The sequence below is a fragment of the Terrapene carolina genome, unplaced genomic scaffold, assembly GCF_002925995.2.
Source record: "Terrapene carolina triunguis isolate 2854851 unplaced genomic scaffold, T_m_triunguis-2.0 Scaffold96, whole genome shotgun sequence".
In the NCBI taxonomy this organism is placed as follows: domain Eukaryota; kingdom Metazoa; phylum Chordata; order Testudines; family Emydidae; genus Terrapene; species Terrapene triunguis.
The window spans coordinates 22,700,304-22,838,833 of record NW_020664447.1 but is presented as its reverse complement, the minus strand read 5'-3'; the positions used below and the strand labels follow the sequence as shown (position 1 = coordinate 22,838,833).

The 138,530-nt window shown below is 44.4% G+C and overlaps 1 protein-coding gene across 1 annotated transcript; it reads right to left on the bottom strand.

Annotated features, from left to right (window-relative positions):
• Nucleotides 1-17,860: 17,860 nt before the first annotated feature.
• Nucleotides 17,861-116,712, bottom strand: TRIM44 (tripartite motif containing 44). The gene is made up of 6 exons (XM_026651479.2): nt 115,914-116,712; nt 108,136-108,213; nt 78,428-78,667; nt 73,599-73,618; nt 27,681-27,804; nt 17,861-18,900 (listed from the first exon to the last, which is right to left on the bottom strand). Exons 1-5 carry the CDS (start codon nt 116,280-116,282, stop codon nt 27,717-27,719), a joined length of 795 nt encoding a protein of 264 aa, XP_026507264.1. The 5' UTR covers nt 116,283-116,712; the 3' UTR covers nt 17,861-18,900; nt 27,681-27,716.
• Nucleotides 116,713-138,530: the final 21,818 nt, after the last annotated feature.

Genomic DNA, 138,530 nt, shown 5'->3' with positions numbered 1-138,530 from the left:
AAAAAAAAAAAAAGCCGCGATCGGCGGCGGCAGTTCAGCAGCAGGTCCTTCACTCCTAGAGGGAGTGAGGGACCTGCCGCCCCCGAATTGCCGCAGGTGCCGCCCCTCTCCCTTGGCCGCCCCAAGCACCTGCTTGTTAAGCTGGTGCCTGGAGCTGGCCCTGCCTGCAGCTCCCACTAAAGCCAGGAGAATTTACAGGCACACATCCACATTAGCTGGGCTGCTGTGCAAATGGGGAGGAAGCAGTAGAAATACACTTTTGCTTGATAACATTTCTTCCCTCTCCTATTTACTGTGCAGCAGTTTCATGTCCACCCTCCTCCCTCCGCACACTATACTATCTCCTTCTCCTTCAAGACCTTGCAGTTCCCGAACAGGGAGGGATGGGCATTGCTCACTCTGGATCCTGCAGGGGTCGCTGGCGGCTCATCTTGATCTCCTGTCCCTTGGAGGCGGAGTGTAGTGACTGTGCAGCAATAGCAAGTACAAAAATATTCCTTCCCAGTTCCCACTACTTTAGGTGGAGGAGGCAGAATAAAATTCACCAGGGACACGCCCTGCCTCCTACCGGGTTATCACTCTCTACTTCACCTTCATCCAGCAACCCCAACAGGGACATATTTATGAGCCACCCCCACTCTGAGTCAACAGGTGCCACAATGGCTTCTTGACTTGGGCCTATGCTTAGCAATACCATGCCCCTCCTATTCGGAGCTCTGAAACTGTGAGACCCACTGCGTGATATTGTTGATAACACTGAGACAAACATTCCCCTCAGATGCACTGGTGCAGGTCCATTGGCCTTAACAGAGCTGTGCTGGGATTACCCAGGGGACAATTTGGCCCAATATTGTCAACCAATTAAAAATGTTATTAGAAAAATACAGGAACAAAACCTTGGACTCTTAAAAGAGATGATGCCATTTGTAGCATTGCCAATGCTTGCAATTTTATTGCGAGTCTCCTGATATGTACTGTTTTTCCATAAAGCTCCAGCTGCTGGAAGCATGTGATGAAGTGAGAATATCAGCTTTCATTTACAAAACTAGTTTCTAACCCTAACAGTTGCGGGGAAGCTTGAAATCGTGACTCAAGCATGCCTTAAAGACTCAGGAAGATTCATACTCTGGGGCTCATGGCCTAGCACATGGCCACTGTGGGGTCTGGGTTCCCAACACTGCAGGTGAAGTGTTAAAAACACAAAAGATAGAAATAAGCAGAAAAAGACCCTTTCCAATGAAACTTAATAGAAAATAGTCTTGGCAACTCCGGCTCACGTACTCTTATGCCTGAACCCCATTTCTTTTGCAAACCCTTAGTGGTAAGTTCTTCATTTGAACTCCTGTCTCAAGTATCACATTGTCAGAGTTAAAACTGTAATAGCTATTTTGAAAAGGGTCTAGTAATATTGGATGCCTCCATTTTTGAGGGTTCATCTTCGAACACCTGAAAAAGGACTTGCTTTTCAAAAAGTGCTCAATGCCCGCAACTCTCATTGACTTAAACTGGAGCTCTGGATGTTCAGTAGTTCTGGAAATCAGGCCCAAAGGGTCTCCAGTTGGGCACCCAGAGACCCAGATGAATAGCCACTTTTGAAAATTTTGGCCTAAGCTCCTTGGAGCAGGAACTTAAGGCCTGGTTCCTCTCACATTCACACCAGTGCAAATTATGTGTAGCTACATTGCTGTTACTGATGTTACTTACACTGGTGTTAAAATTGTTGAGGGAGGAGAGTCTTCTTAGGTGTTTCCAAAGACATCATGTCTACCTATAGCTAGGATGCTCCCAAGCTGAAAAATCTGATCTGAATCTTAACCATCCCACAATTCAGAGGTGTTTGGATTCAGCCCATTATAAAGATGGGGGAGGGAACCCAACTGTGCAAATCTGGATCCAGGTTCTGATTCTGAATCCACCCACCTTCTTGGGTTGTTCGGATCCCAGGTTTTGATTCTGGCACATATCAGGTAACTGCACGGTGCTCTGTATGCCTCAGTCTCAGTCACATCCAGTGATCTGAAATCTTTATTTAGTAACAAAACTTCTCTATGAGACCTAAACGATTTGCTGGTGTTGGTGACTTGCCACAAATATTTAGTCCTGATCTGAAGAAGCAGTCCCCAGGAAATACACAGATGCTGGAAAGCTGCTGGCCTGAAGTGGCTCTCTGAATGAAGATATCTTCTGGGTAATGTGAAGGCTTGACTTGTAGTGTACTTGATATACTTCAATGCTGACAAGTGTATAAAAAAAGTCTTGATTTACTTTTTCTCCAGAAGAATGAGATATACTGTTGGCATCCCCGTTATGAAAAGGGATGCAATTTTACAATGAGAACGGCTCTGATTAACAGGCAACTACTGGCCACAAAAGAGTTGAACATTTTTCTTGTAAGCTGTTTTGTCTGATAAATGCAGTAGTCAGACACCTGCTGGATTAGTTTAGCATCACAGCCAGAGCTGAAATTAGCATATTTAATTCTCTGGAAATTCTTTTCTCTGCACACAGCAATCAGCCTCTACAGTTCAGGAGCTTTGGTTTGGTCTCTACAGCCATCCAACACCATCTTCCTAGAATGGCCACAGTAACACTGTAGTTCTGGTCAGGCATAAGCCTCAATATTTGTCATCTCTTATCCCTGCTCACTTCCCATCCCCTTTTTAAAGGAGGAGAGAAATTAATGAGGGCATGAAAAAAAACTCATGCATTTCATTACCTCATTTTAGTGGGCTGGGCCCCTCATTAGATGCTGTGGATCACAGCCAGATGGACTGTGACCCTCATTATGTTTCCAAGTTACTCTGCAGCTTAATGAATGCTGGTTGGTGGCTTGCTGGTCACTTAACCCCTCCCTGCCATTTGGATTCACACTTCATTAGCTGCAGAATGTTTATTCCTCAGGGGTTCCTTCTTCTTCCTTGTATGACCCCAGCCTTCTACTCTTTTTTCTTTTTAATTCTGCTGCTCTGGTGGCCCTGGGAAAATTGAAATGATAGTGACCTGGAATGGTGGCAAGGGCAGTAAATCACTATTGGGGATGGGATGCCCCGGGCTTTGATGACTAAAGACTTCAACTCTGGAAGGAAAACGAGCCAGACTGTATCAGAGACAGCATTAACCGGCAGACAGGCACCCTCCTCCTGCCTCCACGGCTGCAGTGTCCTTCCCTCATGCCACAGCACTTCCAAAGCTTTGGAGTGGGCTGAAGAATCCCTGTGATTGTTGCCAGAAGAGCAGAGCCTTACCTAGAGATCCAAACAATGTTGGCTTGCTTGCTGTCCTGTACAACCCAGCCTCAAAATTCATTGATTTGTTCCCTTGCTTTCAGCTCACTAGAAAGCCTGCTCTAAGTGCAGGGATTGGGAATGGCTTCACAGCTGAGTTCTTCAATACTCATCCAGCCAAAGAATGGTCAAGTCCAAAGCACTCTCGCACACCAGCAGGCAATCACTCCCTGTACCCCAAGCACAATCTGCTGGAGTCCAGCTCTTCTTGGCCCTTGTGGCAAGAGTTTTGTGGGTTCAGGGTGTCAGTTACATATCGTGCCTTCTCCATGGAGCACTTTTTCTCAGTCATACAAATGAGACGGATGTATATGGGCTTGTGGAGAGGATGCATATGAAGGGAAGGATGGTCTTGTGAGGATGGCACTGGCTTGGGCCTCAGGAGGTCACTCCTCCATTCTGCCAGCATCTTCCCATATAGCCTTGGGCCAGTCACTTAATTGCTCCATGCCTCAGTTTCTGCACTTGTTACTGGAGACAACAGTTCTTCCTTTGTCTCTCTTGCCTATTTAGAATGTATGTACTTTGGAACAGGGGCTATCTGTTATGCGTATGTACAGCACCTATCACAATAGGGCCTTGATCTCAGTTGGGGCCTCTTAGCACTGTGTAATATAAATAATAAATGCATTGTGTCCCATTCACACTATAATCAAACATTACCACCAGACCAACAACATACCCAGTCACCTCGACAAGTGCAACCAGAACAGATCCTGTCACTTTGAGGGATACCTTTAGAACACTGACATGCCTGTGTGCTTTATGGTTAAAATGGAGGCATGCCTTCCATCTGGTGGCTGGCAGGGGCACTCCGCTCCACGGCAGCAATTATGCAGAAGGAGGCCCTGTCACCGACTCATCTGATCCTAGCAGCACCACCCACATCTCACTTCAATGGCAAGTCACTTTAGAACTGTTTTAAATTAAGGTTGCCTCAACGAGATGGCAACAAAAGCGGGGAGGCGGGCCCTGCTTTGCCACTCTAACAAATAGAACCACATCTCATTGTTCAGCATGTGTTCGACTCACTGAGCATGGAACTTCCATCCTCCTCCCTCGCTGCGTCAGGAGTTCAATGTGGGGCCACGACAGAGCACAGATGGTGCCAGCTGCCGAGACAAACAGCAGCTACTGTGAAGTGCACTTGCATATGTTGAATGCTAATGTTGGTTCTTATAGTGAGGAAAAAAGGAAACAGGTAGCTTTGTGTCCCAAGATACTGTTGCTGTCAGGAGCAGCAGATTGGCTTTGTGAACTGTTCTGGGCCTGTGCGAGTTCTAGTTTAAAGGTCAGTCACCCAAAACGGTAGCTGGCTTGTCAAACACATAGGACTGATATTGCGATAAATGAATAGACGAAGTTCCTTTAACTATGTGATTAACCTAAACATGAAGAATTTTTAGTGAATCCAGCACCCTATGCTGAAACTGTAACGGCTGTAAGAATTCTGAATTCTAATGTATTTTCCACCATTGTTAGTCTGATTTTTGCATTTCACTGAAGTTGGAGAGTGAAACTAGACTGGCCAGTGTCATATTCTAGTTATCCTGGGGATAAATACCATGGGCTAGTAGCACCAGGGGGACTTAGGCGTTGCAGTGCTTCACTTTTAGGTGTCCTGCTGCCTAGTGGAATTCACAACCCTGAGTTAGGCTCCCAGGCTCCCTGTACAATGATGGGGAGAGTTAGGCACCTAAGAAGGAAGTCACAGAAGCTTGCATGCTGAGTAGGACACCGCCTAAACCAACCCGTAGGAAATGCCAAGAAGAACTTAGGCGCCTCCATCTTGGGTGAAGGGAGGCATCTATCTTCATCTGGGATTCACAGCCATGAACCCTCTCCTGGAGTTAGATGCCCAACCCAGATCAGTGCTCTCTCAAGAAAAGCCAAGGAGGCCATGGCAGTGGCCTGATGTGGAGCTGGGACTTGAACTCTGGTGTCCCACATCTCAGGGGAGTGCCTTAACCCACCTCTCTCCTGTCAGAGCAGGATTGTTCCCCAGTGCAGCCTAGATTTACATAACTTCAGTCGGGGGACATTGGCCATTTCCCTTGCAAGAGTGTACTGCAGCTTAATAGGTTTCATTGCTACCAAGTTTCCTTTGATATTCACTCTCTGTTTTCCTTTGTTCACTTTCATCCTGTTTTTCTTACTCATAACTCCTGTGACACAAGGATGGAGAACCACTTCAAGGGGGAAAAAAGCTGCATGCCAAACCCTGGTTGGGGATATCCCTCAATAGGGAGGAATTCATTATTTATTTTCTTTTTCGTTGGATTTACTCCCGAGGGACTTGCTTTCTCTTTTTCTCAAATACACTGTGGGTGGGTTTTCTGTAATAAGCCTGGGGAAAAAAAAAAAAAAGAGCCCTTATTTATTTCCTTCCCTCTGGAAATATCTCAGCTGCTATTACCTAACAATGCGGTTTTGTAGCAGGGAAAGAATATTCTACGTGGAAGAGCCTGGGCATCTATGCATGGTATTCACCCCCCGTTCTCCATCCCCCAGAAGTCTTACAAATCAAGAGGAAGCAAAGACAAAAAGTGGCTCCTCTGTGATGTCTTCATGAACTTTTATACACATGTCTATTTTTGCCTGCAGTTCCAATGTCTTACAGTGTATAAGATCTAAAAACCATGCCCTGATTACAAGAGCCATATGACACTGTTGTTCATTTTAAAGCTTCTTTTTGCTCAGCTGAGTGATTAGATTGAGCAACTGTGGTCAGAGCTGGGCCTAAACTACCAAGTTTGGACTTGAACTTCTCCAGAGTTTGAGGGTGTTAAGATCTAAGGTTTTCCAGTCTGGAAAAAATGGACCAGCACTGAAGTTTACATCAAGAGCCAAAGAGTGTGCAGAATGGGAGAGCTAGGTTCAGGCCCTCCTTTAGTTCAATCTTAAAAGGTAAAGAGTCTTACTACTCATATTTGCTTCTTTCACACTCCTTGAGGCCTGGACATTACAGCAGGGAGAGACAACTTTAAGTGATAAGCTTTCACCACGCAGTTCAATGTGGTGATTATTAAATAGCAGGGTGCAGTAGCATAGCTAGTGGGGTGCAGGGGAAGCAGCCGCTTCCCCTCAGCACATTTTTCAAAAGCGGCTGCCGGAGCTCTGGGTCCCTGCGTGGTGGTGGGAGGGGAGAAGCTGCTGTGGCGGCAGTCCCGCGCAGGCTGAGGTGGGCAGAATCGCGTGGCAGGGGGCTGGAGGCAGGACATCTGCCCCTTCTGTCAGCCAGCCCGCCGCCCCGGGTGGGGCGGGGACACCTGCTACAAGCCAGGGTGCGCAGCCACCCCCGTCCCCGCCACCCCGCTCCCGGAACGCGGCCGGATCCATGAGGCTCTCCTCCCACCTCCGCCATGAGGAGCCCTCCGGCCCCCACGAAGGCTGCACCTGCTGCTCCACCGGGGGGAGCCGGCAGCCCCAGCGAGCCCTCGCTGCCAGCCCGCTCTGCCTGAGCCCCTGCTGGGGAGGAGGGACGGCGAGCCCGGCACTTGCTCCCAACCCAGGAGGAGATGAGCTGGAAGCTCCCTGCCCGAGCCACGGGGACAGATTCCGTTCCCCGTGGGGAGCCGGCTCCTAGGTCGCGCCGGACTCGGCGCTGTGGGGGAGGAGGAGGCGCCCAACCCCCTCCCCCCGGACCAAGCCCCTCCGAGGGGGGACGCACAGCATGGCTGCAGCATGACCGGAGGAGCCAAGGGTGGGGGACACGGCGCTGCCGGAGGAGCCAGTGGGGGGGGGTGCGGAGTGGCCGGAGGAGGAGCTGGGGGGGCGTGGCCAGAGGAGGAGCCAAGGGGGGACGCCTTTTTTATGTTTGCTCCCCCTGCACTTAGAACCTGGCTATGCCCCTGGCAGGGTGGGATCCAGCCTCATAAATCACTGTAACCTAATCTTGAGTCTAGCAGGCCAAATTTCTGCTTCTTTCAAATTGTTTTTGTTGCCATTTTATCCTGTCGCTGATGCTTGCCATTCAGATGAGGTCAAATGAAGTATTTTCTGGTCTGAGTGCCCCCAGTGCCCATGGAATTGATGGAAATTGAAGTGCTGAGCACCTTGCAAGAGGCATCAAGCACCTAGCAGGATCAGACCCTTGCTCAATTCAGGTCGTGCAGGCATTATGCCTGGGTGGGATACCAAATCTCCTTGGGCACTAAGGAATCCTGACCTCCAGCCCCTGGAGCTGTAATAAACTGTGCTGTAAACCTCCAGGACTGCCTCCCTATAAACAAGCTCACTGTCTTTACAGCTCCATTGCCGTTTATGAAGATAGCAAGTCACGGCTGTGCAACCTGCTGGGGGGAAAAAATCACTTGGTCTCAACTTTCCAAAAGCAGAACGAACTATTAAATATTGACTTAACCTGTCTTTTTGGATCAGTGGAAATAAATATTAAACACTCTCTTAGGCTTGCAGGAAAAGTGAGATACAGTGAATGAATTCCACTAGGAGAAGCACAGACTGCAAATCCTGGATTTCACTTTGAATTACAGATGTGACATAGGCTGCCACTTCATTTTAAAAAGCACCAGGAATTTATAGACTTCCTTTGGACACAATCTGAATGTGCCTTGGAAGCCAGATATTAGAGAGGAAGCCAGGGTAGTGAGTCACTTTCCATCCCTCCTTTTTTCTACTGTTTATGCCATTACTGGGCCCTATTACGATTTAATCCTGCCTGCTGTGAGAGAGGTTATGTTGAATAAAAAGATTGTGAACAGAAATAAATTGTATTCACTGACAGAAACTCCTACTTTAAAACTCATAAGGTGCCACAGTGAAAAGGAGCAGTTAAAAAAAATAATAATAATAAAAAAAAAGGGAGCATGGAATGGAGAGCAAATCAAATAGCTTATCTGCTAGATAAGTGGGGATCCAGTTAATCATCATAGGGAGTATGATGAAGGGATACAGCTCCCTTACCTAGTTATTCATCAAGGTGGAAGAAGATGAGAGAGAGAGAAGGGTTTACTTTCAGGGGCATTTAAACACTGACTTGTGGGCTGAGTCCTCACACACTCATCACAGGTGTGGGCATTAATTCAATCCATGTTCTGTAAGTTTGTGAAAGTGGAGCTCTTGGGGCAGGAATGGGCCAGGTCTCACTATTCCCCTTGCCTTCCTTTCCTATGGGACAGTTAGAGCTGCTGAGGGAAAGAGTTGTTTGTGGGAAAGGTTGTCAGGGGTTGGGTTGTAGTTCTCTGTAACCGTGTGTCTGGGAACAGCAGTGCTAATACACTTACCTGCTATGATTGGGGGGGTCTCAAAGGCGAGGGCTTCTCTCTCTTGCTTCAGTAGCTTTGAAACTCTTCTATTTCCTTTTTGAGTGTAAGGGAAACACTTCCTGGGACCATGCTGAGGTTGTCCTCTTATGTAAGGGAGCATCCAGCAGGAGCTTGGAGTTTATTTTTTGGAAATGACTCCTAAACTGAAAGAGCCTTTGGAAGCAGAGAAGCTGATGTTTCAAGGGGCAGAGGGATCTGGAATATGCTGTCACTGTTTCTTTAAAGAAGCTTTGCTTGATGGGACAGCTGGCGTAGCTGTTTAAAGCCTGAATTAGCAGCTCAAACTCAGTTGTGGGGGGTGGGGTCACACAGCAATGTCAGAATTACACTAAAGTGCTTGTGAGATGTTCTGTTTTTCCTTTTCTGAGAATAAAACTCTTGCTTTCAGTTATCAGGGTTATTGGGCCCTATACTGCACTTAATCTGGCCCTATCACAGGGAATGGAAAGGAACCATAAAATGATTGCAGCAGAAGCTCTTGATAGCTTTGACCGTGTTGTCTTCAAGAGCTGATGCACCAACTTGTTGAAGGCCTTGCAAGGCAGATGTTGCACAGTGATGAATTTGTGGCTTTCTAGGATGCCTTCCTCTCTGGCTGCCTAAGGGGCAGAAGCTCATTCTCTTCTCTCTTAGCTGCAAACAGAAATGGAGGAGTGAACAACCCTCTTATTTTCTCAGTTGTCTCCTGCAGCCTCTTGTTGGCCCTCTTATTGGTGCTTTGTTTGAATTGCTTACAGCTGGCAAAGCAAGAAGAGCTCTGATTAGGTATGAGGAAAGCCACGTGCAGGGTACCAAAGAGGTGCAAGGGATGTTAGAGCCTCAGTAGCTGGTTTCTGTAACCTTTGGCACCGGTTGACGTGGGCGATGTATGAGATGAGGAACTCAGGAAGTTTTAGAGAAGGGTTCTATGTTTCAGAATAGTATTTGTAGTTACCCTACGTAGGATAAAATTATAAGGTTAGTTAATTCTCATGCTTCAAGGCATAAGCTGAGCACAAGCTGGAGTCAGGAAGAATGTCCCTTTGTAGCATAGCATTGTGCCATTGGATCCTTTAGAAGGATTTTATGCATTCTCTGAAGAAGCCTCAAGGACTGGCCTCTATTGGAGACAGGATGTCAGATTAGGTGACGTATTGGCCTATTCAGGCTAGAAGTTTCTATAGTGAAATAAGCTTTGGAAGGGGGAATAAATGTTGCTAAGACTTCCTTTCCTTCCACAAAGCCCCAGTTTTAGGCACCAGTGAGATCCATAAAACCCCTGCTCCACTGCCTCCCAACTCTGTAGATGTCTCGACTAACTTGGGGCCTAATTTTTTTTGTAACAGTTCCCTACATGGCTAAGGTTCTGCCTCTGAGCATTAGCATTGCTGTCCAAAGCAGGGGTCCAGTTGCCTATCTTGTACCTACACCCCAGCATCATTGTCAAACCAGGTGAAGACAAGTATTGCCCCACCTATCTGACTTGTGGGGCCCAATATGGTAGGTGTGAGCACGCTTGCCTCCACACAAAATGGCTGGGGGAGGGGGAAAATGTGGTCTCCTTTATAATCATTACCCCAGTGTTTAGGTACTGACCCAGGATATGGAAGATGCTTGTCAGTTCCCCGCTTGGCCTGAGGAGGAGGAGGGCTTTGAACATGGGTAGCCTATCTCTCAGGGGAGTGCCTGAACCACTGGATGATAGCATCAGTCTCACTCTTTCTGTGGCTACATGCATATTTATTTATACAAAGTGGCATGGCTTCAATAGGAGAAACTGAGAGAGCCCCACCCTCCAAATATTTCATAGCCTAGTGGGCAGGGCACTTACCTGAAAGGTGGAGTGCTTAGTTCAAATCCCTTCTCATCAGGCAGAGGCAGGGAATTGAGCTGGGGGTCTCCCACATCCTGGGTGAGTACCTTAACCACTGGGCTAAAGGTTCTGAGGCTTGCCTATGCAGCTGTTGTGTGTGGAATTAGGTGTGCACTGCTGATGTTATAACATGAAATGGCTTATGCACCTGACTCCAGAATAGAGATTGCAGAGATAAGTGCCTCCCTCCCTGAGAGAGGTGGGGGCTTAGGGCACATCCTTCTGGTTAGTATTTGCTCTTAGCTAGCTTAGGTGGCTTCCTGCCTACCACGCTGGCTTTTGTGGATCTCATTCTCAGGCACCTGTTTCTCCCCATCCATTGTGTAGGGAGTCTAGGCACCTAACCCAGGGTTTGTGGAGTCTCCTGGTTATTGCAGCAGCTAAGCCCTGATTTGGACTGGGTTCTCAAACTTCATTGCACAATGACAACAAAAATTACTACACAATCCCGCAGGGGGGACCAAAGCCTGAGCCCGCCCAAGCCCCGCTGCCCTGGAAGGGGGGGGGGGGGGGGGCCAAAGCCAAAGGGCTTCAGTCCCAAGTTTGGGGCCTGTAACCTGAGTCCCACCGTCCAGGGCTGAAGCCCTCAGGCTATGGCTTTGGCCCCAGGCAGTGAGACTCAGGCTTTGGCTTCAGCCCCAGGTCCCAGCAAGTCTAATGCCAGCTCTGGTGACCCCATTAAAATGGGGTTTCAACCCACTTTGGGGTCTCAACCCACAGTTTGAGAACTGCTGTGTTAAAGTAATGGCAGAATGGTGGCCTGCGTGGTAACAGGGATACACGGCTTGGTTCTCTGCTGTGCAGATTCTGTGATTATTTACACCTCTGTAAAGTGCATATGAAATGCTACTACATCCTGGTACACCTGCTCAGGTGTAAGACTGCACAAGGTGCAAGGCAGTTGAGAATCAGGTCCATAGAGCCCCCTCCTTTTCAGGGCAATGCTTTAACTCCAGCTTAGATCAGTGGTGATGAAGGTATTTGCCATCTGACAGCATTCAGTCTCCTATATAATCCACTGCCTAGTTTTTTATACCACTCATCACCATGGCATGTGCAGCATGGACCCATATCCACTTCCTAGGAGACCGGTGTCCACTGGCAATAGTTGGTGCCCTTGTTACAGCAGAAGACTGCACAGGTCACGGGGACTAAATTACCCTCAATCCCCCTAGCTATAGTCCCGGCAGGTCAGTTGAGGGAGGACTGCATGGGGGATTTGCATTGCTGTTCCTCCTGCAGTCCTATGGCTATACAGGTGTCTTTGGTCAATTTGGCATCTTTCTCACCCAGTCAACTCACCTGCATCTCCCGCATTGCAAAAATATTTCACAACACTTCAGTCCCCTGCAAATATCACTATAGGACCTGCTGCAAGAGTGCAGACAGGGAGCATCCAGAAATCACAGCACAGGGGGGGAAGGAACCAAACAGCTGTCTTCGGGGGATGTGGAGGAACTATCTCTCTGATTTTGGCACAAAGGACATGGAGAGGGAGTATTTTATAATATCAATCCAATTGTAATGCCTTCCTGACTATTGCTAGTAAATTGGATACTGAATGAGCACCACTGCATTCAAGCGATTTCTCCAGTCCAGTTCTAAGACTGAGGGCTGGAGAGATGTCAAGTGATCAGTGCCCCCTTAGATTGGTATAATTAAGTCTGTCTCTCAGAAACTGGCTGCTGTAATGGTTTCTAAGCCCACAGGAAACTCTGAATTTCTTTGCATCATTTTGTTTTGCCTAAAGATTTCATTATCTAGGCCTTTGTGAGAGAAGAGGGTGAATATTGTCAGCTGCATTTCCCACCACTCATCCAATCTTCAGATTCAGATGTCTTAAAGAGTTTTGATGTGGCCCTAGGGAAAGTGTCTGTTGCTAGTGTTGTCTTAAACCAAATCAGCAGATGGGAACATGAATAAAGAGGCTTGAGTGTTGCAGGACTAAAAATGTCCTGAGCTTTACGGGAAATTCTAGACTACTGGGCCAAATTCTAACTTAATTTACACTAGTGCAAATTCTATCGACTTCAGTGGGGTTTCTCTGGCTTTACATCGGCATGAATGAGATCAGAAACGAGCTCTTACTATGCTGTATAAATGAGTTTATAAATCTGATCTATAACTTGCTCATTACTTTCCATCCCAGTAAAACAGATTTTTAAGAAGTTCAGCCTGCAAAGCATCAGGCTGAGACCGTTACACTCTCTGCAGATGGAAATGGAACTACTATAGACGCCTACGACGATACTTAGACTGCAATAAACAAGGCAAGCGAGGCTAGCTGCCACAGGGGCAGTAGCATTTTTGTCATATTGAAAGCTTGCTAATGACTCAATCGACTTCAAGTAGCATTTCATCCCTTTTTCTTTTTCCAGTAACTAAGACTGACCACTTGATTGCTTCACTGTCACCATTTAGCTCTGCTGCCTTCCAAAAGTCTCAACCTAGTCTCTTCAGGCTGCAGACTCACTTTTTCTCTTTAGTTGGGCTGGTCTAGGCAATAAACATCCATCTGCAACTTTAAACCATTAAGAAATAATGCTCCTGGAGAACAGAACTTGGATTTAAGACACAGAGCCCAGAAAGTGCAAAAAAAGCAATATTTCCAGTTTATTAAGAATTATGTATATTACAAAGCTCATCCTAAGCTAAAACAGAGTCTGCATGGTTTCCCTTGTGATAGTGCTGATGTCGATAATACCTCATGGGATTTGATTTGTCCTTTACATTAAAGTAATGTTTGCATTCTCCTGAAAACAAAAATCAAACCAGTGTGACACTGTCTGGTTTTCCAGTTTGGAAATACAGATCCTTCCCCCTTTTAACAAGCTTTGTAACTGAAATATAATACTACAAATGTTGTTGTTTTTAAAGAGTGTTGTTTTAAATATTTCAAGTAAACAAGGACTAACAGGCCAACCAAGACACAGAAGGGACGTAGAGCCAGATTTCCAAAGGTATTTAAGACTCAAATCCTGAAAGGTATTTAGGTTCTTAATGCCTACTGAAACCAACAGGAGTTAGGTGCCTAAAAATGCAGATAGGTGCCTTTTGACCCTCTGTGTGGATGTAATTATCTTTTTTTCCCCCCCAATGAGCACTGTATATGTGAGTTGCGTAGCGGCCAGATTTTTAAAGGCATTTAGGTACATAAAGGTGCACTTAGGTGCCTAGTGGGAATTTCAAAAGCACCTAGGTGCTTAACTCCCATTGAGGCACCTATCTGCCCTCACCAAGGGTCAAAGTCCTGAAGTCCTCACCCAGACATTTGCTTCAGGCAAATTCCCTTTAATAATGTTTGCCTGAAAAAGGACTGAGAAAAGTGAGGAAGGACTTCACAATTTGGGCCCAGTCCTGCAAATGGATCAAATAGATTGAATCCCTGCTTGTGCATGTAAATCGACTGGCATCAACAGGGGTCAGCATGGGAACCGAGGTCCACCTGTACAGAACGGATTGTAGGACAAGGACCATAGTTATGACTGTTTGCAGATTATTTTCTCAATAACTAAAGAGAGAACATTTTAGTTATACTTTGTTGGCAAATATACATATGTTCCAGTCCAATTAACCTGGGACTATATTAAAATAAGAGCCATTGGGCATAGATTAGGATTTTAAAACAATCATGTTATGAAAAAATTAGCTTCACTCTGTGGAGCCTGAGGCATGTATGATTTTTGTCTAAAGAGACTGAAGAAAGGAAAAGACTTAGATAGCAAAAAGCAAACCAAACATTTACATAGTTATCCATCTTGAAAGCACTTGAACAGAACTTAGTTAATTCTCACCACACTCTTGTATCATTAACCCCATTTTTCAAATGGGGAAACTGAGGCACTGAGTGGTTACATGCCATGCCTAAGGCCAGAGTTGGAATTAGAACTCAAATTCCTGACTTCCAAGTGCATACTCAAAGCATGCCTCCTCCTCAAAAGTAAATGAGTGGAAACTGATTTGACTGATCAAAGATCTGGAAAGAGAAAAAAAAATAGCCATGCCATTTTTCATTGAGAAACTGCAAATTGTATTAATTTTCAATAAGCCCCGAGGCAGTCATATGTAATAGCTTTCCCCTGTGGCTTGTGTGATGAACATTTGGCAACTGAACAAGAGTAGTTATTAATCAGTGGTAGTTTCTACATAAAGCACTTAAACACATGATTAGCTTCAATGGGACTTAAGCGTGTACTTGAGGTTAAGCATAGGCTTAAGAGCTTTGCAGAATCAGGGCCTAAATAAAGATGGATTGTGGGATATGGATTGTAGTAGAGAAGGCTCTACCCAGGGAATCCTCTCCTCTTTTAGCTAATCATCAGAGTGGCACAGCAAGACCTGAAGAGAGATCCTACTGGTTGTGATTTCGGGTGGTTCAGAAGCATGTTTTCTTCTCACTCCATGCCTGCAGTGCCACATTGCATCAGAATTTCTGGGGCTCCCAGTGCAAAAGGCCCTCAACGAATGAGCTAATCTCTCAACTACAAGTAATTTGTGACACTTGCAATTAGGCCCGGATTGAGTGCCCCACTTCTCATGTTCACCCAGAGGTAAGTAATGATGACACCACATTGAGCACTCTTTAGTTATGACAGGGCTTGATTTGTGGCTTTTATGGAGATTAATTGGCATTCCAATCATCCTCCTTCGTAGGAGCCAAAGCTAAATGAGGAAGACAGATTTGTCCAAAAGCTGTGCAATATTTGCAGCATGGGAGTTGAAACCTCTATTATAATGCAATGGTTCTGTTGCCGGAACTGCAGCAAAGGGAATTTTATATAAGCAGCCTTATTGACAGGAGTGTCTTTTAGCTTTATGCATTTTAGCATAAATGGCACAAATAGGAGCCAGGCTTTCCTTGGTTGGAGAAAAATACCTGCAACTATATTTAAGGCTGCAATGGTACATGCCTAATGTCTGTGTAAAAATATACAGCACTATCTGGATGGCCAAAGATGCTTCATACTAACATCAGCTGAGTTTCCAGTATGTCCATGAGTTTAATATTTTTAATCCTTTGGCCTAGATGCTGTGTGTTTTTTCTAAACACTGCATCAGACATTAACTACTACACATTCAGGGCAGGATACAGCAAGGTTCCTATTAATGCAAACAGCAGGGAAGAGAATCACACAAGAATGATCTTGTTGGGTAGTGGTTAGAAAACTAGACTGAGTCAGGAGCTTTGGGTTTTATTCCCCCCTCTGTCACTGAGGGACCTTGGCCAAGTCACTTAGCTGTTTAATGCTTCAGTTTCCTGACCTGTCGAATAAGGATAACAATCATTTATCTCACAGGGAGGTTGTGAGATAAATGAGGTTGTGAGATTAATTTATGTCCATAAAGTACTTTGATTTGTCCATCTTTGCAACCCAGTGGCAGAGGCATTTGTTTAAAACACAGGGAGTTTGGGGAGCAAAGCAGTGGGAATTAAATGTCTTTTCTGCTATTCCCTCCCAATGTAGTTGTATTGATGCCCTGATACCTACAGGATTTCTCTTCTGCTGCTATTACCCACTTGGGTGCACCATCATTTTAATGAGCCATGCTAAAAAGGAACTTTTTCTTCTGTTTGGATAGCAACCAGTCACCTTTATTCAGCTCCTGATTCATTACAGAAGCTGTTACCTGCTCCCCTGATAAAGGCTTACTTGGTATTTCTGTGAGCACTGCAGCACATGTCAAATCAAAACATAATTCAATCCAATCTGAATAATACATCTGCACTTCCACAGTATGGCTTAAGAACAAAATGGGAACAATGTAATTCTTATGCTGAAGGACTAATATGGCACTGTGTAGCTTATGGAAAGCTGCTGGAGCAATCATGGGAAATATCACAGGATTTAAATTGATCAAATGCATAAAACAGAAATCATGGGCCATTCTGTACAAGCCATTGCTCTGTATTTAATGCTCTCCCCTCTTCAAGTTTTTACCAGGTGTCCTAGACAGCATGCCACTGCAAAAGAGATCGGAAACCTTTCCAAAAATATATTGCAGTGCCTCTTTCTGTCTGGATTATTGAGTTTTGTATAACAGGTTTCTGGAAGATGGTCTTCATTTTTATGCAATTTTTTTTTTTTTTTTTAATTTTAGGAAGTAAAAATTTGTTTCACTCAGAGATTCAAATATCTTTTCCGCTTGAATTCTATCTAAATGGTGTAGCCTGCAAAACCCTGTGCTGCTGAAAAGGAAAAAAAACCTCCCCCTGGGAGCTGTTTAAAAAAATAATAATCATAATAAAAACAATCCTGTGAAATTCTGAGATTTGTGACAATCCTGTTTACTGGATGGATTCTTTTGTTTAGAGATTCAGGGCCACATTTGCTTCCCTTATGCACATGCCTGGTTCCACTGATGTTGCTATTTGTATACCTAGGAGTAACCCATCTGTTTCCCAAACCTTGATATTCAATTACAAGCTATTCTAGAAACTGACACATTATACTGCACCTTAGGAAGTCATTAATTCCATCTATACCATTGAACTCATGGAGCCCAATTGACCACTACTGTAAGCAGGATTACTCCACTGGCTTCAATGGAATTGGATTGGTTTACATCAGTAGTGAATTTGGCCCAGTTCTTCAATAATAATTAATGATCAAATGGGAAAAAGAAAGCAGAGGTTTTATTGGTTTGTTTATATTTAAGTCAAAACTAAACAAACTGAGTGGCATAAACTAAATGTATGATAGTGCAAGAGGTACCTGGAGAATATATGGGCACATGTTTGAGAAGGCCAAGGTAACATGTGCATGCATATTATGACATCCCTGACAGTAAATTCATTAGATCACTTGTACCCCAGCAGTATGGCTGTAGTATATACAAAGATCTGAAGCATGGCCAGGAAATAAGATTTCCCCCAAATCTTCTCTAGAGTAGCAAGGTAATCAATCAATCAATTTAACACTGGCCAGGAGACATTTGGAGTGAGGAATGGGAGAACAGTGGAGGAGGAGGAGGAGGTCAAGGGACCGCTCACTGCTTAAAAGTACCTCGATGAATCAGAGGCCTGAATAAGGCATGGTTAGTAGGCATTCTTATCTTTCACAGGAGTGAGCTCACAGCTCCTCAGAAGGGTCTAGTCACTATTCTCATGAGCCTCCCCATACTGGATGAGAGTTTCATTGTTCCCAAGGGATGCAGCTCCCTTATAACATTTAGCCCAATGGTTAGATGGGATGTGGGAGAGCCAGGTTCGATTTCCTCCTTGGCCTGAGGGAGAGAAAAGATTTGAACAGGGACAAGCACTTCTTGGGAGAGTGCTCTAACTACTGAGCTATGGGATATTCTAATGGGGAGGGCAGGGGCTCCTGTAATCTCTCCTGTTGAAGCTGTTCCACTTTGGATAAGTTAAAAGTTCACTGGAGCAGGGGGACTGGACTGGACTCTGGGTCTCCCACCTCCCTGTTGGATACCCGTATCCACCAGGGGACTGTCATTTTTTTCTCTCTGGCCTAATGAATAAGTATTTAGGCACCTGGGTCCCTTTGTAGACCTGGGCCAATGACCTGTAGTACGGCGGCGGCAGAATGGACCTCTAAGCTGCATAGACCCCCATCTAACTTCTTACCCTACGTTTCCTGAAGCCCTTTCATTAAGCAGGACTGGAATTCACTGACATTACAGACAGGTGGAGCAAAGAGGCTAGTAGGGGTGGCAGGGAATGACAATATATCAAGTGCTCAGGGGCTGTGACTTGCTACAAGTGGGAAACCTGAAGGTGAGCGCTTTATGGGAGTTCCCTGTGGCAGCCCTCTGTCCTGGAAAATGAGAGTCAATGCCATGCTACAGATAGAGAGATGAAGAGACTTGCAGGAAGCCCTACGGGAAGCCAGTGTCAGAGCTGGCATCCGTGACTCTCTAGCTTGTGCTCAGACAGCCTCACTCACGAGGCATAAACGTCATTCGTGATACACATTCTCCCCACTACAAGGCTGAGAAACCTTAGGACTGTGCCCAGTTATTATACAGTGTTTCATGCAGCATTTTTCAGAACACACTAAATTAAACAGTTAACATACCACTCCAATCCTTCTTCTTGAAAGACCATTTCAACCTCATATCATTTATAAATCTTGGCTGCACTGAATTATTAAACTGAAGTCCTCAATAACCCCCATCAGTAAAAACACCACTGTGGCTTTTAGACTCTCATTTCTACCTTCTACAGTACTGCATTCTTCATTTTAATTACTGGCTCCACATTTTCAAAGCCCAGTGTCATATCTTTGCAGGATATTTGTCCTCCTAAGAAAAGGCGGATTGGCAAATATGTCGCTAGGCGTGACAGTAAGTGTGTTCCCAAAGGACAGGTGAGGGGAAGGATCACATTTTTATCTAGGAGATCCATAGACACAGCAAAGTAAAGGGAGGAAACAGTTGCTGCTGCTTGTGCTGCAGTTGTGTGACTTAAGACACTCTTCCTGCATTCTCATCATCACATGGAGTCTGTGTGGAGAGGATCCTTCTGTGAAGTAAAAGAATATTTCCTGTTAGTAAGGGAACAACAGGGAAATGGCAGGTGATCTACAAGTGGAAAATGTATGGTTCATGATGATGAATAGGTCTGCCCAGCTGGAATGTAAGAGCCTACATGAATTAAACACAATCAAACCCTGAACATTTTCTCTTTCTGTCATTTAGACCAGTGGTTCTCAACCTTTCCAGCTGACTGTACCCCTTTCAGGTGTCTGATTTGTCTTGCATATCCCAAGTTTCACCTCACTTAAAAACTACTTGCTTACAAAATCAGGGTATGTCTACACTACGAAATTAGGTCGAATTTATAGAAGCCGGTTTTATAGATATCGGTTTTATACAGTCGATTGTGTGTGTGTCCCCACATAAAATGCTCTAAGTGCATGAAGTCGGCGGACCGCGTCCACAGTACCGAGGCTAGCGTCGACTTCAGGAGCGTTGCACTGTGGGTAGCTATCCCACAGTTCCCGCAGTCTCCGCCGCCCATTGGAATTCTGGGTTGAGATCCCAATGCCTGATCATGCTAAACAGTGTCGCGGTGGGTTCTGGGTACATGTCGTGAGGCCCCTCCCCCTCCTTCAGAGCAATGGCAGACAATCGATTCGCGCCTTTTTACCTCGGTTACCTGTGCAGACGACATACCACGGCAAGCATGGAGCCTGCCCAGCTCAGCTCACCGTCACCATATGTCATCTGCGTGCCGGCAGACGTGGTACTGCATTGCTACACAGCAGCAGCTAATTGCCTTTTGGCAGTAGATGGTGTATTACAACTGGTATCCGTCATTGTCGTATTCCAGTTCAATCAGAGGCACCTGGGCAGACATGCTTTGTCTCCTGGAGACTCAGTCCTGCCGGCAGTCCTATTGAACCATCTTGACTATGATGGCTAGCAGTCGTAGTACAGTATCTTCTGCCAAGCACCCAGAAGATGCCGAAGGCTATCAGTCATGCTGCACTGTCTGCTGCCAGCTTAAGATGTAAAAAATAGATGTATTCATTTGCTTCCCCCTCTCTCCGTGAAATCAACGGCCTGCTAAACCCAGGGTTTTGAGTTCAATCTTTGGGGGGGCCATTCTGTGTGACAGTTGTTTGTGTTTCTCCCTGATGCACAGCCACCTTTGTTGATTTTAATACCCTGTACCTGTACGCCATGTCGTCAGTCGCCCCTCCCTCCCTCTGTCAGTTTCGCGCCTTTTTTCAGACCAGACGCCATAGCACTGGGATCATGGAGCCCGCTCAGATCACCGCGGGAATTATGAGCACTATGAACACCACACGCATTGTCCTGGAGTATATGCAGAGCCAGGACATGCCAAAGCAAAACCAGGACCAGCCGATGAGGCGATTGCAGCGTGGCGACGAGAGTGATGAGGAAATTGACATGGACATAGCCCTCGCACAAGGTACGGGCCCCAGCAATGTGTAAATCATGGTGTTACTGGGGCAAGTTCATGCCGTGGAACGCCGATTCTGGGCCCGGGAAACAAGCACAGACTGGTGGGACCGCATTGTGTTGCAGGTGTGGGACGATTCCCAGTGGCTGCGAAACTTTCGCATGCGTAAGGGCACTTTCATGGAACTTTGTGACTTGCTTTCCCCTGCCCTGAAGCGCCAGGATGAGAGCAGCCCTCACAGTGGAGGAGCGAGTGGCGATAGCCCTGTGGAAGCTTGCAACGCCAGACAGCTACCGGTCAGTCGGGAATCAATTTGGAGTGGGCAAATCTACTGTGGGGGCTGCTGTGATCCAAGTTGCCAGGGCAATCAAAGACCTGTTGATATCAAGGGCAGTGACTCTGGGAAACGTGCAGGTCATAGTGGATGGCTTTGCTGCAATGGGATTCCCAAACTGTGGTGGGGCGATAGACGGAACCCATATCCCTATCTTGGCACCGGAGCACCAAGCCACCGAGTACATAAACCGCAAGGGGTACTTTTCAATGCTGCTGCAAGCCCTGGTGGATCACAAGGGACGTTTCACCAACATCAATGTGGGATGGCCGGGAAAGGTATATGATGCTCGCGTCTTCAGGCACTCTGGTCTGTTTCGAAAGCTGGAGGAAGGGACTTTCTTCCCGGACCAGAAAATAACCGTTGGGGATGTTGAAATGCCTATCGTGATCCTTGGGGACCCAGCCTACCCCTTAATGCCATGGCTCATGAAGCCGTACACAGGCAGCCTGGACAGTAGTCAGGACCTGTTCAACTATAGGCTGAGCAAGTGCCGAATGGTGGTGGAATGTGCATTTGGACGTTTAAAAGCACGCTGGCGCAGCTTACTGACTCGCTCAGACCTCAGCGAAACCAATATCCCCATTGTTATTGCTGCTTGCTGTGCGCCCCACAATATCTGTGAGAGTAAGGGGGAGACATTTATGGCGGGGTGGGAGGTTGAGGCAAATCGCCTGGCCGCTGATTACGCACAGCCAGACACCAGGGCGGTTAGAAGAGTACAGCAGGGCGCGGTGCGCATCAGAGAAGCTTTGAAAACCAGTTTTGTGACTGGCCAGGCTACGGTGTGAAACTTCTGTTTGTTTCTCCTTGATGAACCCTCTGCCCCCCCCAACCAGTTCACTCTACTTCCCTGTAAACCAACCACCCCACCCTCCTCTCCCCCCTTCGAGCACCGCTTGCAGAGGCAATAAAGTCATTGTTACTTCACATTCATGCATTCTTTATTAATTCATCACATAACTAGGGGGATAATTGCCAAGGTAGCCCGGGAGGGGTGGCGGAGGGGGGAAGGAAAAGGACACACTGCAGTTTAAAGCTTTAACACTTATTGAAGGCCAGCCTTCCGATGCTCGGGCAATCATCTGGGGTGGAGTGACTGGGTGGCCGGAGGCCCCCCCACCGTGTTCTTGGGCATCTGGGTGAGGAGGCAATGGGACTTGGGGAGGAGGGCTGTTGGTTACACACAGGGCCGTAGCAACAAAGAACGTGGCCCCCACCGAACATATGTCCAGGCGGGGCCCCTTACAATGCAGAAACTGGAATGCGGTATTTATTTTGCCACTTTTAGGGGTCCCCTTCCTTGCGGGGCCCCCTCCAGTCAGAGGGTACGGAGGGCGCTCACTACGCCTCTGGTTACACAGGGGCTGTAGCGGCGGTCTCTGCTCCTGCTGCCTTTCCTGCAGCTCAACCATACGGTGGAGCATATCAGTTTGATGCTCCAGCAGCCGGAGCATCGACTCTTGCCTTCTGTCTGTAAGCTGACGCCACCTATCATCTTCAGCCCGCCACTTGCTCTGTTCATCCCGCGATTCAGCCCGCCACCTATCCTCTCGTTCATATTGTGCTTTTCTGTAGTCTGACATTGACTGCCTCCACGCATTCTGCTGTGCTCTTTCAGCGTGGGAGGACATCTGGAGCTCCGTGAACATATCATCCCAAGTCCGCCGTTTTCTCCTTCTAATCTTCGCTAGCCTCTGCGAAGGAGAAACATTTGCAGCTGGTGGAGGAGAAGGGAGAGGTGGTTAAAAAAAGACACATTTTAGAGAACAATGGGTACACTCTTTCACGTTAAATTTTGCTGTTCACATTACACAGCACGTGTGCTTTCGTTACAAGGTCGCATTTTTCCTCTTATATTGAGGGCCTGCCGGTTTGGTGTGAGAGCTCACTCACGCAGTGCCAGGCAACAGAATTCGGCTTGCAGGCAGCCATGGTAAGCCACAGTCTTTTGGCTTTTTTAACCTTCATAACATTTGAGAATGGTTTCAAACAGCAGCGCCCTCATGTCCCATACCAAGGACCCATTGGGTTGGCCATTTAAAATGGGTTTGCAATGTAAAAGGAGGGGCTGGGGTTTCCGGGTTAACATGCAGCACAAACCCAACTACCCCCCCCCCCCACCCCCAATTCTCTGGGATGATCACTTCACCCCTCCCCCCCCACCGCGTGGCTAACAGCGGGGAACATTTCTGTTTAGCCGAGCAGGAACGGGCACCTCTGAATGTCCCCTTAATAAAATCACCCCATTTCAACCAGGTGACCGTGAATGATATCACTCTCCTGAGGATAACAAAGAGATAAGGAATGGATGTTGTCTGCATGCCAGCAAACAGCGGGACCATACGCTGCCATGCTTTGTTATGCAATGATTCCAGACTACGTGCTACTGGCCTGGCGTGGTAAAGTGTCTTACCATGGCGGACGGGATAAGGCAGCCCTCCCCAGAAACCTTTTGCAAAGGCTTTGGGAGTATATGAAGGAGAGCTTTCTGGAGATGTCCCTGGAGGATTTCCGCTCCATCCCCATACACGTTAACAGACTTTTCCAGTAGCTGTACTGGCCGCGATTGCCAGGGCAAATTAATCATTAATCACGCTTGCTTTTAAACCATGTGTAATATTTACAAAGGTACACTCACCAGAGGTCCCTTGTGTGCCCTCAGGGTCTGGGAGCACGCCTTGGGTGAGTTCAGGGGTTACTGGTTCCAGGTCCAGGGTGATAAACATATCCTGGCTGTTGGGGAAACCGATTTCTCCGCTTCCTTGCTGTGAGCTATCATCTTCCACGTACCCCGAACCCGCTTCCTTGTTGCGTGTTTCTCCATTGACGGAGTCAAAGCACACGGTTGGGGTAGTGGTGGCTGCACCCCCTAGAATGGCATGCAGCTCTGCGTAGAAGCAGCATGTTTGCGGCTCTGCCCCAGACCTTCCGTTTGCCTCTCTGGCTTTGTGGTAGGCTTGCCTTAGCGCCTTAATTTTCACACGGCACTGCTGTGCGTCCCTGTTATGGCCTCTGTCCTTCATGGCCTTTGAGACTTTTTCTAATATTTTGCCATTTCGTTTACTGCTACAGAGTTCAGCTAGCACTGATTCATCTCCCCATATGGCAAGCAGATCCCGTACCTCCCGTTCTGTCCATGCTGGAGCTCTTTTGCGATCCTGGGACTCCATCATGTTTACCTGTGCTGATGAGCTCTGCGTGGTCACCTGTGCTCTCCACACTGGGCAAACAGGAAATGAAATTCAAAAGTTCGCGGGGCTTTTCCTGTCTACCTGGTCAGTGCATCTGAGTTGAGAGTGCTGTCCAGAGCGGTCACAATGAAGCACTGTGGGATAGCTCCCGGAGGTCAATAACGTTGAATTCCGTCCACACTACCCCAAATCCGACCCGCAAAGGCCGATTTTAGCGCTAATCCCCTCGTCGGAGGTGGAGTAATGAAACCGGTTTAAAGAGCCCTTTAAGTCGAAAGAAAGGGCTTCGTCATGTGGACGTGTCCAGGCTTAATTCGATTTAACGCTGCTAAAGTCGACCTAAACTCATAGTGTAGACCAGGCCTCAGACATAAAAATACAAAAGTGTCAGCATAATATTACTGAAAAATTGTTTACTTTCTCATTTTTACCATGTAATTATAAAAGAAATCAATTAGAAGATAGATATTGTACTTATTTTTCGGTGCACAGTATATAGAACAGTAAAAACAAGTCATTGTCTGTATGAAATTTTAGTTTGTACTAACTTCACTGGTGCTTTTTATGTAGCCTGTTGTAAAACTAGTCAAATATCTAGATGAGTTGAGGTACCCCCTGGAAGACTTAGGAGTACCCCTGGTTGAGAAGTACTGATTTAGAGGCATTAGTATTGGTGAAAGGGGCTGAACTGACAGCCCTAGACTGAAGAACAGGGACAGACAGCATATGTAATACATTGGCAGAGGGCATGACTGATGTCCACCAGTGGACAAGCCACTAGTAGGGGAACAGCCTACTATTGCTACCAGCTAAGGGAGTTACTCCTGTGGCTCTAGTAAAGGTCTGACCCTAAAGGTCCCAAGATCAAGCTTTGCTGATGACTCACCTGGGTAGGTCATTACAAAAGGTGAACGACCGTGCAAGCCAACTTCTCACCATTGGTATGTCGCAACAGGATACTGGACAACCATGTCATGGATGAGAAAATATTACGCATTCAATCCTTGGGCACTCTATAGAGATTTCCAACAAGGGGGACAGTTAGTGCCAGTTATAGTGGGGCCACGTTTGTGATGTGGGCACCTGTCCACAGGAGAACTGGACTGAGATTCTCCAACTCATTGCACACAGACCAATGAACAGTCATTAGCTGGTAACAAATTTTAGTATCTAGGTCTTAGGCTACATTGCAAATGAAGAACCTACAAAGTCTCTATATCCCATGACCACTTATCATAAGTCACATTTAGAATACATTCTCCTATCTCCTCCTCCCTCAAAGATCATCAGCCCACACAATCATCAGCTCTTTGAATCCACCTCAATCTGCTTGGAGCAAGAGTCACTCTTTCTGTCTAGTTTCTTTCTTACTTGTGCTATTTCTATTTCATTACTAGTAAAATCGCTGGGACCAACAATGACAAACACAGATACAGTAGAAAATGCAGTGAAGATTCTAGGGACCACTTGGCTTCTCTGTTACGATTGTAGACAAACCTACCAATGGAGATAATAAAAAGCTATGTGGATTCCTGCTTTCTAGGAGCTGGACTGAGGCCGAAACACATTTTTCATTAGCCACCTAGTAGTCACTGGATGACAAGCACTATTAGTCTTTACTGATCTGGGCTGAATTTGAACCAGGGACCGTGAAGTAAATCCCATTATCAACCCCCTGAGCCATCCAGTCCCTTATGGAGGGCACTAGGTAGTCTGACTAGTTTACTTTGCTCATTCCCCTGTTTGACATTAACATCTGAAGACAGGGACTGTGGCTCTCTATAGAGCCACATAATCCTATTTTCCCCTTCCCCTGACTGTCTATCATAGTATTCCTAGACCATCAAGAGTCAAAAGAGCAAGACCCCCAAGCTTGGGACCTGATCACTGATCTTCCCCCCCCCACGGGGGATGGGCAGAAAATATGAGATTTTGTCCAGCTCAGACTCTGAGCTCATTGTGGGCAGCAACACCATGAAAGACAGTAAATAGGTAATCAAATGACTCCATTGCTCTCAACCTTTCTTACTGGTTTAAAGGTAGACACATCCAGTCCACACTAAGAAGCAAGTGCCTACAAGAGACACAGATTTTAACACTAGATTTCCCTTTTAGTCCCTGGGGTAATAATGTTTCTGGGGAGCCATTGTGCAGCCTCGAAATGGTGCAATAAGAAGCCAAATGTTACATACATATGAACAAGAATGAAACCTGCAATGACACCAGCTGCAGTGAGTTACAAGGGCCAACAATCCTCATGCTTCAGAGCACAAATTAGTGGTCAGGAAGAAACTGCCCTTCCCCACAACCCTTGGAATGTTACTGCAGAATGAGGTAAATTTCCTTTTTATTAGTAATAGGTGGCATCCATCATTAGTTTTGGTAACATTTATTTATATGCTGTGAGTAATTATGATTATTTTCCATTATTAATAGCCACTGTGGCACAAGAGAAGGAGAGGAGTTGTATAATTTTCTGAAGCATCTGGAACTACCTGCTGTTGGGAGAGAGGACTAGGTGGATATTTGGTCTGATCCAATGGGTCATTTCTTTTCTTTCTTTTCCTTAGTTCACATGCCATCACTCTTGTAGTTCACATCTTTCAACCTACACTGCTGAGAACAGAGTCCTTCTGCAGCCCCCACAAGTGGCGCTCTGCTTTTCAGACGGGTTCCCATTGAACAAAACATGAGGTTCCTTTTGCATCTGAGCAGGAGGAGTGTGTTGCAGAAGCCCAGACCCTACCTGAGCACAAGGACTGTATTTTCATTTCACTTAAATTAATTGCTAGTGGTTTTGCCCCTGCACAGAAAGGAGCTTAGTGAGAAAGTCAAAACACATCTCAGCCAAAGGGGAGGGCGGGGAAACTAGCCCCATAAATTAAGGCAAGCAAGTGTATCCTAGGAACAAGAAAGAGCTCATGCAGACAGGGCAAACCATGCCATGCATAGAAAGCAAATCCCCAGTGTCGGTCCCCCTTCGTGCCATTCCAAGCAAATCTCTATGTGAAGTATTTGTGAGCAAGCTGGAAACAGTGAGGCCCTGGAAAAATAATTACGAAATAAACTACTCTTTGGTGGCATCTGTCCCAAAGGGAACAAAGTGTCTTTTGTGAAAGACTCCCACCAGAAGCCTTGCAGAGTTTGAACTGTGTCCTTGGACCCCACCGGTATGAAACCCAAAGCAAGATCTTATTGTTCCCCTTTGCTTTTACTACTGAACGTGGGGCTGAAAATCCAAATAGATTAAAGAAAATATGACTAATCAACCACGTCTGGGCTGCCTTTTTCCCAGCACATGAATCAACTTTACTATGGTTTAAGGAAATCTATTAGCATTACCAAGAGATGGAATATAAAACAGGGTAAGATGATTAAACATGGTGAACAGATGATCCTCAGACTTTAACATTGGAACAGTAACTCGTTTGCCATATTGGGCTTGAGACTTTTTTCACCCAGCACATACTGGCTAAAGTTGGGATTTTCAATGGGCCAAACTGAAATTCAATGGAATTTGAGTGCCTAGATAATATAGCCCCTTAGATGGAGATTTTCAAAAGATCTTAGAATTGACTTTACCTTCTTCTGGAGAAGGCAACATGGGCCAGTCACACTGCGTAATGTATCACTAGAAGCTGCTCAGATACATGGTGAGGGGTGCAATGTAAAAACCAAAATAAACTAGCTTGTCCTTCTATTCAGAGCAGGTGGGCCTTATCCCCAGTCAGTCAGTTCCCTGCCGTCATTTGGGTGTGGGAGGTCACTGGAGGAGCATGGTCCTTCCTACCTTTACCTGTGTTGTAAATTTAAGAGGTAGCAGTTGATGAGGAAATGAAAAATACCTGTAACGTCTCCACTGCAGCCAAACCCGTCTTGTCTCAGCAAGGCCCGTTAGCCGATGATGGGTCCTTGTCATCATATCGCCTGTTCCCTCGGGAAGGAGAGGCAGGAGGGAAAGGATTAGCTCTGTAATCAAACAAAACAGAGATGGGGAAAGAGCTGAGAGCCCACGTAAACAATACACCAATGAAGGACTCCCCCCCACGTGACAGATGACCTGCAAAGAAGCCTTCCTCTGGACACAGGGCTGCACCTTGTAACAGTTGTACAAGCTATACAACTGCAAGCTTGCATCCATAGGGCTTGATTCTCCTCACACTTACCCCAGTGTAAAATCAGGAGCAACATCACTGAAATCAAAGAAGAAAGGTTGGGGTAACATCAGTGCAATATCAGACTCAAGGCTCATTGTCTTGCATACTCTTGGGAATATGGGTTAGCCAGGTGGTAGCACTATGTTACCAAATGCCACAGAACCGCCATTTAAAAAATCATGGGAGAAAATGATATACAGCATGGAATGACAAATCAGGGCTCAATTTCTGTTCAATTAAAAACAAAAAGGGAGAGGCGGTGCATCCCTATTTTGCTTGCAACAATGCAGCTGGGTTTCTTGAAATGCTTCACTGTAGTGCAAAGTCACATAGTCCTCATGGCCAGGTAGGTATTTTGATTTATATAGACCTGCACCCTCTTCTATTAGAGAGTGGGTGGAACTTATGAGATACATTTTCAACCATTCTTCTTAAATACATACTTCCCAGACCACCTCTCCCTGTTAAGTAACTGTTTCCCCCCCAACTCTCACCCCCTCTTCTCAGGGCAGGGATATTGAAAAGCAACTCTCTCCAAAGCAGTTTCCTTCCATGAGAATCTTTAATAAAAATGCAGTGGATTGTAAATCGTTGATATAGAGAGCTAGGAAATTGAGAGAGATAAATATACAAAAATCTAAACGTGCTGCCGAGACAGCAATCTCTGAAGGAAAATGGTGCTGAGTAACATTATTTCCCCCAGTAGTTGCAAGTCACTCGGCAAACTTGAGTTAAGTTCACACCTCATTGTGTCTTGACAGCCTCATTGGGAAGGCAATGAAATTCTCTAACAGTACTCCCTACCCCCAAAAATCAGCTTAAATATTAGAAGGCCCCCAATTAAAGTCAGAGAGCTGGCAGCTGCCCTGCAGTGATTAATGGGTTCACACGTCTCCTGATGCTCTGGCTCGGCTGTGCACAGTGCGATATTTGAGAATTTCACAACCTCACCACCCCCTTTGCTTTCACAGATGCTCAGCCTGGCTTTCCAGTCACTGCTCACTAATGCCGGTAAAATGAAAGCTCAGTTTGTCTGTCTAGGATCTCTATGCAGTGATAACGATCTCTCTCACAGGTAAATGTCCTTAGGAATTGTACTTTGAGTGGTGCACCATAAATGACTAGTACTCTTCTAAACTAATATAAAAAAACAACACAGTAATGAAGAGATTAGACGGAGCTGCCTGCTGACACAAACAGGCAGGAAGAGCAGTGTCATCACAATGGGGGTGAGGGAAATCTTATTTCACTATGAAATCGGTAACACACAACCCAGAAACTAGCATGCACACTCCAACCAAGGATTCTGGCTAAATCTATTAATCTCTGTGAACGTCTGCACTAATCTGTCATCCGCATAAGACATCTGCTCAGGTGGCAATGTGTTGAACTCTGCATCCAGCTGTGAGCAGCTTTCAAGACACATGTACATCTCCCCGCTTAGGAAACTCAGGGCTGGTCTATACTAGAAACTTACATTGGCATAGCTACATCTCTCAGGCATGTGAAAAATCCACACCCGAGAGACATAGCTACACTGACATAATCCCCAGTGTAGACAGTGTTAGGTTGTCATCGACCTAGCTACCACCTCTTGAGAAGGTGGATTACCTACGCCAAAGAGAGAAGTCCTCTTGTTGGCGTAGGTAGTGCCTACACTGAAGTGCTACAGCGGCACAGCTGTAATTTTTATTTGTAGACATGCCCTCAGGAAAAGGAAAATAGGAACTAGTAGAGGCATGGCAGGCAACAGCAGGGGACATATCTCCAGCTAAACAGGGAGGACAGCACTCTCTTACATCCTTCCCCTTCCATTACATGAGTACTGGCTGCAAGGGGAGGCAATTAGCAATCTTAAAACCCATTCCTAATGAATTCATGCTGATGAATTCATTTGTTTCTTTTGGTCCTTCTTTTCGTGCTACTGAAAGGTGCTAGACAGACTGCCCTGAAGACTGAAGATTTATTTATTCACAAAGCAGGCGGAAGCATAGGCAACAGCAGTGTAAACTTCCCCCACAATGGGCCCGGCCAGCGCGCCTCAACCCTGAGCAGGAGGGAATGTTGCTAGGGAATGAGTGGAGTGAATGTCAGTGTCCATGGTCTATCCAGTCCTTAGTCTCTGCTGCTATGTCCAGCAAAGATCAACTAGTGCCATGTGTGGTAGTGGCTTGTGATGTGGTTACTTGTCCGTTGGGACTTGGACTGAGACTGCAAAAAATCATTTCACACAGGTTCAGCAAAATGATCACAATTTGATCAGCCATCAAATGATCACAACTTTCAGTCATTAGCAACCCAGATGAGAAACTGAAATCCTTCAGAGCACACCCCAGAGCACTACACACTGAATCAGGGGTTCTGCAAAAAGCATTTCCCCAGGGAGACCAGTTCACCCATTCTGCTTCTGTCCTCTATCCCTGCTGTCAAGTTGTCCTCAGCATATACAAAAGCTCATCTAGTTGGCTCACGTGCCGAACTTTTGAAAGAGCATTCCTCTTTGTGAGGGGACAAAAGAACGGAGTCCTATTGGCTCATCTTGAGTTGTTGAAATCTGTGCTAATAATTAGATATTGACTGCAAGTGAACGTGTATCTGTAAAAGAAGAGAAGCCTGGAAGATAATAATACCACCTTTGCAATTCTGTTGGGCCTTTCATCAGAGGATCTCAACAGACATTAACAAAACCTCACAACAGCCCTATGAGAAAGGCAAGTATCACCATGCTCATTTCAGATAGGAGAAATGAAGCAATGTGAGATTAACAGATTTGCCAAAGGTCACAGAACAGGTCAGTGGCAGAGTTTGGAATGGAATCCAGCAAGCTAGACTCCCAATCCTTTGTTCTGGCCATTAGTCCACACTAAGCCAAAAACTAACAATTGCTTAAAACCAAGAGACTTTTCAGACCACTCTAAGTGAGCATATGCTTTAATGCACTAGCATTTTGTATAAGCAATTGAATGTCATGCAGGATACACAGTGCATATAAAACCTCTACTGTGTAAGTGTGTGTACACAGCTGTACGCAAATTGGTTTCTCTGTTTACGTGCAACAGGTCATTGCTTCCAACAAAGTGCTTGCTGTACTCTATCATGTTTTTGTGCTGGACATGTGTGTGTATATATATAGGATGGCAATTGCTTTTCCACACACCAGCAGTCTGTACTGCTGTAGAAGCAGGTGTAGATAGTGCAGAATAAATCCCTGCTTAGAGTCATACTGTATTTTAAGCATGCGCTACATATGTGAGGCCCCTCCCTGATTCGGAGATGATGTTCTTGTTTAGGTTGCATTTTTTGTTTGTTTTAATTCTGAGCTTTATATTGTTGGTCATATTTTTACATGGTTGGCGTAGTTCTGCTGAGCAGCCTGGGCGGGCATGCAGGTGCTTTACACATAAAAATACTGCATGCATGACCATGCAAATAAGCAGCACCAAGGTAACCCACTAAAGAGGGGTGACAGGCTGTCTTCAGGAAATACTTGAGGCTTATCCTGAGAAGTTATGCTAAGCAGTAGCAGAGCGGCTCTCTAAAGCAGTGGGAATCTCAGGAAGTCAGTTCCATTTTGTGAGGCATGCTGAGAGTGTCCCTAGTGTATTCATCTTCCACACAGTCTATTTTGCAGCCTATCCATCATTTGAAGGAGATGGGGCGGCGGGAGGGTGGGGGAGAACAATCTCCCAGTTTATGCAGACATCAATAGAGTGATGGCCTCTACAGAGGCACAGCTGCAGACAACTGCTGAGACAAATGTAGAGGTGGGGGAAAAAAAACAGTCTGCAACCGAAGGGTGGGACAGTTTCTGAAAAGAGCTGGATGGGCCGTGGGAGGGGAAAAAGGGGCAAACTCAGCAATTAATGGAACTTTTCTTTCAAGGGTTTGCAGGTTGGAAGGAGGAGGGTCCTGGAGTGCATGATGCCCTCAGTTAAAGGTGGTTGAGGAAAATCCCCTCACTTTCTTGGTGTCCTGTGAAGTCTGAACTGATGGCCCAACTCCCAAAGGGAGGTGATAGAAGACAGCTCATAACCAGTGATCTCATAAGGCTGGCCCCATTAAAGTGTCATATTCAAGCATGTGCCCAATAAATCTACCTGACCTGTTCTATCTGCCTCTGATTAGACCTGGCTGACATTTAGTTAATCTCTTCAATTCCATCAGATCTGTCCCTCTCCTGGGATGGGTGTACTTGCAGCTGGAGAGAAGAGGAGTAACCTCTTCTCCCTAGCTGGCAGGACGCTCAGTCCCCAGAGGAAGGGAATGCGCCTCATACCACACCACAGTGATCGCTTCTAGCCAATTTGGAGACAAGCTTCAAACATAGATAATAGAAATGGGGGAGATCTACTTGCTGAAACTAATTCAACCCGTTGCCTATGCAGGATTGCTCCATATTTTTTTTCTAGTTTTAGGAAGGAGCCAGATCTTCATCCCTATTGTAGGATGACGTTTGGCATGATATGAAGCTGGGAGGGGAAGTCAGTAGCTAGAAGGGGGTAGAAGGAACCTTTGGAGAGCAGAGGACCTTTTCTTAGGGAGGGGGAAAACCAACCAATAGGCTGGCCAACCCTATAGAAAAACCAAGTTATCCCACTGAGGTTCAGTAGTCCCATGTTTCAGTTTGTGTTTTAAATAATCAGGAACACTTGCAGTGCAATCCTGCTGGAGGCAGCAAAAACACAGATGTTTCAAAAGTAGACAGAATGTTTTATGCAATACATCCAAACTCCAGGGCTCTCACAAACATTTTACACATTATACACAACCGGGAGAGCGCTTGGAATGATAGCACATGTGCCAGTCATGAGTATATCACCGGGAAGAGCATCTTAGGGGACGAGCCAAGAAAGACAAGATTCCTCAGCTTGCAGAATTGTCTCCCCCTTTGCCAGAGAGTTTCACACATGTTTGACAAAATTAAAATTCTGGGATGCGGGAAGATGACATCATCAGGCATGATTTAGCAAGGATGCCACTTAATCTCTTCTGTACTCTTTGTTAATATAACGGTCACTAAATGTCAGTGAAAAAAAAATTCCACATCACCAGTTTTTTCTCACTGGGAAGGCAAGTATTGTATTAAGTCTCAGGCATTATGTATTTTCTTTATGCAAATATATATAATATCCACACACATTTCCTGGAAGCAAATGGTCACCTAGAATGAAAGTGAAAAGCAGAAATGGGAATTTTCAGTGCTTTCCCCACCTATTTGTATTTATTACTGTACACTTCTGGGCCCCAAACAAACATCAGGGCTCCACTGTGCTAGGCACTGCACAAACACATAAGGAGAGAATGCCACTGCCCTGAAGAGCTTACAATCTAAATAAACAAAGAAGAAGTGGGGGTGGGGAAGGGGAAATGGAGGCAAAGTGAATTGCCTGAGGTCAGTGGCAGATCTGGGAACAGAACCCAGGTCGTTTGATTCCCAGTCCACTGCTCCAGCCACTGGAACACATGCCTCTCCTAATTCTTTGCCTTTTTATTTCTAGATATTTTGCAGTACAAATGTTCATAAGTGATCTCGCCTGCAGAAGAGTTTTCCCCGTTGGAGGAAAATAAAAGAAAAAAAAGACTCCCTGAGTGGCTGGCAGTATGGTGCCAGGCTTTGTTAAAATTCATTTGCCCCTAACAGGCAAAGACTTACACAGCCCAGACAGGAGATAGGATAAGTCTCCAATCAAACTCACTGTCATCTGACCAAACCAGCATTTTATTTCATTTCATTTTTTCCCTTTCAATACGGAAAGATGCCAGCTCAACATAAAAGCACACATATACACAGCATATACACAGCGAGAGACTAAGATAAAATAGAAAAATTACACTCAGATCTCTTGGAGTATTAGTTATAACATCACTATTTATTATTAAGGTGCTGGGGGAGTAGGACACACATGTAACTATTCTTCTCACCAGACTGTCTGCTCAAATAAGACCTTGAAGTGTCAGATGAGAAAAGTCTGTTCTTGGCTTATAAATATATCTCATCTCTTTTCTCCCTGCTCTTCCCCTCCCTTTAAAGCATAGGACCAAACACAAACTCCTTTCACAGTTTTGATTCATTCCTGAGAATGCAGATTAGAAGAAGCAGGAAGCAAGGGAGACCTTGGAATACTTTTCACTGCCTGAGGTTTTCCCTTGGAGATCAAGAGAGCAGACATGCAAGATCCTCTGAGACAGATGGATGGCTGAGATCTATTTTCCTAAAAGCTGCACAACCACAACCCTGGCATGACGATCATCTCTGTGCAGGTGCCATTTCACCATCCCCCACAGTAAGACACATCCTCCACAACAACAGCACAGTGCATTGTTGGGCTGAGATCTCTCAGTGAATTCAGGGATCATGAAAAGAGCTGAGATCGACCACGTTCGGGAAGGAAGTCCTCGATTCGTTCACTGAACAGGTACAGCAGCAGTGCAAGCTCCCGCACAGCAGTGCCTGTGCTCTCCCATTAGCATGTCCTCAGTCCTATTTTAGAGGGAACCCCTCTACGGCCCACAGGAGAATTCAGTCTGCATTCTATCTTTTACCTCTCTGCTAAGACTGACAGTGTGGGGGCTAGTTGAGATGCAGATGAGCTTCCTACTAAGAACGAAAGAAAAACCACAGACTCATTTCACATAGGTCACCAGAAAGATGGTCAACACCGATCCTACATCTCCCTTTGATGAAGGGGGATACAGGCTGCAAGGTAAACTCCTGATTTTGACTTGCCATTGCTTTTTGTAACCCAACCCTCTTATTCCCCACCATGGCGCTCCCTTTAGTTGATAAAGGGAGCTTGAATCCTGGAGAGATCTCCTCTTCCCCTTGCTTGGTCTATACTAGTCTAATTTTTTTTAAAATATCCCACTGCTGTACTGGTGGGAGCTCTAGTGTAGACAAGGCCCTGAGAGTTGCCAACATTGTCTAGACCTGCTTGGAGCAAGACTGGACATTTAAAAGTAGCAGCAGCTGGTCTACACTACTACCCTTACTGTTGACACCATCTACGTACCGGCACTGGAGGGAAATTTTAGGTCTAAAAGGCCAGTATAGACAGCATCTCTGCATGATAACACTATATTTGAGATCAGATGGGACCCTTGAGCTAACAGTTCAAAAATCTGTACATCTAGGGAACAGGTATTCTCAGTAGGATCTAAACACTGGATTGTGCTTCTGCTCCTGGTCCAAAGCAGCCAAGATCTACTGACAATCTCCTCTCTCAGGCTACTGGGGAAAATAAACTGTTTTTGTTTGTTTTATAATTAAGGAGATTTTATAAATTAATGAAGCAGCAAATGGTTTCACTGTTCCAAGAGCATGTTACCTATCTACAGACATCGCTATGTTTTTAAAGGAAGCAAGTTATTGTTAAAGATATTTCACAGCACCAAAACAGCTACATAAAAAGTAAATTATACATGAACTCTAATGGCTTTACGTGGGAGATTTCAGCCTCATGCATGTCTTGGAATTCTCTGATGGAATTTACAGGCCTCCTTCCAATGGATGCTGTGCTCAGAATGTACCCAAGTGGCGTTTTAACATAACAAGGGACAGAAATGAGAGCTCTACTAGTGCAGTAAATGACAAGAGACAATCGGTTACTAATGGATGGACCAGATCATTCTGCTTAGAGAAGAGGAAAAAGATTACTAGGCTTTGAAAAAAAAATCAAGCTACTTAAAAGGAAAAACTAAAGCCACCCATATAGGAAACTATTTTTAGCCCTTCTGCTGTTTCTAATGCAACTTGGTGATAAAAGTGCACTGAATTTACACCTTTCAAAAGGAAAAAATGCTGTGAATTTTGTTTTTGTAAGAGGCAGTTAAGCAGTTAAGGTGTTTATTTTTTAATGATCTAATAAGCTAGTTCTAATTTTTGCAGCTTCATTAGTACATTTCTGGCATTGCTGGGTTACCTTGTACTTTAATAGTTCTTAATAACCAAGACCTAAATCTTTACGCTTGTGTTACCTAAAACTATTGTCCTACTCTTTCCAATGCCAAAGGCCACAGACTGGTGGCTGAAGAGAAAGAGACTACAAAAGCTATTTGGACAATCATGCTTTCTTTCCTCGTTCTCCTCAGACACAATGATCCAGGCCTCAGAAATTAATTTTGCCTTCACTGGTGTGATATTTCTTGTGTTGACATGTCAGTCATCTACCTATTAAGAACACTGAAAGAAAATAATGCAGTAGACTGGTTGTTAAGCAATCTTAGGCATGATAGCTCTGAGAACTAGGTCAAGGGACATGGTAAGAATGCTGTTCTATTCTGTAGCATAGACAGGATTCAGCTTTTAAACCTTCTATTTGAACTCTGCAAACGCCATGGTCATGTCAGTGTGGGGACAGTTAACATCCTGATAGCAATACAGAGCATTGCTGTTGTAATGGGGTCTCCTCACACTACTAAAGTTGTAATGCAGACATTATGTTAGACTGAGCAACAAAATGGTCTGGGATGAAATTCCAGTTTTACTGAAGTCAACGGGAGTTTTACCATTTACTTCAATAGAGCCAAGATTTCACCCCAACTGTTATGCCAAGGGAAAATATTTCTGGGGTTGAGAGAGGGACAGCACAGAATAAAGCTGTGGCTGAACAAGTCTGTTAAACACTGTCCAGTTATTGCCATTCACTGCTCTGGGCTTGCAGAGAGAGACAAAAAAAAAGCTTTTTTAAATTTCATCTGTTGTTTTCCTCACCGTATTCCCAGATTTTCCTTTGTTTTTAATCATTGAAAGAAACCGTATAGAGCAGGCTTTTCTGGTTAGAGGGGTACTGGAATCCTTTCCTTGCCAATAGACATCAGGTACAATTTTCAAAAGCATCCAAATACCAATTTAACAAATGGCTCCTTCCCCCTCTCCTACTTATATATTTCAACATACTCCCTTAGAGATCTGGGAATCACCACATCACAGTGTAGATTACAACTCTTAAGGAAAATAATGTGCCGTCCACACCAAGTACACTCTTTCAATACTTACAACTCCCTTACAAGAAATGTTGGTATTTCACAACCAGGGAAAGCATGCATTCATCACCTGGGACTATGTTCTTGTCAGGCTACAACACATTTTTAGCTACCAATGTGTAAAGAAAAGCATCTGCAAAGTTTAATTGTAAAATGTGCATTTTCCCCGCCTCCCAAGCGCCAAACTCAACACTGTCAAATAGATTTTTAAGGAAGCTTTCCCCAAACCAAACTGACTTCTAAACTGAGCTGAAGCATGACAAGCTTTACCTGAAACTGAAGATGGGGAGGAGTGTCCAAGAGACTGAAAATAGGGCTCAAGAATGGAAAGGCCGCCACCACCACCTAAGCTTTCTTGTTGTTATCAAGGAGAACCAAACATTGAAGCTAGATTAATGAGCACTTTTTATGTTCACAATGCCACTAGCTGCACCCTCTCTCCACATATATCTCCAGCGCCGATGCCTGCCTCTCAGGACAGTGTATCATTTCACTATACTGTAGATGTCAAACTAGTTTGAATTCAGCCTTGCTCCCTGACAAAATTGACTTGCAAGAGGCAGTTGCCAGGCAGTCATTTCATTGCCTCATGAAAGATGGCCCTATTCTGTGCCATTCATGTCCAATTTCTCATAAAAAGTACGATGTGCTGCTCTAAATTCTGTGTTCAACATTTTGAAATGCTGTATCCGGGAGAACAAAGCCTGGAGGAAGAAAGAATGCTGATATCTCTATACATGTCCAGCAATTTAAGGGAAGGATACAGGACTCAACCAATTAGCCAGATACTGGAATTTCTGTGGTTTTTGGGAACCTGGTGATTCCCAGAATATAAATGTGACAACTGTGTTTCTGAACCATGCTTCAGCACACAGGTTTCCACAGTGGTAGAGGTTAGAATGTAGCACCTTAGGCCCACAGTGTTAGCCAGAGCCAGGTTCAAACACCATTCTTCCCAGAAAGGGGCTAAAGTACAAGGAATACTTTATAATGGATAATCAAGTCAACAAATTCCTCATTTTCTGCTCTTAAAAATCAAAGGGTTTTTTCTTGAATTTGTTGTTTAATCCTGTTTGCCAAATAATTTGCGAAAATATTATCCTGCTCCTCAGGAAAGTTCCCATGCCATATAATAAGAAGGGAGGAGTAGACAGAGTGACTCCCATCTCCCAATTAACATGTGGAATTGTGAGCCTTTGGCTCACCCTCAGTTATCTCCTTCCCCCATAAAAATCTAAACTCTGGGTAGCTGTGAAACCTCATGATGTGAGCCACATCAGAAAGACAATATATCATAGAAAGAGGGGTGAGGGAATGAAGATAAGATTAGCAATTATTACACAAAGCTAGGTGAACTCCTCAAGGATTGCCATCCATCCTAAACTAGAGAAGCACCTGGCTCTCCCTGCACAAATGCCAAATCTCCTCAGGACCTCCATCAGTTCCACTTATTCATCTACCACTTGTCAGGTGTTCATTTGTTTACATGGCTTATCAAAAGATACTTCCAATATGAAGGTTGTAAGAAATCCAATACTGTTACCATCTTGGGTTAGAATATACTTGCACATTCATTTCACTGGGGAAATAGGGCAAATGCCCTGCTTACTCTAATCCTCACCCCATCTCAGGATCCCAGCGTGCAGTATAAAATGTGGACCACATTGCTCGCTCAGATACACCAGTAAAATGAACTCCTGACCTACACTGGTATAACGGAGTACAATTATATATGACTGTCGTCCACCCCTGATCTGCAGTTACCTCTGGAAAGAAATATAGCAGCTATTGAACTAGAGACTAAGGTAGATTCCCCCTCTTATCTTTAGGCCTTCTAACCTGTGGTTCCCAACCTTTTCACACTACTGAACCCCTTTCAGGAGGTTGATTTGTCTTGCAGACCCCAACTTTTACCTCACTTAAAAACTTCTTGCTTACAAAATCAGACATAATGCAAAAGTGGCACAGCACATTATTACTGAAAAATCACAGAAGTAAAGCTGAACACATGACAGTCCGACCTGCACTAATCACTCAGTTCTCTTCACCTTGCCAAGTACGCACTCATTGGTTATTTTCCCAGTATAGCACATGCTCACATAAACCCAAGGAGTGCCTCAAAGGCATGTAGCATATTTTGGCCATTTCTTGCTCATTAAATCATTAAGTCTGTGTGAGACTTCATGTATGCCCATGACATAGGAACTAGGATAAGTTAAAGAACAACCTCCAGCCCTCTTCCTACCTCCCAGTAAGTAACAGAGAAATTCACACCGGCACTGCGGTCATCTTCTGCTACCTAAGCCAATGCACAGGGCCCACGAGGCCCCCATTTCAAGGAATACCTGCAGCATATGCAGACCTTTGCTGGAGCCAGCTCCCCCTCCAGAAAGCCCTGGTCCAGGGGGGGTTCTCAGGCAGGCCTGTGCTTTGGCAATTCTGCACCCTGCAATGGACCATAGGGGTCATTGCTACAGTGCCGCAAATTAGGACAGCTCTCACAGCTGCACTAGTCTGCACTGTACCAGCCCCTTCACCCTTGAATAGAAGAGGTGCTACCTGCTTCTTCTCTGCCGTTACACAGGGATGAATGAATCTGGCTATTATCTTGCACTTCTGCAAAAGCAAAGGTTTTTTTTGCAGGTCACAATGAGAAGCAAGCCACAAGGTCACTTCTGGCAACAAGCAGGGGTGACAAATTGAATTCACACTAGGGAATCTCTTTCCAGTGTCAAGCAGCCATTAAAACACACTTAAGAAAATCATGAAGGTAGGCTGGGGGGGAAGGATCTAGACACAAATGAAAGACAGTCCTCCACTCTCCCTTTTATTAAAAGGGAGCTTCCTTCCTCCACTTTTCACTAATGAGGGCAACGCTACTCTCAAGAGAAGAAAAAAAGACAGGTCATTGAGCCATCTGGAGGGATTTCAGAACTTGAGTACTTTACATCTAGGACCATAAATAAAAATGGATTTTCCATATCTAGATCATACATTCAAATTACATGCACAGCTACCATTGCATGCAAAAACAGAATGATGAATCTGATTTAATAGCCAACTATTTACTTCACATTTTTAATAAATGGGGGAGGGATAGCTCAGTGGTTTGAGCATTGGCCTGCTAAACCCAGGGTTGTGAGTTCAATCCTTGAGGGGGCCACTTAGGGATCTGGGGCAAAATCAGTACTTGGTCCTGCTAGTGAAGGCAGGGGGCTGGACTCCATGACCTTTCAAGGTCCCTTCCAGTTCTAGGAGATAGGATATCTCCATTAATTAAAAAATTTATTTAATTTAAATAATGATTGGTCAAGACTGAATTGTGGGTGCAAACATTAGGAGTTAGGTGACTAAATACCAGTGTATGCCTGCAAATCATAGAGGAAAAACAACTGTCTACCATCACAGTGCACTGAAAATGCAATAAAATAGGGCCACAATTAGTTGTGGGCACATAACTGACCTAGAGTAGGTTAACTGAGGCCCACTTTCTGTAACTCACGTGTTGATACATGGAATTTCTAGTGCAGTTGTCAGCATGGAGTATGATAGCAGAAAGCCATTTAGCACTGCTAGTAGGATTCAGCTATACCACTCAAGAGAAATACCCACTCCAACAGAGACAGAGAGAGCACCAGTCAAGTCTGTCGCTTAGCCTGAAAGGTCTCTCACCTGGGTTGCTTAGAAACATGAGCCTGCTGTTATACTGGCTAAACCCTAATGTTTACTCAAGCAAAAAATTCCAATTGACTTCAATGGGATTTTTTCCCCCAACTACATACTAAGTAAGGACTTCAGGATTTGCTCTTCAGTTATTCTGCACTTAGCTCTTAGCTCTAATTCCCCCAAGGCTTTTGTAATTAATATTGTTCTGCTATCTAAGGCCACATCTACACTAGAGAGTTTACAGTGGCACCGCTGTACCAGAGCCGTAACTAGGTATTTTTGCGCATGAGGCAAGAATTTAAAATTGCGCCCTCCCCCAGGGCTGGCTCTTCGGCGATGGGTCCCTCAGTCCCTCTCGGAGGGAAGGGCCTGCCGCCGAATAATGAATGAAGGGGCAGTGGTAGAGCCTGTGATTTTGGGGGGGGGTCAACTCATGATTTTTGACTTCTTGGGCTGGTAATGTTGCTTCCAACATGGTCTTTGGTTCCAGTCCAGTTCCAATCCAGAAAGGGACTCACAGGTTAAGAGAGGAGGGAGGTGCTGGATATCAGCAGTGGCCACTAGGGATCAGCATGTGTCCTGAGAATGCTGGGAGTTCAGGTTTGCAGGGCAGGATCAGAGGTGGCAGGTTTGTAGAAATTTTGGTGGTGCCCAGAACCCGCCCCCGCCCAAACTCCGCCCCCTCCACCTGCCCAAGGCTCTGGGAGGGAGTTTAGGTGAGGGAGGTGGTCTGGGGTGCAGGCCCTAGGCTGGGGCAAGGGATTGGGGTGCAGGCTCTGGGAGGGAGTTTGGGAATGGGAGAGGTGCAGAGGGATGGGGTGCAGGGGTGAGGGCTGTGGCTGCAGATGAGGGGTTTGGAGTGTGGGAGGGGCTCAGGGCAAGAGTAGGCTCACCCCCACCACTGTCACTGCATGTGCTCCTAGGGCCCCTCTCAGGTCCAGGAATCTCCTTCGCCCAGGACCGGCTCCAGGCACCAGCCTGGCAAGCAGGTGCTTGGGGCGGCCGCTCCGGAGAGGGGCGGCACGTCTAGCTATTCGGTGGCAATTCGGCGGACGGTCCCTCACTCCCGCTGGGAGCGAAGGACCTCCCGCAGAACTGCCGCCGCTGATCGCGATCACGGCTTTTTTTTTTGGCTGCTTGGGGTGGCCAAAACCCTGGAGCCGGCCCTGCCCTCGCCTCCCCCGTGGTGGGTGCCGGGGGGCGCTGCGTGCGCCTCCTCCCCTGCTGTTGCCCCTGACTGTAGCTTCACTGGGGGTGAGGGATGGGGCTGCCTCCTTGCCCAGCATGGGGCAGGAGCGGTGACTGTGGTCAGGGGGGCCCCCTGTGCTGCTGGAGGGTCCCACTGGAAAATGAAAAGGTCTGAGGGGGAAGGGCAGGCTCTGAGTCAGTCTGCCCTGGCAGTCGAGATGGGGGGGCACTAGGACCCTGCGGCAGGGAGGCAGCATGGAGCTGCTCTGCTCTGGGGCCAGGGAAGGAGGGGGGGAGCAAGTCAGGGCGGGGGGACGGCAGGGGGAGGCGCAGGGGGGCGGAGATCATCTGGGTTATAAATTTCTCTGTGCCTGCCAGCAGCTTGTTTTTTTTTTTCTTCTCTCCACCGCTTTCTGCCCCCCCCCCCAGCTTTGTGTGCCCGAGGCAAGTGCCTCACTCGCCTCGCCCTTGTTACGGCACTGCGCTGTACCGATGCAGCTGTGCTGCTGTAAGATCTCAGATGTAGCCGCTCTATGCTGATGGGAGAGAGCTCTCTCGTCGACATAATTAAGCCACCCCCAACGATAGGCAGGAGCTATGTTGGCGGCTACACCAGTGCTTCTGTCACTGTAACTTATATTGCTCAAGGGAGTGTTTCTTTCACACCTGGAGCAACGCAAGTTATACTGACAAAAGCGCTAGTGTAGACATAGCCTAAGACTGAAATTTTTAAAACCGCCTAGGGGAAATCGAACATTCATTTCCCACTATTTTTAATAGGAATTGGGTATCCAAATCCCTTAGACCTAAACATCTTTCCCCACATCATCTTAACCACAAAACAGCTAGCCTTTCTTAATATTCCTAGCTACTGAACTAGGCTCTGGATCGCTGGTACTTTTCGTTGGAGGAGTGGGGATCCGCCACAGATCACTTCCTTCCCACCTCTGTTCCAAAGCAGAAACACTGTAAAGATTCAAAACCTTACCTCTGCACAAGTGGGAACAAACTTTTGCTCTTGAAACCTGACAACAGCCCCAGACCTAGTCTTATGCAACAAGCACACTGACCGGCCAGAGAAGATGTCCATTAAGCCAGGGTGTCAGTTAATTGAATATTTTAAATTAAAAAGGCAAGGGAGATTAGGTGGTGGAGGTGGAAAATACAGCTTTAAATTAAAGAGAGACTAATAGATATAAAAATGAAACAATATGAGGACTTTATGATTATGCAAAGCTCAGATCACATCTCTAGCCACATCTCTGCATGTTTTGGAGAGAGGGAACACTTCTTTAAAAGTCATGTGACATCTTTATTAGGCTACTCACATCTTTATCATTTGTGTCTAGTCTCTGAGGTTGTCTCTTTCGAGTGATTTCACAGAGCTGCCAGATTTCACTCCAACTTGCTGACGCATCAATCAGACCTAGGCCTGTCTCTGGGAATGAAGCAGTACGCCCCCAGTTCTCTAGCAATCAGATCTCTTTATGCTGGCTCAGCTGATTTGAACAAAGCCAGAGTGGCAAGGGAAGCAGAGAAAATTACACAGTAGGTAGAACAGCACTGTGCTCTGAATGAGGAGTTTTGGTTCTTGCTTTCTGCACTCCCATAAAAGGCATTACTGATTATGGTTGGCCACACCACATACCATAAACTGCTTCAATAGATCATTGGACAGCCCCTGGATCTAACAGCTTTGACTGTATGAAGATTTGGACAACAGGGTGGCATGTAAGCAGTCCCTGACAGAATTAGTATCATTACTGTATATTTACTAACACTGCCTATCTCAGGCATTTCTAATCCCTGTAGTGTAGGAGTTCTCTCCAGCATTCCCACAGTGCAGATGACATCTTACTAGAGAAATTAAGTCAGGAACACTTCCTCTGCATTTTATGATCTCCTGGGCTGCTTCTCATTGACAACTATCATTGCTGAAGATTCTATAGCGATTTCTTACATTAAAACACTCTAAATATATTTAAATATTTCCCTAATGTATGTTTAACTTCTTTTAATGGAGTTTAGCACCTGGAAACAAGGAGGGACCAGCACCAGGTAACCAGACAGCTTTCCGCAGGCCTGCAAAGCACAGGTGAAGAACATCTTCCATAGTGTCTAGGCATCACTGGTAATGCCAATAATAACCACTGCAGGCTCATGTGCCCATGTTCCCTTTTACTGTTAGGGCTGAGTGAAATACCGAGATTTCCATTCACAAGAACCTTCTTTCCCATTCCAATTTAATTTGGGTTTGCATCCTCCTTCCTGAGTGTTGCTTTGAGTTGAATCTTCAGTTCCAAAAATTCAGGGCAAAACTCCTCTAAAAAAGTTATACATTGTCTGGTTTGGGGCTGAAATCAACTTAAAGAAAAAAAAAAAAAGTTTCACACTGCCACTATAAATTGGCACAGATTCCCCTGAAACTCAGCCTACACTGGTTTGACGGGCTGCCAATCACCTGTGAACCCATCACTGAACCTGGTCTGAATTTCAGAATGGGCAGGAAATAAAAAGCCTCATGCTACAACTTCAATGGAGTTGGAGGCATGTGGCACTTTGCAGGATTAGGCCCCTGATTTCAAATCAGTGGGGTATGAGGACATAGCACCTTGCAGGATCATGTCCCGGAATCCTACCACTTTACAGAACAGATACACCTCTACCCCAATATAAACGCTGTCCTCGGGAGCCAAAAAATCTTACCGCATCATAGGTGAAACCGCGTTATATCAAACTTGCTTTAATCTGCTGGAGTGCGCCCCCCGGAGCACTGCTTTACCGCGTTATATCCGAATTCGTGTTACATCGGGTCGTGTTATATCGGGGTAGAGGTGTATTGGTTGGGGGTTTTGAGTTTCATGTGGAAAAAAGACTAACCCTTTCCCCTCATTTCTAATAAACTAAAGATAAATGTGCCTGGAGATCATGGTCCTCAGGCTTAGCTACCGCTGGAGCTGTGTGGAAGTCAGCAGAGATTAATTTGGCCAAAAGCATTAAAGCAACACACACATACTAGCTACTGAATGTTCCACTCATTGCTACTGCCATGAAACAGCAGGCGTTAGTTTTTAAAAGTCTTCAGCTGAAAAACAACCAAGAACAATGGCTCTAAGAGGAGCCCTTTCACTTAATTTAAGATTTAACCAATGCTCTGCCTACTGTTCACAATTCAGAGTTCTCTCTCATATGTTCACACAAGTCAGATTTTCTCTTGTGTATAAGAGGGTCCAAAGATTACACTACATTAAAGCGAATAGAACTCATGGGACATGGGCCTTTATTAGATGAAATGCTCTGGATTATGCATTGCAAGACATGAGAGTGTTCCAAGGATAGTTGAGAGGCCCCAATTCAGTATTTTCTACTCTTGGGTTTGGGGCCCAACCCTCTGCTCTCCAGCTTTCCTGGTCCCCTATCTCCCAAGCACCTCTGAAAATTGAACCAACTGCTTCTAGATTTAAATGTTCTGTTCTATCTGCTGATTTACTGCTTAGGACACTAGTTAGAGCCAAACAGTGGGATCAGCTGAAATACATTTTGTTTGTGTTTGTATCCCATATATCTATCTATCTATCTATCTATATATATCTCTATCTATCTATCTATATCTAACCTACTTATGATGACGTTGGGGACAATACCTTCTTAATGGATGCAACCCCAAGAAATACATCGCTCCAGAATGTAATACGAGCATATCATGCCTGGAAGTAATGCCCAATTGGTGGGGATGTGGGGAAGTTGCATCTAGGATTCCTGTTTTCAGGTCTGCATATGGAGCTTACAATGAGAGAACAGAAGAGAGGGAAAAGGGCTAGATGGAATGAGCACAGGGCTGAGAGCCAGGAGCTTCCAAATTCTAATCCCAGCTATGACTGACTCAGTCTGTCACTCAGTCTCTCTGTGCTTTGGTTTCTTTCCTTTAAAATGGGAATAATACCAAACTCACAGTTGGAGGTATAGGTACTCCAGATGTCCAATCATGTGCAGAACATTTCCTGGCTGGTTTCTAGTGCTGTCCACTCCTACTGAAGTCACTGTTCATGGAGTGCACTCAGTGCTTCCCAGCTGATGCTTAACACTCAGAAGATTGGACTTAAAAGGGTCAAGAAATACGTAGAGCTACTACACATGCAGCCAGCCCTACAAGTTTTTGTTTTTTAATGGGACTCATCCAGTGCAGCTCAGTTCCCACATTAAGAATGTTACAAAGAGCCCAAATGCCTCAGTTCAGCATTCTGTACCCTTTGTTCTTGGGCCTACATGAGCTCTTCGCTTCTCTGGTCCCCCGCTCTGCCCTCCTCTGTTTCCCTTCCCCCACACACTACATTTCATACCAGCATTTAGATGTCTGTACTTTTTGAACTCCAAACATCTGCCACCAAATTATCTCTCTCTCTCGGTTCATTGAGCAGAGATTCTGCATCACTGAACTAGAGAGTTTATCCACTGACAACAGGCTCGTCATCTCGGTGCCAGCCTCTCAGCTAAAGCCTGCACATGTGAGGGGAAAGACACACAGCATTCAGCAAACGAGCCAGGAATGCTTCTTATGATAAATTAAGAGGATTTCCCTCTTCACCTGCCCTGAAAAACTTAAGACAGATATTTGATATAGGAAGTGGTCCATTTAACTGAGCCAACTCCTAAATCACAGTGGAACACCTATACTGCGAACACTGATGTGTAAGTTGCATATGCAACAAATTGGATAGGGTATATCCAAGGGGGAAAAAAATCAATCAATCTAGAATGTCTGGTCACCCATTTTGAACCAGGTGGAAGCTTTCTGATTAAGCAGAGTGATATACAAACCTGACTTAACCCTTGCTCTCTTGGTGGAGTAATGGGCACGCAGATAATGCTTTTAAGTGTCCATTTACCAACATAAATTACAGCTAAACAATCCAAAGTGCCGGTGACATCCACATGAATGCAAAATAAAATAATTATGATCAGCGCTATTACAATGAACAGCAAATGCATTCATAATGGCAGGACATTTAAAAAGCAATGTGTTGCTGGATTTCATGTCAATAAAAGTGATAATGAGGAAACGGGTGTAACACAAATTAAAGGGATACTCGGGCATAATGGCAAACTGCCACTTCAAAGGCTCTAAGGAGATACAAGTGCACATGCTCTTAACACTCTCCTACTCTTCCCTAATATAGGTCTTTTTCCATCTCTAAATCTGAGCTGATTTGGTCTTCTAGAGAGCCTCTTCTCTGGCCATTGCAGGATATTTACTACAGCACATAGTATATTTACTACAGTGCTTTAGTTCAGTGGTTCTCAAGCAGCGGTACGTGTACCCCCGGGGATACTCAGAGCTCTTCCAGGAGATACATGAACTCATCTAGATATTTGCCTAGTTTTATAACAGACTACATAAAAAGTACTAGCGAAGTCAGTACAAACTAAAATTTCATTCAGTCAGTGACTTGTTTATACTGCTCTACATACTATATACTGAAATGTAAGTATAATATTTATATTCCAATTGATTTATTTTATAATTATATGATTAAAAATAAGTAAGCAAGCATTTTTTTCAGTAATCGTGTGCTGTGACTTTTGCACGCAAGTAGTTTTTAAGTGAGGTGAAACTTGCGGGTACACAAGACAAATCAGACTCCTGAAAGGGGTACAATAGGCTGAAAAGGTTGAGTGCCACTGCTTTAGCCAACTTAGTTTTAGGTTCCTGAAGAGGAAGACCTTCCACCACTTCCCTTAGGAAACTACACCACAGTCTGTTAAAACTGATTGGTAGGAAAAAAAAAAATCCTGATATTCAGCCTAAATTTACCTTCTTTATTTGTTCAACAGCCAGGAGAAAAATTGGGTCTTGTATGAACCATTTACATCTCAATTCCAGTGTTGCACTAGATTTGTAAACAAAGAGTCAAGACATTTATCGGGGGCAGGAGAGGGACACCAGAGGGAGGCCTTGGCTGAAATGTAGCTCAGCTAGCATGCAAACCTAACCCTAACCCTGAACTTCCCTCAATGGGCATCTCTTCAGTTGAGCACTAATGTACATCAGCAAGGCACAGAGGGTGTGAAACTTGCACTACTGCACTTCTGGCTTTCACCAGCACTAAAGTTACTTTAAAAACAAAATAAAAGCCTGAAGGTGAGCAACTGCTGTGGCTTACTCCCCCGGCAGAAACATGAGAGATGTATGGCTTTGAGAGTCTCTATGTTTATTTCACTCACCATTTGGGTGTCCCAGAGGCAGGACCCCACTAATTTAGGCTATTCACCAAGAAATGGCGAAATGAAAAACCCAAACATTCAGTTTGTTTCTGTAATGAAGAAAGAAATGAGTTCTATCCAGAATCACCATCCTTGGTTCTGTGTCAGCTCCACCCCACTCCCTCCCATGTTGTGGGCAGAAACAGAGTTTGTCAGCCATCCAGCCCACAGACTGGAATGCAGACAAATATTTTAATTGCAATTTCTTCAGCAACATGCAATTTTGTCCAAATCATTCTGCCAGAAAATGTTTTGTTCAAGTTTATGCACTTCCCTCCCCGGAATCAAAGATACAAGAAAACACAAAGACACCCCCACTCCTTCAGAACAAATGGCTATGCACGCCCAGCCTAAACAGGGAAAACCAGCCCATTGACAGAACATTCCACCACTGGGGCAAAGGGATGCAATGCCATTGGAATCAGTGTGGTTTCAATGCTTACAATCACTAGCATTGATTTTAGTCCATTTTTTTTTTTTTTTTTAACCACAGAGAATATGCAGTCATCCTTTCTGTGACTCTCCTCAGGTTTGCAGGAGAGCAAGACCCACAGTAAGGTTTAGGAGGCTTGCTGGACCTCATTTGTGTGGCTTTAGGTAGAAAACTTCTGGTTTGAACACTGACAAAACCTCACTAGTGTTATCTACTTACATTTTAAGATCTGGCTCTGCACAGAAAAAAAGAGCTAAAAAGACTTTTTTGTTTTTTTAAATGAAAGCTTAGCTTCTAACATTGGTAATTCCATTTGAAAATTTAACTAGAAACTTTGGTCCTAGGCACTAGGGGCAATTTTTCAAGAGCTTCTAGGGACTTGTCTACACTAACATGTAGTTCACGGCAAGCTGGGGGTGTGAATCTACCCTGCTTTAGCCTGCCAGGGACTAAGTTTCCATGTGGATCCTACTGAGGCAGACCAACAGTTAACATGCTTTCATCTAGTCTGTTTTGAAATGGAACTACATCAGCATAAACTAACAAAACTGTTAATGTGCACCAACAGGGTCCACAGGGATAGTTAGTCCACGGGTGGCTATTGAGAGGTAGAGTCATATCCCAGCTTGCCATAAACTAAATATTTATGTATAAAAGCTCTAAGTGATTAAGGCCCGGCTTTTTAAAGGCACTGCTCCACTCAGAGTTGCAACACCCAGATAACTTAAATCCCTCAGAGCTGAAGTCACTTTTGAAAATGAACTTAGGCTCCTAAATCACTTAGGTGTGCCTGAAATTTTTACTTTAGATCTCAGCAAAGAGCCATTGCGTAAGATCCCTCTCTTTCCAAGGTTTGCTATTGCTGCAGAGAACTTACACGTATACGAAGACATATTTAACAGCTCGGCTTTTAGGGTCACAAGCATGTTCTGCCTGATTCACTTCAAATCATATTTTAGAAAAATTTCACTACTGATTTTGAAACCAATATATCTGTGGATTTTAGAGAGGGAACCAAAAATCTTATCATGGAAACTCAGTTGTAACCTTCAGAGGGACCACTGTTGCTTAATATTGCCAACAACAAGGCTCAGGTCAGAACAACTCAACCTGTCTCACACTTTTAATACCTCCTCCTGCCCAGCTCCCTGCCAGTATCCCAATGGTCAGGAGAATCAAACTAACTGACCTTCAGCTCAGCCTGGACACAGAGGGGTAACCTCAGTCTCACTGAGAAATGCCATAGGATCCCAACTCAAGCTATATTGCAGAATTCTAGCTTTGGAACTCTCAACGTCTGTGCATCAGCTTTTGGAGGCCGAGACAGAATTCTAAGAAGCCGCTGCATCTCTGGGAGAGACATTGCTTTTGAAGGAAAAGAGAATTCTCTTTCCAAGCATCATCCCCATTACTCAGGGAAAATGCAGTGCATTAACAGCAGCCGACAGAAGCTGTTTCACAAGAGAACAGGAGCTCAAAGTGCCTGGGCTGTACCACAAGCAAACGGAAGGGCTAGATATAGCAGTAAAGCCTTATATGCTTTTGGGCCGAGTAGGCATCCTGTAGCAGGCATCCTTCAGTCTCAAGAGCCCATGGGTACGCGAGAGGTACCTGAGAGGTAAAGAATTTACTTAATTGGTTTTATGGCAGCTGTAGCTGTGGCTGAAGAGACCCATTCGAGAGAGACACAATCTCTGCCGCATTCCTGAGCAGATTGGGCCAAACTTCTCAGGAAAATATATTCAAAAGCAGAGACCAACACTCCCCAAAAAAATCAGGGCTGGGAGTTTTTCTATGGACTTCAAATTGGATGTAAAGTCAGAGTAAGAGTGCTTTAAAAAAAATCCCACCCTCAAAATGAAGGTGCCTCCTACGGTCTTATGGCACATTCATCACCATGATGTACAAGTACCTATTTACCCTACATTTCCCCTTACATCCATCTAATTTTAAAGAGAAAGCAAACAAATGAAACATTCTTGGCCAAGCTACAGACATCCAAATGAAATGGCTGCCTCATTTTATACCCTTATGATGCCATTTGTTATGACAGAGATCCCCTTATTTCACCACATATGAATAGACAGAAAAACCCCATTATTACTTTTGTTTAGCAATGACCACAAGTGACTGGCAACATACAAGACACAAAGACAGACAGCCACCTCCTAAAAAGGACCAAAACAGAGAGGGCAGGAGACACTGTGAAAGCTGGAGGAGGGCGTACCTCTGACGAGGAGACAGGAGCTGAGGTGCTAGGGCCCATTCAATCCATGGCCTAACTGCAGGCGGGGGAAATTAATGCCAGCTCTAGTGGTGGACTTCTGTAAAGTATTCACCTTTCCCTTAGGAATTAGACACAGTCCACCAAGCTACCTCATATGCTACCACACAGCTATCATCTGGTAACAACTTTTTATCACTATCAGTCTAGTTGGATCTGAACAGGCTGGACTGGAACAGCTGACTGAGAACAGCTGCTTAATTAAGTCTTCAAATCAAGACTGGGAGGCTTTCTGGAAGAGATGCTTTAGTCAAACACAAGTTACTGGGCTCAGTACAGGAGTAACTGAAATTCTATGGCCTATATTACACAGGAGGGCAGACTAGATGATCCAGTGGTCCCTTCTGACCTTTAATCTATGTATTGCCCATTCTCAAACCCATGCAGTTCCACATACTAAATTTTTTTCTTACTGCAATCCCATATGGCCACTACACACTTTTTTCTTTAAGGCAATTTTGCCCTACAAACACAAGCAGAGTTAGCTGGTAATAATATTGAAATCATATGTTACAGCATAAAAAGTGCTCCACCATATATTGAAAAGCTGGAGTAATGTTTACATCATTCAAACTAAAGAGAAATGTTCAATATTTTTTGTTTACTTACTAAAGTCGAACTTTATCTCTACAAACACAGAGTCCCACTTGGCTTATCTATTTGGAAAATGCTATTGTGTTGTTACCTACTGTTTGGCACTGAAGAGAAAGTAGAGATTTTTTTTTTAAAGTTATACATATAAATAATGGGATGTGAGAGCAGAAACTGAGCAGGTATGAAATCTGGGATTTGGGCTAGTGAGTACTGAAAAATGACCCTGGCTACGCATGTCCTTTTGAATTCACCTAGGATTTCCTAGCCATCAGTCTTCCATTCTCAGTTGTGTTAACAAAGAAATGACTCAGACACAACATCACTGGAATTTACAAGCCTGAATCCTGGCAAAAAGAAAAAAAAAAAAAAAAGTGAACATAATACATTTGGGGACAAAAATGGATTCTCTATAATCTTCTCTTCTCAATGGTTTAAAGATTCTGTTTCCAGCTCTGCAGAGACATTATATTACATATAAAATATCACAACTTTTCAAGTTTGTTCAGTACAGAAAAACTCTCTACCCAGAGCTGAATCTTTCTCACCTTGGGCCTTGAATAAGGGGACGTTTGGAGAAAAGAGGATCTCCCAGGCAAGCAACCTCAATATTGATGCAATATTGATGTAAAGAGATACCTATAACTCTGTTTGTATCCATGATGCCTGAAGAATATAACACAAGCTTATGGTTTTGGTTATTTTATTAAATGAAATGTCAGGCTAATTTACAGAAATTCCAAGAGGTTTCTGCTTTCTGTCACCAGGGACAAGCCAAATATCAGGGAAGATAACACCTCTGGCCACAAAACCATGTTTATTATACTCAAGTGTCTTAACACAAGCTCTAAAATGCAGCTTTCATAAACTTCTATTTTGTTTTATGTTTCTATTTTCTTTTATGCTAGGTTTTGAAAATGGACACAAGCATTGTTTGTTGTCCTTTGTGTAGCATGTTTAATAGAAGATTTTAGTTCAGGGGTGAGCAAACTTTTTGGCCCAAGGGCCACATCTGGGTGGGGAAATTGCATGCAGGGCCATGTACAGCTGGGGCAGGGGGTTGGGGTACGGGAGGGAGTGCGAGGTGTGGGAGGGGGTGCGGTGTGCAGGAAGGAGCTCAGGTGCAGGAGGGGTGCGGAGTTACGAGGGGGCCAGGGCTGGGGTGCAGGAAGGGTGTGTGGTGCAGGAGGGGGCTCAGGACAGGGGGTTGGGGTACAGGAGGGGTGCGGAGTGCGGCAGGGGGTTGGGGTGCGGGGTGCAGAAGGGGTGCGGGGTGCAGGCTCAAGCCCGGCACCGCTTATCTGGAGCGGCACGCACTGGGGCCAGGGCAGGCTCCCTGCCTGCCTTGGCCCTGCGGCTCTCCCAAAGCGGCTGGCACCACATCCCTGCAGCCCCTGGGGAAGGCGGGGCAAGAGGGCTCCACGCACTGCCCTTGCCTGCGGGTACCTCCCCCAAAGCTCCCATTGGCCACGGTTCTCCGTTCCTGGCCAATGAGAGCTGCAGGGGGCCGTGCCTGCAGGAGAGGGCAGCATGCAGAGCCCTCTCCCCCCACCGGGCCTCAGGAACTTGGTGCTGACCGCTTCTAGGAGCGGCGCGGGGCCCGTGGCAGCATGGGGGTGGCAATCCTGTGGGTCGGATCCGGCCCACGGGCCGTCATTTGCCCACACCTGCATTAGTTGCAAATTGTAAATATTCTACAAATGGCATGTTGTAAATGAAAGGACCATTTTGGTCAAAATGACAAACAAATGATACGATTGTCTTCTCAGAGAAAAGACACCAGTCTGGTATAGAGATACATTTCAAGAAAATAAACAATCTTAGTAAGATATTTATTTTTAGAAAGCATCCTGACTTCAAAAGAATATAAGAATGCTCTGTTTTAGAGCCAAGAGGAATGTACAGATGTGCTGTCAGAGTTATAAGACTAAGTCATAAGTGGGCTGTCTTTCTTCCAACCTTCTTTCATAGAGAAAAAACTCCCCAGTTATAAAATTCCCAACGAAAGTAATTTCTTTTATAGGCACTCTAAACCTTCAAACGCTAAGAAAAACATTGATGGTTGGAAAATGTTTTACAGAAGATGTTACTAACTTCCATTTTATGTTTCCTCTCAGTGGTGCAAACCTTGGTTATTTAAATGTTTGAGATGACAAGCCCCTTTTGAGATGTGTATTTGCAAATATTTTATCTAAATGCAAAGTTTCTAATGTAAAAACTTCCTTATATCAGTAAAATAAATACAGTAAAAGCTTTGTTATATGGCACGTTGGGGGAATGCGGGGGGTGCCGGTTAGTCAAAATTTCCAGTTAACTAAGAGTTGTACTTACCAATGGATGGAAGGAGTTTGGGTGCAGGAAGGGGCTCAGGGCTGGGGCAGGGGGGGCACGGCTCAGGGGGGGCAGTTCTGCTGTGGGAGGAGGCTCAGGGCTGGGGGTCGCAGTGTGGGAGGGGGTGCCGGATCTGGGCGGCACTCACCTCAGGCAGCTTGCTGCAAGCGGTGACATGTCCCTGCTGCTCCTAGGCGGAGGCGCAGCTAGGCAGCTCTGTGCACTGCCTCTGCCCGCAGGCACCACCCCCGCAGCTCCCATTGGCCATGGTTCCTGGCCAATGGGAGCTGCGGAGCTCCGGGCAGGACGGGGCAGTGCACGGAGCCCCGGTGGCCATTCCTCTGCCTAGGAGCAGCAGGGACATGTTGCTGTTTCCGGGCAGCCATATGGAGCCAGGCAACCCTATTCAAGATTTGTATTGGGAAATATCAGAAATGCTGGTTTCTAGAGCTTTCCGGTTGGTAACGTTCCAGATAACACAGCTTTTACTGTAGGGGGATTTCATTCAAATTCAAATAAGATTCTTAATATTTATTAATTTATCTGTCTTAAGACAGTTCCTTGAACTGCTTCTTTTGAGGAACGGATTTCAAAATATACTTCTTTGGTTTCATAGGACTTAGTTAATACTCACTTTAGCCATTTATAAACTGTTTAGGTTATAAACTGAACAAGACTCACCTGCCCTTAAATCAAAATTCCTTTGTCGATCTACAGACTGTTTTGGTTACGACATACTAAAAAGGGCTCACTACCAACTTTGGGGAATAATGTACTTTGGTCTTAACAACAAAAGAGCTCCCCCCCCCCCCCCGCAGCGGTGAGCCCACTCTTAGAGGCATAATCTGTCCACAGAAAGACATATAGAAGAGACTGCAATCGAAGTAACCATTGTTTATTATTTGAGTTCTGCTTGTTCCACTTTGTATAAAGAAATAAATAAATACAGTACTTGCTTTGTCATTATGCCAGAGAGTGAGAGAGACTGACTCTATAGCCTGGGAGACGGGGCACCCAAGTTCAAGTCCCTGCTCCAGTGAATTTTTAATTTATAAAATTAAAAATATATAATTATATATAATATTTATAAAAAATATATAGCTTCAACAGGAGCGATTGAGAGAAACCCACCCAAGAAAGAACAGCAGCCTATAGCCCAGTGGTTAGGGCACTTACCTGGAAAGGGGGACCAAGTACAAAGACCTTCTCCACATCAGGAAGGGGGGAGGATTGAACCCCAGCCTCTCACCTCCTGGGTGAGCACCTTAACCACTGGGTTGGAAGTTATAAGGAGGGCACCACCTTTCCCGTTTTGTGAATCTATCCCTTTAAAAATGCCTGGAAACAAAACGTTTTGGGTCAAACAAAATATTTTGTTCAACCAGTAACGGACTTTTTCAATTTGCCAAAAATTCCAAAAAATTCCTGATTTGGTTCAACCCAAACCAATTATCCCTCCATTTTTCAGAACTGCCAGCAAACTGGAAAAAAAAGAAATCAGTTATTCACCCAACTCTACTCACACATTGCATCTTTTCCCCTGCCCTATGTTCGTCTTGTCTATTTAGACTGCAAAATGATAAGATTTAAAATAAAGACATTCAATGACCAGGTTTGGTATGTTACAATAATTCCTAAGGGAGCTTTAGTGAGAGCAAGGCAAGTGAGAAGACCATGGCTCTGCAGTGTACTACATAGCTTCTATCCACATGTAATCCACAAATAATCAAAACCCATTAACACCAGGTACTAATTATTTCATAAGCAAATTGCATCCAAACATAGCTTGGAATGGCCCCTCATTATCACAGCTCCAAATGACCCTCCATCCTACATAAATCTAATGCACTGTATTTTCACTTCAATTGTTGCAAATTATTCAAAGCACAATTATATCATATCATGAAACTGAGACAATAAGCAATGTTATTTATGCTAAAGCAGCTAATCCCACATAGATGGAAGTTGATGCCCCTTTTAAAGCTATCTAAGGGTTTTATCCTGCATGCTACCACAATGGTATCGGAGCACCTTCTATGTAAAAATCAATAGCATTAGCAAAGTCCCTAGTGGATTTCACAAAGTTCCTGGCACAATCTTCCATTCTGGAGTAAAAACTGCTTGAAGCAGTTTTTAATATTTTTTTTTTAGTTACCGTAGTTAGTGGTGGTTTTGGAGTAGAAGAGGTGTCCATGTTGTGAATGTGTTTCTTGCAGTGGAAAGGCTTTTTCACAAGAGGAAGGTTTTGCAATGTTTTCTAAAAATGGTCAGTCCCTGGATTTCCCTGATCTCCTCTAGAAGTCTGTGCCGTAGTTGGATCACATTGACTGAAAATGCTTTGATCCCAGTTCTCACGCATTTTGTCCTGGGCTTTGCAATCTGCATTGTCCAAGTGGAGCACAGCTTTCATGGTGGGTCATAAATCAAAATGTGGTCTTTCATGTAGGGGTGGAAAAAATATTTCTAACTGAAAATATTGTATCTACTGTTGCTAAAGTAACTAGGACGAGGAGAAAAAAATATATTCCCCACCCCCGCCAGTATGTTTATGCACATGACATCATATAGCCAACCAGGCTGTGGGTGGTCAGGCCCACTGGTGGAAGCGAGAGTTCAGGCTGCCAGTTAGAGCTGGGTGCATGGTGGGCAGAGTCCAGGAAACAGGCTGAGAGTCAGTACTGGGGAGAGAGAGAGAGAGAGAGAGAGAGAGAGAGGCCGAATGCCAGAACCAGAGGGTCAACCACAGTTGTAAGCCAGAGGCAGAGCTGGGGATCAAAGCCAGAAATCTGAAGCAGGAGGGAAGCAGAGGCCTGGAGCAGGGACTGGAACAAGGGCAAGCACAGCTGCAGGCTTGGTACGTTATGGGCAGCTCCTGATCTGCTGTTGGGGGCCAGGCTTATAAGCAAGTCTGCTCAACCAGCAGCCAATCGGGGCTGTGGCCACTCTGTCAGTTCCAAAGCAGTGAAACTGGGCTCACTGGGTGCCTAGCAGCAAAGTTACTAGGAGCAGACCAGCAGCTGATCCTAGTTGGTCTGCTCCCTGATGCAGCACTTTGCATATAGCAACTTTCACTGTTTGGCTGATGGTCAATTGCTAGGATTGCCAGTTTTGGTTGGACGTATTCCTGGAGGTTTCATCACATGACAATCTTTTAATTAAAAGATTAATATTTAATTCCCAGAGACTCCTGTAGGGTTGGCAACCCTATCAATTGCACTTCCTGTTTGGTGTGTTATCAAGAAGACATCCCTTACACCAGGGGTTCTCAAACTGGGGGTTGTGACCTCTCAGGGGGTTTGTGAGGTTATTACATGGGAGGTCGCAATCTGTCAGCCTCCACCCCCAAAACCTGCTTCTCCTCCAACATTTATAATCGAGTTACAAATTTAAAACACATTTTTTATATTTGGGGGAGGGGGGTGTCACACTCAGAAGCTTGCTGTGTGAAAGGGGTCACCAATGCAAAAGTTTGAGAACCACTGCCTTACACACTAGTCTAGATGGAAAAAGCTCCCATGCACTCTGTGCTCCAGGCCCTGCAAGATAGTATTTACCAGTAACACAGTAGTAGAGCTGAAACCAAAACAGGTGGTAGACAGATGTGTACACAGAGTGGAAGGAGAAAGCTAAGCATGTTCGGTTGTATTGTCCCCTGGCTCATCCCAAAACACCCTCACAAACATCAGCAGGGAGCAATGAAAGATTCCTACTTTTTTTTTTTTTTAAAAACAACTGTCTACACGTTACATAAAGGGTGCTCCACCGGAAGGCTGAATTTCATAAATTAGTTAATTTAAAAATAATTCAAACTGCCAGAGTCCCTTTGAACCTCACTGTGTTATTTTCCTATGTACCTGCTACTGCATTTGGAACTCAGCAGGATGAACATGATGATAATACTTTGTTACAGTAGGTGCATGTAGAACTTAAAATGTTCTACAAACAATAGCCTTTGGGTAGGCAAATATCTACCTTTTATAGATGGGTACAATGAGACCGATGATAAAGGGATTTGCTTATGGTTACATGGCACATAAGTGGCAGGTTTAGGAAGACAATCCAGGAGACTTAGCTGCCAGTCCTCTGCTCTAGCCACTACACCACACACCTTCCCAACTCCAAAACTTCCCCTGTGAGGATGCACAGCATCTGTACACAGAAGGGTGGGCACTGGTTACTAGGAAAGGAGCGACTGTCAAATCTCCATCTCTCTAAATGAAAGCTACTCCTTTATACCCTTGTAGATAGCAGAAGATAATTTCTTTCTTTAGAACAAAAAGCTGAATATATCATCTTAACAGCCTGCTGCATTATGACCCCCACACTAATCTTATTAAAAGAGAGGTTACTGGGCTCTTTGTTGGCAAACAGCACATTAATGAGAGCTCCTTGAAATAATCCCATCGCTAATATGCAGGGAAAATTACATTTTCCAGCATAATTATTGTGTCAGTCAGACACCCCAACTCCAATACTAATTGCTTCTCTACAAATTCCAACAGCAGCTTGGTATATGGCAAATTCTGGGAAGGAAACAAAGAGGAAGTTCATGTTATTAACAGAAAACCATGGTGATTTTAGGAGAACAGATCCTAAGTAGGGTAGCTACAAACATCCCAGCAGCTTGGCCAAAAGTAGGTCACTGCACTACTGAATATCCTTCTACTGACCGCACAACTTCCCCTCCCCTCACAACCGCTCTCCTCACAACCACTTCTATCACAAACCATCTATTCTGCAGCCCTTAGGGCACAGAAGGGGAGTGTCAAAGTTCACCTCAAGTAACATCCTAAAAGCCACTTCTCCCTGTGATTCTGTCAGATCTCAGACTAAAGGGAGTCAGGCATAGTCTCATCTCCAAGGAGAAACAGGAGCTGTAGATAATGGCATTGATAATTCAGAAAGTGGGCTTCATGTCTTTCTGAGTCAGCAATAAAGCAGGGCTCAGCATAGCGCTGGGGGTGCTGTGTTGCTGCCTTTCAGATTAGATATAAAGCCAAAGCCCTGACAACTTGTGGTCAGTAGACGCTGCCTTCTGAAGAACTGTCTAATGTTGCCAAAATGACTGGCTGCAGTATTCCACCCCAGAAATGGCTGCATTTCATAGCTCTCCATGTGTATATTTCATCTAATTGTAATTCTGCTCTTCATCACACAGTGTAAGCCTTGAGTAACTGCACTCAAGCCAAAGGCCTTATGTTCTCTGTGCCCATATCTGTCTACCTACCACTTGTTTTAGTTTCAGCTCATTGTATTACTGGTACATACTGGTGTACATGTGGATGGAATTTGGTTAGCAGCCTATAAAGTATTTTGGAATCTGCTTTGTAAATGTAAGTGGTTCCCTCTTTCTGATGATCTCCTTACTGCTTCCCTAATGGATCTGTTCCTCTAATCCCTCCCCAAGTAAAAGCTCCCCAGGAGGTGCTCTGCCCTGCTACGAATGGCAGTGTCCCCCATTTCACAACACTTCCCAGCCGGCGACAACTTAAACGGCTACAGCAGGGCACACAACACTGACAGCATCTGTGCCCTGCCTTTTCATCTGTGCTGTTCTCCTATAATTACTGAGAGCTTCCCCTCCTGCTACAATTATCCCCCCCAGTTAATTATCAGCTCTGGAATTAAGCGGCTTTCCTCCCTCTGCCCTTGTTGCCATGACAACAACTGGCCCGCATCTGTCACTGGATGAACAGTGGCACTTTTGGAAAGAAACAAAGTCACAATAGCAGCGGTTGTGATTTCTTCCCATAAGTCGGATCTAAACATTGGGAGTCCCATCTAGGAAGGGACAAGAGGGTCGTTTGGTGGAAATGTAGCTAGGGAGTGCCAGCCGTAGGCAGTCTGCTGCTCTAGGCAGCCCAACGTGTGGGCTGCAAAGAACAGACACTGTCACCCACACAGAGCAGCTGAAGATTTGGCTGCAATAGGTGACTTTATTCTGCGTGTATTATATGGAAAACTGAGTACAAGGAGCAAACTACCATATACAAAGATTGCATGCAATGGTGTTGTAGCTGTGTTGGTTCCAGGATATTAGAGACATGGTGGATGAGGTAATATCTTTTTATTGGACCAATTGCTGCTGGTGAGAGAGGCAAGCTTTCAAGCTGAAGAAGTGCTCTGTGTAAGCTTGTCTCTTTCACCAACAGAAGTTTGTAGTATAAAAAAATATATATATATATATTACCTCACCCACCTTGTTTCAAAGGTTGTGTGGCCCAGGGGACAGGGTGTCAGGAGACCTAGATTCCATACCCAGCTTTGCCACCGACTCTCTGTGCGATGTTTATTAAATGACTTAGGATCAAATTTTTCAAGAGTGCCCTCTAATTCTGGGTGTCTCCAATATTTCTGGACGCCCAATTAGAGACATCTTGGGCCTGATTTTCTAGGTGCTGAGTTCCAGCTGAAGTCCAGCTTCAACCACCTTCAAAAACCTCCAGCCCAACCTGGTTCAGGTTGCAAAACCAAAAATCATGCCCACCTCTAAAACATTTGTCCGTAAATTTTCTGTATGCTGATTTCTCCCATCTCTAATATAGGTTAAATGCTTACCCTTCTCAGAGGTCCATGGATGAAAAGCACTGTACAAAAGTTTTAGCCCTTGACAACCCCTAAAAGAATTGCCGGTGGGGTTTATATTGGGAGAGTACAAGAGAGTATACATTCAGTTTGCACACTGCTGTAAAACAGTAACAACTTTTGGTCACTACTGATTTAGTGTGCACGGGAGAAGTGGAAGATTCCATATGCCATTACCAGTCCTCTCAGATAGCAAATCTCTCAGATTTTTTTGTTAAATCATAATAGAATCATCAAAATGTAGAGCTGGAAGGGACCTTGAGAAGTCATCAAGTCCAGCCCTCTGTGCTGAGGCAGGACCAAGTAAACCTACACCATCCCTGACAGGTGTTTGTCCGACTTGCTTTTAAAAAACCTCCTATGATGGGGATTCCACAACCTCCACTGGAAGCCTATTCCAGAGCTTAGTTATCCTTATAGTTAGAACTTTTTTACTAAGATCTAACCTAAATCTTCCTTGCTGCAGATTAAACCCAACACTTTTCTCCTACCTTCAGTGGACATAGAGAACAATTGACCACAGTCCTCTGTATAAACAGTTTAACATATTTGAAGACTGTTATCAAGACCTCTTCCCCCCGCCCTCCCCCTCTCTTCTTTTCTCAAGACTAAACATGCCCAGGTTTTTTTAACCCTTCCTCAAAGGTCAGGTTTTCTATAGGGCAGGACTTCACTATCCGCATCGATCTAGCGGGGGTCGATTTATTGCATCTGCAAATTTTATAAGCATACTCTCCATTTCATTATCCAAGTCATTAATGAAAATATTGAATAATACTGAGCCCAGGATTGACTCCTGCAGAACACCACGAGATGCAACCTCCCAATTTGATAGTAAACCACTGGTAACTACTCTGAGTATGGTCTTTCAACCAGTTGTGTACCATCCTTATAGTAATTTAATCTAATTTTCTTATGGGAATGTCATGTAGAACTGTGCCAAAAGCCTTACTAAAAATCAAGATATAATCACATCTACTGCTTCCCCCATTATCCACTAGGCCAGTAACCCTATCAAAGAAGAAAAGTAGGTTGGTTTGACATGATTTGTTCTTGACAAATCCATGCTGGTTATTCCTTATGACCCTATTATCCTCCAGGTGCTAACAAATTAGTTCCAGTTTCTTTCCAGGTATCGAAGTTAGGGTGACTGGTCTATAATTCCCTGAGTCCTCTTCATCCCCCCTTTTAAAGATAGGTACTATGTTTGTCCTTCTCCAGTCTTCTGGGACCCCACACATCCTCTAGGAGTTCTCAAAGATAATTGCTAACGGTTCCAAAATTGCTTAATCTAGCTCCTTAAGAACCCTAGGATAAATTTAATTAAACCCTGCTGACATGAATACATCTAACTTCTCTAGCTCAAGGCAAGGGATAGCTCAGTGGTTTGAGCATTGGCCTGCTAAACCCAGGGTTGTGAGTTCAATCCTTGAAGGGGCCACTTAGGGATCTGGGGCAAAAATCAGTATTTGGTCCTGCTAATGAAGGCAGGGGCTGGACTCGACCTTTCGATGTCCCTTCCAGCTCTATGAGATAATAATATATGGAGATAAACCTATTATATTATAAATATTCTTTAACCTGTTCTTTCCCTATTTTGGCTTTCATTCCTTCCACCTTAATGCTAATATTAATTGTGATGAGTGTATGGTCACCATTAATCTATTTAGTGAAGACTGAAGTAAAATGAGCATTAAACACCTCAGCTTTCTTGTCATCAATTATTAGTTCTCCTTCCCTCCTAACTAGAGGACCTACACTTTTCTTCATTTTTCTCTTGCATTTAAAGAACATCTTATTGCCTTTTATGTCCCTTGCTAGATGTAACTCATTTTGCACCTCATCCTTTCTGGTTTTGTTCATACATGTTTGTGCTATTCTTTTGTACTCCTTCATAGCAATTTGTCCATGTATCCATTTTTTGTGGGATTCCTTTTTGATTTTCAGGTCATTAAAGAGCTCCGAATGGAGCCATATTGGCCTCCTACTATTCTTCCAATCTATCCTTTGTATTGGGATAGCTTGCAGTGTGCCTTTAATATTGTCTCCTTGAGAAATTGCCCGCTCTCCTGAACTCCTTCCCTTAGATTTTCTTCCCATGGGATCTTATCTACCCGTTCTTTGAGTTTGTTCAAGTCTGATATTTTTGAAGTCTTTTAATATGTTTAAAAGTAGTTGAGATAGTGTTACTTTTTTTTAAAATGGTGCTAGCCAATCCCCATTTAGACAGAGGGAACTCGCCAGATCTATAAAATCCCCTTGGAATAATTCATTTACAAATATTTTATGTTTGCACAGCACCTCACACTGAAAAAGTCATCTGATCAGAATGAATGAGGAAAATTTTCTATAAAAAGAGGAAGTAAACAGCAAGATAATGAATTATTTTGCATTGTACAGAGGGGGATAACAAGGAGCAGTGGGATAAAGCTAAGGAATAGAAATTTAGGTTCTAACAAGGAAAGACTTCTTGACAGCAAGATCTATACAGCAGAAAACTGTGAAAAAATCTCCCAAGGGGAGTGAAATGTCAGAAGCCCCAACCCTGGAGACATTTTAAAGTGCAATAGAAAAAAACGCGGCAAATATATTGCACAGAACAATCTTGAATCTAACAGGCGCCTTGTCCTCTCTCCCCATAACAGAACTGTTATGGTTCTGTTATGCCAAAATGTGCTAGTAGTTGATTGTTAAGGGTCACTGATGAATAAGCACCCAAGTTGAAATCTCTCCAGAGAAAGAGTTAAAAATCCCATACAGCAGCACTGCATCCCAAGTTGTTGAGGATATAATGTGCTTTAAAGCACTCTTCTTGGTGCCCTTTCACCTTTCTGGGCTTCCTTTGTATTGAAACGCAGCTATACTAAAGGAGAGTAGATGCCCAGGCTCACCTTGTTGCAGGCCACGTGGTCTCTGAGCAACCTGGGAATAAGGAGATGCCAGGTAAGAAGTGCAGGGGCTGAAGGAGAAAAGGGGCACAGAGTTTGTAAAGCAGGTAGGGTGGAATCCAAGAAGGGTCTTAGGTGCTGCAATGCTGAGCATCAAAACACTTAACTTTTAGCCACATAGAAAAATTACAGGAACACCACTGTGAGTCGCAAAGCGGAGTTAGACACCCAGGCTCCTTAGACAATGAATGGGGAGAGATGGCACCGGAGATTATGCAATTCACAAAAGCCAGCACGCTAGACAGAGAGCGGCCTAAACACACCAATCAGAGATACCGACTGCAGAGATGCGTGCACACCCCTCTCTTATCTCTTGCAATCCATGAATGGGAACCCACCTCCTGGAGTCAGGTGGCTTAGGCATTTAGGCCACTTCTCAAGGGAATGAGTTAAGCACTTGTTAAGTAATCCCACATCAGACTATGCCATCACTCTGTGGTTAGAGAACTCTTCTGAAAGGTGGGAGACCCCTGTTTATATCCTCTCCCCCACTTTGGCAGAGAGGGAGAACTGAACCTTGATCTCCCACTGCCCAGGCAAGTGTTCTATCCACTGGGCTATACGGTGGGCAGTGAGGTCACCACTCCCTCAATTTCAAATGGGACTCGATTTGGTAGGTGGCCTGTGACCACACCTACCTGATCAGGACCTGCACACAAGATAGTTGGCCAAATGCTCATTTCCCCCCCGTTTTCTCCCACTTGCATTTGTTAAATAGATACTTTTGCAGATGCTGTTCAAGTTGTATTCAACTGGATACACCTGGAAACCAGGAGAGCTTTCAGCTGCACTTTGTTATTTAAGCAGAATAGCTGTCCTAGTGAATGTGCCTGGCCAGCTCATTAAGTTCTGTCATATTGTCTTGTTTACTGTGCCACAGCTGAGAACATAATTCATAAAAAATAAAATTATATATATATATATATCCATCAGGTAACACGTCTGTGACCATCCAGCCTCCAGGAAGCGGTAATGTAAAAAAAAAAGAAACTGAACTGGGAAGACAAGAACAAATACTCCATTTGCTGAGAGATTGCGGTAATACCCTATTTTTTGTGGCCCACAGGAAATTATGTTTACATATGCAGAAGATTAGGCCAGGACCCTTTGCAAGCACTTGGAATAGGTCTACACTGCAATTAAAAACCTGCTTCGGACCTCTGTCAGCTGACTTGGGCTCACAAGGTTCAGGCTAAGGGGCTATTTAATTGCGGTGTAGAGGTTTGGGCTCCAGGACTCCATAAGGTGGGAGGGTCCCAGAGCCCGAACCTGAACCTCTACAGTGCAATTAATCAGCCCCTTAGCCCAAGCCCAATTCAGCTGGCACAGGCCAGCTATGGGTCTCTAACTGCAGTGTAGACCCTTAGACACACTTTATGCCATCTCTTCACTGGATTCTGAGCACCCTCTGCCCCATCTGTCCCCTGGGATGACAGATAAGTCATTGTAGCTTTGAAAAGGAACAATCTTTCTTCTCCTCTACTATTTTAAGTAGTAGTAGTAAGGTCTGCTACCTGTCAGTGTCACCTCTCGTTAATGTTACATTAATTGTGCTGAGTTGCAGGTGTGCTCCATGGGATGTATTACAAATCACTGCCAGAATTTTAAAAGATACTTTCACAAGTCAAGTAAGACTAGGTAGCAGAGAAAAGTATGCTACTTCTAAGGAAATAGCAATTTAATCAGAAACTTCCTTATTGTATTTTTAAAATCTGAATTGTATTAAAATGGTCTTATATAAAGACAATGCAGCTGTAACCCTGCTCTTATCAAGAGATGGTCCCAGATTCCCTGGGCTGCAGACCTGTGCTCTACACAACACTGGAAATAGGGAGCAAAGTCCTCAGTATATGTATTTAAATTTTTTAAAAAGAAAGTCCATCAAGTAGCTGAACAGGAAAGAAATCTATGATGTAATAAGGGATGTTTTTTAAATACCTTAAAGAGTAACTGTATTCACTAAAAACGAATCAGAATCACATTCAGTAAGTGGGAGAAATTAATAAGTCAAAGTAAGGTCTGCACTTCCAGCAATGCAGAGGATGAAGTCACTGACAATACCCCGGCAAGAATATCACAGTGTAAATGCCTGCTTAGATTAGACTTATAAAGGTTTCATCAGGATTTCTCATTCTTGCCCCGTACTGAGTTCACCAGCTGGTTGGATCATAAAATAAATATGAAATTTTATTATGAACCATATGACATGAGCATGAGTAGAGGAAGTTGAAATCTGCATGAATAATGTTTAAGACTGGGTACTAAAGTGAAACACTTAAAAAAAAAATTAGATCTACTTCAGCTCTAGGCACCTTGATGATTATTCAAAATGACACTCCATTTAATAGCCTCATAGCTAAACCCACACAGCAATGGGATCAGACAGCCAATAATTAAGCATGCACATACAGCCACACCGTGCCCACATTAAAGACTCCTGTCCCACCCATATTAACAGCCTACCCCAAAAGCCCTAGCAAATAGATGCATGGTAGATAAGGGTAAGGTGAATGGAGCAATGTCAGAAAAGTGAAAACTCTATGCTCCTGAAAGAACATCTTGGCATTGTCAGTCAGGGTAGTTTAAAGTGCCAGTTCTGTCCGTGGCAAAACTAAAGTTAACAATTGTCAGACTTCTGACAAAATGCCTCTCTTTGTGCATCACTAAAAAGGTCATACATTCTCCATGAAGACGGGATAGGGTTTTAGTTTATAACTGGTATGCAGACTATTAGGAGGAGGAGGAAATACCAGCTCACCTATGACTAGAACCTCAAAGCAGTTATTACAATTATATACTAAAAAATAGGCCAAACCTCAGAGTCCCCAGTCAGACTAACCAGCAGCTGGATGGCAGGAGAATATTGCATTCTGATTCTTCAGTAAAATGCTACCTGTCACAGGGTGACTGACCCTTTTAAAGAAGTGGGGGTTCAATTTCATCTGTGAATGATCAGCTACTTCCCAGCTGAGACTGATCAAGTGATTATACAAGCCAACAAGTGTCTCAGTTGAGCAAGCAAGCTGTGGGGAGCAGATGGCTCTCTGTGGCTGGCCCTGGAGTAGTGGGAAAGAGGCTTCTGGGCCCCCGCAGCCTGCTTTGGTATGGGGACTAGCTTTATTTGGTGTTACTTTGTGAGTCTTATGGTTGAGGAATAAAATTGTACCCTGAAGGAAGGCCCTGAACAGATTTGGGATGTGGCATTAGTCTTTACTGGGCTGGAGGAGAGAGGCCAGTGGACTACCTTACCTTTAAATGAGGCTGAGAAAGCAAGCTCACGGATTCCTGATGTCTTCTTATCATGGGACCATCAGATCTTAAGGCCAACAATATATAAAGAATTCACCACGGAACCTGCTCTTAAAGAAACCGTAAAATGTGTGATGGTACCTCCCATAAGGCTTTATGGAAATATGCTTAGAATGTGTTTTATGTTACATATGCCATGTAACATATCTCAAAGGTTATGATCTACTGAATCTATTAATCCTATTTGTATGCATGTATCATTTTTGTATTCGAAGTTATGAATATTGGCTGTGTACTGGCTTGATTTTTAAATAACCTTAGTAGAGCATTTGGTCAGTTCCTGGAGAAAGGAATGTTGAAATTAAGTACCTAATCAAGAAACACTTAAAGGACAATGGATCTTGGAATGCTCCAATCTACATAAGAAGTCTACTTGAGGACATTCAAGGTAGCATGTAAACAATGGATGCTACCTGTAAAAACCTGTGTGAGTCATGCATGGACATGTGACTTGCCCAGGTGACTCCTAAACTCTATCTTGGAGCTGGATTTTACATAGGAGTGAGGTGGGGGTCTCCACCCACAAGAGACAGTCTATTTAAACCCTTGGGAGACCCCTCCATTTTGTCTTCAGCTGGCTAAAGAGAGAGCCTCTCCACTCCCCAGGATACTTGAAAGAAACTGGAACAAAGGACAGTGTGCAAGGGGTGTGAGTGATTGCTGGACCCAGGCTAAAAGGAGATTAGTCTGTAAAAGGGAGCATTCTGGAACTGGTGAGGATCTTGTCTATATTCAGTTTGATTAGACAGATTTGCACATTTTATTTTATTTTGCTTGGTGACTTACTTGTTCTGTCTGTTACTACTCGGAACCACTTAAATCCTACTTTCCATATTTAATAAAATCACTTTTTACTTATTAATTAACTCAGAGTGTGTATTAATACCTGGGGGGAGGCAAACAGCTGTGCCTATCTCTTTATCAGTGTTATAGAGGGCAAACAATTTAGGATTGTTTACCCTGTGTAAGCTTTATACAGAGTAAAACGGATTTATTTGGGTTTAGACCCCATTGGGAGTTGGGCTGTTTTCAGTGAAGCCTGCAACTTTGGGGCAAGTAATTCAGACCCTGGGTCTTTGCTGGAGCAGACGGGTGTGTTTGGCTCAGCAAGACAGGGTGCTGGGGTCCCGAGCTGGCAGGGAAAGCAGCAGAGGTAGTCTTGGCACATCAGGTGGCAGCTCCCAAGGGGGTTTCTTTGATCCAACCCATCACAGAGTGGCCAGTTCTGGTGCTGGCTTCAGAGACTTTGGAGGAATCTTATTCTAGGTCGTACAGCCATTTTTCTTAATAAGTAATTACTGGGAGTGCTCCCTGCATAGTGACCCCTTCAGATACACCAGTCTAAACATCCATAAATGGGCACACAGTTACCACATCACCCACATCTCTTTTCCCCAATCCCTCAACCTGAGCCATCATGAATTATGCTCACAGCATTAAACAGATGCAATAAGTGTTACAGATGCACCATTTAAGATATTCTGGTGTGGACAGGATTCTCTTGGAAGCATGCTGAAACTTACAAAATAAAAAGCATTGCAATTAGCAAGCTGTTATGCTCTGAAAATCAATTACTGCTTGGGTTTTGTTAGAGACAGAGCTCACATAAAGTAGCCCCACTTTTCATCCTACTGAGGGAAAGAGAGGAGAGGGAAAAAAGATCCTGCTCACCCAACACTGCTGAAGTGTGGCAGGTGAGTTTCTTTACGTCAGTCCTACACGGGTATTTGAAGGTCTCTCAGAATAATAAATGGTTCCACTCTCACATGCTCTCTGCTTCCCTAGTATCACAGCCATATGCCTGGGCTTACGAGGAAGCCCACCGAAATGAAGGTAATGCAACAACCAAGCAATGAATTCATAACAGCAGAGAAATAAAATGGCTGCATTAGCATTCCTGCTCAGAGTGCAATGAACTGATCACTTTATGGAGCACACTTTGTGTGTCAGAGCAACTCACAGCAGACAAGAAAAAACAAATGCTTTCTAACAAGACACCTACTGTCCAAGTCACAAATATAGACACTGTCTTCTTTGTCAACCCACTCCCACAAAAATGTTTATCTTATTTAAATATTACGGGCCTGCTTTTCCTCTCAATTATACCCTCTCAGTTCCATTTAACTCACTGGAGTTGTACTGGGACAAGGGCACTATGAAGAGAATCTGGCCCTATATTGCTAGTATGCAGAAGGCTCTCTGAAGAGAGAGAGGCCGTAATTTTAAAGCATAACCAGGGCTAGCCCTGCATATGGAGCTCTGAACAGACATATTAAGGGGGCATATTCTAGCAACTGTGAACCTTAAGGCTATTACTTAGTTTCCTAACACCTAGTGCCAGTTTTGTATTTCAGTTATATTCCTAAAGCAAGGCTAGCTTATGTAAGGGGCAGGAGAAGTTGTAAGGGTATTGTATGGAGCCTGGAAGCCTTGGTAGTGTCATCTGACATACAAAGTTTAAGGCAAATAATTTTATCTGATGGGCAAATAAAATGCCATTTGCTTTTTCATCATCATGCTAAGGGTGGGCGATTAGATTTTGTGTTTAGGCTGGAAATTTTTTATGACAGTTTCATACAGTCCAATACTTCACCTCCAGATCAGGCAGAAGGAGGATAAGAAACCCACCTGGACTGAAAGAACCAGGAATAGCAGGCAGAAGATGGAAAATTGCTGTCCGCTTTACGAGTCTGCCCTCGGCAAAAACCCTCTTAAAAATGACTAAGCACTGGTTAAACCTCCATCTCCATGCACATCAATACGCCCCCGCCCAAACGAGTTCTAATCAGAGAGAGACGAATAAGGGCAGATGGAAAGACAATGGACAACTACTCCCTAGTGGCAAAGCGGGCTATTAACTCAAAATTGTTCTATGTACGGTGAGCAGATTGTTCCTGTTTATAATTTACTCTTCTTCTGGGATCCTGTTAATATCTCTTTACTGTCACTGAGATAGCTTTAGTAAAGCTAGGGCTCCGATGGCTGTAGGGTTGGATGGGTGCCCAAAGTAACTCTCAAGCTCTTCCTTTATTCATCACATTGAAGGGTATTTGTAAATGATGCAGGAATAAGAACCTATGATCATAAAAGTGCATGAGAAAATTACTGTCCAATATTGCTACAGTGTAAGTGAGCTATGTGCAGACTCCATACAGCATGCACACTACTATGGTAGGGTGCAAGCTTCGTTTTGTGCATGTTTGCTTTACATCACTCTTCACTTTCATCAGGGATTTCACTCACTGCTGTTTAGAATAATGATGGGTTATATTCTGAATCCTAGGATATGAGCAGCATAGAAAGCCTTGTAGCTCAGCTAATGCAAAGCACAGCATCCAGAGTACCTGATACTAGTATTGCATATATGGAAGGTGAAGTGGCTAAAGAAAGCATGGATGTGATATAAGATACTAAGCCATTTGTTACAAAACGGAGGCTTGGAGGTAAGTGGGAAGGGCGAAGTCACGAGGAGACAACCATTTAGCCCAGAGAAATGGCATTTTAAATTTCCACTGGAAACAGAGCATGAGCAAAATGCAAACCCCATTCAGCAGGGAAGGCAACAGTAGAGAGGCAGAGAAAGGAAATTTTGGCAAGGACACCAATGCAAATTCCTCCTCTTACAAAGAGGGCCATGAAATTTTTAAAAGTGGTAGACGTGTTAGTCTGTATCAGCAAAAACAACGAGGAGTCCTTGTGGTACCTTAGAGATTAACAAATTTATTTGGGCATAAGCTTTCGTGGGCTAAAACCCACTTCATAGATGCAACTGATGAAGTGGGTTTTAGCCCACAAAAGCTTATGCCCAAATAAATTTGTTAGTCTCTAAGGTGCCACAACGACTCCTCTTTTCTTTGATGAAATTTTTAATATCCACAAAGAACATGGATAAAGTCCTTTTAAAAATCAAACACACATGTGAACTTGTACATGGGCTAGATTAAGGCAGCCTAGCCCCTAGGAATACCCTTATATGGAGGCCTTGACAGTCCTGTCACTCTTTAACTGGGGTGGTAGTGGAAAGGGCCACCCATACAATAGCTGAGACCTCTCTTCACCACCACTACTCTTTGGACAAGCTGAGGCCTCTCCTACTCCCTGGGCCACCACATAAGAACGGCCATATTGGGTCACACCAATGGTCCATCTAGCCCAGTATCCTGTCTTCTGACACCAGCTGGTGCTGACACTCCAGAGGGAATGAACAGAACAGACAATTATCAAGTGATCCATCTCCTGTCGTCCAGTCCCAGTGTCTGGCAGTCAGAGGCTTAGGGACACCCAGGGCATGGGTTTGCATCCCTGACCATCTTGACAACCATTGATGGACCTATCCGTCACGAACTTATCTAATTCTTTTTTTAACCCAGTTATTCTTGTGGCTCTGCTTCAGTGGTCTAGGTGGCCTTTGATGCTGCTTCTTCTCCCTCTGCTGGAGTAGACAGACTCATGGCCAGCTGCCTCAATCTATGCACAAGGTCTCATTTACTCCATGGCACACTGGACCTAAAATCTGCTTCAGGGTCCCTTGACTCTGTAGCAGCTTCAGATGTGTTGAAAGAATTGAGGTTTTTATTAACCAGACAATAATCAGCACAGTAACCCCTGGGCTATTCTGATATTAAAGTCAATTCTACACTTTTTCCACATTTTCAGTGCACCACAGTGCAGCCATAGTTTTTTTGGGTTATTAACACCGTTGAGAAAGAATGTGAACACTGCATGGAATGGTCTAATAACAACTGGCACAACATTACTTGCCCTGGGCTCCAGGCAATCCAAGCTGGTGCAAGAATTAGAATAGCAATTCATAGTGTTATTTTTAACTATACTCCCCTCTTTAGAGAAGCGTTGTTGCCTCTCCTGATCTCTCTCTTACATTAAGCTGCATTCCAAAATTGTTATCAACACCTTTGTCAACAAGATGCAGTGGGCTTTCAGCGATGGTGAAGAGAATGTCATAAATGAATGAATAAGAACAGCAACAATTGGCACCGAAGCGTTAAGCAACAATTGGCACCGAAGTGTTAGTTACAACAGATCCAGTCAGACAGAAGCTCAGCATAAACACACTAATCAGTACCAGTGAGTACACCAGTGCATCTCCATGGAGGCAGCAACGCGTCACTGGGTTCTAACAACTTAACACCGTTTGTTACCTACTGGCTACAATCTTGAAATGACACTAAACCATCTGCAGCCAGACCAAAAGTCCCACATTAATAGAACATGAAGACCTGCTTTACCTCTATCATCCCATTACCTTAAGCTGTTCATTCTTACCATACTCCCCAATTCAGCCCATCCACAGAGTCAATTGTTCATTTAGGATCCTACATATGTAGAATGCTACAAGTCTTTTGAAGACTATTAGCATACATGTAACACTTTCCTGAGTGTCAATGAACTGGCAGTCTGTAAAATACCAATATCCTTAAAGGCATAGGAATGCCAAGTGCCCCATACAGAATTAAACCAGACACCCCGTATGCAGAACAAAATGGAGCCATGGGGGGGAAAAGAAAGGGAAGGCAAGAAGAGGAAGACTTAGAACAAGCCATATCAGCCTGCACTAACTAGGGCTGTCTAAAATAAAGAACATTAAATCGAGAAAACAGGACTTTCTAAGGGTTGCATCTGACATTGTCCAGATGTTTCCCCATTTCCTAGATTCTGCCCTGCAGGTGGGTCTGCGCAAAAGAATGCTGTAATCAGAAAAACAAGAAGCACAACATACCAAAAAAAAGTTATAAGGCAATCCAAAACAGGTCCTAAAAAGACACAATGTAATTGGAGTTCAGTAGTTCGGGCACCCAAGCGAAACCCACACAGAAAGCAAAAATTTGCAGGCCGATTACAATTTTTGGACATTTATTTGGATAGTAAGAATATTCAGAGTTGTGATAGTAAGGATTAAAGAAATAACTAAGTTTTGGAAAGGTTATAAACCCTCACGTTTTGGGACATAAGACCACTTCTAACTAATGGGGGGTAGTAAGAAACTTTCCTTGTTAGGGCAATGACTTGGTTATTTCATAATTGCTTTCTGAAGTTTCTTGTACCTTTCTCTGGCCACTGTTGAAAACATGATAATGGACCAACCCCTACATTCAACAATTCACTTCCCCCCTTCTTTCTAATTCTTGGATTTAATATTTCAGCATGCATGTATTTTCTCATTTTAAGAAGGTAAACATATTTAATTTAGGACTGAATAAGAGTTACATAATGTAATAGTAACCACAGTGGTCAGCATCCACTGATTCTCATTGTACTTGTTCACCTCTGTAACATGAGATTGAAGGAGATTGGGCCCCTTCAGTTTACTTTATCCCACAACAAAGTGAGAAGTTCTTCTGCAACAATGGCCACAAGCCAAGCATAAACTCAAGTTTTCCTGCTCCAAAAGCACAAGCCCCTACTCAACCAAAGCTAAAAGGAGAATCTCTGTGAAAAGTATAGTGTTTATGACATTCAGTCTAGCAGGTCTGATCCTTCTTGTAAAGGGTGGTGGTGCACACATTCATATTCTTTAAAACTGCTTTATAGTTAGGTAGTTTTACATTGCAATGGATTGGGTAAGGCCAGGAACGACAGCTTCTTTTACGGTCACTGAGCTTTAATAAATTTTTGCCCTGCCTGGATTGCTACAGAAACAAAATTATATTATATTAAAACTGGTTCCAAAACAAATACTAAGACAAATCCAGGTATACCTGGAGCTAACGGGAGCTGCCGGTGTTAAGGATCCCTGAATATCAAGCCATGTATTTAGAGAGCTTAACTATGGTGTTAGCTGCCTGACTTTAGGAACCTAAGTTTGAATATTCTGACAGAAGAGTCTTGCCTAAGACTGTGGAGGGAGTCAGAGGCACAACTAGGACTAGACTTCTAGTGTTCCTGGATTTCAGTCCCACGATCAGTCCATTGGACTATGCTGCTTCTCACAATCTTTAGTCTAAAGACATATTGCTTTTCAAATGGAATTTCAGACATTACAGATGAGCAGAAAAATGAAGTACTCTTACCTGGGTTCCTCATCGTTGCTCTGCAGGAAAAACAAAAACAAAAGCAGTGTTGGGTTCAGCACTTTGAAAACTGTTTTTTCAGATACAAGCAAACATTTTTGTAAGCTATTTACTATTGCACAGGCACATTCAGGGCTGGCTGTCTTTAAAGGCAGGAATGTGTTTATACTCCAACAGCTGAGGTCATCATGATCACATTTAAAAGTCACAGGCTTGGCTTCACCAGCGATCAAGAGGGATAGGTCATTGTTTATTATAAAGCCTACGTAGCCCAATATCTTGCAGCAGTACGCAATCACATCAACTTCCAATACAGTTGAAATATTTTCACATCCTTTAGGCCTCATTTTCCTCCCACTTGCACCAAAGGAGAATCAGGCTCAATGCAATCCCTTTGTGATAACACCATCCTGTTACCTGCTACGCAGACAGGTTGATCAGATATCCAGTATGTGTGGAAGCAGACGGTGTGTAAATGCACAAGGGCCTAATATTACCTAGCATCTGATAGTCTACATTTATATATACATAGGGGAGTTTAAATAGTAACTGCATATAAAGCAAAACATGCTGGGCTTGATTTGCAGTTCACATACACTGGTAAATAAGAAATAGCTCCACTGAAGTCAATGAAAGTACACAGATGTAAAACTGGTGCGAGAAGGAGTCAGTCAGTCTTCATTAAAGCTATTCATTCAGTACAGAGCAGTAAAACCATTTACATCAGATGCTAATACAGCATGAGCACTGCAATTACATCAGTCACAAATTCCATGCAAATTGCAGTATTTCCACAATAGGGATATACAAACAACACTCCCATTCCACTGCCTTCCCCTAGGGAAAAGCAAAAGAAAAGAGCTATGTTAAGCAAGCTTTGATTTCTGATTGCTTGGACAGTCTGATATGGAATATTATATAAACCAGAGTAGTCATGCAATTTCATGATTTTCATAACTAGGCAACTACATATCTACAGCATACCTCAACACATCTTTAAATACTTAAATCATTTGCCTTATAGAACACCTGACGGACAAAAACTTGACATTACCTTAGATAATTATAAAGGAGAAAATTATCTGTAAGCAAAGCTAAGGACATATGCACAAGCGGCAATTGTGTGGACTGTCATCTGCCCCAAGTCAAGTCATTATTCTGCATCCCATCAGAAATGTTTCCACATCAACCATCCACCATAGCAAAGAATCATGGTCACATTTGGTTGCTCACCCCAGTATCTTTCACCTGCGTATCTGAGGTCAGTAACCAACCGCCCATCTGCTGAAGCAGACTTTGGTTTGTTCTTGCTGCACCCAAGATTGACATGTACTAATCAGCCTTCCAACCACAGACAGAGAAAAGTTTAAGGGCCATGGTCAGGCTAAAAGCACAGTCAGGCTTTTAAAAAGTATGTTTTTTTCCCTAGGTTACTAATCTAACCTTAGACTAAGAATTCCAAACAGTTTGATTTACTTTTCTTGTTACTTATTGATGCTATTTCTCTAGTTCCTTTCATTTCTCTCAGCTTGGACCTTCACTTCTGTTTATAGTCAGGTCTAATTCTGCTCTCCAGATTTACTTCAGTGTAAGTGACATCACAATTGGGTTTCTAATCAATTTCACTTTTAGGTTTTCAGGTACCAACACTAGGCTGCAAGTTCCACAGGGCCAGGCTTATTCATTTAGAGAAAACACCCTATTTCCTCCCCCACACCAACTTTCCACTGGAATTTTGAAAATTCTACAAAACCATATTTATTTACAAAAGAATAATGAGGAGTTGACTGTTCACTTTGAATTCTACAACTAAGCACAGAGACTCCAGACACAAATTAATTCACAACCCTACCAGAAGTCATGCTGTTCCATCACTGAATCCAAATTTCAGTTTCCGGCACACAGTGGGACAACTCAACCTCAGGTGTAACGGCACTGAAGTTAAAGGATTCCAAACACGGATTGATTTGCTCCATCGTTTCTAAAGTAGGGGGTTAAATTCTGCCCTTGGTCAGGCAGTTGACTCCACTAGGGTTGTACAATTGTAACCAAGAACAGAATTTGGTTTTTTAGACTTGATTCAATCACTGCCTTGCACTTGATGTAGTCATATACAATTATACCAAGGAATGCAAAGCAGGTACAAGATTACCAAAGCAGATCAGTAGCACTCTTACATCTACTTTGCAATCACTGTGCTTGGGGCAAAGATGGGCTTCAAGCTTTCTTTGAGTTCCCTGTGTTCTGGGCTTGGCAGAGCTCTGTCTGGCCCTCAGAAAAACTACACTAGCCTCAGGGTTACTCTAACCTTTCTAATGTGCACTCTGTTTCCCCTGGCTCCCAGGAAGGAGAGAATAGCCAGAAAAGAACTTGCTCCAGCCACATTTCCCAGTTCAATTTCCCAGCTGGGTCTGCCTGCTATTGCAGTGCTATAGCAGGCTGGGAGCCCCCCCTAAATCCCAGCATTATTTAGCAGTCTTGTTATGTTGTAAGAGCAGTGTAAAGGGGCCGTAGTGTAACTGAGAATTGGACCCACTTTGCACAGTTGGAATGCACAAAGTTCAAGCCAGTGGTGACTCAAATTCAAGACAGTGATCTGTAAACGGGGACTGGTAGCAAAGCAATTATTTATATTGCAGTAATGCTCCAGTTATGTACCAGGACCCCATTGTGCTAGGTGGAGATTCTTCAAAGCTTGGTTCAGAGGAAGCATCAGAGGTGAAACCAAGACACCTTAACAGTTAGACTCATACAAAATTCTGATTTTAAGACCTTCACTTTAAGTGCACAACCTCTTGGTACCAGTGTCAAAATGGCTAGTGTCACGATTTAGCAACACTCTTCTCTCACTGCTGGAGAAAAAAAAATCTCTTCATGGTACCACTGCTGTAGGCACTTCGGTGGCAGTTCACTGAATAATGTGAAAGCAGCTGCAAAATAGCAACTGAACACAGATTCTAGTGCAGGGATTCCCAAACTCGGTTCACGGCTTGTTCAGGGTAAGCCTATGGCGGGCCCCGAGACGCTTTGTTTACCTGAGTGTCCGCAGGTACGGCCGCTTGCACTCCCAGTGGCCGCGGTTCACCGTTCCTGGCCAATGGGAGCTGCAGGAAGCGATGGCCCGGCCCGCGCTGCTTCCCGCAGCTCCCATTGGCCGGGAACAGCAAACCGCAGCCACTGGGAGCTGTGAGTGGCCGTACCTGCGGACGCTCAGGTAAACAAAGTGTCTTGGGGCCCGCCAGGGGCTTACCCTGAACAAGCCACGAACCGTGTTTGGGAATCCCTGCACTAGTGGTACCAACAGCGAAAGATTGCTGATTCAACTCAGCTATCAGAGTGTCTTCAGTTCCCTTTACATTACAGGTGCAATTGCATCAAAAGATATCGAGCAGAATTAATTTGTTCCTAGAGCATCACAAAAAGTTCAAGTTTTAGTTCTTGACCTACTGGGATTCTTTCCAACCTGAGTTTCTTAAATTCATCCCTGCTGTAACTCCAGGGAAGTAGCTACAGTTTCACCAGGGCTGAATTTCAACCACTGTCTATGAAGAGGATTAAAAGAAAACTTATGTGAATTAAAACCATACATCTTTAAACTGCAAACCTGTATTCCCATATGTGGGCCTTATAAAGGTATTCAACATTAGATTACAAACTCTTTGGGGCAGGGACTCTCTCTTACTAAGCATACAGTGCCTCCCACAAAGGGGTTCTGATCTTGGTTGGGGCCTTTGGTCGATACTGTAACAAAAGCAACATAATTCCACATTGATGTACACACCTACCTAGGAGCCCACATGTGAAGAATGGGCTTCCCTTAGCAGGCATATATCAAGTTACCATATCATTATATAGTCTAAACAGTTACAGGAATTTCATTCACCATGTAATGAATACTTCAAAAAAGCTAGTGTTTTCTGAAGCTTTTACGGTGCTGAAGACAGAGGAAGCATAAATTGATGGGTAAAGTGATAGACAAGGGAGAGGCAAATTGGTTTGGGGAAAAACAAAAGCAAACAAAAAACCCACTACAGGCTTTTAGAACTGAAGCTGTACACATTTGAAGTGTTTGAATATGCTTCCCCTTTCCCAACCATAATCCCCCCTGCCCTGCCCCAGTCCCCATCTTTGCACTTCGGGATTCAAATGAGGACTAGAAGCAGAAATGCCAGTTATTTTTTTAGTTAGGTGTGCACACGCAAGGAGTTTGGCTATAGATGAATTTTGGGTGGCTGTTTATCCAATCCCAAACTCAGAACCCAGGTAGGGGGAGAAGAGTGCTGATCAGACACAGATGCTGTGAGATCTACATGTAGTTTAAGAACCAAGGATGGAATATCACTGTCCTAGGTGTTTCATTTTCCCAGGAACGCACATGCACTATTATATCTACAACAGTCCTGCCCTGCAAAAAATGGGTATCCTGGGTGGAGTGGTGAGGGTGAGGGCAGGCTGGCTGGCTATTATAACCCTGAAGCTCATCACTTGTTAGCCATCTTACAAGAATGTTAAAGCATTCTCTAGATGTTTTATGAAGCAATAGCACACTTCAAAAATTACAACAGCAGTATACTAGAAATCCACTATTAAGTGGTTACAGGCATTTGGCTTTGTGCCCCTTTAACCACTTAAAGAATGTGGGTATTCAATATGACCGCACAACTCATCCTGCACTATTACATGCATCTTGGCTTATCACGTCAAACATTTAGTGGCATTTGTGGGCATCTTTAATGTTGACTATGCAACAGGGGAGACTTCTTTCCTGCATCCATCACAATGTTGTGTTGCCTCCTGCCATAATCATTTTATCTGCTCTTAGTTTTTACCTCAGGCTTGAGCAGGGCTAACTCATTGAAGGTGTTCAGCTGCCTTCTGATCTCTGCCATCTCAGTCATCAGCTTTGCCATGTGGACGTTGATTTCCGCCAGCACCTCTGTCACATGAGCAGTGGCCACCGCTTCCTGGAGGTCCACTAGGTGGAGAGCTTTCCGTTCCTCCTCACAGACCAGCCGCCGTACAGTGTCAAACTCCTGCTGAACACACAGTTTCATCTCACTCCGAGTCACCTGCAGATCACACACATGGGAGAGAACGTTGCTTGTTAGAGAACAGCTTTATAGTGCAAGTGTCTGAGCTATCACCCCTTCAGTGATTGTTTGGAAGCAGGCAAAGCACTGAACTGGTCCCTGCTCTCCAGGCATCTGAGAATCTCTTCTCCATTGCTGCACCTGTTTGTCCCAAAACAAAAGTCTATTACAAAATATTTCCAGAAGAGCCCCATTCCTTCAAATTAGGAGTCATCGTTCTCCTCCTTCAAGTGAATCTCTGATCGCCATCTGTACATGGAGTTCGTTCCCCACATAGAAAGGATGACAGCTAGGCTATTTTTGTTGTCACTCCAGCAGCAGCGTAAGTCTCCCTCACATTTCTGTACAGCCTTCAATACCCCTAACTCTCACGTTGCTCCCAAGTCTACGCTTCCAGCCTGGCGGCATGAAATGTAGAGGTCTGGCTCTATATTTAAACAGGAGATTCTGCGCAGCAAAGAGTCCTGCATTAATCCCTGTAAGCTAAATGACGGATGGATTCAGAGGTGTGGTGAGTCAAAGCTAAACATACTTAATAAACCTGACAAGATCAATTACCTGATAGGAAGTGGGACATTATCTCATTTACCAAAGATTAGGATAAAGCAGTTAAAATAATTTTACTTTATTGAAATTACTTTAACTTGGAAGGTCTCAAAATTGGCATAAGACAGACTTGAGATAAACAAAGGTTTGCTACTGCAGCAAGGTGAAGGACCCAACAGTTAACAACAAAACTATCTGCCCACGTCAGTACACTTCACAGCACTTTGTCTGAGGGTTTATCCACACTACGGGCCGGATTGACAGGCAGCGATCGATCCAGCGGGGGTCGAGTTATCGTGTCTAGTATAGACACGATAAATCGACCGCTCATCGCTCTAGCGTCGACTCCGGTACTCCACCTCAACGAGAAGTGCAAGGGGAATCGACACACCACAGTGAAGACACCGCGGTAGAGTAGATCTAAGTACGTCGACTTCAGCTATGTTCTTAACGTAGCTGAAGTTGCGTAACTTAGATCAATCCTCTCCACCCCCCCGTAGTGTAGACCAGCCCTTAGGCTTGGTCTGTTTTACAGACTTACGCTGGTACAACTATGTTGCTCAGGGGTGTGGAAAGTCCATATCCCTGAGTGATGCAGTTACACCAGGTATAGACAGGGCTAGGTCGATGGGAGAGCTTTTCCCGCTGACATAGCTACTGCCTCTCAGGGAGAAGCTCTCCTGTCGGCGTAGGTAGTCTCTTCACTAAGGCTATGTCTACACTACCACTTATGTCAGCAAAACTTATGTCGCTTAGGGATATGAATATTCTACTTCCCTAAGCGACATAAATTATGCCGGCATAAGAAGTAGTATGCACAGCACTATGTTGCTGGAAAGCTTCTCCTGCCGACATTGCCACTGCCACTCATTGGGGGTAGTTTTAGGTCTACAGGAGAACGCTCTCCCATCAGCACAGAGCAACTACAAGAGAGATCTTACAGCGACGCAACTGCATCAGTACATCTGCACCAAAGTAAGCTCTCTAGTGTAGACATAGCCTAAGTGCTACAGTGGTGCAGCAGCATCACTGCAGCGTTGGATGTGCAAATAAGCCCTTAGTTGCGCAAGTGGTACTGGATGAACATGTCAGTTTTGTTCACTGGACTCTTCAAAGAAGATGTAGAGAAGATACATTGCACATAGTTTTCCCTGTAGTTCCTCTAAGATATGGATATCAAAGAAGGGCCACACCAATTAAGTAAAGAAATTGGAACTAGATCATTCACTGCCACAGTATCCTTCTGTTTATGAACTTCAAGTAATTTTCTCTCTCTACTATAATTATCAGCCTGGCAAAGGAAGTCCTGCAAATATACAATCCTGGCATTAGATTTACTGTTCTTCCTTTGCCATGATGATTATTGATTAATAGACTAATGATTTTATTTACTAATTTTTTTTAAAAAGTCATTTGCTCACCCTGGAAGTGCACAATTTTGCAAGACTAGTATTTATACAGATAATTAGCTCTGAAGAAAGGTCCCTGACTGACAGCCCTGGAGGTTGAAGTCCTCTTTTTATCCACAGACCAGATACAGCCCAGGCAGTGGCAGTCTACAGGTATGTCTTCACTACCAACGTTAAAGCACCCCCATGAGGGGAGTAGCTACCAGCGCTGGGAGCGCAGCTCCCAACGCTGGTGCATGGTCTACACTGCCACTTTACAGCGCTGAAACTTGGGCCTTGGCTACACTTGCGAGTTACAGCGCTGTAAAGCCGTCCCCAGGGCTGTAACTCACTCCCCGTCCACACTGGCAAGGCATTTGCAGCGCTGTATCTCCGTGGCTGCAGCGCTGCATGTACTCCACGTCCCCGAGAGGAATAGCGTGCATTGCGCTGCCGCTGCAGCGCTGCGGCGCCAGTGTGGCAGCCCAATGCGCTGTGACTGGCCTTCAGAAGTAGTATCGGCAGTATCCCAGTTCGGCAGTATCCCACAATGCCTGTTCTAGCCACTCTGGTCATCAGTTCAAACTCTACTGCCCTGGCCTCAGGTAACCAACCATGTGACCCGCCCTTTACATTCCCCGGGAATTTAAAAAATCCCCTTCCTGTTTGCTCAGCCCAGTGTGGTGTGGAGTGCTATCAGCGAATCTTTCCAGGTGACCATGCCTCCATGCGCCAAGCGAGCCCCAGCATGGAGCAATGGCGAGTTGCTGGACCTCATCAGTGTTTGGGGGGAGAAAGCTGTACAGTCCCAGCTGCGCTCCAGCTGTAGGAATTACGATACTTTCGGGAAGGTATCAAAGGACATGATGGAAAGGAGCCATGACTGGGATGCCCTGCAGTGCAGGATTAAAGTGAAGGAGCTGTGGAGTGCCTACTGCAAAGCCCGCGACGCAAACGGCCGCTCGGGTGCTCCCCCCGGCGACCTGCCGATTCTACAAAGAGCTGGATGCAATACTTGGGGTTAACCCCACCTCCACTCCGAGCACCACCATGGACACTTCAGAGCTGGGGGTGGGGGGGAGGGGGAAGGAGAAGGAGGAAAACGGAAGTGAAGGTGGTGGGCCGGATGGAGACACCCCGGAATCCCTGGAGCCATGCAGCCAGGAGCTCTTCTCGAGCCAGGAGGAAGGTAGCCAGTTGCAGCGGCCGGTACTTGGTGGAGGACAAACAGAAGAGCAGGTTCCCGGTAAGCGGTTTTTATTTCGGGAAGGAATTTTTTCGGTGCGGGCTCTTTGGGAGAGGAGGGTTAGGCATGCATGCCTACATGCGGAATAGTGCATTGATGTGGTTTATCACATCGCGGTAATCGGCCTCGGTAATCTCTTTGAATGTCTCATCCAGAACGTGTGCAATGCGCTTGCGCAGGTTTATCGGGAGAGCCACCGTGGTCCTTGTCCCAGCCAGGCTAACGTGTCCGCGCCACTGTGCCGCGAGGGGACCATTGCTGCACACAGGCAAGCTGCATATGGGCCAGGGTGGAAGCCGCATTGCAGTAGAAGACCCTCCCTTGCTTCCCAGGTCACCCTCAGCAGCGAGATATCGTCCAGGACGAACTCCTATGGAAAATGTTGGGACAGTGTTCAGTGTAGGTGCCCCCTGCAGCTGTTGGCTTTCCCCAAGGCACAGAAACCCAGAGGACAGAGCAGCCCTGAAACAATCAGTCTCCCTTACTCACCATTTTGAGGCTCCCGTGGGATGTGTGTGCTCTGTTTCGGATGGGAAAATTATGCTATTGTGTAGACCCTGTGTGTTTTCTACTCCTTAAGTGCGGGGGGGAATCATTACTCTGTCTGGTATAAACAATGCTGCCTCTGTTAAAATGTTGCATTTTGCCTATACAGCAGCATCAACCTTGAGACCTCAGCCGTCCCTCTTATGGCCTGCTCAGAGACTGTAAAGACTCAGGAAGAGACCGCAAAAAAGCAAAGACGACATGCTGCAAGAAGTGATGCGGCAATCTATTAAAGAGAATGAGAAAGCACAGAACTGGAGGGAGAGAGAAAACAGGATCTGCCAGGAAAACGCAGTGCACCGGCGGCAAAGCACGGATCGGCTCAAACATCCTGGAGCGCCAAGCAGACGCTATCCAGGAGCTCGTAGCCATGCAGAAGGACCAGTACCGCAAACGCCACCCCCCCTACAGCCCTTGTCCCAAAACTCTTTCCGTTGTGCCCCACTGTCACCTCCAACCCACTTTCCCCAACTTCCGTGTTCTTCACGCCACCAGCTGCCTCCAACACCAGTATCTTCACCACCCAGCCCTGAAAACCACGACCCTTACCCTCTGCACTCAACCCCCATCACCATGCAGTATAACTATCCTGAAATGCAGCACTCACTGCACAGCACACCAGACAGGACATACGCGAATCTGTGATTGTACCGTTCCCCACTCCACCCCCTTGTTTCTTTTCAATAAATGGATTTTTTGGCTTTGAAAACATTCTTTATTATTGCATAAAGTAAAAGACTCCTTAGCCCAGGAAATAAACAGGCACTGCAAGTCTGCTTGTCTGCTTAGCAAACACTGATTCCTAAAGATTGGAACTACTGCACTTCACTCCCGTGCAGGGCACCAGATAACACTGCTGGTTTTCAGCCTCAAGTTGCTCCCTCAAGGCATCCCTAATCCTTGCAGCTTTGGGCTGGGCCCCTGTAATAGCCCTGCTCTCTGGCTGTGCAAATTCAGCCTCCAGGTGTTAAACCTCGGAGGTCCATGCCTGAGTGAAGCTTTCACCCTTCCCTTCACAAATATTATGGAGGGCACAGCATGCGGATATAACCGCGGGGATGCTGTTTTCAGCCAACTCCAGCTTCCCATACAGAGATCGCCAGCAGCCCTTTAAACGGCCAAAGGCACACTCCACAGTCATTCGGCACCGGCTCAGCCTGTAGTTGAACCGTTCCTTGCTGCTGTCAAGGCTCCCTGTGTAGGGTTTCATGAACCATGGCATTAACAGGTAAGCGGGGTCTACAAGGATCACAATGGGCATTTCAACTTCCCCTACCGTGATCTTCCGCTCTGGGAAAAAGGTCCCGGCCTGCATTTTCCTGAACAGTCAAGTGTTCTGAAAGATGTGTGCGTCATGCACCTTTTCGGGCCAGCCTATGTTAATGTCAATGAAACGCCCACGGTGATCCACAAGCGCCTGGAGAACCATAAAGAAATACCCCTTCCGATTAACGTACTCGGATGCTAGGTGGGGTGGTGCCAGAATAGGAATGTGCGTCCCGTCTATCGCCCCTCCACAGTTAGGGAACCCCATTTGTGCAAATCCATCCACTATGTCCTGCACGTTACCCAGAGTCACGGTTCTTCTGAGTAGGATGCGGTTAATGGCCCTGCAAACTTGCATCAACACGATTCCAACGGTCGACCTTCCCACTCCAAACTGATTTGTGACCGACCGGTAGCTGTATGGAGTTGCCAGCTTCCAGATTGCAATAGCCACTGGTAGGGCAGCTCTCAATCTCGTGTCCTTGCGCCGCAGGGTGGGGGCGAGCTCCTCACACAGTCTCACGAAAGTGGCTTTTCTCATCTGAAAGTTCTGCAAACACTGCTCGTCATCCCAGACTTCCATGATGATGTGATCCCACCACTCGGTGCTTGTTTCCCGAGCCCAAAAGCGGCGTTCCACGGTGCTGAGCATGTCCGTGAATGCCACAAGCAATTTCGTGTCATACGTGTTACGCGGCTCGATAGCATCGTCGGACTCCTCACTCTCACTGTCACTTTGGATCTTAAGGAATAGTTCGACAGCCAAACGTAACGTGCTGGTGAGATAAGTCAGCATATACCTCAGCAGTTCGGACTCCATTTCCCGCAGACAGATCGCGCTGCACAGAAACCGTTGAAAGATGGTGCCAAAGGTGGACGGAAACAAAGGGATTTCTGGGATGCGAAGCGATGCATCACGGGGCGTTGGGACAGGATCCAGAATGCCCCGCACCCACGCCCCCTTCCCACAACCCACGGCGCCAGAATGGGCAGAGGTGCTCTGTGGGATAGCTGCCCATAATGCACCGCTCCCAATGGCACAGCAAATACTGCAAATGTGGCCACGACAGTGCGCTGGGCAGCTGTCAGTGTGAACAGACTGCAGCACTTTCCCTACTCAGCTGTACGAAGTCAGGTTTAACTCACAGTGCTGTACATCTGCAAGTGTAGCCAAGGCCTTGCATTGCTCCGGGGTGTGTTTTTTCACACCCCTGAGCGAGAACGTTTCAGCGCTGTAAAGTGGCAGTGTAGACAAGGCCTTAGCCTCTCCCTACATTGACTCAAAAGGCCCTAGCCATACCCTTGAGCGAAAGGATACTTCAGAACCTGATCTGACCACTATGTAAATTGGGAGTAACTCCACTTATGTCAATGAAGTTTCAACCGTGTAAGTGAGTTTAGAATCAGGCTCTTTGTCTGTAAAGGCCCTTAGCACAAGTAAATAAATAATAATAAACATTTTTTTAAAAGACACATTAAGATGACAGCATGAGTCGCAAAACTGAGAACAACAGGAACACATTTGTTATGCTGACAACCCATTTTCACACTCCTCATGTAAAGGTTCTGTTAATCCTGACGAATATTCAGTTTCCTCTGAGCAGGGGCCTGCAACTTAATGCATAAATTCACACTTCCTAAATAGGACGGCTTGCAGGAGCCTTCAGAATATGGCAGTTTTTCCATATGCTTTTTGCTTTAACAGAAAAATTTTCCTTATTCTTTTTTTAAGAAGTTGGAAAAAGACCAATAATGAAAAGCGTCCATTTCAGCCTTTAGGTGCATGTACGAACACTAAGGTCATCTACATCTAGCACCAAATCAATGCCAAAAGGACTCCCTGTTCTCCACCCTCAAAGGGAAAACCCTCAAACACTTCTTCCACACACCAAAAAGGTTTTTCCTGAGATGACAGTAATAAAATAATAAAGAACAAAGTCATTTGGTTGGGACCTCACTGTACTAGGTATGATACAAATTCCTAGTAAGACAGACAATCCCTGCCCCCGAGATCTTACAATCTAAATAGACAAGACAAAGGAAGCATTCTCCTCATTTTAGAAAGGGGGAACTGAGGCACAGAGCGATTAAAAGGTCATTTCCCGTTTAGGCACCAAAATAGATGGATTTTAGAAAGCTCAGCATGTTGAATGCTAAGTTGATCTGAAAGGGAGCTTCTGGATGTTAAGCAGTTTTGAAGATCTGGCCCCAGGTTGTGGGTACTGAGAACTTCAAAAATCTGGACTTACGTGACTTTACCCAAAGTCGCACTGAAGTCTTTCGCAGAGAAAGGAACTGAACCGAGATTTTTGGAACCTCAGTCCAATGCCTTAACCACAAGACCATACCCTGTGGGAAAATAGTCTTAGATTCAAGTGCAACAAGAGGAGAAGTGAGCTCCAGAGTGAATGGCCCTCCTCTGGGACCAGCCTGCCTCCAGACCTCAGACTTACAAACCAGAAGGCTGTGAGCTCAACTGTGCCAGCTGATCTTAAATGCCAAGTTGGAGCCTGAACAGGCTGCATCTGCACTGGCAAAACTGGACCCATAGTTCAGCATCAATATTGCAACACTGTTGTTCACAAGAGTGGATAGCTTACAGTTTGATGATGCAGTAGCGACAGCACCTGCAGCATTTCTACACTCCAGCCCTCACTACTGTCCCCACCAGCAGTGAATTAGGCATCCAGTTTTTCCTAGCACAGGCAAGCTGAGTGGGAGATGATCTCTAAGATCCAGGATTCAAACTACAAAAAGGTTTTCTTTTCCAACACCATGATTTACCCATGGAGACCAACTGAAAGCACGGACATGGTATAACATGCTTCATGTGAAACCCTGGTCATTAAGCAGGCAGCCACACTCTCACTAGCTGAAGTCTGAGTTACCTTCCCAGGTTGCCCCACAAGCAGTGCATTGCAGTAATGCAATCAGACTCCTTATTTGTCTCACACAGACTTGAATTCAATAAAGAAATTCATAGCCAAAGGGGGCATGACCTTCCCTCAGAGGGGTATTCAGTAGCTCCTCAGAACAGAGATGGTCTTCATCTGTGCCTTGTGCATCAGCGAGAATACAGTCAGACCTTAACAAAAACTCGGATCTTACGGTCTCCTTTTCTAAATACACTGGGGCCAAGCAGAACGTGTAAGATAAGATCCCCCTGTTCAGATTGACAGACCTAGCCTAGGAGTTGTACTATGAAGTGTTCTGGAAAGGAAGACATCACTCCATAGCAAAGTCCCTCCAAGATTTTAGGAAACTGAGGTGCAAATGAAAGACAGTTTAAATGGGGACCTAAGACATGTGGGCAGTTTGGAAGCGTAAAAGAACAGATGAACGTTTCAATTACAATATTACTTCAGGTTAAGATGAAATACAACCTTCTCAAATCCAATAGTTTTCTGAAAAATAATTAGACTAAATTACATCACTTTATGTTTATAGAGCATCCTTCATCTCAAAGCACTTTCCAAACATAGATGAATCTAAAAACTTGTCAAGGATTACTCTAATCCACTACCAAAATGCAGTCACTTCTGAAGTCAAACTCAGCAGCTCCTGTTTTATCACTACATAACAAGAGCACTGTGTGCAAGTGAAACTGAAGACGGAGTTTAGTTAGGGAGAATTAAATTCCCATTGTTAGAATTTGGCCAGCACACCAAGGTTAATCCCCCTTGGTGATACAAACAGGACGGTTAATGAACACAAGCAAGCAGGACCTCAGCTTTAAATATCTTCTGAAAATGCCAGAATTATGGTTGCCTGTGTATCTAGACCTGGGTGAAGTTTTTTGGCTGAAACTATTTTTTGATAAAAACTCAGATTTGGTGAAACACGTTTTGCAAAGCTGACACACTTTACTGCACACTATTCAAATCCTGCTCCAAAGACAGAATTGTTAATTTTCCTCCTTGGCAACACCCATCTGAGATGAGGCAGTATTATCTCACAAGGGGAAACTGAGGCACAGAACACGTAGGTCAGGATAATCTACTAATAAGGGATGCCCAATCTGAGACAACTAGGACCTGTTTTTTTCAGAGTATATTGCCTCATATAGCATTTTATATGTTCAAAGCACAGCTCCCACTGACTTCACTTGCAACTGTGAGTGCTCAAGACTCCTGCAGATTATACACCAGGGTCACAAATCAGGCACCCAGAAACTGAGGAACACACAATTAGTGGCCACTTGTGAAAAATCTGGTTTAAGTGACTTGCCCAACATCACATAAGAACTCTGTGGCAGAGGCAGGGATTGTGACACTGGCAAACCAGGTGCCAGCTCATTTCAAAGTCCCCATGAATCATAGAATCATAGAATATCAGGGTTGGAAGGGACCTCAAGAGGTCATCTAGTCCAACCCCCTGCTCAAAGCAGGACCAATTCCCAACTAAATCATCCCAGCCAGGGCTTTGTCAAGCCGGGCCTTAAAAACCTCCAAGGAAGGAGACTCCACCACCTCCCTAGGTAACGCATTCCAGTGCTTCACCACCCTCCTAGTGAAATAGTGTTTCCTAATATCCAACCTGGACCTCCCCCACTGCAACTTGAGACCATTGCTCCTTGTTCTGTCATCTGCCACCACTGAGAACAGCCAAGCTCCATCCTCTTTGGAACCCCCCTTCAGGTAGTTGAAGGCTGCTATCAAATCCCCCCTCATTCTTCTCTTCTGGAGACTAAACAATCCCAGTTCCCTCAGCCTCTCCTCATAAGTCATGTGCTCCAGACCCCTAATCATTTTTGTTGCCCTCCGCTGGACTCTTTCCAATTTTTCCACATTCTTCTTGTAGGGTGGGGCCCAAAACTGGACACAGTATTCCAGATGAGGCCTCACCAAATGTCGAATAAAGGGAAACGATCACATCCCTCGATCTGCTGGCAATGCCCCTACTTATAAAGCCCAAAATGCCGTTAGCCTTCTTGGCAACAAGAGCACACTGTTGACTCATATCCAGCTTCTCGTCCACTGTGACCCCTAGGTCCTTTTCTGCAGAACTGCTACCTAGCCATTCGGTCCCTAGTCTGTAGCAGTGCATAGGATTCTTCCGTCCTAAGTGCAGGACTCTGCACTTATCCTTGTTGAACCTCATCAGGTTTTTTTTGGCCCAATCCTCTAATTTGTCTAGGTCCCTCTGTATCCGATCCCTACCCTCTAGTGTATCTACCACGCCTCCTAGTTTAGTGTCATCGGCAAACTTGCTGAGAGTGCAGTCCACTCCATCCTCCAGATCATTAATAAAGATATTAAACAAAACCGGCCCCAGGACCGACCCTTGGGGCACTCCGCTTGAAACCGGCTGCCAACTAGACATGGAGCCATTGATCACTACCCGTTGAGCCCAGTTGAATTCAGCCATGTATTTGTCAGTAATCAGTCTGGCTCATCTCTGTGTTAGCATTGTTAAAACAGGTCTTAGAATTATAAGAATGTGTTTAGACTTTACTGAATTCTTGTGAGTTGCTGCAGGCATTAATCTCACTGATAAGATCTGTATCCCATATGGTAAAGTAATATTTGAGCATTGGCATTTTAAGCCTTTGTAACTGTGTAAATCACCAGACAGGAGAGAGACATTAACTAGTGTGAAATGCTGGTCTCCAACAGAAAGTGTTATGACCTGCCTGACAAGGAAGGCCCCTGGACACCAGACGGACTGAAGTGGAACATTAAAGAGGACAAAAGACTTTGTTGTTTTCTCTCTTCCTGGTTCTGCCCCAATGAAGTCGGGGCAGAACCATCAAGTGAATTCTTGCAAGTGAATTCCTGCCATCAGCTGCGTTTGCAGCTCAAAGCAGAAGGGGGAAATAGAATAAAAACCTCTAATAAGGAGGAACTGCTTCTCATTGCTACTTGGACTATGGGGGAAAAGTAGGACAAAGTAAGGACGCACCAGCTGCTTAGCCTGGGTTAGCCCTTTAAGACAACAGAGCATGCTCATTATAGAAGCTTCTTTCACCTTTTGAAAATTTAAGAGTATAACATTTGTGTATATATGTTTACCTGCTATAACCTTGTAAATAACTTATTTCCTTTTCCTATTAATAAATCTATATATAGTTTATTATAGGATTGGTGACAAGTGTTGTTTTGTGTGAGATCTACAGTGCAATTGACCTGGGGGAAGTGACTGGTCCTTTGGGACTGGAAGTAACCTGAATACTGCTGTGATTCATGGTGTAAGTGACCATCTATCACAAAAGTAGACTTGCCTAGGTGACAAGATAGATTGGCGCAATCAAGAGGACTGTCTATGACACCATGTTTAGGCTGTTATAGTGCTTGAGGTGTTCATAATTGATAACTGGTTGGTGAACTCTAAGTATAGAGCTCACCGCCAATCTGGGATTTATGCCCTGCTTCTTAACAGTCTGCCCCCAAGGTTGCTTGACAGGAACAGAATCCAGTTCTCTAGGACAGCATTCAACTGCCTAAACCATGAGACTCTCCTTTTTATTCCTGCAGTCCCCTGCCTCATTCACCATACACCTACCGGCTTCTGCAACAACAAAGCAGGGGGGCCCTACAGACTACAGCCTCCTTTACTATACAATCCTCATCACTCCCCCAAAGCGGCTCCATCATGTGCACTGAATGAAGCTGGGCCTCTGGAAATATAGTTTGTGATCATTTAATTAAAAACTATATCCTAATGCCTATACACAAGGGGGCTGAATTAAGGTTGCACTAAGCAACCTTAATTCTGGCATTTCCTAAATATCAAATGCTTGACTTTGCAAGCTTAATGCTCTTTGAACCTATTTTTGTGTAATTTTTTTTTTTTTTTTTTAAAGCAGAGGAAACTGAAAAAACAAATTCCATAATGTGGAATCATATTGAAAGCCATGTGGGTCATTAGAAGAGTTGGAACCTTTAGATCCACTGCTCACATCACTCCCACATGAGCAAATGGAGTAAATTATAGCAATAGTAGGTTGTCATCCTCTATAAGGACCAGTACTGATTAGAGAAGGATGAGGTTTCACAGATATATGCTGACTGCAGGAGGAATGGTCCTGGCCACCAGTCCGGGGGGCTCTGCATTTTAATTTAATTTTAAATGAAGCTTCTTAAATATTTTAAAAACCTTATTTACTTTATATACAACAATAGTGTAGTTATATATTATAGACTTATAGAAAGAGACCTTCTAAAAACGTTAAAATGTATTACTGGCACGCGAAACCTTAAATTAGAGTGAATAAATGAAGACTCGGCACACCACTTCTGAAAGGTTGCTGATCCCTGGTGTACACAAACCGCTTGGAGCATTCCCCCACCCACCCAAGCTTGAACCTCTTCGGCCACATCCTCTACAGCCTATTCCTGTCCCAGTCCTGTCACTTCTTCACTCCAGTCCTATTTTCCTTGCCTACCCTGTCCCAGTCTCTACTCCTAAGGCTTCTCATCCCAGTCACATTCTAGCACAGCCAGTCCTAGTTTCCCCATCCTAGCTCCTTCTCTGATCCGTCTCTACCTTCCTCTCCCCACTCACCCTCCAGTCATTCTCTCCCTGGATTCCCAGCCCCTTCCATTGGCTCCCAATCCCAGTTTTCCTTCCCCTTCTCATAGAATCTCATTCTCCCTCCTCCTACCACATCCCCAGCTCCTTGTATGATCTATTGCAGGAGTTCTCAAACTGGGGGTCAGGACCCCTAAGGGAGTTGCGAGGTTATTACATGGGGGTGGGGGTCGCAAGCTGTCAACCTGAACCCCAAACCCCGCTTGCCTCCAGCATTTATAGTGGTGTTAAATATATTAAAAAGTGTGTTTAATTTATTGGGGGGAGGGGGTCGCACACAGAGGCTTGCAGTGTGAAAGGGGTCACCAGTAAAAAAGTTTGAAACCCACTGATCTATTGGCCTAGCTAGTCCCAATTCTAGCCCCGCACCCCTGCTCCACAACATCCGTCACCACTCCCCTTCTAGGTCCATTCTTCCCCCCTGGTTCCCAGTCTCCTTCCTCCCATTAGCATCTCAATATCTCCCCCCCCCACCACCACCACCACTACCAACTGGCTCCCAGTCTCCCCAACCATTTCCCTCGTTGGCTCACACCCACTACCTCTCCTCCCCCATCCCAGTCAGCCAGTCCCACTCCCCCCACCCCCCTAGTTCCCGGTCTCTGTTTCTCAAGCATAACTCCCAGTCATTCCCTCCAATCCAATCCCACTAGCCCCCTTGTCCCAATCTACTCTTCCCCTCCTCCCCCAGTCCAGTTCTTGTCCCCTCTGTACTCAAATCAGGCAGTTTCTTCCTCCACGCTGTATGGGCCTGGGGGGAGGGAGGGGTTTACAGGGGAAGAGGTGCAGGTCAGGAAAAAAACGGTTCCCTGCTCTCAGGTCCAGTCCCTGGTCTTATTCTAAACTGGAGCAACAAGCAAAAGGCACAATCCTGACACAGAGGACACCACCCTGTCAAATTTCAAGTCTCTGCATCAAAGTACCAGCATGCTAGAGCTTCTCAAGGAAACGGTTACCACCATTTTATTTTTCTAAAAAACATTGCAAAACAACTTTTTCCCTCCTTAACCTCACTCTTAAAAATGGCAGAACTGTTTTGGCTGAAAAGTTCCAAACAAATCCAGTCTGAGATGGACACTTGGTATGGAAAATTTCAGTGAGACCAGTTAAAGTTGGCTACAGTTATAACCAACTGAAAACAGGGTCTTATAATAGAAAGTCCCAGGCAACCTTTATAGTAGGCAGTGCTACCAGCCCCACCTATAACAGTTAAAAATGAGAAGGGGGGGGGGGAGATGGAATTAATCACACACACAAAACACAGAAGCTTTATAGGTATCATTCTGTGAGCCTCTGACAGTTAATCCCAGACCTGCTGGCAGGGCTGTTATCAGCAAGTAGCAAGACGTGATACATTTCCCCCTTTAATCGACACTATTAGATAATGATGGAAACCTGTGCTGGAAGTACTCCTTGAAAACACTCACAGGGCATTCTCCGGCAAAAACTTGCAAGGGTCAAGGGCAGAAAGCAGCACAAATAGAAAGCTGAAATGGCTCACTTGCTTCTGAAGCATTCAGCCTATTAGCCAGACTACCTGCCAGGTATAAAGGAAGCCATTCTGTGCCTCACCTTATGAGGAAAGGACTGAAATGAAAGTGGAATTGAAACTACAGATCTAATAATAAAAATCAAGGCAAGAGTACCACCTCAGATGCTCATTTGAATGGTCACTGTTCTGAAAAGAAAAGAAAAAAAAATATATCAAAAAAGTGAGAGAAGATGGCACTTATGTGAGAATCTGTCCTGTCCCAGCCAACACAGAGAGCAGGCACAGTAGCACCAGCACACTAGGGGTTTGAAGTTCATAAGCATGAAGTGAAAATGTCTTCATTTGTTCTTGACAGATTTATCCTGCTGGCTTCCAGGGCTCTGATTTGCCATAGAAATGATGGATTTTGTTGACATTTTGAGTTTAATTAGATGGCTGGATCTGCATGTCAAAAACACTCCCTGCACAGCGTTCTTTCAAAAAATGAAACAAAAACACGTGACTAACATAAGCGCCATGTCTCAAATAAGTCTGCAACCCCCACATAATTTCTAAACCAGGTTCTCTCTCTATATTAGGGCAGAACCAAAGATGGGAACTGGCAGCACAGGGCCCACCCAGGTTCCACTGCTCCCCCAGACTACATGGCAGACACTGGACATCTGTTGGTCAGTCAGCTCTTGTTAAAGCATCATCTGTTGGTACATTGGAGATGGGAATGAGAAAGGCGGCAAGGGGGAGTAACTTTGCCTAGTGAGCAGGTTTGTAATTTGATTGTAAATATAACGTTCCTTTTTTTTGGTTTCTCCAATGTATCCACTACATTAAAGAGAAGCGGCCATAACCTGACAGATCCTCATCTACACTGGACACACAAGGGCTCAGCTGAACCACTGTAACTTTCAACAGTTCCAGGTAGCCACATTAATCATCATGCTTTGTGTAAAACAAGTTCAGTCCCCACATAGCACTCCTATCACTGTATTGCCAGTCAGTTGAGAGTACGTATCCTACAGTTCCCAGCACAGCTCTCTGACGTAGGGCTTTGTCAGAGCAGCCATCGGGCCTTGGAGTTTTGAATTTTCAAAATATAAATTCTGTAAGTTGCCATTTCAATGTATAAAACAGTGGGTATTTTGTAAAATTAATGCGCCTCAACAGCACATAAAAACTGTAGGGGGAGCTGACAGTGACTCCTATATTTAATTTGCCTAACACTTGCAAGAATCTTTTATTCTGGGAACTTGTTAGAGACACTCTGACACCTCCATGTTTGCAGCAGGCCTTTGAAATGCAGCTACAGGAAAGCCCTCTGGCTAGAGAAGTGCCTTTTCTTTGTCCTTTGAAAGGCCAGTGGGTTTTCCAGGCTAACAATCATCATTTCCCTTCTCTTGCTGGTGTTCCTCAGGAATATGGTGGCAGAATGCTCAAGTAATAATTGACCACACATTCTAACGAGCCATGCCCACCCTGCCACCAAATCAGTAGTATGCTGCACCAGTGAGAATGCCTGGGAGTTGTTGGAATGGGCAAGAGGGCAAAGAGCCTGGATGGCTCCCGACCCCCTGCCCCCACCCAACAAACCCAGCACATGGCCCCATACCCTTCCCCGGAGGTACCACCTGGGGCAGGAAGAAAGAGAGCTGGGTCACGCTCATCACAAGTGCTCCCTAGAGTAGACGCAGCAACCCATTTCCCACCCCCAAGATAACTCCTCTCTCCTGCTGCCAGCTGAGGTACTGTGTCCTGTGAGTCCAACATTACTTGGCCAAAACAAAATTACATTGAGACGGTGGGTAGGGGAGGGAGAAAAGAGGCCTTACAAACAGATGCCATCAAAGTCAGTGTAACATAGTAACTTTTGAACACTGCCTCCCATCAAATTACAAAATTTCAGGGAATGCTCTAAGTATCAAGAACCCTGTTGATTTGGTGAAAATCAGAAAACCAGAAGGGAGAAATGGGGGACACACGGAACGCCTGGCATCTGGTCAGCAGGCTCAACAGCTTCTTCAATCAGCTCTGCAATTTTCTATATATCAAACCAGTTGTAAATATTGACACAATGAATGACTTATCAGACAGAAAGAAAAGAAATAATGGAGGAGGGGATGCACAGAGCCCCAGCATTGGAGTGGCAAACAGGAAGCTTGGGGGGGGTGGGGGAGAGGAGAAATGCAATGAGCTCAGCCAACAGAAGTAATGAAGTGTGCAATCCACTAATGTATGTACTCTAATACATTCTGTATTTAAACAAGAAATGCTCTAAGACTGCATACGTTACACCTTATAAACACAGAAAACTCATACATAAAAGTTACAGAACCTGCAATATAATAATCTGGATTACAGAAGACCTTGAACAGAGCGATTGCAGGAGCAATCACAAGACTGCTGGGAGGACGAATACAATAACCATGCTTTCTTTGTATGCCAGCACTGCAACAGGGGTGAGCCTGGGGAAACAGAGGTACAAAGCCTAAGGGTATGTCTATACTGCATGCTTTTTTCGACAGTGTAGAGCAGTGTTTCCCAAATTTGGGACGCCGCTTGTGTAGGGAAAGCCCCTGGCGGGCCGGGCTGGTTTGTTTACCTGCCGCGTCCCAGGTCCGGCCGATCGCGGCTCCCACTGGCTGCGGTTCGCTGCTCCAGGCCAATGGGAGCTGCTGGAAGCAGCGCCGGCCCGTGCCGCTTCCAGCAGCTCCCATTGGCCTGGAGCAGCGAACCGGGGCTAGTGGGAGCCGCGATCGGCCGGACCTGGGACGCGGCAGGTAAACAAACCAGCCCGGCCCGCCAGGGGCTTTCCCTACACAAGCGGCGTCCCAAGTTTGGGAAACACTGGTGTAGAGAATACGTACATGCACAGCCCCCCAGCACAGAATAGTAGTGTAGACCATGAGACCTGAGCCATACAGCTTAGGTGAACAGGCCCAAAGGGCATGGATGTGAGTTTTACAAGGACCTAAGGTGGCCAGGTGTCCTGTTTTCGACTGGAAAGTCTGGTCGAAAGGGGGACCTGATGGTGTCCAGTCAGATCTACTGACTGGACACCCAAAGTCCAGTTACAGCAGGCGGGGGAGGCACCTAGTCATTACCCACGCCAGCCCCCACTCAGCTGGGGCCACCTCCTACCTGCATCGGGCAGCTGCAGCTCCCAGCTCTGGCTCTGCAGGCAAGTCCCTCCTGACCTACGTGGGGTGGGGAAGAGCAGTGAGCAACAGGGGTAGGGGAAAAAAGGAGCAAACAGAGGGTGGGAACTCAGGAGGAAGGGGCGGGGCAGAGCCTCAGGGGGATGAGGAGGAGTGTCCAGTTTTTATATATTACAAAATTGGCAACCCTATACATAAGTCCCTTCATTTTCAGTTTAAACCTATTTTTTACTGAAAAATTCCCAAGTTTTACAAAAAAATATTATTCCATTTTTTTCTGATTTTCACCCTACTTTTGTATCATTCAAATATATATAAAAAATAACTTGTTTTATTATTAGGACAATACAATACATTGCATGAGATGTATGTATTCCGATAATACATTAGTTTGTGTGTATATGCAAAGCTGCCTGATGAAGTAAGGCTATATATTAGTCTAGAAGATACATGCAATAAAGAAACAGGCACCCACTCAAGCTCTGAAATGCGTGCGCATCTGAACATACTGATGAATCTGACACCCACTGCATACACATTTCAAGCTGTTAGCAGATAATGGTTTAAAAGATTTGACACATTAAATGGGAAGAAAATGAAAACCTGGATCAGAATACATTTCAGAACACAAGGAAGTATTCAAAAGTTTAACAAAAACAGGAGAAAAGGATGAAGTGAGTGTATGCACTGCAAATGGTGTGGCCCAATTATTAAATGTAAATATTTATAGGCTAATAGTTCTAAGTCTATAACAGTAAACTGTTTATTCAAATGAAAAAAAAAAAGTTTTATTTGGGGATTAGAGATGTATTGTTTTCTCAAACTCAGAGGTGGCATTGTGTTTTGAGTTCCGTTTTAGTTCTGCAGCAAACCACATTAATGCTTCGAATTCTGTTAATCAATCTACCAAATACTTTTTTCTCCTATCTTTCCATCCACCAAAATAAACCCCGATATTTACCCAGAAAAATTATTAAGAGGTTTTTGCACCGATTTTCACCTGTTTTTGTTGTGGTGGTAATAAACACTGATAAATTCCTGGGGAAAATTAAATAAAATAAAAACTGAAAACGAAGGGCCCTAGCTACACAGCTCTCTAGTAGCTAGGGTTCCCAACTTTGGTTGGATGAGTTCCTGGAGATTTCATCACAGGACATAATCTTTAATTTAAAGATTAATCTTTAATTCCTGGAAACTCCAGGAAAATCCTGGAGGGTTGGCAAACCTACTAGTAACCCAAACCATGCCTTCCCATCTACCCTGCTTTTTAGCAGTGTAGCGTCCCTGCTGCCTCCCCATTGCCAGAGTCTTTCCTGTAGTGGGGAAAAGGCTCCAGCAGTAGGGTGGCTCCCCCCTGCTGAAGCCTTCCTCCGCTGCCTCCCCTCTGCCAGAACCTTTCACTGACATGTGTAGCTACAGACACACACACACACACACACCCCCCCCACCCCAGTGTGGACACAGCCTGTTTTTCACTATGGCATATACATGTACACTACACGCCGCCGCCAAAGGTGTGTAGCATAGACGTAGCCTAAATGCCTTGCCCAAAGTCAAACCAAGTCTGCTGTAGGAACAAGGAGTTGGATCGATGTCTCCAGACACGCAGGGCTTTATTGTTCACTGTCTTTTGCCTTGAGTAGTCATTTACACCATTACTTCATCTGCTAGTTTAGGCGACAGATCCTACTGGACAAACAGACATTAAGTTTCTAAACCAGACACCCCAAAAAAGCAGAACGCAGTCAACCTACCCTCCAATTAAAACTGGAATCTCCACTCATGACTAGAAATCATTCAAGCAATTTCAGGAACAGTCCTTCACAGACATCCTACTTCATCTGTTTACAGTGCAATTTAGTCCTATTAAAAATTATGGCTCTGACAATAGCTTAGTAGCTCATTAGTACAGTGTGCATTTGCCTTTTGATGGCTAGTCATCAGGTGCGTGAGGTCAGTTTGCCAGTGTAAATATATAGCAACTGCCCTGATTTAACAAAACCTAAGGAAGAGCTGATTAGTAATGGGCATGCAGCCAACATTTTGTTGTTTCTAGAATATAGCCATTTGTTTAGAATGTTATGAGGCAATAAGTTTCCATGAGGAAAGAACACAGCACCACATTATAAGAATCATGTTGCTTCAGTGGATTTGTCCTCCCTTTCTCTCTGTGTAAAGGGTCTCTAAATAATACTTTAACCATCTTAGGAACAGGCAGCACAAAGCACTACAGATGTAGCCACAAGCCACTCCAAGAATCATGGCTGTCTAATGTTATTGGATTTCTGCAATTCTCCTACCCACTCCTCTCTAAACCTAGAGAAACAATTCCGCTCTAGGAGTAATCACATAGGAAGTGGGTGGTTGAAAGTGACACGAAAGGTTTGTGGGGGCTCTTTGTTCAGGCAGGCACTATATTTAAAACTGATGTAGAACATATTTCATTCGGTTTACAGAGACAAAATGTGATTCATTCCCCGCCCAAACGAGTCCACTTATTTCAAAATGAAAGACAGTGAAAATGTCAGCCCCCTGGTTTCCCTACCCAAGCGCTTTCTAGTTCTGGTGCAAGACTGCAAAATGTAACTTCTTGATTGGAAGCATCACTCACCCCCTCCCCTCCACCCCCCAGCTAACACAAGTGGTACAGCACTAGTGGTAGCGCAATAGTAGGAAATTTTTAAGGAAAATAAGGCTAGTATAGACCAAGCCAATGAGAGTTAGGACACAACCTTAGCACAGCCCCTATTAGTTCACCTGGTAAAGGAGCAATTTACGTACCGAATGGCCAGGTTGGAGTCTCACCTGTGGCAACATGCAGGATGTACATACAGCAAGGGCATCTGTGGGGAGATTGCAACCTTATGGACTCCCGTTATTACATTTTCCTCTCCTAGTAAAAATCAGGATTAAACATTCTTTGCAAGAGACATCTCAATAAAATTGCTGCAGCAGCTTGATGAGGGCTCAGAGAAAAACGAAGACGGCCTCATTGTTTGCTTCTCTGCCAAAAGCTGGGCTTGCTATGTGCATGTCATAGTAGAAGCTGCCTCAGTCCCAACCACTCAGACGGTGGATATTGCTCGGCTGTCCATTGCTCTCCACTTTTCCCTGAACTGGGACAATTCATTTGGACTGTACACATTCCAAGGGTTTTTTGTTTTTTTTCTTTTTTTGCAGCATTGTGGGTGAACTTACAATGGTGGAAGAATGCTTTCCAATATAACAGAACTGGTAGCCTGGGACCTCACAGTTACATGCAAGTCTGCCATTCACCCAGCAACTGCCACATCTCTGACTGCTGAATGTATGATGACACAACCTCATTTCTCTAGATGTTTAATCTCCCAGTTACAAGTGATCAATCCACTTGCAGCCTTACAGTTTGCCACACCCTATGCTTGGAGTCCAAAGTTGCCCCAACAATAAATAATTTACATTTATGTCACAACTTCCATCAATTCTGTTTCCATAGAAATCAGTGAATTGTGGGACTCAGACAAGAGTTCAATGCACTGCTCTGCCACAGACATGTGGAGGGACCTTGGGCAAGTTGCTTAGTTCTCTGTGCATCAGTTTCCCCATCCATATAATGGGATAGTAGTTCTTCTGTACCACAGAGAGGTGCAGTGAGAATAAATATATACATTACAGATTGTGAGGTGCTCAGATAGTAAGATACTTATACAACTCCCACTATCAAAGATTGATAAGAGGACCATGCTTTGGAAGCACACTATCCAATAGCAGCACTGGGGGGAGGGGGGGAGTAATTTTGATAGGCAAAAAGTGATTTATACCATCTGGAATTTAGTCATACACCAGGATTATCACCTCAGCTCTTGCCAAATTAACCACCACCAGTGGTCAACGCTTGTTTTATATCTCACTTGAGGGAAAACACCCACCAGTGCTACACTGGGGCATGAGTTCTGCTCTGACCAAGGAGGAAACACTCCACTCAGTGAATCATTAACCTTGCTTCCTGGGAGATCTCCCATTCAAAGAGTGAGCTGGCCTGACACAGTTTAGCCTGAAGAATCTGACAGGGTCACACCAATGCCAATACCATCAATAAACTTAAAAACAAACAAAAAACCAGCTTTTTCTTTTCACGGTAACAGGCTTGTCAATATTATTAGTGCCCTTTCCTGTGTGGGGATTTTAATTACAGATCAATTAAATTTGTGTCACTCCGGTGGGAAATTAGCAATTGTATGAACTAACTACAGGACCCTTCCCTATGACGCCATTATCCCCTACCCCTTTTTCCTTTTGCATTGTATACATTTGCCTGGCATATAACAAGTGAGCCAGTGAATGACCAAAGAGATTAAATGAGATTCACTGTTAGACTGTTATCTACAAGTCAGATCTCCTTAATTCGTAAAACTGTAGGGTTAAGTCTCTTTATTTAATGCAAGTAAGGCACCTCAGCCCAAACTGAACAGGAGGATGAACTAGGCAAAGGGAAGAAGACTCTGTCAAATGTAACACTCAGCTGTTTTATCACTATTACCATAGTAAAGTTTTATAAGTAGGTAGCAAGGGTCTTAAATTAAACGTCACATATCATCTGGCACTGGAAACATGAAATGTAGTTCCCTATAGGGAAAAAAAGAGTGACAGCTCTGCTCAGCTTGTCAAAATGGCATTTGCCTCATAATCAGCTGTTCAGGCAAATGAATCACCATTTGGCAGAGACTGTTACTGAAAACTACTTGCTAAAACTTCAGATGAAGAGGCAATTTTGTAGTTGTACTGAACTGTTTAAAGCCCACGTTTCTCTGACAGTAACAATAACACAGAAGAGGTGACAAAGAACATTTCACGGCTTTAAAAAATGAAGTTGATATTTAAAAAAGGACATTTAATCTTCTCCCCTTCCTGCTTCTCCTTCCCCACAAAACAAAAGGTACATCCTGCAACTATTTCCCTTTTAGACAAGTCAGGACTGTTGCTGCCTTTTTGTGTTGGCGCCAGAAAGGTTGTTAACTAGACTTATAAACTCCAGTTAATTGCCTCTGTGCACTGATCTCCTGTTTGTATAAATACACACAAACCCCCAGCCTGTTAGACTTACACCGGTGGTCACAGGTAACAGCTACACTGAACTAGTTAATTGAAAACTAGGTTCTGTGCAACAAAGAAGGGTTCCTTTAATTCAGATGCTGCTATGCTAATTTGCTTGCGTTAGTTATAAAAATAACTACATACAGTTTATAGCATTGCAGCAAAAACAGATTAAGGAGACTGCTGATAACCATGTGGACCGTAAACTATCGTGCTGGAAATGGATGGTTAATGTACAGAAAAGCAGGGTAAATTAGAAAGTACAATATGCCAATTTAGAAGGGACCCATTTTCCTAGGAGCCTGATCCTGCTAGTTGCTGAACACCCTGGTCTCCCATTGACTTCAATGTGAGTTAGGGATTCTTAGCACTTCACAATTCTGAACCTCACTTTGTGTCTATATGTATGAATCTACTGGGATTTATGTTGAACTCTAGTCTGCAGACACTCAAGAGGCACAGTGGGAGCAGAGCTGCAGTCAGAGTCTGTAAGAGCAAGGTTGACCTTTTGATATACAAACCCCCAAGGAGGAGCAGGACCTCCAAGTTACCAGATAGGAAAGGGAGGGGAAAAAAAGTTAGGTCTCCCTCTGGTCCAATTGCCAAAGGGCGGTGGGTACAGGAACACAGGCTGGCCAATGAGCTGCTGAGCATGTGTGGGGTCACGAAGCCATGAAGCTTTTGCTTGTATTTATGGCCAGATTTTTAGAAGAACTTTACAATTTTATAGTCTGGGCCTTTTATTCATTCTTTGTGTAATAAAAAAAATGCAAACAATCATACAATGGCCTCATACAATGCTCTAGGTACCTTTGACAAACCTGTTAATTACCCAAGATCAAATAAAAATACCAAAAATACACAAAGAGAAAAGTTAACCTCCCTACATTGCTGCTACCCAGCCAACATCCATCGCTTCACAGACAAGCAGTAAAAGTGGGCCTGAAGGCTAACAAACAAGTTCCAAAAGCTCCACGCCAAATCCTTCTTCTCCAAGGAAATTGCCTGCTGGATGCAAGGGTTGCAGATCTCTCCAGACAACTAGACAGACTTATGCGCACTGCTGGGGAAGAACCAGCGGTTGTGATACATGTAGGTACCAATGATATATGGAAAGGTAGGAAAGAAGTGCTGGAGACCAAATTTAGGCTGCCATGTAGGAGATTAAAACCCAAGACCTCCATGGGAACATTCTCTGAAATACTTCCAGTACCACATATAGGGCCAGTTAGACAGGCAGAACTGCAGAGGCTCAAAGCATGGATGAGACGATGGTGTAGGGAGGAGGGTTTTAGATTTATTAGGAACTGGGGAACCTTTTGGGAAAGGAGGAGCCTAGACAGGAAGGATGGGCTCCACCTAAACCACAAAATGGAACCAGAATGCTGGCATGTAAAATTTAAAAGGTCGTAGAGGAGTTTTTAAACTAAGGGCTGAGGGAAAGCTGACAGGTGTGGAGTAGCACACAGTTCAGACAGATACATCCTATAGTGGAGGATCTATTATCAGGGATTTTTTATATTCTAGCAAAGAGGAGAGGATAGAAGTTGATAAAGTACAGAGAGGAACTGAAGAGAAACAGTAAAATGAAAAAGAGTCCCATTCAATGACGTCACTTGGAGGGCAGACAACTAAAAGTGCTGGTATACAAATGGTAAAAATCTAAATACTAAAATGGGTTAACTTGAGTGCCTGGTATTAAATGAGGATATTGATATAATAGGCATCAAGAAACGTTGTGGAATGATGATAATCAATGGGATATGGTAATACAAGGGTACAAAATATATAGGAATGACAGAGTAGGTCGTGCTGGTGGGGGAATGGCACTAAATATGTGAAAGAAAGCACACAGAGCCAAATATAGTAAAACTCTTAAATGAATAAAACTATACACAGAATCTCTATGGATAGAAATTCCATACTTGAATAACAAGAGTATAGCAATAGGAATATACTACCAACAACTGGACTAGGACTGTGATGGTGAAAGTGAAATGTTCAGGAAAATTAGAGAGGCTTTAAACATAGAAAACTCAATAATAATGGGGGATTTCAACTACTTTCATATACACTGGGTACATGTCACCTCAGGGAAGGATGCAGATATAAAGTTTCTAGACACCATTAATGAGTGCTTCTTGGAGCAGCACGTCCTGGAACCCACAAGGGGAGAGACAATTCTTGATTTAGTACTAAGTGGAACACAATATCTAATCCAAGAGGTGTATGTCCCTGAACTGCTCAGTAATAGATACCATAATATAATTAAATTTAATATCCTTGTGAAGGGGAAAATGCCAAAGAAGCCCACCCTAGTAACATTTAAGTTCAAAAAGAACTACACAAAAATGAGGAAATTAGTTACATAGAAATTAAAAGAACAATCACAGGAGTGAAAGGCTGCAAGCTGCATGGAAACTTAAAAAAAAAAATTATTATAGAGCCTCAAATTATATTATATATAAATATAATTATATATAAACAGATAACTAGAAAAATGCCATCATGGCTAAACAACAAAGCAAGAGAGGCTGTTAGAAGCAAAAAAGCCTCCTTTAAAAACTGGAGGTCAAATCCTATGGAGGAAAATAGAAAAGAGCATAAACTCTGGCTAGTCAAATGTAAAAGTATTATTAGGCAGGCCAAAAAAGAATTGGAAGAGCAATTAGCAAAAAACTAATCGCAAAAACAATTTTAAGTACATCAAAAGCAGACAGCCTGTCAGTGGGGCCATGGATTCTCAAGGTGATAAAGGATCACCCAAGGAAGACAAAGCCATAGTGGAGAATCTAAATAAATTCTTTGCATTGATTTTCACTGCAGAGGATGTTAGGGAGATTCCCACACCTAAGACAGTCTTTTTAGGTGACAAATCTGAAGAACTGTCCCAGATTGAGGTGCCAATCGAGGAGGTTTTGGAACAAACAGATATATTAAACTGTAATACGCCACCCGGCTAGACGGTATTCATCCAAGAGTTCTGAGGCAACTCAAATATGCAATTGCATAACTACTAACTGTGGTATGTAACCTATCACTTAAATCGGCCTCTGTACCAGATGTTTGGAGGATAGCTTATGTGATGCCAATTTTTATAAAAGGCTCCAGAGGCAACCCTGGCAATTAGAAGCCAGTAGGCCTAACTTCAGTACCAGGCAAATTGGTTGAAACTATAGCAAAGAACAGAATTATCAGACAAATAGATGAACACAATCTGTTTGGGAAGAGACAACATGGCTTTTGTAAAGGGAGATCATGCCTCACCAATTCTTTGAGGGGGGTCAACAAACATGTGGACAAGGGTGATCCACTGTATATAGTGAAGCTGGACTTTCATAAAATCTTTGACAAGGTCTCGAAGGCTCTTAAGCGGAATAGGCAGTTATGAGATAAGAAGGAAGGTCCTCTCATGGATCAATAACTGTTTAAAAGGCAGGAAACAAAGGGTAGAAATAAATTGTCAGAGGTAAATAACCGGGTCCCCCAGGAATCTATACTGGGACAAGTGCTGTTCAACATAGTCAAAAATGATCTGGAAAAAAGGGTAAACAGTGAGGTGGCATAGTTTGCAAATGACACAAAATTACTCAAGATAGTTAAGTTCAAAGAAGACTGAATAGTTACAAAGGGATCTCAGTGACTGGGCAACACAATGGCAGATGAAATTCAATGTTGATAAATGCGAAGTAATGTATATTGGGTAACATAATCCCAACTATACATATAAAATGATGGCGTCTAAATTAGCAGTTACCATCAAGAAAGATCTTGGAGTCATTGTGGATAGTTCTCTGAAAACATCCACTCAATGTGCAGCAGCAGTCAAAAAAGCTAACAATGTTAGTAACCATTAGGAAATGGATAGATAATAAGACAGTAATGCCACTATATAAATCCATGGTACACTCATACCTTGAATACTGCATGCAGTTCTGGTCGCTCCATCTCAACAAGGGTATTTTAGAAATGGAAAAGGTACAGAGAAGGGCAAGGGATAGCTTCCATATGAGGAGAGATTAAAAATATGGGGACTGTTCAGCTTAGAAAAAGAGATGACCGGGGGTGGGGGGGCATGATAGAGATCTATAAAATCATGAATGGTGTGGAGAAAGTGAATATGGAAACATTATTTACCTCTTCACATAACACGAGAACCAAACAGAACAAAGTCACCCAATGAAATTAATAGGCAGCAAGTTTAAAACAAACACAAGGAAGTACTAATTCACACACACAATGCACAGTCAACTTTGTTGCCAGGGGATGTTGTGAAGGCCAAAACTATAGCTGGGTTCAAAAAAGAATTAGATAAGTTCATGGAGGATGGGTCCATCAATAGCTATTAGACAAGATAGTCAGGGTGTCCCTAGGCCTCTGGCTGCCTGATAGTGGGACTGGATGACAGGGGATTGATCGCTTGATGGTTGCCCTGTTCTGTTCATTCCCTTTGAGGCATCTGGTGTTGACTACTGTCAGAGGATGGGATACTGGGTTAGATGGACCATTTGTTTGACCCAATATGGCCATTCTTATGTTCTAAGGTTTATCCCCTCAGAATAAGAGTCAACGTCTCTGAAAGCCAACTGTAAAATATGAACTACATGGGGAAATGGAAGGGTGGGGTAAAGACAGAGGCCATTCTTAAGGAGATATTCAAATAAGAGATCCTTAGAACTTTAGGTAAGCATCCAAAATGGATCTCCAAACTTTTTAAGGTTCATCACTAGTCTAACCAGCCCCTCTCACCACTCCAGCCTCCTCTTCCTCCCACCCCCAAGACATTGAACCAATGCACAAAATAAATAGGCATTTGCAAAAAACAATTTATAATCCCCAAATGAAAGCAGACATACACAGAAATTCCTAACGTTATATATTGTACCTATTTCATCCATGCTCCTTAGGACCTTGAAGGACTCACTGGCCCTTCTGAACTTTTTAATTAAAGAAATAAAAGGCTATTTAAGAGAGGGGAGGAGATTGCTGGAATCCATCCAAGTCCTAGCTGGGAAGGGAAGAGCTGCTAGATTTATATTAGATGAAATCATAAATCTTCATCCACCTTTTGCAGAGCTCTAAAGCTAAAAATAACTACAGTGCCTGCGGGACTTCAACATTTGGATTAATCAAGTCTTGTAGTGCCAGAGGGAAAAAACGTTACAAGAACAAAGCGCTGGAGGATTTCAGGGGCAGAGCATTCAGGCAAGGACGCAGTATCCAGAGAACGAACTGCTGTTTGTTTCTGGTTCAAGCAGATGTTCCAGGAGAATTACAGCAGGGGAAAGGGGAGAAAAAAGAAAAAAAAAAAAAAAAAAAAAAAATCTCAGTACCAAAATAGTCTATTATAGAAGGAAAAATAGATGTTGGCCACAATGGAGGGGGGCAGTCAGCCACCCCAGCTACTGTACCAGAACCCAGTTAATGTGAGGTTTGGGGGTTAGTACAGAATGTGTTACATTACAGTCCATGATCTGGTACGGTATACTCAGTGTCCATCTGATCACAACTTCCCTCCAGCTCATTTTGGAATTCCAGTACCAAACAACCCTTAGTGAGGAACAAGCAGGATACAATTACCACACACTATGCAAACCCTGGAAGTACTTACAAATAAGTAAATACATGATTTAGCAACTGGAGGGAAATATGGAAACAATCAGGAAACTTCAAGAGAATACAAATGCACAGGATAAGAGATAAGGAAGACCTATCCCGTCATCTACGGTAGAACCTCAGAGTTACGAACACCTTGGGAATGGAGGTTGTTCGTAACTCTGAATGTTATGGTTCTTTCAGAAGTTTACAACTGAACATTGATGCAGCTTTGAAACTTTACTGTTTTTGCAGAACAAAAATGCTGCTCTCCCTTTATATTTTTAGTAGTTTACATCTAACACAGTACTGTACTTTATTTCCCCCGCCCCCTTTTTTTTTTTGGTCTCTGCTTCTGCCTGATTGTGTACTTCTGGTTTCAAATGAGGTGTGTGATTGACTGGCAAGTTCATAGCTCTGGTGTTGTTAACTGACTAGTTCTACACATCTATACTCTATACATTGTGGCACCTTTGTTATGCTACTATTTTGTCCCATTGAGTTTTCAATACATCAAGCAATGGGGTTTGCTGCAACTTCCCTTAGGAGACTCCTCCATTATCTAACAGATCTTGCCGCTTGGAAGTTTTTTCCTGATAGCTGGTGTAAGGGTATGTCTACACAGCCAACATTAAAGCAGTGCTGCGGCAGCGCTTTAACGTGGCTGTGTAGTCGCGGCTCCAGCGCTGGAAGAGAGCTCTCCTAGCGCTGTAATAAAACCACCTCCACGAAGAGAATAGCTACCACTTTATATACCACTTGTATAAACCACTTTAGCCTCAATTTTGCTCATGTATGCCTTATACTTACCACAATGTTGAGAAGTAGAAGCCCTCTTTCCTCTCTCCTGCTGAGCTGTCTGTCAATGATAATTCCTGTTTGTGGCTCCCCCTTCTTACAATCACTCCCAGGCCCTCAAATGAAGCCTTGCAGATGCCATTTCCATTGCAGATTTTTGGTTAGCAAATGGGAGTCCATGTGAACAGGTGTCATACCAGTAAGTAGTTCTTAGTCCGCTCCCTGACTCTGCACTGGAATACGTACACTTGAGATGTTATACCTTCCCTTCTCTTTCCAGGAGGTCTGTTTTTCCAGGAAGATGGTCACCTTTACATCTTCTGACAAGATTTCTTGTCACATGGAGCCTTAGCGCATTCTCCAAAGGGCTCTTGGTTATTATCTCCACTTGGATGACGGAAGAAAGACTGTTGTCCTAGTTCCCCAATAGATCATGTTTCTCTGATGCCACCTTAGCAACAGTATAGCTTGTTGTGGACCTTTCACAATTTGATTAGCTACACTGATTTCAGAGTGGGTGTGGGCCTCTAAGATAAGCGCTACTGCAAAGAAAATTAACACACTTGTTTGCAGTTGAGGGAAAACAATTAATGATTCTATTTTATGACTTTGTACAAGGGAAAAATATATGACATATCACTAGGCCTATCAGAAGTCTGCTTTCTGTGTTTTGATTGACATGCTTAATTAGATCTCAATGTAACATTCAGATAATCATTAACAATATACCGCGCTTAGCTCAAGGAGAATGAAAGGTGAGAGAGAGAGAGAGTGAGAGAGCGCGTGCATTCAAACAAACAATCATTTCAGTAACTTACTTTAGGGTCTGCACACTTGAACTTTAACCTTTCCACCATCTCCAGCATGGCCACCTTCAGGTCAACGGGTTCTCTATTCTAAAAGGAAGGGAGGACAGAGGTCACGAAACAGCACTCATTTTTACTCTACCAAGCACAACAAGGATTTTCACAGGACAATGGGAGGCAGCAATTTTTCAGCTAATTCTATCAGCCAAGTTGCAGTGAACCCATGAATACATTTGCCTGCGCTTCTGGGACTATTTTTGTTCAGGCAAAAGGCATGAGGAAAAAAAAGCTGCCGCCAAGTGAGCTGAGAAAACTATTGGAATGAAAATTAAATGCAATTGCACAGGCTGACTCTTTCATTGCTTTGTCGCATGGCTCGGCTGTACCCATGTTCACTGAATTAGGGCCCAATCCTACAAGATGCTCATTGCCCCTCAACTACTACTAAAGCCAATGGCTCAGTAACTTGCAGGAGGCACTCAGCACTTTACAGGATAAGGCTCTTACTGAGGATCTGCAAGAATGGGGTGGCCAGGGTCCATGTAACATTTATATTCTATAATGGGCACCGGCTGCCTGATAATTTAATCTTGCACTTTTTGTAGATCCATTTATAAACAGGAGCAGAGAGAGAGATTAAAAAAAGGAAAGAACTAATTAAGGACGCAATCAAGAGTTCATACTTCAGGAGAGCGAAGTGAAGTGATAGGCACTTATGGAATCCCTGGAATATTCATTTTCTTTGCTTCAACTGTTCTCTGCAAAAAGTAAAGTTACACTTATTTGAGAGGATATTTGCACAGGATGATTCTGCTTATAGTGACTGTTTCTGATGTCTTCCTTTATATTATATATATATTCATTCCTTGGGACAGCTGCATCAAAACAGGAATAATGTCATCTGCTTCTGTTGCTCATTCCTCACTGGAAACCTACCTAATTAAGGTATTTATATAGCGCCAGTCAGTTTCCAGGCATCCTATCTTCTATTCCTTGAGCAATCAATTATGACATTCAGATTAGGATTTCAAAGGAGGCGGAAGCAGCAGGAACAGACAAAAATCAAAAGCAACAAAGATCTTATTTGTATACAGGTGCTCCAAGTAATCAACCAGATAAATGGTAAACTATTAAAATATGGTATATAAGCAGGACTGTTTCCAAATAGAAGTTTTTCAATGAGGCGTCAATGGCAAGTGTCCAGAAGGACTAGTTTGACATGAGACAGAAGGCAAAGTGATTTAAACAATGCAAGCAGCATCCCAGTGATCCTTAACACACACCCAGAGACAGAAAACAAGAGCATTTTTTCCTCTCAAAATACATTAAATGTCAAAGCAGAGAAATGTGAGCATGTCCCATCTGATTTAAACTTCTGTGCTCTAGATCCTCCACAGTAGCTCCTCTGATCCTAGTTCAGAGACTAGGATCTGCTAAGGGCATTACCTGAGTCTTTCATTTCACTTGCCATGTGGCTCTTCCACAGCATTAAAACATCATTCAAATTATTTTTGATAAATAAGCTATCAGAGTATGACTTTTGAAAGTCGAACAAGGCTGGTTATTGTCACCTATTGACAAGGTATTGATGCTATTACTTGGAGCATGCTCTTTTGGAAAGGAGAGTTGAGTCTGAACACACATTCCAAAACTAGAACGATCCAAGCTACAGCTAAAAATGTTTGTTACGCATTAAAGATTCTCTCTCCACTGTGGATACAGGAGTACAGCCAGCAATTTGAAGTTTGCAAAAACCTAACCAACCTTATCCCCCCACCCACCTGACTGAAGCAGACTGATTACATCCTTGGTACTGCAGGCCTACCATTGCACAAATAAGGGTACAGAGCAACCTCAATGCTCACTGATTTCACCACCTCCAGAGCACTCAGGACCCTGCGGGACTGCACTTCTAGAGCAGGTGAAGTTAGACACAGACACCCTGCTAGGAACTCAGTAAGAAGCAGGATGAACAATGAGAACTGGCTAGTTCATTTCAAGAAACAGTGCTCCAAGGAAATTAAAATTGCACCCAGTATACACCTGCCCAATCTGTAATAGAGATGGGAGCATCATGGTTAAATTGGGTAAATATGAACCAGGAGTGTATTCAGTTAATTTATTCTGTGAACTTTGGGATACAAAAGTTTAAAGTAAGAAAACATGTGCCGGGGTGAGATTCTATGCTACCCAAGAGGAGATGGGCCAAGGCTCAGATGGCTAAAAGCCTAAGTTATGGCAACATCCAAGGGCTGTGCTCTGGGTCAGTGTTGCAACTGCCACTCAGTGAAAGTCACCATTTGGACTTTGAAAAGTCTCCAGATGGAGCAAAAATCTCTCTAAACTCCAGAGAGCCAGTATTTTATCTGAGTGTGGCCATCTGGGTGATCATTTTCCATTGGCTGCTGTCATCACATGGTACAAAGAAGCCCCAACTCCACACTACTTTCTAGATTTGATGCCTGAATCCACTGCTAGTGAAGAAGTCACCGACTTCAGCGGGAGCAGTCCCTCCATCTTTTCCTAAACAGGAGAAGTCTTGTAACCAACAAGACTTCTAAAGTACATATGACTGCAATGTTTTGCTACTTGGTAAAAGCTTTATAGATTTGTTTGCAGGGACACATCGTAATGAATTGTTTCTTGTTTCCTTGTTTCTTTTTCTTATTTTTGGGAAAAGGTGATTAACATATGAATTACGTCAGTATGCCCTTGAACAATTCAGTATGGATTTTACTCAACTTGTGGTGGAGTCAGTTGTAAATGTTATGCTTTTGAATGCTACTGTAGCATGCAATTTGAAATAAAAATCCACAAGTATAAAAGCTAAAAAGAAAAGGTTGCTTCTCTGACAGATGTGGTAAACATTAGGACAGCTAGAGACGCATTCATTGGAGTTTTAAAATAATTAAAACTGAATTTTAAATAAAGCGAATACAGGCATCAAGACAACCATTTGCCTTTCTTCCACATGGCTGCGGAGATTTATTGAAAAGGACAATTCTAAGGACCTGACTGCTCTCCTGCAAAGGTTTCCCCTTTCAAATATATTGTAACAAGATTTAAGTGTTCTGGGTGAAGTGCCGGAGGGTGGACAGAGCTCTGGGGAAGCATTGTGGGTACTGCAAGGTTGACAGACACACAAGAGATTCTGTGTAGGGGATGGTAGGGGCGCTAAATAGGCGGTGCTTCTTCTTTTTCAATGCTTAGCTGAACAATCGGCTGTACCACTTGTTCGCCATTTGGTCAGTTCCTGTGTGGCCGCAAGGCCTTGACCAGTTGAAAGTCCTATGTCGGAACAGACTTGATGCACCCATGTAATAGGGGGGTCTGTCTCTGGGCCGCCTCCACCCCTCAGTTGGTGGAATTGTATCCCGGATGTTCCAAGCCACCCAGAGAATGGCGTTTGCTGGAACGCCTTGTGGCATTCTGGCAATATGTCTGAAAAGCATAAGATGCCGGCTATGGACAAATGGCCCCAGTAGTCTGTAGACTGGAGCAACCGTAAACATCTGCGTTACAAAGTCATTCCACTTTATGCCCAATATACGATGTTGGCATTTTGTGCGGAAAGCCTCCAGCTTTGTCCAGTCTGAGCAACACAGTGTCCATGTTTCGCAACTGTACAGCGGAGGATTCAGGATCTATTCGAGTTGTATTTGATCATGCCGAGATGATGTTGATTCCACATTCATCGTAAACGACCCTTTGTAAAGGGCTGTGGGTGATCAACGTCTGAGGGGGGATTGATGTGTGCTGGGTGTCTGGGGGATGCCAGGGTTGGTGCTGAGTGTCTAGAGAAATGCAAAGGGCTGCATGGCGAGTGCCTGCAGGAAGTGGGGGGAGGCAGGTAGCTCAGTCCTGAGAGTCTCTTACCTGCTGAGCCCAGCAAGACCATTTGCAGCCGGAGGCTCCATCCTCCACACTGCTGGGTCCTGAGTGACAACAAGGCAGACTACAGCTGCTGCTTGCCGCTGCCTAGAGTTACACAAGGAGCGACTGGTGCCACCGCATTTCCCCTCGTCGTCTTCCCCCCGCCAAAATCTGACACCCCTGAAGTGCGCATGGACAAGCGCCTCCAACTCCAAGCAAGGTCTGACCGGAACTGAAGCTCACTCCCTGAGCACGGGCAAAAGCAAAAGTCACCAGAGTATCCACAAATTTATTTAAAAGTCACTGTTCAGCAGCCTGGTGCAGCAAAGCTTGACAAATCTTTCTGAGACTAAAAAGCTGCTAGATTAGCAACAAATTTGCTACATTGGCAACACTGCTCTGGACTGCACCACTGCCCGAAACTGTCTGCTTGCTGCAACCCCCACCCCTAACATGCCCTCTCATCCCTGCCCCCAATGCCAAGGCTTGTGAAGGCTAACTCTCAAGGACTCCTTATGGCTGCCTCCACAGTACCTGCCCCCGGCCTGTCCCTTCCAGATCTGATGCTTTTAGAGCTGCTTACACCATTTCAGCCTTTTTACCCAGAACAAAGGAGCTGGAATGGGGGGGGGGGGGAGAACAAGGATCCCACCCCTTGTTTTTAAAGAGATGCTAAGGACCCACAGCTCCAGTTCAAGTCACTGGAAGCTATGGGTGTTCAGCACATCGGAAATAAGTCCCTTAATGAAATGGGCATTCATTAATCCTGTTGCACTACTAGCCTTGTTCTAATCAGCAACTACTTGAGCGCCAAAAGAAATTCCAATAACAATTTCAAAAAAATGTAAGGTTCCCTCCAGGGGTCAGCCCATATACTTTTCTTTCAAACCAAAAAAATCTATTAACAGAACCACTACCCCCTCACCTCCTCAAACGCTGGCAATGCTTGGATTCAGATTCCAATTTAGCAGGTCAGGCCCATCTCTAATTTTCTGGGTTTCATCTTATTGACTTGGAACTCTCAGCCAAAGAATGACCTTGACAAACAAGAACAAGATTTCAGCCTATTATCCAGCCCCTTCACCTCTGCGAATGGGTGGGGGGTGGCGTCTTTGTTACTGACGCTTTCACTTCTTCTAAGGGAAGCACAATAACAATCTGAGACACTGAAGTGACACTACTGAAACAAGTATGGCTTGGGAGCACTCTTCAAAAAAACATATTGTGCACGTGAATGTAGTGCTTACAACAGGAGTTGTCTTGACAGCCCTGGAGACTGAAGTCCCAACTTTAGACAGAAAACAGGCAACGCAAGGAGAGCAGCCAGACAAGCTTCCCCTATGTGCTGCAACCCAGATCAAAGGGATCAGCTCTCCGAGTTGGAGAGGAGCCTGCTCTCAGTGGCCCTTCTGCTGAGACTCCAAACATCAGCGCTACGGGCACTAGCAATTTTTACGATGTAGACCGCGAAACTGGACTGAGCCAACAAATTTATTTCGCACAGGCCACCCAACAGCCATCAGACGGTAGGAACTCTCAGCTAAATAGCAGCAGCAACTAATGGGGGTTGGATACAACTCAGAGGCTTTTAATATCTTACTACCAATCCCCCATGAATCATCCAGTCCACTCTTTGTGGAACTATGGGAGCAGGTTTCAGAAATGTGCAGCTGAAAGGCAACAGTAGGGTAGAGTGAAAGTATGTCTACACTGCAGCAGGGAGCAAGCCTCTCAGCCTGGGTAGATGGATTTGAGCTGGCAAGGCTTGTGTTAGCACACTTAAAACAGCAGTGTGGGCATAGCGGCATGGGCTGGAGCTTGGGATCTCCAGCCCACTCAACTCCCTAAGCTCCCAGCTGCAGTGTAGATGTAGACTTTAGCTAGTCATTTTAGCTGTTAATGGAACAAATAAATCTGCAGTGAAGTGAACAAAGAGGAAGCAGCACGTCTGTGTATTTTTCCCCTTTCTATTTTGATACTTAGAAAATTAACACCATGTCTTTAAAAACTCCCACACTTCCTAAGAGACAGAGCAGCACTTTTCCTGGGATTGCAGAAAAACAACCATCAAGGCTGGAAGGGAGGCCTAAAATTAAACCTACCAGCTGTGTCTTGGTTTGCCAGAGCACGCTGCACCAGCAGGCTACTGAAATATACAAGAATTTCCCACTTCAGAGAGTAAGAGGTTTATACATGTCAATAACCTCCAAGGAAACCCAGGAATATTACATTTACTGAGAGCTACTTGCCTATGTCAGATTTCATTCCATAGTTCCCATGTTTTGTTTCACCATTGGAGATGCTCTTTACAACTGATTGGTGGCTGGTTACCTTTCTCCATGTCCTCACAGGTCAATGCCCCAGCACAGTTGCTGCCATCTCACCGTCTCTCTTCCCCTGATCTCTAACCCATGTATTTTTCTCCCCCCCCTTTCTTGATTCTTGCCCCGTGTCATCTCCCTTTATGACTGCCCATCACACTCACCCATAAACAGAAGGATTGGAAGAGATGGAGAAAGAAGCAGTCTATTGATAACTCCCTGGGGCCAATCTACACATGCTCTTGTAGCTGCCCCAAGTACCACAGAAGCAGAGAAAAGAAGCTTGGTCTGGCTGGTTGCTTCTTGAGCCTGTAGTGACAGACCCTGAGATTTGTTTGCTAACTCGCTTAGTTTCAGTATAGAAAATGCCCTCATCAGGGGAAGGGCAGGTCAAATGTGAGAACAGTATGTGGAAAAACTTCCCAGAAATGATTGCTTTGCCAAGGATATTAAAGACACCACAAACCATCCCTCTGGGGCAGACATGGAAATGCTGAAAGACAAAACCTTCCTAGGATCTCTAAGAAGGAACACACTGCATACAGCCTGTGTGCCAACAGAAGGCAAGTTTTACTGATAAAACTTTGCAGCATGGATCATCAGGCCTTAGAGTGCATTAACAACCATGCTTTCAATAGGCAGCCTACTGATGGGTCCAAAGGAAACCTTCTCAACTGGACACAGCAAAAGTTGGGTCTGGTTTATATTTGGGTTGTAAGCAGCAATACACAATAGAGAATTTGGTTATGTTTGTTTCCTGGGTGCACTGTAAAGACAAAAAGACAGACGGCCTTACTCTCTTGAGGCTCTGATGGGATTCAAAAGCAACTTCACTGGCATCAGTGGAGTTACTCCAGTGTCAACTCATGCAAGAGAAAAATCAAGCCCACAATACCCAAGAGTTTATAGATCATCATCAGGGGAATTAACCTCTGCACTAGCACAAAGGCAGAGGGGAGGTTGCTTGTGCCTCCCTTGTTCAGGAGTATCGGGGGCCAGTTCAGCTTCCGCAGCAGAATACTGCAGTCCTGAGCATTAGCCTATTTTACATCCCCCAATGCCCTAGTGCCAAAGGAGCTTGTGGCAATGGGGAACTGCTGGAGTGCAGGATCATCTCAGGCAACCAACACCCAATTTAGGAGTGTGGCCTGTCTCTTGCACTGGTGGGGGGCAGACATGAGATTACACCATCCTAAAGAGGTACCTTGGGCCTGCTCTAAAGCCCCTTCTTTCTCCATCTCTTGCCACCCTTCTGTTTATGGTTTAGTGTGATGAGGAGCCATAAGAAGGGAGGACACATGGGGCACCAGTGAGTCTGGCCTAACACATCCTGGCAGGCCATACTGGACCCTGAAACTGACACACCGCATAACAGCCCTGCAAAGAGAGCGACTGCCCCTCTTTGTGCCTCAGTTTCCCCAGAGTGTGCAATGGGGCTCCACTCACAACACCGGTGCAATGCTGCCACTTCACTGGAGCTCTTCCTCCGGCACCCCGCGAGCAGAGGAGAGGGTCCCAGGGTGGTGAGAAACCGGGGGAAGGCAGGAGGAGCCTGTTGTAGAGGCTCGAGGGAGGGATGCAGGGAGGGGCGCTTACCCTCATGGTCTGGTAGGCTTCATCCAGGGTGATGAGCTGGTGCTGCCGGTGGGTGCCGGTGACGGCGCACAGCACGCAGATGATCTTCTCATGCTCTTTGCAGTACAGGCTCAGCTCCTGCCCGTGCTCCTCGCACTTCTTCCGCTCCAGCTTGGGCGCCTCTTCCCCCGCCTCGTCGCGGCCCGAGGCAGGGCCCCGCAGGCGGTGGGCCGCGTACTTCTGGCCATGCTCCTCGGCGTGGGGCTGGCAGAAGGAGAAGCCGCACTCCTCGCACACCCCCACCGCGCTCTCGGCTTCATCGGGCTCGCAGACATCGCACGTGCCGTCGGGGGGAAGCTCCTCGGCGCGCTCCCCCTTCGCAGAGGCCATGGCGAGCCTCTTCCAGGGGCGGCCTGGCCTGGCTGGTGCCGCAGCCCCCTGCCCCTCCTGGTCGCTTCCCTGCGGCAGCTCTCAGCTGGGTAGCAGCTTCCCCCCTTCCAGCACAAGCCTCCAGCTGTTCTCTGCCCTGCGACACTTGAACGGCCCAGTTGCTCTGCTTCCTCGTCTCCAGCTACAATCCCTCTCCTTCTATTCCTGGCTGAGCTCCCGGCCTGATCCCCTCCGCCTCCCACCTTCTGAGCAACTGGGATTTAACACGCCAAAATAAGCTCACCTCCCCCCCTTAGTTTTGATGAGCAGGGTGCTGGGATCCCAGTTGCTGCTCTAAACAAAGCAGCAGGGCCCAATACACATTAGCAGCTACTTTCACTTTTAAAGTTCAGGCCATCCTGGTTTTTACTTCCTGAGTCATTTAAAGTGGCAATGGCCTTTTTTCTCTCCCCTCCCTTTAAAACTGCAGGAAGCATCAGATTTATCAGAACACGTTGATTTGAAGGGGAAATCCCTCACCTGCTGGGATTAATGTTAAAGTAGGTTTTTTTTTTTAAGTATCTCCCTCTTGGTATGATGAAAAATGCGTGTGTGTGTTTCAGTGAGACAAGGTGGGTGAGGTAATATATTTTATTGGACCAGTTTCTGTTGGTTAGAGAGAGACAAAGCTTTCAAGTTTACACAGAGCTCTGCTTCAGGTGTGGGACCAACATGGTGGCAACAACACTGTTTCAGTGACTAATTTAAAAATCTCACTCCATTGTATGTTTCCTAGGGCAAGGTGTTCAGAGGCTAAATTCAGCATCAGTTAGGGTTGCCAACTTTCTAATCACACAAAACTGAACACCCTAGCCCTGCCCCTTCCCTGAGGCCCTGCCCCCCACTGACGACATTCCCCATCCCTCCCTCACTTTGGGCTGGTCTACACTGGGGGATGTAAGATACGCAACTTCAGCTATGGGAATAGCGTAGCTGAAGTCAACGTATCTTATTTTGACTTACCTCCCGTCCTCACGGCGCAGGATCGACAGCCGTGGCTCCCCTGTCGACTCCGCTACCAACGCTCACCCTGGTGGAGTTCCGGAGTCGACGGGAGCGTGTTTGGGGATCGATATATCACATCTCATCTAGATGTGATATATCGATCCCCGATAGATCTATTGCTACCCGCCAATCTGGCGGGTAGTCTGGACATACCCTTTCACTAGGTTGGGTTGTGGGAGGGGGTGCAGGCTCTGGTGTAGGGCTGGGGATGAGGGGTTTGGGGTGCAGGAGGGGGCTCCAGGGTGGGGCAGAGGGATTCAGGGTGTGGGAGGGGGCTCAGGGTGTAGGAGGGGTGAGGGCTCCATCTGTGGGTGTGGGTTCTGGGGTGGGGCTACAGATGAAGAGTTCAGGGTGTGGGAGGGGGCTGCAGCTTGAGGCAGGGGGTTGGAGTGCAGGGAGGGTGAGGACTCCACCTGGGGGTGTCGCTCTGGGGTGGGGCTGGGGATGAGGGTGCAGGAAGGGGCTGTGGGTTGAGGCAGAGGATTGGGGTACAGGAGGGGGTGAGGGCTCCATCTGGGGGTGTCGCTCTGGGGTGGGGCTGGGGATGAGGGGTGTAGGAAGGGGCTATGGGTTGAGGCAGGGGGTTGGGGTGCAGGAGGGAGTGAGGGCTCCATCTGGGGGTGTACACTCTGGGGTGGGGCTGGGGATGAGGGGTTCAGGGTATGGGAGGAGGCTCTGGGCAGGGGCAGGAGGTTGTGGTGCAGGAGGGGGTGAAGGCTCCATCTGGGGGTGCAGGCTCTGGCATGGGGCCAGGGATGAGAGGTTTGGGGTCCAAAAGGGGGCTCTGGGTTGGGGGGGGCTCAGCGATGGGGTAGGGGGTTGGGGCGCAGGCTTACCTCCAGCAGCTCCCAGTCAGAGATGCAGCAGGGTGGCTAAGGCAGACTGCCTGTCTGTCTTGATTCAGCACTGGGCCCTGGAAGCAGCCAGCAGGTCTGGCACCTAGGCAGAGGCACGGCAGGTGGCTCTGTGCATTGCTCTCACCCGCAGGCACTGCCCCCACAGCTCCCATTGGCTGTGGTTCCTGGCCAATGGGAGTGTGGAGATAGTGCTCAGGGCGGGGGCAGTGTGCGGAGCCCAGTGGGTCCCTCCCCGCCTAGGAGCCGGATCTGCTGGCTGCTTCCGGGGCGAAGCGCGGAGCCAGGACAGGTAGGGACTAGCCCGCCTTAGCCCCACAGCACCGTTGACCGGACATTTAATGGCCTGGTCAGCGGTGCTGACTGGAGCCGCCAGGGTCCCTTTTCGCCTGAGTGTTCCGGTCGAAAACCAGATACCTGGTCACCCTAGCATCAGTGAGGAGTAACTGCTGTGAAGCCAGTGGAGTTTTGCTTGCTTAAGCAAGAAAAGAATCAGGCCCCTTGTCTGTAGTGGCTACACGAGGATTAGAAAGCTAATAGCAATGCCAATAGGAGCATATGATTTACACCAGTGGTTCTCAAACTTTTGTACTGGTGACCCCTTTCACATAGAAGGCCTCTGAGTGCGACCCCTTCTTATCAATTAAATATACTTTTTATACATTTAACACCATTATAAATGCTGGAGGCAAAACGGGGTTTGGGGTTAGGGTGACCAGATGAGGGAAACAAAATATTGGGACACACTGGGGGGACTTTGCACAAAAAAAAAAGCCGAGTCAGTCCCACCGGCGGAGAAAAAAAATCCGCTGCCGGCGGATATCGGGACAAATTGCGGCATGACCGATCTCGGGACAAACCCCGAAATATCAGGACGGTCCCGATATTATTGGGATGTCTGGTCACCCTATTTGGGGTGGAGGCTGGCAGTTCTTGACCCCCCATGTACAAACCTTGTGACCCCCAGCTTGAGAACCCCTAATTTGCACCATTTTAGGAAGCCACTATTCTCACAGCAGGCCTGAGACCTTCCAACTCCCTTCTAGCTGCATGGTGCTACCAAACGTACTCTGTTCTGCTGTGCTGCCAGCAGTGAGATCCAGTAACAGAATTTGGAGCAGGACCTCCATCTAGACAGGCCATTCGTCCGGCTTTAAGCCACAAAACCCTCTTTTTCTATGGTTGTGTCCCATTTCCAGTATGGAGACAAAACTGGATGCAGTTTTGTCTGATATCATGGATGGAGGATGCCATTTTGAAGAACTTGATGCTTCGCCTCTGCTGGTGTGACCTCACACACATGCTGCATGCGAGGTCACTCCAGTGAGAGCAGGGCAGTGCGCTCTTCAAAATAGTGTCTTCTTTGCAGCGTGGCTTTGTTCAGCTCCCTCCCTCCTCCAAATCCTGAGTTTGGCTTAAAAAAAAACAGTTTTTTTAAAAAAGGTTTATTTTTATTTTCCTCTGGTTTCTGAGCCTGCAGGTTGCACTGGGGGTCACATTTCCAAGTGTTTCTCGACAACCCTGAGGGCTTAAAAAACCCTACTTTTTTTTCTCTAATCACATGGATCTAGAAGCTAGGCTTTAAGAAAAGCTCCAGATATTGTGAGACTTGCAATAAAATTGTGAAGATTGGTAACTTGCAATAAATTGTGAGGGATGGCAACACTAAGATTGTCCCAGTGTCCTCAACAGTTTTTACAAATCCAGTTTTTTTTCTGCTTCAAATGATTGGAATACGTAGCTGAACTTTGCAGCTAGTGCACCTTGGGCTAGAATCTGATCTCAGTTACACTGGAGGAAACACTGAGTTACCTCCAATTTACCCCGGTGTTACTGAGATCAGAATACAGCTTCCTGTGTTCAGCACGCAGTGAACTAAGGTATTAATCAGAATCCATTAACACCTATCTGGGGCTGTCAGGAGGGAAAGTGTTTTCTATTAAGTGCAAACTAGGACCCCTTACATTTGCACCTTCCCTTGGAACAATATTTTAGCAAACATTACAGAATCTGTGTCAGCCCAGTCTCATGTGGCAGTTACTTGCCTTTGCTAAATGGATGCTAGTTTTTCCCCCGTGCGTAAAACCTTTTCATGTGATCAGTGAGCTATTTCTTTATTTCCACATCACTGTAACTTTGGGTATGCTGATCAGTACTGAAAACCTTTGCTTTTGCTGGAGAAGTAATGAAAGGAGTAAATTCAAGAAGGAGCAGGGGAGCATTTAGCTAGTTAGTTTTATACACAGTCTAATGCAGATAATCCTGCACACAATGTGTACAATATTCATATGCAGTTAGACTCTATGACCGATTTCATTTTACGAGGCGTGCCCATGAGATCACCTATTCTGATCTCCTGCTGTTACTATATTAGCCAACATCTTATCTTATTAGAGCTCATTGCAGCGAAATGTGATGTTCCCTTGCTGAATAAATCCATTTCAGAAATATTGTGAATGAAAGAATCCCAGCTGTTGCTAATGTTCCATGCTCATGAAAGAATGTAAACTGCTAGTCTCATTAGAAGATTTAACCTCTACATTGCCTATATTACCTGACCATAATCCACAAATGCTGTTTGATGAATTGTGTTAATTTTATTCACTTACCCTTATTACATGCGCACACATGCACACAAAATTAATATGATGAACAAAACCACTTTGAACCACAGAGACTTATTATTATGGATCAAACTATTTCTTAATAGTCCTTTTTGTAAATTATTGCTGCATTTTGCCTTGTAAACAGAAACTTCTAACATGAAATATAATCATACATATTTATAAGCCTTTTATTATTTATCCAGGATGATTTGCTACTCAAAAACGATCATCTATTTATCTTTAATCATGTAGTCATGTTAGTCATGTCCTCTAATTTTTGTCCCTTATAGTAGGTTTTTTGGAGAGTGAAGATGATGTATTCTATGGTGGCATAATTGACCAAGAAATGCTCTAAAGAGAAGCCCGGATAAAGTGTTTACTAGTAGTTTCCTGTAGTGCTCTTTTTCATTACATTGAAATAAAGCTAATGTAACATTGTTAGTTGTATCAAATTTTTCCTTGGAGACATTTGGTTTTATTAATGCTGTACTGAAGCATTGTACTCAATAAGATCCAGTCTGCCCTTTTTTAGGGCTAAAGGACTAGATTCACAAAGGGATTTATACACCTAAATGCTACTTTAGACACCTAAGTCCAAAATTTAGATCTTCAAACCCCCTGCTCAGTTGCCATCTAATTCTGTAGGTATCTAAGTTTCTGCTGGTACAGTCCCTTAGGCGAGTAAAGATCTACCACAGGGCATGTGCACAGCTGCCTCAGTCCCATTATCCAAATGCCTAAGCCTCAGCAGGATCCTCAAACTAGGCCTTCCCTCACCTATCTCATCTCCAGGACCCAATCTGGTAGGCATTCTCAGAGGTCAGCTAACAGAACACAAGTGGTAGTGGCCCCCTATTAACCCTGGGAAACCCAAGTTCAACAGGGACATGAATTTGGGTCTGAGTCCTACATGCCAGGTGAGTGCCCTAAGCTCTAGAACATAGAGTCATTCTCACTCTTCATCTAGCCCAATGAATATTTAGTTATTTATACAAAGGGGAACAGCTTCAACAGGAGAAATTGAGAGAGACCCTCAGAATACTTCATAGCCCAGTGGTTAGGGCGCTCTCCTCAGATATGGTTAAAATCCCTGCTCTGAATCAGGCCGAGGGGCAATCTGAATCTTGGTCTTCCACACCCTGGATGAGTGCTCTAACCACTGGGCTCAAGGTTATAAATAAGGGCCACAGCTCCTCCTCATTTTTTTGAGAGAAAAGGCTTAGGATGCCTAATTCCAGGAGAGGATTCACGGCTGTGAATCCCAAGTGGAGAAAGGTGCCTCCTTCTGGCCCAGAGTTAGGTGTCTACGTGCTTTTCTGGAGGGAAGAGGGGCTTAGGTCACAACATTCTCCTCATCATTTCCTATCATGTAGCTTAGGTGGATTCCTGCTCAGCATGCTGGCTTTTATGAATCCCATTCTCAGGCACCTAACTCTCCCTGTGCATTGTGTAGGGAGCCTGAGCACCTAACTGGGAGCTGTTTTTTCCATTAGGCAGTAAGGCACCTAAAGTCGGGCATTGCAATGCTGAGCTTAAGTCTCCTCTGTGGATCTAGTCCAAAGTGGTTCAACTTTTGCTTGCCGGCAGGAGAGCAAGCTGTTTCTTGAACTTGATGGGGATTTGAAGTGGGCTTCCACAGCAGCAGGACTCACCAGTTTGCCTCAGTGCCTACAAGGGTGAATTTGTCCAGGATTTATTCTCACAGGACCAGTTGTAGCTAGAGACAATCTCAAACCACAACCATCTGGATCCAGAAGCAGATTTTGAACACCCCAGTCTTTGAGGTGTTTGGAACTGGGGTTTATGTACAGCCCATTATAAAGATTAGGCTAGCTATAAAATTTGGATCCAGATCTAGGTTTCAAGAAAGGGACAGTACACAACAATTTCCATGGCTTTGGGCATTTCCTGGCCTATTTACTTCCCTAGAAAAGTAAGGCGTTAGTCCAAAGAACTTTAAGACACCTCATTCCTTCTGCTTAATGCCACAGGAGGAAAGCCAGCTTAACTCACTATCCAAGAATTCTCGCTGCATAGTCCCTGGATAGGGCAGAATGCCTTACAGTCCCTGTAGTAGGTGACATATTGGGGGCATGGCTAGGGAAAGTATATGTGGCCACAGTGCCTCTGCTCTTCAGCGATTTTAGAATAAAATGTAATGATAATTTCTATCTACAAAGTCCACTTTAGACCATTGTGGGCATGGGAAGTAATTGGAAGGTGACCCAGGTCCAATAGAGCCATCTGAGTGAGAGGAAGCAAGTTTTTATTTGCAAGGAACCATCCCAGACAATTATTTTCCTGCTGACAGGCATGACAGCCCCTTTATGTGTGCATTACCTCGGGTTTTAAGAGGAAATTAGCAAACATCACACAGTTTATTGGAAAAAGTGCTGGAGGTGAAAAATTAAATATACAGTTATGTAGACTTCAATTATAGAAAGAGAATTTCCCTCTTCTGTCTAGGGTGGCAGAAGCTAGAGATGAGTGCTATGTTCAATGAGCATTAATGATTTTTTCTTATTGTGTTACATTACTGTTTCCTACGCTGGTGGTCAAATACAATAGCTTTATTAAAGCCCCAATTCAGTTAGAAAGAAGAATGCAGTTTTCTGCTACTGTAGCCCTCATGAGTAATCAGGGTCTGACAGCCCTATTGGAAAATAATGTTCTGTAGTGTAAAACAAAGAAATCAATGGCTAACATCCCTTCTGCATATATCCTAATGTCTCCTTCATCCCAAAAGTGGAGAGATCATTCTTCTTGAATAAGTAGCTTATTCAGGCACCATGCTTATTTAGTTCCAGGTTCCTTTGGAGCAGGTACAACAGTTCCACATGCTTAACTGAGCAAATTGTTGACCAAGTTCCTCTGATGTGCCCTACTTTTTTTATATATAGAAGGAGTGACATTCTGTACCTTAGGGGGAGCAGCCTGTAAACCTCCCCACCCCCCCATTCCTCATTTTTATATAATCGTGATCTTCCCTTACAAGGCATGCTTTATATGTATCAGGGGAAAGGTTATGATCTGCTGAAAGTCATTTCTCTATCCATATATGTATATCATTATGCACATGAAGTTATGAGAATTGTGTTGTATGGTTGTCACTAAAACAAGTTGGAGAATCAGCTAGATATTAGCTCCCCAGAGGCAACAGCAAGGAAAGTAACCAACACCCAGGCAGGGTGTCAGAAAACCCATCAACAACCATTGTCCAGCAAGGTAACTACAATTCAATGACTCATCTGCATGAGGCCACACCAGGGGAATTGCTCAACCTTGCTTGGACAGACTCAGCAATGCCCCCCAGACCTGCCTGGACTTGTGTGTTCCCCAAGCACATGCAGGGCCGGCTCTAAGATTTTTGCCGCCCAAGGCAAAACCAATTTTGGCCGCCCCCCCCCCGCCCCGCCTCAACTCCGCCCCTTCCCCAAATCCCCAGCCCTGCCTCCTCCCCCCAGGCTCTCAAGCCTGGGAGGGAGGGGGAGCAGCGGCGCGCGAAACGGCCGCTCGGGATCTCCCCCGCCCTCCCAGGTTTGCGAGCCTGGGAGGGAGGGGGAGACTCCGAGCGGCCGCGGCGCGGGCGCCGCTCCTCCCCCTCTCTCCCAGGCTCCGAGCAGCCGCTTGGGATCTCCCCCTCCCTCCCAGGCAGCAGCAGCGGAGGTGAGCTAGGGCGGCCGCGGCACATTTTTAGGGGCGGCATTCTGGCGCCGGCCATGCCGCCCCTAAAAATGTGCCGCCCCAAGCACCAGCTTGTTTGGCTGGTGCCTAGAGCCAGCCCTGAGCACATGGGACTGAAGGTATAAAACAGAACACAGCAGGCCCATGCTTCGCCTTTCGCCTGCCCCCACCTATGCTGCAAGCAACAAAGACACTGAGAAGAAGACTGAAGACTCCAACAGAGAAGACTGCAATATCCAGTGGGGTGAGAAAAACTGCTTAGTCTAGTTGTTGCCCAGTCTAATAGGGTTGAGAGTTTAGACTGTGTGCTTATATTTTATTTCTCTTGGTAACTAACTCTGACTTTTTGCCTATCATTTAATATCACTTAAAATCTATGTTTTGTAGTCAATAAATTTTCTTTACTGTTTATCTTTACCAGTGAGTTTGCCTGAAGTGTGTGGCAAATGTGCTCAGGTTTGCAAAGGCTGGTGTATATCCATTTTCCATTGATGACGTGGTGAACCAATTAATAAATTTGCACTGCTCATCTTGTAATATAGCTAGGTGTGGGGCTCCACATGCGGTTGTGCTGAGTGATCACAGCACCTGAAGGGGCTTGCTGCTTGTCACTAGCAACGCATTGTGGGAGAGAGTTCAGGGGGTACAGTGGTCCCACAGTCCCAGGTTGCACCCCGGGGATCCCGTCACAGAGGATACTGAGCTGAGAACTCACCCTCCCCCAAAATCAATCTAATGTATCATCTGAGCTGGATTGAAGCTTGTGTATCTAGCAGTAAGGAATGAGTGCAAGAAATTATAATGCAACCTACTGGGAAGAGATCATTTGAAAAGAAATGAACCAATTTTGGTCCAAGTCTATGGAGGCAATGTTACACTCTTTAGACAAAATGAAAAGAAACAATTTTAGTGCAGCTCTATGGAGGCCACAGTCCAATGTAATTATGATGGGCAAATTGATGTTCTAATGCAAGTGCGCTACTGCTGTAATGAAAGGAGATGAAGCCACAAAAATACAAAGGATATTACAAAATAAAGTTTAAATTAACTTAGAGGGACTCTGTAAAGTACTTTTTAAAGTATATGTGTACCAGAGATCTCCTGCTTGTTTCTCTCTAGAATGGAAAAGTGTTCTTATGAGCTGTTTGGGTTATACCAAGTGCCACAAGCCACAACTGGCAGGTAATGTGGGCATGCCAAACTTGTGGCCATCAAAACATAGAATGTACACCGTGTCATGTAATGCTAATATTTAGTTCCCATAGAACTGTACAGGCTTTAATTACTCCTCACAACTCTCACGTGGAGTACTTAAATAGAATTAGTCCCATTTACAGATGGAAAACCTGTGGCAGACATGCTAAATGACTTGTCCAAAGCCACAGATCAAACCTGTGAGCACACTTAGATTAGAATTCAGGAAGATCCTAGATCTCAGTCTGAGAGAGAGAAGGAGGCTTCCGAAGGAGCAGGATTGTGCCTCTAAAGAATGTCCTCAGTTGGGAGTAACTGTATCTCTCCCTTACCCCTTTCAGACACCCAAGCCCTTATTCTACAGTCCACCTAAACTGTGAACAGCATAGAGTCAATGCTCTTGAACTTGTTGGGGGCAAAGTTGGCACATGTTATTGTGACTCAAGAACCCCTTAATGCCAAGTGGCAAAGGGGTTACAAGAATATCCTGATTCTGGTATGTACATTCTAGTCCACCAAAGAATGTCACGTGAGGTCTTAAAATGAAAGCCAGGGTCACACAGGTCATTAATATCATTGTGAAGTGTACTATGTGAAATACTATGTAAAGAGTTACGTATATATTGAAAATATAGTTTTAAAGTCTGTATCAAGGCAGAGGTGAAAAACTAGTCCTCCAGACAGGAGGTAAGAGATGTTTCTCTCTCTGTCAGGATGTAAATTAAGCATTATAAGCTAACACAATGGATGCCTATTTACATACAAAGTCAGATGTTAACAATGACATGTTAAATCAATAGAGATGCAGCACACAGGAAAAACAAGGACAGACAATGTACTTTGGGGGTATATGTAGGAGGCAAAGAAGACACCTCCTCTTCCTGCACCTAGGAAATAATTGGGTAGCACACATACATTCATGAAAATCTCAGCCAATCTTGGTTAGAAATGCTGCAAAAGACTTTTATTAAGATAAACTTCTCTAGACAGGTTTATCTGATAGTTAAGTTCAGTCTCTAGCATGCGTGTTATGATTTTGTTTTATATGTAACCATTCATTTCCAATATTCTTACTCACAATCACTTGAATTATGAATCTTTGATTATGAACGTATTCTTATTTTTATTATAATTATATCTCAGTGCTATGGTGTTAAGCAAAGTGCTGATCCTGAGCTGAATCTTACAATCTGGTGCATACACTGTTCCTTTGTGGACAGCAGACCTAGTATTTCTGTGAGTAGCCAGTGACGGGCTGGATATCACAGGGGAATGCTTCAAAAAGACTCAAGGACTGGAGTGCACCTATTATTAATCTGCAATGCAAAGTAAGAGCTGGCATAGCCCAGAGGAGAGTGCTTGAGTGGCTATGTTAGGAAGCCGACAGCCAACTAAGCACAAGCAGAACTCCCTCATGCTGTAAGCAGGAGGTAACAAGGTGTCTCACAGTCCTGGCTACCCTGAGAACTATTAGAGATACTTGACACCACTTTTGTGTTACCCTGATCCTGTGACTGGCAGGGGCCGGGGCTTGCCCTGAGGGCTGCTCTTATGCCCAATTAGCAACAGCCCTAATGGGCCGTTTTGACAGCCAGGTATTGTGGGGTGTGAGGATGCCCCTGCTACACAGTCTTTACCTAACAGCACCCTCTACACTAGGGTCAAGAGGAGAGATGGCAGAGCTACTTTGATGGCTCTGCATCAACCAGTTTCCTCCTACACAAAAGGAATCCTGATAGGGCTGTGTGCACTCAGTCAGCGGTTGCTGGAGCAAAGCAAATCAGACAGAGCAGACCCCAGAATCAAACCTCAGTCTAGTCGTATCCCTGCTGAATACCCTACTACTGTAGACCCACTACTAGGGATCTATTAAGAATGCAGCTGGCAAATAGCATAATGATAAAAGTTAGGGATACGCAATTAGTGAGCAATACTGCTAAAAAGGTGGAACCAAATATAGGTGCTGATTAAAAGATCAAACTGAAAAACAAACAAAACCTGTGGCCCAGTGAGGAACTGCAGGACAGAACTTTTCCTCTCCTATTCAGCTATCTATACCAAACTTACATAGAAGCCATTTCACAGGGCCTCTTAATCGGGAGTCACAAAAGGACATTCTGGAACAGAACACTGGGGTGGAAGTGCACGCTCCACATATTTATGAGTGTATGACTCCTGACATGCCACCAATGCCTGCATACAGTTCTTAGCTGGGGTCATCGGGTAGTAGGAGGGATTCCATGACAAGCTTCTTAGAGTTATTATGGATACATGTTTATGGTGCTTTTACAGAACATGAAGATGTATTTTTGGAAGGGGGTGCAGAGGAAGCAATTGAGCATTGATCCATAATGTACCCCAAAGTCTCACATGGATTCCACCTCAGGCAGTGTGGGAAAATGTCAGTTTTAAAATGAGTCAGAAAGAAGCAGTTGGTTTAGGAACCTATTTAAAGCAAACAATCCCACTCAGTCATTGGGAAACACAAGAGTTCTGCTGTCAACCTTTATCAGTGAAGGAATAATATACGGGGGAAGAAAAATCAAATGCTGACAAAGGAATGTTGCTCAACACATTTAGAACCAGTCCAGCCAACTCTCCTTTTAGATAAAACGCTTTTTTAAATTTCAATACATTGCCTTCAAGCAGAGTGAACTTAAAATTGAAAAGCTGTTTCTCCTTGCCCCATCCCTATCCATGCCTTAATACTGTATAATGCTAGATGACCTGGTTAAAATCTACCTGTGCAAGAGGATCAATAAGCTCTGTGGGTTTTGCATCCATGGCAACACATATTTTACATACCATTTTATCCCGAACAAAGGAAAATTAAATACTTGATGTGAAAAGACTTCAGGTTTCAAGTCAGAGAGCGAGAGAGAGAGAGAAAAAAAAGATGATTTTGCCTTGAGGTGGAAACCTGTCATACAGAATTCTTAATGCAACGCACTTAAGAAAAGTGTTGATAGAGCAAAACTTGAGGCTCTGTGAGGAGCATCTGAATGCTGTTGGCTGCTTTAGCTGCCGTTCTGAGCCATTTAGTCCTAACCGGAGAGCTATACACAAAGAAAATAAATATTTTCAAAAAGCAACAGTGGGGAAAAAGAAGAAAAATATTTGAAAGCAGCCTAGGATCAAATCTCAGGAAAGCTTTGTGCTGGGCCAATAAGTTCCAAAACCTGATGCTACCCTGACTTATACTGGTATAAAGAAGAAGAACCAGTCTGTAAAACTGGGGGTGAGTCAGATCAGAATTAGATCCCCTATTCCTTCTTGATTAGTGGAATCATTAACAGTAATAGGTGACACTTGCAATTAAATTGCATTTGTTATCAAATGATCTATAGAGGTCTCACCTGCTTGTAATTACTTGATTTCATTATCTTTATGTGCTAAGGTTTATTTTCTTTTAAAATAATCAATCTGATATAGTATTTTACCTTAATTAAATTAGGTAGTTAGTAGCATACAAAGCATATTTAAAAAATTACAGGACTGATTCTCTGCCACCTTGCCCATTGTTTATTATTTGCACCAACAAAAAGTGAGTGCAAAGTGGGACTAAGATGCTACCAGTCTGATTCCGTTTAGTTTTACATCAACATTGCACAGATGCAAATTACTACAAAAGGGGCAAGGCAGGGGAAAATCAGGTCCTACATTTGGATGTGTCTAGCCAAGTGGTTACATTTCACTGAATCTTGCCAGTGCGTTCTTTTGTCATTGTTCAATATATAGACATATGTGTCTATGTGCAGGGGTGCCGGAACAATTTTTATAGTGGGGGTGCTGCTGATGGAAGTCATGGAAACCAAGTCTTTGGTGTTTGTTATTATTACTTCAAGCCAGGCAGTACGACTGAACCCCTACTAGCAGCACCACTATATATGTGGTGCTGAATTTGGCTAGACCCACTAGCCAACTTCAAATTTCAATAGATATTGTTTTTAATCTTCCAGGCCAAACGAGCATAATTCTCCAACATGAAATCATCATTGTCTATCTGAGCATTCATTTACCAACTTTAACTTTCAGTAGATTTAGGGCTTGGCTACATTTGCAGATGTAGAGCGTTGGGAGTTAAACCAGCCTTTGGAGACAGCAGCAGGGAAAACGCTTCCGTGTGTTTACACTGTCAGCTGCAAGCACACTGGCATGGCCACATTAGCAGCTCTTGGAACGCCACAAAGAGCAGTGCATTGTGGTAGCTATTCCAGTGTGCAAGTGGCTACAACGTGCTTTTCAAATGCGGGGGAGGGTGAAGGAGGGAGTGTGACAGGGAGTGTGTTGTGTGTATGTGGGGTGAGAGACAATGTGTTTTGGGGAGCAGAGAGTGTGTCAGCATGCTGTCTTGTAAGTTCAGACAGCAGCAGACCCCACCCCACACACACTCACAACAGCAGCATTCCACACTAATAGTTTGCTTTGTCCTGGAGCAGATAAGCATGCCGGCTGTCAGAAACAGAGCTTTGAAAGGGGATATCCACATGTCTGCAGCAGAGTTCAAAACAATAAGAAGAGTGGCCACTTGACTTCAGGGGATTATGGGACGTTTCCGGAGGCCAGTCACAGCGCAGTAATGCAACACCTTGTCCACACTGACGCCCAGGCATTTCAGCCAGGGCGCAGCAAGCTTTATGCTTCTCATGGAGGTGGATTACCAGGAGTGCTCCAGCTGCAGAGTTCCGGCACTGTACGTGCCTTGCCAGTGTGGACGCCTCAGGATTTAGGGCGCCCGGGGCTGCTTTAATGTGCTATAACTTGCAAGTGTATCCAAGCCCTAAGTTAGAACAGTGCAACTTTTTAATGTAGACAAACCCATTGGCCCAGTGGGACATATTCAGAAGAGCTTTGTAAAGGGCTGTGAATTGTTTGTTGATAAGTGATGTGAGCCTGAGGGAGTCTAAGGTTGGTGTAACTTACATGGAGGGGCCTGCAAGAAGGTATACGTTACTCTAGCTTAAACATCCTTCACTTCACTTAGATTTATTGTTTTTGACCCTTCCAATGACTTCCTGTGTGTCTTTAGGCACATCAGTTAACTTCAGTGTACCTTGGTTTTCCTATCTGTAACATAAGGACAATAATATACTCCTTACAAGGGGCTTGATTCATGTTTGTAAACCACTTTAAGATTCATGCATGAAAGGTCCTATAGTAGTGCAAAGCCTTAATATTACATTGTTAATATCACTGCATTTATATTACTATTGATAAGATTTTGATGTGCTATATTATTAATAAGCATTCTTATTCTTTATTATATATTCATGCTGTATCACAGGTCCCTGACAGTTGTATACAGATGATGCTCTCTTCTCTTTATATTTGCCTTTTTTCACAAATTTCTGCAAGATTTGTGAACACATAAAAATGTTAAAATTCAAGACTGGGGGATGCTGTCACATCTAGTCGCATAAAGGAATCCATTTGACAAACCTATATTTATTGTGCTATTATTCAACCTGAAAAATGAAATGCTAACAAACTTTGTGAATAATCCAGATCAGGCAGCATGATCATTTTTAAAGTCATTCTACGAGCACATTCCCCCTACCTGAGAGTAAATTCTCTTGATGACTGTGAGCATACTGATATTTGCTGTAAGTGAAAGAAGCTTATGGGGACCATTAAAATGCCATCACATTGGAAAGTAACAGTGAAGTAAATACCTATTTGCATTTGTATAATAAAATAACTTGTCATCTTCAATATATCACCATAAGTGGTGTCTGAGAGAATTTCTGGAGCAGCATGTCTCTGTGTGGGCATGCCCTCTTATCCCAGGGCAGCAAATAGAAGGGGGCATGTAGCACAGGCTCATGTCCTAAAAAAGGTTTAAATTACAGCAGGCATTTATATGTATTGAAAATGTTGGCATCTGAGAACCTGTAGCAAAGTGTAGATGAGCGTGAATGTTGTCTACATGCTGTGGGAGGTGTAGTGTGCTTAATGATTTGAGCAAGGGACTAGGAGTCCAAACTCTTGGTTTCTATTTCTAGATACATTACTAGCTCACGCTGTGGCCTTGGGCAAGTCGCTTACCTGCGCTGTGCCTCTGTTTCCCCATCACAAAAAGGACATAATACTTTTTACCTACATCAGAGGTATACTGAAAGGCGTAGTTCATTAGAGAGTGTTCCATCCTGGTAGTTGAAATAGGCGGAGTTACTTGAGGTAACAGTCTCCTGATAGGTTTCAGAGTAGCAGCCGTGTTAGTCTGTATCCGCAAAAATAACAGGAGTACTTGTGGCACCTTAGAGACTACCAAATTTATTAGAGCATAAGCTTTCGTGGGCTACAACCCACTTCTTCGGATGCATATAGAGTGAAATATATTGAGGAGATATATATACAGAGAGCATGAACAGGTGGGAGTTGAGAGGCCAACTCTGAGAGGCCAATTAAGTAAGAGAAAAAAAACTTTTGAAGTGATAATCAAGATAGCCCAGTACAGACAGTTTGATAAGAAGCAAGTGTGAGAATACTTACAAGGGGAGATAGATTCAATGTTTGTAATGGCTCAGCCATTCCCAATCCCTATTTAGCCCTGAGTTGATTGTGTCTAGTTTGCATATCAATTCCAGCTCAGCAGTCTCTCGTTGGAGTCTGTTTTTGAAGTTTTTCTGTTGTAAGATAGCCACCAGCAGGTCTGTCATAGAATGGCCAGACAGGTTAAAGTGTTCTCCCACTGGTTTTTGAGTATTATGATTCCTGATGTCAGATTTGTGTCCATTAATTCTTTTGCGTAGAGACTGTCCGGTTTGGCCAATGTACATGGCAGAGGGGCATTGCTGGCACATGATGGCATATATCACATTGGTAGATGTGCAGGTGAATGATAAAATGTCTGGAAGCTGGAGACAGGGCATTTTCTGTTAAGAGACACTTACCTCTGGAGTTCATTTCCTCAGCTGGACTGACAGAGTCCAAGTTTTTTGGCCTTTATGGCATACTGCAAGGTCTCTCTCATTAGCCAGCCCTTTTCTGGTGAGGTGTGTTGTAGGTTTTGTAATGATTACTGTGCTCAGATTGTTCATGGATAAGATAGATCTATAGATAATACTTAGTCCTGCTATGAGTGCAGGGGACTGGACTAGATGACCTCTTGAGGTCCCTTCCAGTCCTGTGATTCTATGATCTCCATCTACCTATTCCCCAGTAGCAGGATGGCTCCAGTAAGAACCAGGCTGCTGTTGCCCGGGGTCCTCATGCCACTTCTCACTAGCAGCCATGGAGGCAACCAAGTGGGAGATCAAGTAGCTTCAAACTGCCTGAAGGCCTTCTTAGACTTCTGTGCAGTAATCTGGGATCTGAGCAGAGAATGGTATCATGGAGATGGATGATCTCCTAATCCTTGCCCTTCCAGCCTCACCCATAAGGTCTCAGAGAGCCTCAGCATTATGGAATCCCAGTGGAAGGACATCCACAGAGTCCACGGGTGGTGGCGGGGTGTAATGTGGACAGCAGAGGCCCCATTCTACACAAATCTAGGATGTGGGGGGGTCAATCTGGGGATTATTATTAATAGTAGTAGTAGCTGAAATAGTAAAAAGCTAAAAGGAAGGGCCTCGATGGAAAATAGCTTTTCCAAAAAGGACGAAAAGGGGAGACACCTTTGGCATGGATCTAAACACTCTGATACAAACGCTACCACTTTGACATGTAAAACCCTTGTTAATTTCACTGTGAGGAGGAATGTGACACTGACAAGGAGAAAGGTGAAAGTTTGGTGTAAATCAATAACTACCTTCATGAAATAAATACACAGAAAGCTTGGTTTTTGCCATCCAGTCTTGCTGGAAAATGTCAGCCTAATTTCCCACTTATTTTGGATAAAATCTGTGTGCAACTATCAGAATGCAGAAAAAGAATCTTATGCTGCTAGCAGCTTTAGTCAGTCAAACCTGCAGAGTAATAATATGTTTGTAGAAGACAGCACAACCGCTTTAGGAAAAGTCCATCTCAAAATTCTACACCACCTACCATCCCTCTGATGATATATTGCATGTGCATTGGTAGAGTTATCATGGAACCTACTGTTTTCTTGACCGTCCGTTTTACTCCTGTCTGAATATGCTGTACAGTCTTGCTGCCTGCTCAGGTACATGAGGAGCCATTGTCACACTGAAGTGAGGGAGAAAGAGGTTTGGGTGTTGTTGGTTCTGAGCAGCTTTCATCCAGAGCCAAAGAAAGACGTCCTAAGTAACATTTGTGCTTACAGCAGTTTGATCCAAGTTCAATTTTGACATTTTATGTGAATTGGTGACCTATGAGCAGCAATATATTACCCATTTGTCAACCAACTGTTAAAAATGTACTTTGGTGTTTATACCATCCCTGGCCTGGGTCTCTTTTATATGATCAAGGGCAGCATTATAAATGTCTTGCAGAACTTATAATCAAAAGCCCTGTTAGTGGAAACATGGTTCTAGTCTGTTTCTATGTACAGTAGTTTCACAGCAGATAAGTGTCTGAGTGTGAGTCATTTCCCTACCTTCCCTCCAGCATGAAGGAGCTCAAGCTAAGAGCTTGAAAAATATAGATTTAAAAATATATCGATGGGTCCGTTTAGATCAAAATAAAGGTTTTCTAAAGAGATAATTTTACAAAATAACATCCATGGAAATTTTTTCCTGATTTTTTTTTTTTATGTCAACAGCTTAATTTTCAAGGGATAACATCCACAGCCCAGATTCTGCAACATCCTGCTAATGAAGAAAAGGACTGGAAAATTAAGCAGATTAGAAACTCACTATAAATATAGAGTGCTTCACTGATTTCCATTATATACATTGAATGAAGTACAAAAAGTAAACTAACTATATAGACAGTGTGCTGACCAGTAAATTACATTTTTATTTTATCTCCAGTTTTAATAATCTAAGTGTTATTAGCAACATAATGAAGGAAATTTGCTTTTTAAAAACATGAGGTGCAACTAGCAACATCCCTTTAAGCCTTTCATGTCTAACAGGAGTGTCTTTCTTTTAAAAGTTTGAAACATAGCAGCAGCTCACTGTAAATCACAAGCTGCTGTGAAAGCTGTCAGTCATCAGTTGACATCCTTATTCAGTTCAATAGCTGACAGACACTTGAAGAACCTCATTAACATCCATAATGGAAGCTCTCATCCATATCACACCTGTCAAGTCTCTCAGATTTGCTGTTCATACACATAAATATACAGCAACGAACTATTCTCCTTTGTTACAGTCTGAGGTAATAATTTCCTACATTTATACAGCACCTCTCCTCCGAAGGATACCACATCAACTGAAATGACCCAGCTCCTCCTCGGCAAATTTGTTCTATCAATTATTTCTTAGTCCTTCCTATTTAAGAACCTTCTATCCTCCAAGAAGAACTTTTCTAAGGGAAGACTAAGGGCAAATATCAGGGGGAGAAATGTACCTAACCATGAGGTCTGTTTGACTGTGGAATAGTCTCCCAGGAGAAACTGAGGAATCCCAATCATATGTCACCTGAGATTACACTGGGCATAACCTTGGAGCATATACTGTAGGAAAAAGAATCCTGTGGCACCTTATAGACTAACAGACGTTTTGGAGCATAAGCTTTCGTGGGTGAATATCCACTTCGTCAGTGCAATTTCCACTACATGCATCTGACGAAGTGAGTATTCACCCACAAAAGCTTATGCTCCAAAATGTCTGTTATTCTATAAGGTTCCACAGGACTCTTTGTCGCTTTTTACAGATCCAGACTAACACGGCTACCCCTCTGATACTTGTAGGAAAAGAAATTCTGCATTGACCAGAGACTAAATGGAGGGATGAATTAGATCAGGGGTAGGCAACCTATGGCATGCATGCCGAAGGCGGCACGCGAGCTCATTTTCAATGGCACTCACACTGCCTGGGTCCTGGCCACCGGTCCGGGGGGCTCTGCATTTTAATTTAATTTTAAATGAATCTTCTTAAACATTTTAAAAAACATATTTACTTTACATACAACAATAGTTTAGTTATCTATTATAGACTTATAGAAAGAGACCTTCTAAAAATGTTAAAATGTATTACTGGCACACAAAACCTTAAATTAGAGTGAATAAATGAAGACTTGGCACAGCACTTCTGAAAGGTTGCCGACCCCTGAATTAGATGATTCAGTAGGACTCTTCCATTTCTGATTTCTGAGTCTCAGATTTCTTGTTTATTACTGTTCTTCTATGAAATTCCTTAGGGGTCTATAGAATTGAGGCAGCATCCCACTAGTTGTTTGTACCAGGCTCTAGGTCATTTCCTGTGCCCCTCCACGCTGTGGTATATTTCCTGAAGGGTAATAACTGAATGCCACCCAGTAACCTCTTTTATGAGCCTGGCAGTAATATAACTGGGCCCCTGCATGACTTTCCCAGTGTAAATTTTTCCCCCCTGCTACTTTTGATCGATTTCTACACAGGTAATTGTTTTTACGAGCCTTCAGATGATTGCCTTGCTTTTTGGTATAGTCTGAAATATCCCATAATACAGCAGCTCATAAAATGTCCTACAGTCCTGATTCTTGTAACCCTCTGTTTAGTTGGGCTCCTGGAAGTCTGCTGGCTTGCAAGCAGAGGAAGGAGCAGGGAGTACTGCTGTTAGTCTCCTTGTCACTGTTAAAAACAAGCAGGATAAAACCATGAAATAAATAATGCTTGCCATTGATATGATCATCACCAGCTTTTAGCTCCAAATTGCAGCCAAATTCATGCTCTCAGCCCTTCCTAGGTGTAAATGAGAACAGAATTTAGCCTACTTTTATATGACAAATTGCAAGTTTAGGGGGGGCCTGATTCTGATCTCACATGGCTGTAAATCAGCAATATCTTCATTGATGTGAATGGTTACTCTGCTGTATGACTCGTGTGAAAGGAGAATAAAACCATTTATATCAATCCACATTCATCCATAATGTATGTCACATGATTTTGCATTGCAACAATACAAAAACCTTGGACACCAGTGCAAATTCTGTATAATTTTAACAAATCAAAGGAATCAATTAGTTTCTCTTATCAGAAAAAAAAAATGCTGTTTAAAACTTCTTGGAGTGTGAAGGTGAGCCAGCCAAACTGAGGGAAATTGACTAACTACAGTCATTTAAACAAATACAGTGAATAGGTTCCCAGCTCAACTCCAAAAAAATCATACACAGAAGAAAAAATTCACACAGGCAGCTTTGAAACATCGTTTATTAATGCACTTTCCCCCACAGCAGGACACAAGGAGGAAGCTAGCAAGACAGGCACATTAAAAAATTATGACTCCTACAACTGAAATTTACAGATATGCAGAAATAAACCACACTTCTTTTGTGCTACATTTGAGATACCAATGTAAAATGTAGTCACTCCTTTCTCTATTATGTGCTACATTAATGCTATTAGTGTGTTAATACCACTTTAGCTAAGTGCCTGTCTGTCCTCACTTTCAGGGGATTTCAAGTTCTCAGTGGTGGAATGAATAGGCTTTTTTGGGAAGGTGGTGTTTTGTTTTGTTGGAAAATGGAGCACATTTTGAGATAAAATCACTCAGCCACTTTTGAATTAGAGGAGGAATGGGGGGGGGGGGGGGGGGGGAAGGGACAGAGGGATTAAAAAGGACAAGCAATAAGATGAATCATTTCAAATCTAACCTCTAGCTAATAAAACCTCTAGTTAATAAAATAAAATGTCAGCCTTCTGGTTGATCCCAGTTATGGTCTTCTGTGCTGCTGGAACTCAAAAGTCACTATCAATTGAACATCAGGATGTGCTGGGTCCACATAGCAGCACAGGGGTTGGGTCCTTTTGCTGCAGCTGCAATGCAATCCCACATCTATTCCTGCTCCTTTTAAGTGCTGGAGCATACATACCCTTCTTGTCTGTCCTGCCCCACTGAAGTGCTACACATTGCAGAAGAGCAGACTCCATTCTGGGGCACAGCTTGATCAGAATACTGTCTGTTGTGACAATGAGATTATTTCATTGGATCTGGATGGAGAGGTTTGTCACTTTGGGGAATGCTTCTAAAAATCTAAAGTGAAAATGCATTATTCAATTGATAATAATGCTTTGTCTTTCCATAGCACCTTCTATTTGAGGGTCTCTAAGTGCTTTGGAAATGTTAATGAATTAATTCTCACAACATCTTAGTATGACAACCCTCATTTTACAGATAGGAAAACTGTGGCAGAGAGAGGTTAAGTGACATGCACACGGTCAGATACTACACTGAGAGGCACAGTATAAAAACCTAACTAGAATAGGTCACATAGGAAGTCTGAAACAAAGCTGGGGTTTAGCATTCTGGATCTCCCGAGTCCCAGACCCATGCTCTCAGCACTAGGCAATGTTCCCTGCTCACAGTGTAACAGGCAGAATACTAAGCAGTAAGACATCTTCTAAAAAGCTCTCTCCTCTATCTTGCACCTAGTGGAGACCAGCAGCAGAACATTCTTTTTGCCAAAATATAAAAGGTATGCTAGATATATTTAGCCCATTTCTAGACAGTTAAGTGGTAAAGAGAGCTGAAATTTGTAGAGTTCTAATAGCTTCTGATGACAATGGCCTATTTTGTGTGTGATAATTTAACAGCAGTTAAACACTAGCAGCTCTCAAGATGGAAGTTCTCTATTTATCTGCAGCATGAGCAGCAGCAGTGCAAGCTTTCACACTGTGCTCTGCCAACCTGTCTCAATTCTGACATGGAGAGGCCAACTTCAGGAGAGAAAGGGAGTAGAGATGTGCCTGGTTGTCTGCATTTCGTTTCACGTATTCACTGTGGCCCAAATGTTTTGCTCAACAACAACAAAAAATGAAAATTTTTCCCCTCCAATGTAGATCTATTGGCCAAATTCCCCTCCAATGTAGATCTATTGGC

Coding starts and splice junctions, on each gene's coding strand:
- TRIM44 (XM_026651479.2), bottom strand. CDS start 116,282: ATGGCCTCTGCGAAGGGGGAGCGCGCCGAGGAGCTTCCCCCCGACGGC. Junction 108,214..115,913: donor AAGCCTACCAGACCATGAGG/GTAAGCGCCCCT, acceptor CCTTCCTTTTAG/AATAGAGAACCCGTTGACCT. Junction 27,805..73,598: donor AGCAACGATGAGGAACCCAG/GTAAGAGTACTT, acceptor GTTTGATTACAG/AGCTAATCCTTTCCCTCCTG.